Source organism: Corvus cornix, chromosome 6, assembly GCF_000738735.6.
Source record: "Corvus cornix cornix isolate S_Up_H32 chromosome 6, ASM73873v5, whole genome shotgun sequence".
NCBI lineage: Eukaryota > Metazoa > Chordata > Aves > Passeriformes > Corvidae > Corvus > Corvus cornix.
Genome location: NC_046336.1, coordinates 32,154,345 through 32,291,890, shown reverse-complemented (window position 1 = coordinate 32,291,890; position 137,546 = coordinate 32,154,345). Strand labels below are relative to the sequence as shown.

Here is a 137,546-nt window from a genome sequence, read left to right as displayed (position 1 = left end):
TGTGACTTGGAAGTGAATTGAGAAAGTCATAGATCACAAAAGTGGCCTTTGGCTCCCCGATCATTTGTATTATAACATATTTCCAAACTCAGAAACAACAGTCTCAGGTTTCCTTTAAGAAGCAAAAAGGAAGTTCAAAACATCACTAGACAAGCCCTCTTGGTTCTGTGCAATGAAAATAAAACCTGCACACATCACAACCCCCCAGATAAATTAAACAATTAAGTATACACTGAAGCAGGAGGGGGTTCATGTGACAAAGTCTAAAGCAATTAGGGGATGGTAAAACAAGTATTGCAAATAATTGGGTTTGTCTTCAGTTGTTGAGCATGGCATTCAGGAACAATGAACTTGACAGAGTGAAAGCCACTAGAGAAAATGTAACAGTCCATCCAAGGCAAAACAGCTGCAATATTTAAATGTGTGGTATTTTTAAACTGCTCCGTACAAGGATAAGAGCACATGACCAGCTTTGATGCTGTAACCAACACTGGGGTGAATGAGCTTTCCTCCTGCCAGAAAGCTGGAAGGAAATGTCCCTATGGACACCCCAACCCTTGGCAAGCCCTCCTTGCACTGCCAGGCCAGCAGTGAGGCACAGGTGTTATTTTTGGGGGGCCTGGGAGGAGCTGTGCACGGGCTGCCAGGCAGGAGCAACCAGCTCTTCACCTCTGCCTCCCTGAGTCTCGTGCTGCCATAGCATTGAGCCCTGGGTTTTCCCTTCCGCTTTACTGGAAGGGATCAGCTCAGCAGCCAATTAATTACCAGCACCTCACATACTCTGCCAAGCATCCAGCAGGCTGCTTTGAAAGCCAGTGTCCTTTAAGACAAATTACTGGAGGCTGAACGTGGCACCTGATGACTTGCAGCTATTTTGATTGCGCTCTAATCTTATTGGTCATGTTTAACGCTACCCAAGTGTTTCAGCTGACTGAAGTAATTCTGTGAATCAGCTCTCCTGGATGTGGGTAAGATTTTTCCCCCCTTTGCCTATTTCTTCATTAAGCATACACTACATTCCAATTGAACTATACGAGGAGATTTTTTTGTTTAAATCTTATCACATAGTTTTGATGTACATAGCTGATAGATGCTTCCTACTTTTGTAAGAAAAAAATAAAGTTGTAGTTGTGTTTGCTGGGGTGTTTTTTAGGTGTCTGGAAAATGCTTGATCCCCTTTTCTCCCAAATTGCATTTTCCTTTCACAGTTCTCAAAGCAAAGTGAAAGAAAGCAGCATCTCTCTAATAAACAGTAAGTTCCCAGTTCATGACAGCAGCTCTGAGTAACGAAGGAAAGCTCCCATTCCAGGGTAGGAAACCAAGTGCTTGCACAGAAGAAATCACCATTCCTTTGTGCTGAACTTAGTGCAGAAGCTGCTAAGAAAATCTAAAAGCAGCAGATACATCAGTTTGATGAGCAATTCAGTCGAACCCACATTATGCAATTTCACCTTGCCAGGAGGCACGGCGAGCAGGCACTACCATACAGTCAGTCAGGATGCTCTCTCTCATGTTTTGTCCATGAAGAAACCAAGTTAGCTAGGAATGCCTTGAGGGGAGCTCATTCCATGCACAGGAAAGGCCACTCCATGTGCGGACAGAGCAGCGCACACTTAGAAAGTGGTTTTAATGCTCCTGGTGCAGCATTGCAGGAGTATGTTTCGAAAAGATGTTTTGGGCACAAAGACTAACAAGGGGTTCTGGCCTGGGTTTGGCCCATTCTTCTGCAGATGCTCCAGGGGAAGGGTGAGCTACTTTTTAATGAAGTCCCTTTGGAAAGGTTTTAGAACTACTCACCGCGCTGAGCATTTGAGGGCTGAAGACACTACACAGGGCTGTGGGTTTCGAGAATTAAATCCCTCCAAAGACAAGGCAGTATTTCTGTAAGGTGTGTACTAAGCAATTAAGGATCACAAACAGCCATGTCTAGACTCTAGATTGCGGCCGTGACGAGAGCACAGTGGAGGAGGAAGCATATCCAGCAAAGGAGGGGTATTGTCTACTGGTTCACATGGGAACAGACACTCCTGGGGCAGATGGAAATGCTCTGTGCCTCAACTCCCCATACCTGTGCCTCAGTCAGCTGTGTTGGCCTTTATTTCTTTAAACCAGGTACTGTTCTTCAGCATCAGAGGGATGCAAAGAACATAACCCCCACAAAACCAAGAAAACCAGAAAGCAGATAAACACAAGCCCCAAACTCATGGCTTACAATTAAGCCCCATTATTTGGAAGGCCTGGATGATGATTTCTTTCTCAGCCTCTTAGTGATTGCAAGGTTCATCAAGCTGGGGACAAACCCAACTATTCCATCTTTAGTTAACTGCTACTTCCAAAAGCTATGGGCTGCATGAGCAATCCTGCAAAGGACTTCCCACGTCTGCACGTATGTGGGGAAAAGAGGAAATTGCTCCCTGGAGTAACACCACCACAAAACTTGACCTCTAGCTCCTGTGTTGCACAGCAGAGCTATTCTATGCTGCTTTCCAACCCACTGAGGTTTTCCAACACAGGTCCAGCCTGCTGGCATCCCTTGGAACTGTGCATGCAAGTCCACTCACTTTGCTATTCCCTTACACACCAAAAGTGAAACACAAGTGCAATCCATCCAAACTCATCTCTTTTTTTTTCCCCTCCTGTCCCAGATATTCACCACTGCACCTTCTCTCTCTCCAGTGTCAGAAATACAACTGATTTTACATCTCTGCAAAGGAAAGCAATAACTATTCCAGTTTTCTGACTCGGCTTGGACCCTGCACTAGTTAAACATTTTTTCCATTGAGGTGAGAACTGCTGCATCAAGCAAGTATTTTTTATAGTGCATTGGTAGTAAGTCATTATTGCAGCTCATATGCCTATAAAGCAGACCATACACACACACATTTATATGCACACAGAAGCATATCAACAAACTCAGCTTGTAAGGCAATGCAAGGGCATTGGTGTTAGGGGGATGAACCCAATGTCAATGAACTGCCTTTCCTGACCAAAAGGTGAAACGTTTGCTTCATTTCATAAAACACTTCTTGACTCCAGCAAACTGAAATGAGCACAAGTGCAGATTTCTTACATCTACTAAATGTCCAGTGCTAGTAAACAATGTTAAAAGGAATGATGCTGAAGAAAGGGCAAAATACAGAGTGCAAACAGGTTTGAAATTTCAAAAGGGGATAAGTTTGAAGTATTTTCAGTTGTTCAATTCAAATCTATTATCTTCAGAAGAGGCAGTTCAATACCAATTAAAGGATGGCTGCATAACCAGCAACTCAAATAAGCAATAAGGCAGTTACAAAGATTTAAACAAAGAAAGAAAATATAACCTAATTCATTGTACTATATGGAGACAGCTTTCCTAAATCTGCTTTCAGCTCCTCACAGATCATTGAGCTCATTTGTCAAAGTTTAGCTCTAACATACCCACTATGTGGGAAGACTTGCAAAAACAAAGCCAGTCCTTCAGCCCTGCAAAAAGCAGTTAACCTCGGCAGACAGCTGGTTGCTGTGCACTGCTGTGCACTATCCCAAGAGGGCTTGAATGGCAGAGTCCAAACCAGTGTCCTTTAACGACAGTGCACCTTTGCTATGTGAGCAGTAAATCCATAACCAAGAGCCTGTACTTCCAGCGTAGGGAACACAAACTGCCCCTCTTTTTTGGCTTTCCACTAACACCAAGCAAGGTGACACCTCTCAACCCAGGCTAAGAGGCCAGTTTTCGTGAAGGATACACATTTCTCCTTGATCCAGCAATTGATGCTAGCAAAAATCAGTTTGTATCACAAGTCCCAGACTGACAGATGTGCCAGCCTTAATTGCCAAGACTTCAGGTTTGTGCTCCTTTTCCAGCAAGACCCAGTGTAAGAGACTCTCCTCCAAGGCCAGTTAATATTCTCACAACATGGGGCTCTCCCCAGTAAGTCAAGGACCTCCACCCTTTAGCCCAGAAGGGGTGTAAAGCAGGTACTTACTTGACACAATGGGGAGCAGCAGGAGCCAGGTACATCCACAGCATTTGGCTCCTTCCGTGTGGCCATAGCAGGAGCACCATTTGCTATGTCACATGGTCATCACAGGGGACTGTCAACAAGAAAAGAGGCAGGATTGTAGGTTTTCACATCTCCCTCCACAGCCTGGAGATGTCTGTGAAAGCCATACACCCCCACAGACAGGTGCTCTCTTAAAGACCAGTGGCTGGGATACAGCAGACGCACACTCACTGTTAGCATCACCCTAAGGGAGACAAGAAACTGGGGACATTTGGGCTATGGACCACAGAAGAATGGTGGAAATGGAGAACGTGTTGGCTAAGGACTGGGCCTCACATAGCCCCAAGATACAATGGTTCCCTGAGATTCCTGCTGCACACAGAGAAGGAGGACTTAGCAAGCAAATGTGCAATAAAACACCTGAGTTCTGTTAACAGTTTGTTATTCTAATTAAAAGAACCCACAAAGCCTTGAAAAAAACAAAATATTCACATTAAAAATCAGTACAAGAAGACTGTCACAGATGGGCTTGCAGCTAAGAATCATTCAGGAGCAACCACAGACTTTGAGTTGCTTTGTGATAAACTTGTGATACTTTTTTTTTTGTTGTTTTGCTAAGGTCCAAAGCTGTCTCAACAGAGGCTGGAGGCAGATACAAACAGCACCTCTGAGCAAAATTTTGTCTTCTTCAACCTTACAGGCTGCTGTCACAAAACATTTTAGAGTGGAATCAGAAACCCAGTGGAGTCAGTCCCAGCCAGGTCCTTGGGCATCTATGTGGCCTATTTGGGGTTTTCCTCTCTCCCCACACCATTTCTTCCCTCAAGCCACTCTGGCTCTCTCAGGTTTTTTGGGGTGGCAGTGGGACTGAAGGCTCTCTGTGAGGAAAAGTGGGAACTGCCCCAAGCTGGACTCTCCTGCTGCTGGAGTTCCATGGGAAGACTGCAGTGGCACAGGTATCCATACTGGTGGATACTGGTGCACACTAGTAACACTTCTGCAGTGGGAAAGGTGTTGCATTAATTTTGTCTTTGTTTCTTGCCATCCAAATCCATTTTAATTAATATTCCCCAAGTGGAGTCAGTTTTGCCTGTGGTGAAAATTGGTGACCCTTCTCCCACCCTTATATCCAGCCAAGAGATTCTTCCTCCTATTTTGTCCCCCATCTTGCTCAGGAAGAGACCGCAGACAGGCTGGGTGGGTGTCAGGCAGCCAGATCCAGTCAACCTGCCACACCAGGTCAAATACAAATCCAGAAGAGATTCTGAACCCCTATCTTTGTTCTCAGATTTTCAGACACAAAAAGAAAAGTAGAGATGGAATAAACCATTTTCAATAAATAAAACCTCATGTATGTGTCAGAAAGCAAGTTCTTGTTTTAATTGAATAGGTTTCTCCATCCCTCTGACCCATTCCTGGTAGGAAACCTTAGAGTAGGGCTTCACAATATAGCTACAAAGGATGGGTGATAGAGACTTTTTTTTTAGTATCAAAAATTAAGCTTTTCTTGTCATCTCAGTGCTTTAAATGGGAAACCCACCTCTACTGACTTCCTGGTCAACAGCTCTGCCCCCACATTTCAGCTGCCGTCCCAGTACTTGCTACAGCAAGAGATAACCCCATCCTGCTTGTCCTTCCCTTCCTTTCTTGAAGATGATACAATTTTTAGGAAAGCAGAAGTTGCCTCACAGGAGCGCCTGTATCTTAGTCCACTACTACTCATCCCTGCTGGCTCTTTTGACAGCTGCCGAGTTCACCAGTCCCGTCTGGGACCTGACCCAGCATCGCCAGACCCATGGGTGACCCTGTCTTCCAGTAGGATATTTCTACTCTGACATTTGACATCGATACAAACAAATGTTTTAATCACAAGTTTTTTCTATAACCTTGTTTTGGACAGATAACAGCAACAACACCCTGGGGCTATCAGTCAACATTTAGACCCAGAATATACCCTCAGCCGTTTTATCTCCTGCCCTCAGCATCAGATGCTGCAGATTCAGGTTGCCAGCACGAAACTGCCGGGATACAGGTGTGGCACAGGTGAGGAGCTCTCATGCTTTACAGGACCAGCCTGGTCAGCCCCTTCCCTCCCCTCACAGCAGTGTCATTGCACGTGGTTTAACAGATGCTCCCCTGGCTGGTGGGATGAGCACCCTCCTTGCAGAGATTTTTCAGCACCCCAAGGGGACTTTTCCTCACTCTGCAGCACTGCATATTTGGAACAGCAGCATTTGACTTGGGCTCTTAAACTTTGACCAGAGCTGGGACAGTAAATCCAAACGACTTCCAACTGCACAAGAGGAATTTGCTTTAAAAAAAACCCAAATTTTTCACATACCCTTGGCTTTATCTGGAGAGCAGTCTGGACAGTAAGACACAACCACCAGCACAAACAGGATCCCAAATATATTTGAAAAGCAAAAGAGCCTTTCTGCAGTCGAATGATGATGATGCTTCATTTGGATCTGCTTTCCAAACACTTCCACAGCACCCCCTTCCAATCACAACATGCCACTTTGAAATGCCAGTACCACTTAGCTCCTGAGCCTATTAGACCATGAAGCAATAAACCCAGAGAAACAAAAGTAACCCAAATACCTACTTTAGCAGCCAGTTGAGTAGACAGGTGTTATCCCGAGGGTTCCATGGCAAAAGCATCCTCAGAAATGCCATACCTTGACCTTTGCACAATGGATGGCATGAAGCTGGTCTCCAAAAGCCATAGTGTCTTCCCAAAAGGTGCTAATATTAACTATAGCCCTTTGTTTCTTTGCACTCAAGGTTTCTCCCTGTCAGCTTTCTGGCATTTGTCAGCGTGGTGCATGCTTTACTGGGCAGATATTGAGCTGCAAATTCCTTCATACTTCTCTATCCACAGCATTCTGCAGCTAAAGCTCTAGCCGGCCAGCAGATGAAAATGCCACTTACTGCTTATTCCTGCTGCAGTTTGTTGAATTAAAACCTCTTTGTTTGCAAGCTGTAAACAAATTCTTCTTATCTTTCAATAAAAAATGTCAATTATGCTCTCTAACAATGTAACTTCATTGTGATGAAAGAAGGCATTGCTATTGCTCTAATCGTGATAACATATCAGCTGCTTTTAGAGTCAATTCCTTTTTGTGCAAAATTTAATGACCAGGCAATTATTCAAATTTCAGACTAACAGACTGGGCTTTAGACCTACAGCTCTGAAAACCCTTTAGACCTTGCTCTGAAAACACACAGGCTCTAGAGCAGAGTTTCTGAGTTCAGAACAAAAAACACCTTTACAATTCCTTCAGCACAGCCAGACTTGGGCCCACGTTAAACACAGCTACTTCATTGGAGAGCCAGGGAAAGAAAGCCAAATTCTCTGCACGCTATCACAGGCACTTCCCAGGCCCTTGGCTTTCATTTGGCTTCACTGGGAGCTGTGGTTATGTCCAGTTTCCTCGACTCTCTCTGGCTTCAGTGCATTTCCTGCAGAATCGCTGGCCACAGCAGCTGTGCCCTTCAGGCATTTCAACTTTTTTTTTTCCCTCATGCCAGTATTTATCCCATTTGCTTCCAGAATCAGCTGCTGCTCCCAAATCAGCGTCCATAACTTTCCCCTTTGAAGTATTCAGGACGTGCCTGCTGGGAAAGCACCTTCCTTATTTCCCTCCTCAGACCCTCACAGACTTTCCCTCCATGCCCTTCTGCCACCCATTTTCTCCTCCTGCTGAGAGCTCCCCTCTTCGACCAAGTTGTCCATCACTGCTGGCCTGCTCCATTAACCGTTTACATCCCAATCCTAGTCATGCTTTATTTATGCTTTCGTGCAGCCACAGCCAGAGGTGGCTGCTGCCCCAGGATCTCAGCTCACCCCCACAGCTGAGCACTGAAGGGAATGCCTGGGCTAAGCTCAGCCCCACGGGTCTCATCCCCTCCACATCTCCCTGCTCTCCAACTCTTGTGACAACACAGAACAGCTTTTTTTTAGCTCCCAATAGGGGACAAAGCCTGACACGATGAGGACAGTCCTCCACAATGGCCTGGCGGGCAGCAGTCCCAGTCCCACAGCTACACAGATGGCCCAGCATCCCCAGCCAAGCCAGCCCTATAAGAAGGGGGGCTTTCCAGGTGCACAGAAGCCTTTGGCAAGCTGAACATCCAAGCAGCAAATTGAGAACAACAGAAACAGCCCGCGGAAAAGCAATTTGAATCAGTAACACCGGTGGGTCTGAGAACAGAACCCTGTTCTGAAATGCTTGAGGCTGGGAGCTACATCTCACCTCCAAGTCCAAACAAAATGGATGCCAGTAAAGTAACAACCCCACTGCCTCCCCCCCTTCTATCCTGCCCACAAAACAGTAAACACATTAACCGCTTAACTCAGTTAACTCCCTTGAATAGTCCTTGTAATTAACAGCTCTTAACACCTTGCATTGCTGTCATCCCTTTGCTCCACTATTCAGACTTAAACTTGTTCTGATATGCAATAACGAATTTATGGGGAAGCTTTGATTGTCGATGTGCCATACTCTTCACACATCTCTCCCCTCTTCTACAAACAGCCTTTCTCCTTTCCAGCAAAAGAAGAAAATAAAACACAGTGGCAGTGAAACAGACTCAGTCTCCCCTCATCTCTTTCGTTTTGTTTTTTTTTTTTAATATAGCTTTGGTTTGGTTTTTGTCTGGTTTTAACTTAGAATTTTCTAGATAAAAATAAGAATTTGGGTTGTTTTGGGAGGGTTGGGTTGTTTTGAGTTTGGGGTATTTTTTATTAAGCAGTCAGGAAAGATCAAGACTGGAAGGACCTTCTTCCACTCCTCCCAGCAAGCTCCTGCTTGCCAAGATTCCCCCCCAACCTTTGGTTCTTCAACTCCTGCACAGGAAACCTCCCACCTGGAGCCCTTTGTCAACTTTCCTGCAGCCAATTCCTTCTGCCGGGGGAAGGGCGTTCTGGAGGAACCCATGTTTACCAGGTTTCTTACCAAATCTGTTGTTTCTTCACAGAACACAGCTTTTACTGACTCTAGAGGTCTAGAGGCTGTGGGAGGCCCCCGGACACAGAGTGCTGATGAAGTGTAATGGTGAGTAGGAAAGGGGCTGGCATCTGGAGGGTGTTAAAAAAGCACATAACAAGATCAAAATTATTTTGGCATTCCCCTCTCAGACAGACATGACCCATCACATTTATAGCACATTCAGTGTGCACATGCAAGGTGATAGTATCAATGAGAGAAAGGAAAACATTACTTAAAGTTTTGGCGGTTTTATATCTTGCTTTCCTCATTAGCTTTACAGAGTGGATTCAGTGCTGGGACAAAGAAGATATCTACCTTATTCCCCTTCCTCCTCTCACCTCAACAGGCCACCTGTGTACAGGAATAGGTCCCTTATATTATTATTTTATATCTATATATGTATTTATCACTTGACAAGCTACTGACTTGACAAGTCTGAGAAATGCTTTGGATAAGCCCCTGATGACAGTTCAAGGCAGTGGTGGTCCTTTCTAGAGAAACTGTAAGTTTACCTAGAACAGGACAAAATTCAGTCTCCTGCTCTCCCTGCCTCGCTCCCCCTCCATCTAATTCCTATGGTGACCTCAAACCAAAGCCAGCTCATTTCACCAAACACAAAGAAACAAATCAAGAAAGATCGAAGAAACAATACTTTCATTTTGGTATTACCTACATTTTGGCCTCAAACTCCTTTACACTAATCTGCTAATCCTGTATAATATTGACTTCTCAAGAAGGGAGATCCTGCTAATCAGGATTTCTGAAGGATTTCCACATGATCCTATATTTAATTTTGAACGTTGTCAGAGTGACAAAGGGAATATGTCACCACCAAGTTGCTACTGCATTTTCTCTGGGTTACAAGTCAAGGGCCAGCGCTGTCCAAACCTACAGCTACTAAAATGTGTCTCTAGCAGGCAAAACAACATATTTAGGATTATTTTTCCCCCATGGATGAAAGGGTAACTGCAACCATCTACTGGGAATTTCTGAAAGGCACAAACCTTATTTCCTCCACCCAGTAATACTTCTATCACACCTGTGATTTAAAGATCTTTCAACTTTCCAAATCATATGTGTGACCTAGATGTTAAAAAAATGTTCATGTCTTCAAGAAGCATCAAAAAAATTGATAAATTCAAGCCCTAAATGTATTAACTGCAGGGAAAGCAGGCAGAAATGAAGCATCACAAAGCTACCCAAGAAGCAGTAGAAAAGTAAAAGTAGGAAAATAAAAATCTAATATGTGAAACTGGAACAATCCCATTTTATTTTATATTGCCTAACAATGTCATGTGATGAACTGCAGCACATGCTGTGTTACATTTAATAGAAGGCCTCTACTTTTATTGTGATCTAGGGCTTTAAACTGAATCACCAAATATGATGGTAGAGATGGCAGAGAAATGTTTTGCTTCAGCAGTTTAATATCTATACAAGGGAGAATGCAAGTTTGCACCAGTCATTGAGTTTCCACATGTCGACATAATCAGGAACTTGATGCTGCATCATTATCCAGATGGAGAATGTTCTGGTTTAGAGAAAGGCGAAGCATCATGTGGTTATGGGATGCCTGCGAAACCACAAGTGAAGTTTGTATCCCTGGTAAAACCCCAGAGGGGCCAATCCTGCCCTTCTCCAGGGCTGCCCAGCAAACCTCTGCTCACTCCCTTTCAGACAGCAGCCGCCCTCCCAGCGCAGCAGATGTGTATCGGAGCCGTGTGGGAGCTGCCGGGCTCCAGAGCAAGGCAGCTGCCTGCAGGAAAAGCAAGAGCAGTGTGTCCTGAGCCTCAGGGACCTCAGCAAGAGCCACTGAGCACTTTGTGAGCAGTTTCAGGTCCATGTGATCGGATTCCACAACACCCACAGACTCACTAGAAAAAAAAACCTGCACATGCGAAAAAATATTATTGTGTGGGCCTAATCTACTGCAGAAAAGGAATAACTGCAGCTGAGGTGTAAACTGACTTTGTGTGAGTATTTCATTTCCCAAAAAGACTTGAAGGAAAAATCAAAGCAAGATACGATTTCTTTCTAAATGTGAGGAGTTTACCTTTTCTTACTGATTTGCATTCCAATTGTGCAGAACAGGTTTTAGAATAAAAGTACAAAAGGTATTCTGCCCCGTACCCACCTGGCCATCCTGGGGCATCTGCATCACCTCATTCCAGATGTACAGGGACATACTTCATTCACAGGTGCACTTTTGCAGATTAGCAGAATCCATTCCCCCAAAAAGGCCCAAAACCACACAGATAGTACAAGATTTCAGGTGCCAAAGGAAGAAACAGTCCCTGTTTTTGCCTCTGGTCCCTAGAACAGCCTAGGCCCCACATAGCCTCAATACTTGTTTGTTTTTTTCTTCTACACCCAGCCCCTCCAAATTAAACCTGTTCATCACCAACAACAAACTTCCATTCCAGATAACTGCCCTTACTACACAGGAAGCTTTGGTTTCAGCAGCTCTGTGGACTCTGAAATATAAAGAAAAAGTAAAATACTAAGTTTCTTGACAAAAGGAAAAAAATATTAAACGTAATATGACTTCACAACTTGTCTTTTCCCAACTGCTCAGTACAGTGAGCTCAGCACTATGAGGAATTCCTTCAGAAGTGAAAATCATTTGCAAGTATCTTTTACCCATCCAGTAACTCTGACACAGAGCTGTTGACACATTTTGGTTTTTTTAAAAACTACAAAACAGGAAAAGTCTGTAGCTTCCAATCTGGTATTTGTGATTGCTAAATTTAAACCCAGAGGTGGCCTTGTTACTGATTATTACATAAACCCAACTGCTTATTCCCCTGCACCATAGTTACTTTTGACCTAACTAGGCTTAAAGCACATTTCTTGGCCCCACTTTCTGCTGTCAGCCTGCAAGGAAGCAAATACCCACAAAGAGAGGCTTAAAGGAGATACAGGAATACTTGAGAACAGAGAATAGGCAGGATACAGATTTGCTGCTTCTCTGTACCATATTATTGTTTTGGTTTGCTCTGGGTAAATCAGGTGAGGGACATTTGGTCACACAAGGCCATGAGCTCTATCCACAAATGGCCTTCACAATCACTGAAGTGCTGCTGAGTTTAAATTTAGATTTAAAGAAGGCTTTAGGTTTAAAGATTGATGTTTTAAGAAAGCTCCCACTTTCCTGCATGTTCTTCCCACAACGCAGAAGATGCACTAGACAGAGAAGCAAAGGCTCACAGCACCACAGGTTTATTTACAAACAGACTACAAATAGGCAGAGCAGCAGGCAACAGAAAATGAAAACCAAGGATAAGCTCCTTTGCACAAATGGAAAGAATTCTCTCAGGAACAGGCAAGAAGATAACAAAGGGAAAACAAAGAGGAGGCTTTCAGATACTCAGGTGATTTTTTTTTTCTCTCTACACAGCTGTTTTGGTGGCCTCTTTGATACCCTCTATGTAGCCCTGACACAGACATAGCTCAGACTCTGGAGCTCCTTCTACATTCTCTCTTTCCTTCAGTATCAAAGGAATCAGTCACAGTCAGAATTCATCCAGCATTGGTTTAGCTTTATGTGACTCAGATGCACTGACGTATTTTGACACAAACTCATATTTCCTTTACATTCATCTATTAAACATGCCTCCTGTACTCAGGGAAGTATTACATTACACTTGCAACCAGTGCAGCAGCGGGGGGAGCATCATTGACCAAAGTCCATTAATTTATTTCACCTGCAAATTTATTGTAAAACCTGTGAAGCATTGAGAAAAGATATGTCCACTAGAGAAGATGCAACATCAGAATCTCAATATTCCTTGAGCCAGGCCAAGAGAAAACGAAGCTCAGAAATCCTAAGAAACGTGATAAACTCAGTTGTGGTGCGGTAGCTTAATTAGGATGTTGTAAAAAGACACATTTGGGTTGATTTTGTTTGTTTGTTTTGTTTTCACTCTCCCATGTGCATTATAGATGCACTGCAGGAAGTACAGAGCTGAGTAGACTGTGGTTTGCCAAGACATAATGCCAGTGGGGAGCAGAAACACCTAATCCAAGTTACCAAAGGACAAAAATCCACAATCCTGGTTGGTCAAAACCAGCTGCTCTCCAAAAACAGGTACCTGTGTACTGCTGTTTGGCAAAGCTATCTTGAATCACCACTCAGCAAATCCCTACTGCACACGCTTGGCAGTGCTGAAATTACTTGACCGCTCATTTCTACTTCTGTCCAACATTATGCAATCTTTTTGCAACTGCAGTAATGAGGGCAGCTCCCTTCCCACTTCCATCTTCAGAAAGCATGAAAGTCACATCACACTGAGGTGCCAGTTCCTTCACTGTTTCCCGCAAGACCCTAGAAAAACTGAAAGGGAAGGGAGAGAAGAACAGAACATTTTAGCAGCTGCTTTCTGATCTGATATCTTTGTATTCACCTATAAGCAAGGAGCCATAACCTCAGCCAACATCTTCCACAGCATTGCTTTCTTTTGCTTTTCCTCCTAATCATGAAAGATACAAATTTCTGTACACAATCAGACTCTAATTTTTATTTCTCCATTTGAATTTTGTTCAGCATGATGCCACACACTGCCCACATCTTCAGAGATCATGAAGGAGGTTCTCTTAGCCCAGCTCAAAAGCTAATGCATCTATTTGTAGGCCTTGCTCACAAAATATTGACCCAACTCCAAAAACTCAAGACAGCTTTCCATCTGGGAGATTCAGATATTGCAGAAATATGCCAAAACACTGCAAAATAAGCATTAGGTTCATTCAACATTCCACAGAAAACAGCCTCCCAGTGGCAACTGGACTTGCCTTTGCAATTTTTGATCCTTTGGCTAGGCAAGGGAAATGACAAAATGCAGGGAAATGTGTTAGATTCTTACCCCCTCTCAGGATTTTAATTACCTCAGCAGAAAGCTGGTACAGCTTGGTATGTTCTAACAGTGAAAACAAGCAAACAGCAAAGGGAAGTGGTGCCAGGGTACTCACTGTGGATGGAGCTTGTACAGAGTCCCATCTACTCCAACAGTGATTTGCAAGCGCCCCACACCTTGGTTCTCCCTCTTCTTCTCCACAATAGCAGCCAGCCCTGCCCCACAGAGCTGGGCAGCTCTTCTTGACACAACGCCACACACCTCCTTCACAATGATGCTGTCGTCACAGGTGCTGTCCAGGCCGAGCTGCTGCAGGATGCGCCGCACTTGGAGGAGAGCGAGCCGGTCACTGTGCACAGGGAAGCACACAGAGCAGCAAGGCATTAGGGAAAGCTCCAGCAGCTGAGACAGATGTGATTCAAATGAAACAGGACCACTTCAACTCTAACACTCTCCAGCTCTTTTAAGGCAGATTTCTGTCTGAATTCAGATTGAAAACTTGCTCCTGCCATGCCCTTTGCCATGTTAAGCTGTATCTCCAGAAAGCACAAACTGTAGTCATTCATCTAACTCCCAAAGTCATGAGGGAGCAGAGCCAGATCAGCCACCTGACTGTTACTTTAGATCTCAAGGCTGAGACACTTCTTTCAAGGCTTTCCACAGCAGAAAGAGTTTCAAATAACCTGGAGACCATTGCAGTCACGCACAGATTTATAGGTAAGCACATATTCATGTATCACTGACTTCCTACTTTCTTAAATAAGTACTATTCTAAGTCTCACAAGAAACATTTAGCTTGATGGCTAAGGCATCCAAGATAACCCAGTTGTGTGGACAGGAAATAATATTTCATATAATTACAGAATAATTCTGTAACTCCCCCAGTTTCTCATTTTTAACTTTTATTCTGGAGGTGGGGGGGTGCACAAAGAAGAAAACTGTAACTGACTTAATTGACTTCTTGAAGGAAAGGGCTCCACACACTAGCAAAAGACTGTTTTCTAGGTGTCCCAGAAGACTTTAAGGATTTAAACCATGTAAATCTAACAACTTTACCTCTCAATCTGAGACAGGAATTTTGTTTCAAATATGCCTCTTTTCCTGAGTGATTCCGAAATGTGTCCTCTGAACAGCAGCCCTTGTTTGGTTAAGTCAATCAAAATTTGCCTTACTATTTCACCTAGGTACATTCCACTGGTCATTTTTTCATACCTGTTGGGTCAAAAGAGGAATAAAAATGTTCATTTAAAGAGATGGCTCTGTTTAGCTTGAGTGGTATGTACATGCCCTGTGAACTCCAAAAAAGCAGCCCAAGCTTGCAGAGCAATAGTCATTGAACTCCATCTTTCAATCACCAAAAATCTGTTGCAGTGACTTCAAGTGCAAACATTAATTATGATATATTTACCTGTGCCAAATGGTAACAGAAGTAGAAAAAAACTCTTGCAATATTAAGCAGAATATAGTGTTAAAGCCAAAGTCCACACTGAAGTGAAACTCTTCCCTGTCCCCCCATGCATTCACCAGTGAGTCACACCTAACCAATACTGTCTTTACCCAACAAAGAACAGTCACGTTCAGCTTATCCTCTTGCTTGAGTTGTATTCTATCTTTGAAAAATCACCCTAAGAGGAGGAACAAAGCACAGCCTAGACTTTGCAGGGAAATCTTAAAAGCTGCACTGTTTGGTAACTGCTTCAAGATGAAAACAGTGCTGTGGTAACAATGTACATCTTCGTTTTTTCCTTTGGGGGTTTGTTGTTTTTTTGGTATCTAGGTTACTTACCAAACAACAACAAAAAAAAATGCAATATTAAAATTTCCTTCCTGATTATTCATTCATTAAGCACGTTTTAAAAAGCAGCCAGTGTCTCTCAAAGACTGACTTCATCAGGCTCTTGGCATCAGGACCATCACATTTACCTCTGTTTCCCTGGGTTTAGTGAGCCTTCATCTACTTCTTTATCATATTTTGTCCTGATGTTGTCAATACAGCCATTGTCACCAAATGCTCCCCATTCTGTATTAATACACATTTTTCCTTCATTCCCTTCCACTATTTCTATGTTTTTCATGTCCTCCATGTAGCAAACATTGCTGCCTGTTCCTAGAAGGAAAGAAATAACAAGACTTCAGCTGGAAAAGTGAAGCAGCACCAGGAACTCATAGAAGATGACTGCAGTGTTCATCTTAAAGTTCTCTTTGCCATAGCTCAAATTTCAAGGTCACTTCCAACACAGGCCATTCTATGATTCTATGCTTAGATATATTTCTGGATCAAAACTTGGAGGTACCTATTGGGGGAACCATCTAAAAAGCCCAACAAGAATTCATTCAGATTTTTAAAAATATTTGCTTGTTCCATGGTCTGTAACCTGGCCACACAGTAAATATGAATACGCTTTCCGAAACAAGAATTCATGCTCTTATCTGCTTATATCCTTTTACCCTGCATACACTTGCTAGGCACCATCAGAGATACGATCAAAAGTCCAACAGGTCCAGGAACTTACCTGCTACAGATGTTGTTAAGTTTCCTGCTGAATACCACACAAATCTGCCAAGAACCCCAAGCAGCTAGTAACACCATATATCAAACTCAAATAAAAGATGCTGGTTTACAGATTCCAAAGCCCAGCATTACATAGGTGCTTTCTTCTCACAGTGGTCACCTGGCCACCACTGTACCTGCAATAAGGCCAATCTCACAGTTTGGATCCTCATATCCGCAAGTCATCATGGTCCCAACAGTGTCATTCACCACTGCTACAATGTCCAAGTCAAACTCCTAAAACACAAGTCACGATCAGTAGTGGAATGCCAGAGGAAGAGTGAGGGTGCATTAAGTACACCAAAATGAGCAGAAAAAAATAGCTCACATTTCTTCTTTTGATGGCCTCTCTCAGCATATCAACAACATCTTCCCCCTCACAGTCTGTTGCCTTGAATCCTTTTGTCCATCCCACAAGTGTTCCCTGAAACAGAAGAGAAAGAAAGTCATAAGTGAAGAAAAAGAGCAGACTGTACATTGCAAGCATCAGCTTTTTCTTGCCTCCCACCCCAATGTTTTGGGGTTTTTTTTCCAAATAATGTATTTCCCTGGATAGGTTACTGAGAGTGACTAGTGCAGGCTGTGCACATGTATCTTTGTTACCCAGCTGCTGATGGTAGTGACTCCAGGTTTACTCAGCTATTTATCAAGGCACTGCACTCAGTGCCTTCTAAAAATCATTTGGAAAACCTCATCTCATGTCTTGTGCACACAGCCATTGTATTACCTGTGAGGGAAAGACTGCAAAAAATACTTTTGCCATAAATTATTAAACACCCATCAAACATTAATGAACATCTACTGTTAATTTTTCGGTCGTTTACTGAAGGACATTTCACAACTTCAGGCAACACTAATTTGTTTCTTTTCAGACAACAACCTGGCCTGACAGAAGTTGATTTCCAGGTTACCTGAAGTAATTAGCCTTACACTTCCTAAGTGGCTCTGGACTGTGTGTCCAAATAAGAAAAAAAGAAAAAAAAAAAAATAGATGGCAACTGGGAGAAAAAGCTGCTACTGAGAAACACCCTCAAGTTCTAACAATAAAAGACCAAACACACAGAGCAACATATTATGACCCTGACATATGTGTCTCACTCAGTTTGCCTCCAATACTGTGGAATTTGCTTCCTAATCATTTGTCAAGACCTAAATGCTATGCTGTAGGTTGAGAAGGCATATGAATTAATGTCTCCACAAAAGGCTAAGTCCTATTGCTACTCTCTCAGCTGAGCTGAAAACTGAGACAGGGCAGACTAGCTTCCAGGCTTAGAAGCTATTGTAAAACCCACCAGGACATAAAAACATGCAATAAAATAGCAGTCTCTTATTTCCCCAATATCCTACACATTTGACTGGAACTAAGCAGTACAACATCCCCTGCCCCTCTCGGAAATTAATAAAAATAATCTTTTCTTACATAAGATCTGAAAAGATAAAAGATAAGGTATCTGTCAAAAATCCAACTCTTCCAAGCTGGACAAGAAAACCCAGGTCTATCCACTGACACTCAACAAAAATAAGCTAATGTAGTGCGGAAGTTAAAACAGTCAGAGCTGTGCAGCACAGCTTGGAAAACAACCTGGGACTGTAGCTGAGCAAGCAGAAGGAGCCATTTATTATCCCTTGCCACTGAAGAGTTAAGGCAGCCAGTAAGATTCCTGGGTTATTAAAAATATGCAGTTCATTTTGCTGTCATGAGGGCTTAGCTTTATAAAACAAAAGCAAGTCATGTCCACCACTTACCACAGACAAGAAGTGAAAATTCAGATTCCCATAGGCAGATGGATAACATAGGATGATAACTTTCTCGTGAAACACAACTAATTTGCAAAATAAAGTAATAACATTCTCCAAACCAACAAGTCACCCTTGCCCAAAATGATATGATTTACCAAGCAGATGCAGAGCTGCCATTTGACCCATTTTGTGCTGCAGTTCTTACCTTGTCAATGCTGGCTTGCCTGCAGGGGAAAGAGAAGGTGAAGCCCAGAGGAAGCCGAGCACCTTTAATCCCCATATACTCCAGAAAGTCTGCTATGCACTGGACAATATGGTCAAAGAGCTGGAGGGAAAGGAAAAGTATATAAATCTCACAACTAATCCCATACAATGGGCCTTGGCTGGATCGGTTAAACAGTCACTTAAGATTACCTCTTCTCCTGTTCCTTGCATGATCTCCAAAGGAATGGCAAAAATTTTGTTATACATTTGCACTGATCTTCTTCTCCCACTTTTGATTTTGACCAGCAGAACCCTGAAATTTGTGCCACCAAGATCAAGGGCAAGGAACTTTCCTTTCTCTGAAGGAAAAGAAAGGTATTTCATTTTGGTGCTTCTCATAGCACATTTGCCAGTTAGAATGACATACCAATGATAGCACACTGCTCCCTACGGCATTTATCCCATCAAGTCTTTTAGCATGGGGCTGAAGATAACAGATAACATAGCAGGAAGCACCGGTTTGACAACATAAATCCCCCTGGCATTTGCCAGGTTAATTAGCATATTCCCTCTCCCCAGAAAACAGACAAACAGCTTTCCTGAACCACCTTCAAGTGATCAGGAACTAACTTCACCTGTTCCATCTGGTGTCCCACAGACGTACGTCGGCAGCATCTTCACTGTGGCATTGGCTTGTGTCTCTCTCTTCAGCCCGTACTCCAGCTCAGCCCTCATTTTGTCCATAACTTCTCTGAGGATTCCCAGGGGCAGCAGGAAGGGTGCAAGCGTGGCATCAATGCACTGGCGCTGGGCGGCCAGTCTGTGTGCCACCGCTGTGACCATGGCAGCCCCCCTGCCGCTGCCGCTCACCGACAGCAGGAACCGCACGTCACAGGTGGGCACCAGCCTTCTCACCACCTTGTGCAGACGTTTGGCATATCTAGCAGGGACAGAGATTTGCTTTAGGCTCTCACAGGCCTTTTGGGCATGGTTTACTTCATCTCTGCCTGGAATCAGACCTTCAACCAGTTTGGGAGAATAGTTGGAGAAAGTTCCCCGTTTGGGAAAGCACGTGTTCAAAAACAGGGAGGTAGTGGAGGAAGGGAGAAAGAAAGAAAGAAAAGAAAAAATGTGCAGTGAACTGCAAATGTCCTGGAGACCCAGGAGTCACTTGAGAAATCAACTGCATTTCCCCAGACACTGTTATCCCAGGTATCATGTTCTTCCCACCCCACCCCAAATTCTAAAGCTCCTGGGACAGCTTTGCAATAACTAATCCAGTTAGATGTCACCCCAAAGCTGAAGCAAAACTGGCAGTTCTCTGAAAAGCCACACACACATGCAAATGGAGACTCTTGGCAACATCAATATGCAGCCAGCAATTATCAAATCCTCTCTAGTTACTTACTGGGGGTGGGTTTTATAGAGTCCCCCATCAATCCCAACAGTGGTTCGCATCCTCAGCAGCTTTTTATTCTCCCTGAGCCGGGTCAGGATAGCTGCCAAGGCAGCAGCACAGAGGTTGGCTGAGCGGAAGGAAACGATAGTGCAGACATGCTGAACAGCAACACAGTCCTCCTCAGAGGGAAACAGGTTCAGCTCTGTAAGGATCTCTTTTGTGTTGCTCAGACCTTCCTTGTACCTAACCCCAAAACAAAAGAATACATCACCAAATGCAAAGGCAACACATAAATCAATACCTTGGCTTAAAAAGAAATGAGAGGAGACCAGGACACAACCTATCAGGCAGTATCATGATTGGTTCCCATAAACCAGTAATGTCTTTTCCACAGTATTCCCAAAAGTACCCAGGGAGGAGAGTCTGCTTCCTGGGATTCAGCACTTGGTGAGACCAATTGGCTGTTCAAGAAGAGAATGGGATAAAATAGTCCATACAAGCAGAGCACATGAATAGATGTACAGCTTCACTCAATACAACAAAGAAAATAATTCCTGGACTGACAGTGATTCCTCTCAAAACACCAGAATCCAAGTTTTCCATGCAGTCATCCATTAGCTAATCTAGAATCTGTACTACATCTCCACAGCCCCAGTATTCCCACATCAGAGAGGCTGAAAACTGCAGCAATCATCCCACACACAGGTCTCCAGAGAGGTTATTTAAACAACCTGCATCTGTGATGTTTAGCAATATATTTGCTACTGTGGTACTTTGCTAAAACTATCTTACACCAATTCCCACTTACAGAAAGGTCAACTTTTCTCCTAGCCAAAAGCAAAATCAAGCTGTACCCTTCAGGATTGTTCCCAGCACTCACAGATTATACCTACACATTCATTATCAGTGCTGTGCTTGTGACAGACTGACTTTGAGAGTGGCTACTCTCAAACACAGTATTACAGGTTCTTACTTTTCCATTGCAGACACGTGTTTCATTTCAATCTTGCCCTTAGTAAGCAGAGCTGTTGACACTTTCCCATTGAAGAGCAGACCTTCCTTTGTCATTTTTAGGAGAATGAGTCTTACAAGTTCCCCCAAATACAGGCTGCTGATCATCTTCTCAAACCTGGAATGGAGCACAGGAAGGATTACAGGTTGTTCACCTATTTTTAACAACACATGAGCAACTGTAGCAGCAATCCCCTGGCCTGAAGCAGGGAGGTGTGAAAGGTACCCACCCTTCCTAGAAGGGAAAGATCTGGCTAAGACAGAACCAGGATCATGCCATCTCAGGTTCACTTAAGCCAATTCCTGTTTCAAAGGGGCTCTTGGCATACACTGGAAAAGCACTCTGGGAACTCGGACTGCAAGTCAGTCAGGGAATCACTTACAATTGTTTTCCAGGATTGAGAGATCCCAGATCCAGCTCCCGATCAAACTCCGTGCGGAGGTCATCCAAAGCACCATCATCTCCAAAGGCCCCCCACTCTGTGTTAATGCACATCCTCCCTTCATCCCCTTCCACCAGGTCAATGTGCCTCATCTCCTCCATGTAGCATGCGTTGGTGCCAGTCCCTGTGGGTATTGGATAAACTACTGTTTGTTCTAGGTGTGCTCTTTGTTTAACTCCACATGTTTGGGAATAAGTCAGTATATTGACTTTGGAAGAAAATACAAACATATAACCCTGTGGCATAGGATGCTAATATAGGCCACCTGCACCTGTGAAATCATCATTTCACAATGAATGAAAAAACCCTGAAATTATTCTAAGGCTTGTCTTGTTTAAAAATAGTTTTTCCTTTTTCAAATGTACTTCTATGTGCCTAATAAAAGCCACCATGGTGCATGAAATGGACAAACTGTGGAAAGCATAGCTGGTACTAACTACCAGACATGAGGGGAATTCAGCCTTCTCTGGACAGACACAGTAATTTTCTATACGGTCAGCAGAAAAGTTTAGTATGCTGGTCACAACTGAGCCCAGACAAAATGGGGACTGTGGTATTTGATGGCAATGTGATCAGCATAAAAACAGCTGCTTTAGAGAAGGCAGCCAGGCTTGAAAATCCAATCATTGTTTTTTCCATTTTCTTTCTGCTCTTTCCTGTATTGTGAAACTCTCTCCTACTCCAGATTTGTAGTAATTCAACAAATGAGAGGGAAAAAAACCCTTCATGGTGAACAGAAAAAATTACCAATTATGAGCCCAACTTCACAGCGCTGGTCATCATATCCACAAGTCATCATGGTTCCCACGGTGTCATTGACCAGTGCCAAAACATCAACATCTACGTCCTAATAGCATAAAGATGAGTGATTAACAGGGACAAAAGCTTAGAAAGCCTCCTGTGTGATAAAGCACTGGCATGCAGACATACTCCCCAGGTTGCATTTTGAAGGCCTCATTCAGGAAAACTCTTTGACTGAAACACACTACTTCCTTTTACAACACTCTTCCCACAACCCTGTAAAGTTACAAGTATCTCTGAATTCTCAAGTGTTTCACCAGCCTCTTTGCTTGAAGGATTTGTTTTTCCCAAATACCACCTCATTTGCCAGAAAAATGACGTGATATTGGTGTGAATGTTGTGATACTGTGCTTACGGACTGTGTGAAAGGATAACATCCTACCACCTGAGCAGATCCCACCAAATAGGACAGAACATAAATGCAGCTATGGCTGTGCAGCAACACCACACTCAAGCAGAAAGTCCTTCCATCAAGGCTGTGCAGTTTTCCCTTCACATTTCTCAAAGGATTGTTGTAACTCAGATGCCAATGCTAGGAGGAGGCCACACTTCACCCATGAAGCCCCAGATCTTTCGTTACCAATAACTACAAGACTGATGCAGATAAAGAAGTGAACCAAAATCAAGGCTGGATTTTTACCACCTGAGAAAACAGAAGAATTTCCTCTTTACTATGAATTCATCAAGATATGGAAAGATGCCTTGTATTTCTTAGCTGTTGTTACCAATAGCACCAAACATGAAAAGCAAGGCTTTCCAAAATATTAAAACACAGTGTTATTCAAAGGCTATATGCTAGTTCAAGGGCAGATTTAATCATGTCTTACTGCTGACCTTAAAAATTACAATCACTCTGTTCCACAGACTGAAGTGGACAGGCAAACCCTGATAGAGTCAGGTGTGCCAATTTGAGATGACAGTTGCCCCCTACCAAACTTCATCCCACAAGCCAGGCTGTGAAACACAGTATGTGAAACTATTGAGTGTTTCATGTCTCACTCAGTAGGTTCACAAGAGATTCCCTTGGGCTGAGACAGTGGGGCCATACTGGTATGCTGTCACAGCCAGCCTGGGTTACCAGTGTGCAGATGCCCTTGCTGTTACTGGGGAAGCCTGAGTTACAGCTGCGAGAGAGATTCAGATCCACCAGATGTACAGCCATGCTGAACACTTGCTACTGACCATCCCTTAAGGATGTCTGACAGCTCTCAAAAGAACCCACACAAGAAGAGCTGATTTCCCAGGAGGATATTCTGAGGCCACTCAGGTTCAGCTCCTGCAGGTACGAAACTTGCCTTACGCTTCTGGAGGGCCTTGCGCAGAGAGCTGACCACATCTGTGTCCTGAACTCCTCGGACCTTGAAGTGTTTTGTCCACGCAAGAAGAACCCCCTGAAAAGTAACAGTGCAGTGGCCCGAAAGCACACAAACTTTAGCATACAAACCACAAAGCCCGCCAAGACTAAAGTGTGTGGAGAAGTCCACTATGTCTCTCCACTCATTAAAACTGAGCCAAAATCAGTCAGAGCAGAACATCTTACCTTGGGGCACCTGTAAGTACCAACACAACCAAACAGGTACAGTCAAAGACACAATCCTGCAAATGCTTCTCCCTGTGCTTCATTTAAAGCACATGTGGCTTTCCTGATGCTCATCACAATCTAATAGCATTAAGCAAAAAGCATTCGCAGGACTAGGACCCAGAGCACAAACTCTTAGAAATAAGAGAGGCTAGAATGAGAGAACACAAAATAATTGCAACCAGCCCTTTGTTTCCCCAAGAGGTGTCTCAAACAGCTCTGCTACAGGTATTTCCTATTCAGAATCAACTGTAAATAAAAAAAATTGAGAGTGATTAAAAAAGTAAAGACGCTTCAAGACACAAAAGTACGTATCTATTTCTAACAGTGTTAATACCGGGGCACGTGGTTCCTATGGAATTGGGTGCTGATTAAGCAATGTAATAGCTTTAGCTTAAATATCATGGTGCCTTGAGATGAGCAATGAATGGTTAAATGGTAGTCAAGTCTAGTTAGATGCTAATGGTCATCTATGCCTTCTTCAGAGAGCTACGTAAACATGACCCCACATAAAAGCCACAGGGTAACACTCCCATTCAACAGCTTCTCCAGATTCTGCAAGGAGCTCAGCTTGACAAGAGTATTTCTTTATGCATCTTACCTCTTCCAATTTGGTCTGTTTGCATGGAAAAGAAAATGTAAAGCCAAGAGGTAACTTCTTATGCTTCAGGTTTTTGGTTTCCATGAAGTCTAACAGACAGTCAGCAACATAATCAAAGAGCTGCACAAAAGGAGAGGACAGTTGGGCTGTGTCCTGCAGGCAGGTGCTCCAGCACAGCACCACCACAGCAGTGCCCTACCTCGGCTCCGTTCCCCTGTATGACCTCCTTGGGTGTGGGGTAAAACTTGCTCTCCAGCTGGCTGCTCTGCTTCCCATCATCAAACACCTTCACCTGGTGGGCACGAAACTGGGAGCCACCCAGGTCAACAGCAAGGAAGTCACCCTTCTCTGCAACACAAGTGGGCAACCATCACTGGGGATGGCCACGAAGTGTGGCTCAGATGCCATGCTGAAGGCCACAGCCACAGACTCTCCTGCCCCGTCATGGCAGATCCTTATCCTATGGGCCTGGGTGCATCAGAAAGACTGAGAGTTGGAAACCCTAAGCAAGGCTATCAGGTCTCTCCTGTTAGCTTGGTATGTAATAGCTAATTTAATTTTTATTTGGCAGTTTGTCCAACCCTTCTCCTTCCACAGCAGCATATTTTCAAGCTGCAAAAGGATGAGCTTTTCCGCAATAAAGGCCCAAAGCAACTGCAAAGCCAACCAGAGTACACAGGGGCTGCAAAACTGTCACCTGAAATGTGGGAGAATCAGAATGTTACCTGTAGCCAGTAAAGGACGCAGGATTTGCAGGCATATGTTAAGACTCAGCTCTAGTGCAGAAGTCAACTTCCAAGTGGGGCAAAAATAATTTGCTACCTAAAGTCAACCAACACAATCCTTTTCAAATGCCTTTTGGTGTTTCTGTAAAAGTACCATTTTGTTTCACAGGCTTGCTCAAACACATACTTCTCCAGCAGCAGCCTCAGATGGAAGGACAGTTTGGCCTTACTGCTACAATAAAACAACTGTTTATCCCACACACAGGAAAAGGCCCTTCCCAAAAGGAAAACACAATGGTATGTGCCCAGCCTTGCATGATCTTTGTTCCACAGTCCAAACACCTGATTAAATTTTATCAAATCTGGTCCTGAAAGGGAAGGAAGAAGGAAATTCTACCTGTAATATCATGGTCAGCTATTAAAGGTGAGGAGGCAGATTGGGTTACTCAGTAAACTGTGACCTTAGTGAGACCATTAATCCCTAAACAACGAAAACCTGATAATGCTCCATGTGAGACATTTCAGGCAGCAACACTGAGGGCACCAAAAAAATCTTAAAGTTGAATGCTCTTGCAAATGGGGAATAACCATCCAAGTCTGAGCTGTTTAAACCTGCTGGAAGTTTTGTCTAGAAGCAAAAAAACCAACAAGGATTTTTCAAGAGAGCAAAAATAGAAAAATCAATGTGATACTTAGAGTAGGCAGCGTGTCAATAAGATACAGCCCAGCTTGATGCTGCATCATGTCCTTGACACATTGGAATGGCCACGCAGGCCAGGAGAGCACTGTCCAACCTTGGCCTTGAGGAACAGGAACTCTTGCAACAGTGATGACACTACGTGAAATTTTCCAAGTCTGCTGGCCTCAGGGGCCCCCTGCTGTTTCAGGACAGCATCAGAGACATGTGAGACCTCAGGACCAGTGACTGTCACGGAGATTGCAAGGGTTAAGAAAGTACTTCTTTCTCTATGACAAAGGTAGCAGCAAAGGAAGAGTGCCCCCTTCCATCCAGGCAGCTTGTGTATAATTTCTCTCAGACATGCCTCATTTCAAGAGACTTACCTTCAAATACCTTCTTTATGCCATTAAAGCTGTTATTCCTCATTTAACTGCAGGGAAATTACCTTCAGAAGGAATAAAGTCACATGGAAATAAGGTACAAAGCTAACATTACATTTTTCTGCACAGCTAGTTTACACGGAGTCCTGACCTAGGCCACACACAGAATCCTGCAAAAATTTACTTGATTAAACCTGGGAAAAATGTAATTTTCTGTCAGCCTGCACTGCCAGGAGCCAGCTGAGGTGTTACTTTGGATGTGCATACTTCTCCAAACAAGATGGGCTTTTACTTCCTATCTCGCATCACATCCTCCCAGACGACACTACTGCACTTTCTCCCTCTCTGTTCAAGTCTCAGGTGAAGGAGAGCAGACAGTTTCCTGGCAGATCCCACCCAGAAGCAGATCTTCCCAATGCAGAAGGCAAGAAAGGGCAGAAGGGATCGCTTTTTGAGGAATTAGAAAAAGCAGTGCAGAGTTTGGGGATCACAGCTCTGAGGATGCCACGTTGCTGTCACTTGGCAATTTGAGGGGTTTCACTGCAGCATCCTGCCCTCCCTGTAGCTCCAAGAAGGCCAGGCCACACATCCCACAGCCTCAGTACACTGCAGTGCAGGCTCTGAGCTGTAGAGGCTGCCCTTGCCGTGTCCAGCCACAGCTCCAACAGCAAGGCCTGCACTAGGAACAGGTGGGAGAGGCTGTTCCTGAGCACTTACTAGGTCCTTTCCCCAAACAAGCAGCACTAGGTCAAAATCCACCCAGTGCAAGGAAAAAAACTCTCTGCCAGCATTTTCCCAGGCTCAATATACACACCTGCTTTCTCAATGAGATAGGCAGTAACCCAGAGTCACTGGGTGCCCTGTGTCTCTGCTGTGCTATCCTGGAGTATTGGCAGCAACTCATCTTGCTACAGCAGCCGTGCTGTGCTGGAGCAGGGCGACTCACCTGAGCCGTCGGGCAGCGAGCGCACGAACGACGGCAGCATTTTCACTGTTGCCGTGGGGTTCGTGTCTCTGCCCAGGCCCTTCATCATCTCGGCCTGGAATCGAGCCATCACATCCAGCAAGACATCGTCGGAGAGGCGCATGTGGTACAGGTACCTGTCAACCTGCAAAGATGGAAGGTGTTACTCAGAGGCATGCAGGCCCCTTAGTGCTCAGCAGCTACTGATTGTTCATTTCATTTTTGACCTCAGCACCTAAGTTTTCATGACTGCCAGTGCAAGCAAGCTCCAGGTCATCATCAGGACAGTCACTCTTCTAAAAACTTTGTTTTGAAAATGTTTAATGTAGCCCTGGTGAATTACTGCCCAAAAGTTGGCCATCTTTTCTGATGGCTCAGTAACTTGACAATCTACGTAAGCCCATGAGATTGCTTGAGAGCCTGACAAGCTGTTTTCACACCGTCCACTCCTCCTACAGATGTAATGAACTAGAACTACAAAGTATCTCAATCTCATGAGAATTTGACCTCTCTGAGGCAGATCCAGAAAATGCCATCAGTACCCAAGCGTGTCAGCCACAACCTGAAAACATCCATTCAGCTACTGCTTCACTCCATGGACAATTAACTTTGTTGGCATGCCAGGCTAGAACGCAAAGCCTTTTTCTCACTCCAGCTCTGCTCTCCATTCTCTTGTGATTCTAGGATTACATCTAAAACACATTTTTGGGTGCAATCAATACCCTTTGTTAAAGGTCTGTAACTCACGGAATACATCAAAATAGAAGCCAGTCGAATATAAAGGAATTCAAAAGTATCTATGAAGCAGCTCATTTAGATAAACTGGCAGAGAAGCTAATCAGTGTTTTATATACAGCTTCATCAGGGCAAAGTGATAGGTTTTTTCCTTGAGGACCACGCGCTTCTGGACTGACACGTACCTGCAGGGCTATAACTAGGGTGGCCTAGAAACTACATAGCTGGGTACAACAAAGGATTAACACAGGAAAATAAGAATCTGTCCACATCCAGAAGCTTTTCCACTGGGGAGCCAGATTTTGGTGCTGTATGAACATGATACAGGCATAATAATTGTGTGCTCCAAATAGCTGGATGTCCCCTGAAGGGTAATTCGTGTTCACATCCCACTCCCCACCACATGAGACTCTGGGCCAGAGGAGGTGGGCAGGGGAGAGAGGTGAGACAGCTTCCAATGCTTTGCTACTACAGACACGCAGCTCTTGCACCACAGGATATGTTGTTACAGTGCTTTATCTGTTGAGAGCATTTCATCAGTCCAATTTACATAGGGAGGTCTGGAAGGTTGGAAGGACACAAACCAAGTCCCACCAGCACTAAGGCAGGATTTAAAAGGCTGCATTGTCTAAACAGAGGGCAATGCAGGTTGTAGATAAATTGGTCTCTGCCACAGTTTGGACTGGCCACCTATTTCAATGAGGCACAAAGTTAGTTACCTATTTACAGTCCCATTTTAAACTGATGGTCAGCAATGACCCACCTGAAAGAGCCAGGACCCTGAAAGTCACTCCAGCACTTACATAACACACACAGAGGAGCAAGTGTTAAACTAGAAGATACAATTGTCCTAGAGCAGCAGCTGCCTTTGGATACAGCTGTGCCTTGAAAAGGCCATTATTCAGATTTGTCTTCGTAGCCCTCATTTACACAGGTACTTGATTTTCTCCAAGGGTTTTTGAGGCCCCACCACTGCATAGGATCCATCATCTCAGCCCACGCACCCGTGGTGCAGATCTATGCACCAGTACTGCTTTTTTGGAGAAAATACAATGATGGGAGACATACAGCACTCATGCACTCTGACACAGACCCAAATAGCCTTGTGACAGAAAACCCTGTGGGGAAAAAAACCCTCAAGAATAATAAAAATTACTATGACTGTTTGCAGAGAACATGCACTAGCTCCCTGCTGCCCACAGACATTGCATTCCCCACCCTGTTTACCTACAACCACAGGAGCAGACAGTCCTCTCCAAGGAATTAGATACGGCAGAGCCCAGGAAAGCCTGCTGGCTCTCCAGCCTGACTTACCACCAGAGCAAGGCCCTGCTCACATAGCCATTTACTTGTCAACACAGGAATGGCCAGGCTGTGCTAAACCAAACTTGTTGCCTCCCTACCATGGCACCGGAACAGTGCCTTGCCTCATTTATGGAAATAGCACTGTTTTCCTGGCAGCCAGGCTCTTGGTTTTGCCACCACAGAGTAAATAAGCCTGGGGAGGTAGAGGTGGGAAGACATTCCTTCTTTCTAATTAGGGACAAATCAGTTCTGTTCTGTACAGCCTACCCTAGGCTCCTTAAAAGAGAAGTCTGAGAAGCATGTGGTTTCTTGCCTTCAGGAAGGGCTAGTTTGCACCTAGCAGAAAGACTTCGATATTTTTAATGGCTTTGTCAGAATTCCTCTGCCCCCTTGTCTCCATTGTCCTCACTCAACTACAAGCTGGATGTTTCTCTGAAAAGCCCAATACACCCGAGCACTGCTCCACAAGGTCTCTCTCTTTCTTAGTAAAAAGAAAGAAGAAATAGTACTGTCTAGATGTGAGATCAGCTCCTCACACAGGGGAGGGGCATCGAGGCCTTTTTCTGATCACATTAAATCCTAGGGGCAAAAGGGCTATGACTGAGTCAGAGACATCTGATTGTTGAGATACCAGTACCTCTCCTGGAATGCCTCTCTCCAAAATAGAATCAGTGGAAGAAACCCTCCTTGGAACAAGCCACGCCATGTTTTGGGCACAGAAAAGAGAACCCAGAATTGCTTAGTTTGCTGATGAGCTCAGTGATGCAAGTGGATCTATGCACCAGGACCCTGGATCTCCCACCATGCATCCACAGACAGCCCCACCTCCCACTGGTTGGAAAACCAGAGGACAGAGCCTGACAGCAATGGCCACCAGACTGCACTCAATGAAGACATCAGGAATACAGAGGGGCTGCAGGGGACATGCCGACAAACCAGAGGACCTCTGACCCATGAAGCTTACAGGTCTCACATGGTCTTATGACAGACATATGCCCAAAAACCCATTTCAGCATGGCCATGAAAGTAGATTAAGGAGGAGCAACCATTAGGCAGCTCACTCCCAGTACTGATAGCTTCCTATCTGAGCCATCCTGAGCTTTTCCAACTGTAATTAAAGTCACACCTATAAAGATCAGAGTGATTAGCCAGTTTTAGATAACCAGAGAGGAGGCACAGGCACACCAACACCAATTGGAAATCTCTCCCGGATCTCCGCAGACCCAGACCAAACACCACAGAGGTTTCTCCTATCCCTGCTATGTGACTGACTCCTGATTCCTACTCAGATTGAGAAATCCCATCATTCACACTACACTTGCAAAGCGACTCAGCAAGAGTCATCCTTTCTGTCCTCTGGGCTCTACTACACCATGCCAGATAAAGCTCAAGCAGTTTCCCTTAATGAAGAGAATTTGTTCCATTACCGGGAGAGCACTTTTAACAGTGCAGGAAAAACCACAAAACAGACCTGTTTTCATACTCGTCAGGTGGTTTAGGGTTTAAATACCTCTTACCCCATTTGGCTGAATGGTTTTAGTGGATAATGTCATTATATGGTCTGCATTACATACTGCAGACCCCTCCGTATCTGAGTAACACAGTTCTCAAAATAGCAATCAGTCAATGCTACATCTTACCTTTTTTATTTGATCCTCTTTTAGCTTTGTGAAGTGGAAAGCTAGCAAGTGGACAGCAAACATTTTCTTGAAGCAGATGGATGAGTCACTAGTGACAGAGCTGCTGTGAATAACTCCAAAGCGACAGGTCTTTATTCACGGAGCTGGAGCTAGAGAAACTTCAGCAGAGGCATTTTCCCCAGTGTGGAATAGTGGAGTTCCTGGGAAATTGAGTCCAGAAATAAATCCATCCAGTGTGATCGGGTCAGTGATTAAACTTCTGCCTCTTTGTATCACACCCCCCCCCCCCAACCCAAAGTCCCTCCCTCCCCAGCTACACACTTCATTGTGCCAGAGCAGGCACCTGGAGAGCTGCCAAGCTGAAGAGGAGAAAAATCGATTTTGTTACTGCCCCACTTGGGAATTGTTACCACTTCTCAATGCAGTTGCTATGCAGCCTGCCCCGCTTCATTCCGGGGGCTGACAGGCTCCCACAACTGCTGCGTGCAGCAGAGTGCTGCCGGGAATCTGGAAAGTTAGAGGGTTTGAGGAGGTTTCTTCCCTCTGCTCAGTGCTCCCACTTGTGAGACAAGCTCTTCTGCATGAATTAACTTCACTCTAGTTCTGCACATTGCACCCTTATCTGCAGCTTTGTACCAATTAAGCTTCAGCTGTGCAAAAGAGCAAAGAGACACACAGACCCCTGCCCCCAGCTGGAATACCTCTTGTGCAATTCCCAGCAGAGAGGCTTTGGACTGATTCTTCTCCCTTCACCCAAAGTTTCAGACCAGTGAAGATCCTCAGTACTGCAAAACCCAGGGAGAGGACAGATTTACCTGGCAGGCAGCAGTGTGGGTATCAGACTGCCCCACTGGAAGGATGCCTTTAACTGGCAGCACAGAGCACCTACAGCAAGAGCAGCATCCTTACACCATCAGATTTTGACACAGCCTTTAACCATTACTCTCAAATTCATTCTGAATACACAAGTGTTTCCAGGATTTTGTCACTGTATCAAATGATACGGACTATGGAAACATCATCCAGAGAAAACAGTGAAATGCTGACACAAAGGAGAGAAAAAAAATAAAAGGCATTCTCTTGGGGTAATCAGAGGCTCACTCTCAAACTACACCTACACACAGTGTGTTTGCCCCCAGTTACTGTTCACCTGAACTGAGCACAGTTACCGCAGACAATTGTCACCCTAAATTTTGCAGAGCAAGAGAACAATTAAAAATTATTTTGATAGATTGGAAAAATAGCAGGGGGAGAAGAGGAAAGGGGGAGGGGAATGCCAAGTAATGCGAGGAAACACAAAGAACTACTGAGCAGTAGAAAATTGTCTAGAGATCCAGAGAAAGGCAGAGGCAGCCTGTCAGTAGAAAGGATGTCTGGCTACAGTTCATAGCCTAGAGTGCACCCAACAATCTCATGCTATTGTAAAAAGAAAAAAGTACAACTCATCATGGTGGGCTGTATATACAGGAGTATAATCCACAGACACACAAACCAACACTCAATTCCATACTCAGCACCAGTCTCACAAAGAGGACTCTGAGCAGTCCTGTCAGCTATGGCACATCAAGAAGGCATGGATCAGAAGGAGTTTGCTCTGCTGAACATCAGGAGCAGTCCAGGTCACATTTTTTCAGCTTCTGATCACGAGGAAAGATTGAAAGAGCTGAGGGAGGGGAACTCCTTCTGCAAAGACAAATTATACAGAACTCTGCTAGGAAAGGTCTTTTTCTCTCCTCCTGCCCTGCATCAGGGATGAGCTCTGGACACTGGGAGATCCTGCCAGCTCTATTTATTCTTCATTATTCTAGAACAAGAGTAAAGCAGACAGAGTGGCTGAGCACTCCATAAATAGGACTTGTTCTAAAATTAGGCTTATGATCTTCGAGAGAAAGGGAGAAAAGAAAGAAGAAAATAAGCCACACTGCCAGCCACAAAGCACGGTTCACTTCTCCTCTATTCATCTTTTAATAACTGCTGTCTCGTTAAGTCAGACACTGACTCCCAAAGGGACTGTCTCTCTCCTCATTGTTTACCCATGCCATCCGAGTCACAACCCCTCTGGCCAGCAAAATTGAAAACATCACCTTTCAAGCTCCATCCCATTTTGATCCAGAGCTCATTGTGTCTGTAATACAGTAGATTTATTTTTCATTCTCTCCTTTCTTTCTCTGACGGATGCCACTGGAAAAAGGTCTCAAAGATCTAAATGTTCCTAAACTGGCAGCAGGCTCTGTGAAATACCTGACATGTCAGAATCACTGTGTAACTTGTTCACTCATCCCTGGTGCATCCCAGCTTCCGGCAGGCTGTTGTGCAAGAAAAGACAAGACATTATCTCATTTCCACACAGACAACAGTTCAGTGTACCAAGGGCCCAACACCCAGAAGTGTTACAGCCATTTAGTACATATCCTGGCCAGGACAGGGGAACTAATCCACTCCCAAGAGAACAGATCAGCTCCAACTGCATGCAGTTTGGAAGCTTGAGGCGATGTTGGTTTTCCCGATTTTTAGAGCTGCATCCAGTAATAGTTATTCACAAACCTTCCCTCCCCACTTTGCAAGGGCCAACAAAACTTCCAAATTCTAACACTCCTCTCTCTACTTTCTTCTCCTGCAGTTCTGCCTCCAAACCCCATCTTAAGGCACAATGGAGAATCCTGAAGAGTCTGGTGTTCATCTGCCTCCCACAGCCTTGCAGTCAAAGGCCTGCAGAGAAAAGGAGCTCATAGCTACAATGGGGAAGTGCACAAAAATGTCTTGAGTACATCAGCTACACATGCTCTGGTTACCTCCAGAAAGAGGTACCGTATCAATATTTTATTGCAAGATAAAACTCATCTATCTTTGGTGAAGTATCAAAGGCAGTGGCAATACTGGCTGCTGAATTTGGTACCCAGGTTAACAAGGACACAGTGGACAAGGCTACTAGCAAGTCATCAGGCAAAATCCTTCTTCCTTATAGCTTATGATTCCAAGACCAACCCTTAGAACACATTCCCCCCTTCCCTGCAGTAGCACCTGGTTCATTCCCCATTATATTCCCACAAGTTCATCAAAGCTCAGAAGAGAAAGGGATCTCCGTATTCTTCCTGCATATGCCCCTCCTTGAGCAACATCAGGATATAAAGTAAGGCAGAACACCTGAAGGGACTAAATGGAAAAATCAGAAGAGATGGAAACAGCACAGACAGAACACAGCACACTGGGCTTAAAAGACAGAAGGATTTTACCAAGCAGTGCTGTTACAATCAGCATTTTACACTTAAAGGACAGCAAATAAACAATTAATGAAAAACTTCCAAACATCTTTAATTTCAATGCCTGAAATTAATCTGGAAATCTGAACACCTGAAATAGTTTTGCAAATGTGATTCCCAGATCAAGTTGTTGTTGCTCAAAAATAAAGCTTCAGCACAGCCCCACAAGGAAGGCTAAAAGTGGGTAGTTGGGGTAACTCTGCATCACACCAGTCCAGACTGTACCACATGGGACCAATTTGGCAGCCATTCTAATGGGAGTCAATGACAGCCACACCATTAGCTCCAAAGAAAAGAAAACTTTCATAAAGTCAGCCTGGAAACGCCTGAATAAACTTCAGAGCTTCTAAAACAGTTACTATGGAGTCACTATGGAAACAAGCAGAGTTAAGCAAAGCGCTAATCTCAGCAAAATACAAAAAAGAATGCTTATAGTCATTTAGCTTCTTTATTGCAAGGCTTGGTGCTGAAACACAAGGCTGGCTTACACCCTGAAGTCCCAGACACTCTTTCCTTGCTCAAAAATATACTCTAGTACTCAGCTTACTGTACGATAAAAGGATAAATTCAACCTAACAGACTAGAAACAAAGCACAATAGCAGTGTGGGTCTCCTGCAACCCAACCTCACACACACCGGGCAGAGAAAACAGAGTTGTCCATGGTGGACAGCCAAGGTGGTTTCAAGTTGTCCCAGGGGTAAGTGGGACAATACATGTGGTCAAAATGTGCCTGCAGGCTTGAGCAACTTCAACTTCCCTTCCAGTGAGTACCAAGGAACAAGGAGGCAATTGATACCACTCCATCACACAACCCACATCACACAAGCTGTGTGAATAGTAGCAAATGCAACACATTTGTAAGGGTTAATGCAAGCTCACACTGTGCAAGTCGTGCTGCTGTTCAGCAGGACTCTGGGACAGCAAAGCTGAATTACTCATCCACGAAGCAGAAAATCCACAACACTCACATGGCCGGTGCCACACACATAGAGCTGCTTGGTTTTTCTTGGGGGAGGAAAAAAAGATGTAGCTTTGCAGAGGAAGGGCCTAAAACTTTCTCTTCCCACCAGTACTGTACTGAAACCAGCAGGAGATCATGTGGACTAGAAACATTTACGCACTGCTTGCTTTTTAGTAAACAGTGAGGAAAGAGTACATTAACTACCTGAAAACAGCTGTAAAAACATTTTTCAAACTGCTGCAGATTTGTTTCTGAACAGCAGCATAAAGGATTGATACCAGGAGAAAGAAAAGGGGATTCAGAGCAAACTTTCAGCCTGCAGAGAAACACAGTTGATCACTTCAGAAAGTCAGGTATTTGATAGTGAAACTCAACCTGGATTTTAAAGGTTTCCCAGCATTAACACAAGCAGGATCTGTGCTCTTGTACACAGCCAACCCCAGATATATGGTTAGTGTAGCATTATTCTCATCAGGCAGCCCAGCAACAGGTCCCAGTGCTGAAATCCATTTCTGAAAACACACGGCAGTTTCAGCATCTGATTCCTTCTACTCTCCAGTATCCATACTGGGAGCTCAAAAGTACACCTTAAAGCTGCTCACATGAAAACCAAATCACACAGCATCAGTAATTACCACTTAGATTACAGAACTGAAATTTACTCAAAAATTCTTGTAGGCAGAATTCCATCATTCCTGACATATTATCACAAATGCTTTTCACCTCCTTCCACATTTTCACGGGACACAAAGGTTAGAGGCACATGATTCCTATCACCATTCTGAGCCAATTTTGTTCCAAGCTGTTCATTACTTGTTTGTGGTTTGTTAAACTCTGCCCTTTGGGAAGGGGTGGAATGAGTAGCTAATTCATTGCTAGTGAAATATCTGACATTTATTGATGATGAGAGGATATCTTGCAAGAAGACACCACATTCAAATTTTCACATAGCAGTAGATTATACACTTATGCTGAGCACCATGATTGAAAGAGTGTACAGCTGAGCGGTAAAAGCAAACTTGTGGCCTCTGAGCTTTTAAGAGTCCATTTCTCTGAGTGCTTCACATTACTGGTCACAGGAGAAGTAAAATTATCAAGGAGCTGCACCAGTGTAAACATGAAATGCCAAAGAAGTTATTAAAATAGGATTTTATTGTATGAATAAAAACTAAACAGAATTAGGACATGGTTCTATTTTCTCTTTTTCCCTGTTTCCTTTGAACGATGCTGATCATCTCTTTTTGAACCAAAGCCGTATCTACCATTCCTGTGCTGATCCTGCCACTCACTCTCCAGCTGTCTCAGCATTTCCTGTGTCAGAAGTCCCTCCCGCAGCAATCTGTTGGCAAGAGATCCACGTCCATAGCTTTTCAGATCCTCCTGCCTGCTACCAAGCCGAGAGGGTCTCAAGTTCTTTGCTCTTCTCAGTCCTGCAGCCTCCACTGCAATGGACAGTGCCTCTGTGGAGGCTGCACCGTGACGGTCTGAAACTACCCTGGCATCCTTCTTAGTCCTTGAGAGAGGAAAGTCTTCCGACACAACTTCAGCTGTGCCAGGAGCAGCTGCAGACTGGGATGCTCGGATCAGCTTTGTGATGTTGCAGACACCAATCTGTATAATGTCATCTAGTTTTTTCTGAATATCCCTTACAAGGACAGCATCAGGGAACATATCCATGAAGCGGTAACTGAAGAGAGGCAAAAGAACACACAATTAAACCTTCTCACTGGGACAAAAATGGGATACATACTAAGTAAAAAAACCAAAAACGTTTATTACATGTTGCATGGGAAGGTCACTGTATTTTAATTTGCATTTCAGCTGCTCCAATCCAGGATCACCTTATTTCTACCTTTCTCTTTCTGTCAGTCACAAACTGCTCTCTGCAGAACTCACTCCCCTCAACATTGCTACACTTGCATTTGTCAAGATCCTCTAAAGGGCCAAAGGAGCCCATCCTGCACCACATACACACGGGCTTGAAGATACTGTGCTTCTAAGGACTGTAAGTCATAAACAGTAGGAAAACACCAAAAACCAGCTTTCAAGCACAAAGACAATACCTTAACCACAGATAGAGGTCAAAAACATCATGCACAGCTTCAAGGTGTACAAGTTCTTTGATGTTTTTTGGAGCAGCTAAGGGCCACTTGGTGTGCCGGCAGAGCCAGTCAAACGTCAGAGGCTCATTTCTACTGAACTGTCGTGCAAACTGAAAAACAAGCAAATTCAGTCAAGTCTGTCAATTAGCCAGGAAAGAAGAAATCCCCAAAGAGTTAAACTCCCCAGAGTCTGCATACAAAGAATACTCCAGAAAATACCTGCTTTGTTTTACACAACCCAAATGCCACACATTCTTTTACTTAATTACTCAATGCAGGAGTCACCTCTCCTTTCCAGGGCCTCATTAACACAATTTGTCCACGGACCATGCACAGAGTTAAGCAACAAAAGCACAGAGCTATCCAGAAAAGTTAACACTGAAGGCATTTGATTTCATTTAGCAAAGCAGATGGACTTTGTGTCCTTTTTTAATCCTCCTCCTCCTATTTGGTTAATTATCTTGTTTCAGGGTTGCCAGGGTTTAAAATATTAAATGTATTCCCTGGCTTAGGAAACACACTACCCACAACCCAAACAGATTAATCTGCACTAGAAATCCGCCCTTCTGAAACCCAGACACCTCAGCTCCTTAACTAACAGAAAAACAAATCAAATAAGATTTAAATCGAAAATTTTCAAGAGTACTGATGACTTGGAATAACTGCTTCCTAACTGGCTGATACTAAAGTGGGTTTTTTTGGGCAAGGAATGGGACTTAAATTCACACAAGCATTCACAACAGCCTACCTCCCTCTAACACCACACAATGCCCCTCTGCATCTTCACTACTTGGAATCCAAATGCTCAGCATTTTCCTAATGAGGCACTTTTTTCAACTCTTCAATCAATCACTCATTTTTTAAAGATTATTAGCCATTTTTGAAAAGCAGGGTTCTAAGATTTGTGACATGAGGGCACCACATCAGTTTCATTTTTATACTATTTCATTAAAAAAGTTTAATGCAGTCTTTAAAAAGGGAACAATGGCAATACTGTCTAACAAAGTAACAGTCCCAAGTGACATTATTATTAACCCTGAAAAACTGAAACATCAGGTGAATACAAATTCCTCAAAATAATCACTCTGGGGGCACAGCAAAAAACAATTCATCCAGGCCTGAAAAGTAAAGTGACATAATTCTGAGAGCAACTTACAACTCTGTGTTTTCTGAGGTTTAAATTCTATGTAACTGTATTATAGCATCAGCAATCACCCTTAATCCCCACATTCTCTTCTTTTGTTGACAAGCTAACAGCTCGAAGGAGCAGTAACTTGGTTTTTAATAACTGCTTTCCGGAACACTGTACTGCAAAGCTTAGCAGTGCACAAGTGACTAGGGAACACAACTCTCATCTCTCCGAGCAGTTCAGAGCTCACATACAAGGACAAGCAGGAGGATTTCCTGAGGCAAACAGCAGAGGAGCTATCCAAACTTTAATTTACATCATTAGAACCAGTTCTCAGAAGTTAAAAGCTTTGGTCAATAAAAATAGTGAAGAATTCAATTAGGAAAAAAATACATGTCCAGCTATTTTATATATCTTACACTACCTGTGAGCACTTTAAGAATGCTCTCAAATGATCTGATGGCAAAACCCACAACAAATATAGCAACTAGATACAGTCTCAGTGCACCAAGACATGCTTGGTCCAAAATAAACACCATGGCTTTTTGAGGGGAAAAAAAATAGCTGACCTTCAACAAAGTGGTACACACAAAAGGCTCTTTTCTGTTCAAGGGTGCAGTGCAGAAGACATATCGTGATCGCAGATTTAGTGGAATGTGCTGAATCATATCTGCTAGAAATTTAAAGTCGTCAATATTGCAGACAAAGTACATCCCATCGACTTGTGAGAGGCTCACAAAAATATCCTGTGAAAATAAAACCAAATGTAAGAATGTTATTATAGGAGAGGGTTGCTAAACTTTTTATTACCAAACCAAAAAATTATTTAGAGTTTAAAAGGCTAGTTATACTGAAAGAACAGTTAAAAACCATCAAATTTGACCACAGTAATAAAAAAGTGTCCAGGGGAGTTCCCCCTGCTCTTTTAGCAGAATTTGCATTAAATTCTCCAACACAGGATCAGAGGAGAAGACGTAACACTCTACACTTTATTTAAACACTTTCAGTTAGTCTCCTAAATAACAAAGTTCTGGAAGGGTACATTTTAGTTACAAAGAACACCATCACAGGAACCAGTTACCACTATGTTTAGAAATTTCTCCAGTTTTGTCACTTAGCATGACCCAAAAAGCTAACCTTACAGCATAAAATTCAATAATTGAGCTATTTTTAGCTCAATGTCAGGATCAGAGCTATTTTAGGAAGAAAGAAAACGCAAGCTAAATACAGTATTCCAACAGAGGAGTTCAGAGAAAATATGAGACATACTCAAGGTTTGAAGAAACAGAAGATGCAGTGCACCCTGCAGGGGGAATTTTATGGGCCCCCGAAATTATTTCTCTAGTGTACATCTTTGAAGGATTTTTTAAAAACATCTTTAAAGAAATGCTGAGCTATTTAATTCTTAAAAATTAGTATTCAGAAGATCAAAAACAACACAAGGTTTGTATCTTAATATTTCTATGCTAGCCCAGAAACTGCTAATTTTAAAATTTTAATCATGTGCTGTTACCCTACCAGCCTAAGTCTTCCAGGAGATCTCCAGGTACAATCTTTTAGTTCAAGGTTAGAAATATACATTTTGCTAGGTAACAGCACATCAGCAGAGAACAAAAATGCACATTTAAAACGATGAAAGCTGCCAAGAATTTCTCCATGTACTAAAAGCTGTGATACTATTCTTTAAATACAGTATTAGAACCCTTAATTTCTATTTAAAATGTTTAGGTACATCCAAAAGAACTAGTATCTGTCTAAAGAGATCAAACTGATCCCACAAAACCTGTTTTCTGAGAGTTACAAACATACTGTTTTACCACAAAATCCACAGAAGCAGGAAAAAAAAAATATCAGGTCGCTCTCAGATATGTGGAAATCTGGCACGACCAGCCTAGTTTCCCAGGGATTTTCAAATAATTTATCTAAATTTTGATCTCTAATATCTTCAGCCTCAGACCAAAATGTCTACATCTAAAATTCAGAATAGCTGGAATGAAAAAGCTGCTGCAGTCTTAAACAAGTGTAAAAATGACTGACACGTTTCAACAGCTTTCAAGTTTATTGCAACACAGAAAAGTTAAACATTCTAAACCTATCTGCAGTCACTGTGCAGTAGAGAGAAGAATCCAACTGATAAAAAAATACACGCACGGCTGTCTGTCAGGTCTCCCAAGGGCAAGTTTGTACAAAAGCAGCAACTGTTAGTAATGCTCCATTTTTAAAGCAGAAGCTAATATTTTGATCATTCTTACAATTAAGTTGGATAAAGTGGCATCAGGAAGATGATAAGCAAACATTTCTATCTGCTCAGGAGTAGGATGTAGGCCAGCTGCCTAAATGGAAAATAAAGAAAAAAACTTCCATTAATTCTCAATATTGTTTTAAAGTTAATGCACCAGAAACAACATATTGAAAGACAAAATGCAAGAAACCAAAGCACCCTGCAGAGTCCAGTTTATTTAGCACACTTAGCTGAAACTTAAGAACTTTTGTGCTTGAGCTTTTAATTCTTAAAAGAGCAGATTCAATATAAAAGCAACACTGAAGTCTCCAAGTGGGACATACACCCAAAGTCACTCTGGCACAACACGACCCACTTTTATCACTAAATTGGAAACAGACAAAAGGAAAGATAATTTGGGATCAGAATATCATAAGCCAGCCCCAGAGCATGTCTGTACAAACTGGATACTGCAGCTCTCACCTTCACAGGGGGCACAGCCTCACTCAGAATTTCCTTCAGCTGCACGAGGTCATCACGATGCATTGTGGTGACTTCTCCCTGCTTGAAGGAGGAGCCAAAACGCCCAGCCCTGCCTGCAATCTGGAGAGCCTGGGAGGTGGTAATGGAGTCTATTTCCTTCTCTCCCTTCTCGTTGACAGTCGGCTTTACTATGGAGTTAAAAATTATTCTTCTTATACACCTGAAATATTTCAACAAAAACAAAAAGGAATCGTTTTTTTGCAAATTACTTCCAATACAAAGAATTAAAGCTTTTGCTTTTTTATAGGCTTTCTTCTCCTCTATAAATTGGAGTATCATAGATACTGCTTATGGACACAGCATATTCTAAAGGACAGGATAAGGCTGCTGGGTAGATGCAGGAGAATCATCACTCCTGCACACATCAATCATGTCCTATTAGGGTCCCAATCCATTCACCAACACCTGCCTCAGTAGTTTGTAGCAATGTGATTGCATGTCCGTCACCAATGAAATACATCTGAAACTGGGCTGAACTTGCTCTGTATTTCAGAAATACTAGAGAGTGATAACTCTGACAACCTAGCACATTTGACTCCAGTTGATCCAGTAGGCCCTGTCATCCACTGCCAATTATCACATTGAATTAGTCCAAGGGAGTCATTTAGTTCTTGGAATCAGTTTTAAAATTAAAGCTTGGTTCTGCCTAACCAAATTGATCGCTACTTCAAAATTGAAATGTATGTACTGAGTTATCAAGACACAGCAGATATTTATATGAGTTAATCAGACTGGGGAGATAAAAAGCAAGGAAATTAATGTGGCCATCACATCCAAAGGAAAATAAAAGTACCATAACCTGCTGCAAGTACTTACAAATTGAGACCCATTCCAATTGCATCTGTAGCAACTAAAATTTTGCATGGATCATCAGGATCATTGAATTTCTTTGCCTGTTCAAGCTTTGTTCCTAAAACAGAACGACAGAACACTTTGCATAGCAAACTTCATACAAAATAAAGACAACGTGCCACTAAGTCCAATGTCATTATAATAGGCTGAGGAAAAAACCAAATAAATTGGTATTTTATTGGTATTTGGGTGCTGTTGGGGGGAGAGGGCAGGAGGGATTTAAATCATTCCCAGAGCTGTGGATAGATCTCATTTAATTATATCTATCTGAAGATCAAAATTAAGTACATAATAAAGGTCTAATCCCAAGATTAAAACACCAACCAATGAAAGCTGATTACTTTCTCTAGCTATACAGAGAAGCAAAACTAGGAAACTTGCACTGCTTTATTTTAAAATAAAGCAAGCAATACAATGGGTTTTTTCCTAAGAAAAGCAGCAAGAAACAGAACACACTCAACTATAAAAGCAGGAATGCTTTACCTGGTGGCAGACTGCCATATATGACGGCACATTCTAATCCTCTGGCTTCAATCTGTCGGCTGATGGAGTAAATGTCATTCTTACTGAAACAGACAATGCAGTCCCCAGGACGGAGGTTATCCAAGGACTCTAAGGCATAATCCAGCACAGTCAGAGGAGTCAGTCTCTTGTAGTTTCGGACCTAGAATCAAAGTTGTCAAAGATTGTATTTTTCTAAACTCAAATTCCATCATATAGAGAATAACTATCAATACATCCTGTAAAGTCAGCAAACTTGAGAGAACCGTGCCCTCCTGGAAGATCAGAACTGTAAAGAAAGTCCCTAAACAGCTGTAGCAGCTGCAGCATCCCCTGAAGGGAACTCATCAAACCACTTATTTTCTTTCTGTAAAACAGTACCACCATTTGAGAAAGAAAGAACTTTGCAACATCTTTGCTTTACAGAAATTAAGAAACATTGTAACAAGACCTCCTGCAGGATAACTTTGAGCAGTGATACACTCAAAAGACCCTACATTTTTTCCCTGTTTTACAGCAGAACCTGATGCTCTGTTCATAGTTTCCCAGAATTACTTACTTCAACTTCCTCCCCTGTAGTGTACATGAGCTCTGTCACTAAGTCAATAGCAGCAGGTTCTCCACAAACATGGATTTCTTCTGCACAGAGGCCTGAACAAGGTCCAGTGAAATAAAAAGCAAAATGTTACTTGTTTATATACAACAGTAGCTTTAGCTAGCTCTTGAAGTATCCGAAAATTGTATTTTGGTTGCTAAACACAATGAGGACAGTATTTCACCTCCTTCAACGACCCAAACCAGCACCTAAAGCCTCTCCCAGAATACAGTATTTCCTCAGAGCTGCTCTTGTTCTCTTACCAGCAGATGATAATTCATTAGTGTGACAATCAGAGCAGCCAATACCTCATTGCACCCTCTCAGCCAAAACAAGAGGTGCCCTTAGCCACTGAACAAATGGAGCAAAGCTTTGAGTATGTTTCATTTACTACTCATGTTTTACTAACTCCCAAACTATAGCAGAACTGAGGAGTTTTGTTTTCTGCATGAATTTGCCTCTAATTCAGTCAAAACAGAAAAGGGAAAAACAGGAAGTAAAGGAAGTATGACAAATCTGCTGAACTTAGAATCAAAAGCAACGAAAGGAAGGGCGAGGAGGAATCAGATTCCAAACTTCTGTTCCAAATATGAGGAAAAATGCTTCCAAAATTCCTCTTAAAAAATTCTAAAATTACCAAAATAAGCATTCTTCTACGAATGTTAACAGATTCATGCAGCTCTATAAATGAGCCATTTGCAATTAACACTATAAAATATTTTAAATTGCCATTTTTAAGCAGTATCTCTACATAAGGCAGTCTCTTGAAAACTTGTGTTGTTTTCATTGAACAGAAAAGCATACTTCTTGGAAATAGTCAACGTAAAAGGACAGCACAACTTAGTAAAGACTCCGTATCATCCAAGGAAGGAAAAATAAAAGGCGCCTGAATAAAATTTTAAAACCCCATTTGTTAAGTAAAACACAACAGGTAGCCTGTCATGCAGACAAATCCTTTGAGGCAAGTATCTCTCTAACTTGGTGCGAGAAGACATGAAAAAAAAAAAAACCTTTTATTTTGCATCACATATTATAACCACTGATGACTATACTGACTGCTAAGCTTGAATTTCATGTGCCATTAAGCTAATTCATTGCCAACACAAACAAGCTTACCTAGAAGGGCTCTCGTCCAAGCCCAGCCTCTGGCAGGATCTCTGATCATCTGAATTTCATCAATCACAGCAACTTCATCTTAAAACAAAAAAGAAATATATGATGCACCAAGGAAGAGCATCTAGAACAGCAGCACAAGACATGAAGGAACTCACAGGTTTCCTAAAAAAGCTTGCTCAGACAAAGCTAATCCTCTATCACCAAAGAGCTATTCTGAGATGATCCAGGTTTCTTCAACTGCTCTATCATAGTTCAGAAATTGTTCAAGTAAGAGTGAAAAAAAAGACTTTTGACTCCAAGCAATAACACACATAACGATCCCCCAGATGGGACTGAAACAATTATGTGTACTTACAAGGTGTATTAGTGCTGCACATTTCAATGGTACAAGCAACATGAGGAGCCTGTCTGGCATCTTCATTGGCATACACACGCTCTTCTCCTGTCACCAGGTCACATGGCACATTCTAAAGGCATTCAGAAATCTCAGGTTAAGTTTCTTTAATATAAAAGAATCCCATTCCAAAGGGGACAAAATCAGTTCTTACAGTAGTTTCTAGGACAGTATAAGAGAAGCTATTCAGGAAGTAACTACTCAGCCTTGAGAGACTTGTGCCTTGTATTTAAGTCCTATCAGAGTGGAGGTTTAATGAAGAGGTGGTGTCTGTAATTAGATGCCTTCCCCTACTCCTGCAGGAGGTTACATATTCCCCTGAGCAGTTCAAAGCTGTCACCCCTGCCACAAAAGAACTGTTAGAAAAGTACAAGGGGCTCATAAAGCAAGGCCCAGCAGCAAAGGAGCCTTGCAAGCTCCAGCTCCTTTGACAATTGACCTGCTGCCAGCCTCATCTGCTGCCTTATACTCACAGAGCAAGAGCTCATGAGGATCAGCTGTGAGAGACAGCTGAGGCCACCACCCTGCCAGCCCTACACTCCTTGGTGCTGGTGGCTGCTCCATCCAAACTTACAGCCACCTGCAGAGCCCTCATGGAAGCCCTGTTTAAGCCCCAAGGGCCTAAACATGATCCAGGAGACACCAACTGAAAAGTTCTCACACACAGTAAACACGTGGGAGAAAAGTTCAGTAACCACTACCAAGGAACACCACTGCATTGTACCCACTGTCACGATGTGAACACACGTGGTACATCACAGGTATCTCCTAGGCCAAGCCAGTCTTTCTTATGTGTTGCTCAGATAGACTGATAATAGGAGTTACTCATTCTACATCAACAAAAGAGAAATCACAACATCACTACTGTACACACACACAGTATTAAACTGTGCTGTATTAACATATGATATGTGGTTATAATGCTTCAGAACTGGTCTGGTTCCCTGCAGCTGGAAACACACTGGTGAGGAGCCTCCAAAAAATATGCCAGAAGCAATATAAAACACTAATGAAAATTTCCTCTAAGGACCTGATATACAGCACTGTTATTCAACTCAACACATCTCAATCTGCAGAATTTTTCAAGGGTGGTGAAGTGAAATATATTTAAACATTGAAGCAGAAGGCTAAGGGGAATTAAGTAAGGGTAATTTTTTGTGCGTAAGCTATAGTAAAGGTAATAGGCAAAAGAAGTCACGGTCCCTATGCTGAAAACCCTAATAGCAGAACCTACCTAACCCAGGGAACAACAAATTACAGAACAGAGGCAGGTTACAGGGATGATTGCACAGCACATGCTTTGGGGACAGCACTGTTCCACTGGGGGAAACAAAGTTCCATTCTGCTCCTAATGCAGAAATGCATAACTGTTTTCATGTGAGCTGACACCACTGCAAAGCAAAGGCACCTGTTCAAGCACAGGGCTCCAGGGACCACCTGGGGCTTCACAGACACGCATTCATGAGACTGTTCCAGTACTAAGGATGTTGATAAGTAATATGACATACTGACAGCATCATTACTCTTTTGGAAGATCTCATGAGCCAGAAGTTTTAGTGGACCACAGTATATTCCAGATTTGGCTGACAAAAATCTCTGGATAGCATGGTAAGTTTTTCCACTGTTTGTAGGACCAGCATGGAATATTATCTTTCTCTGAATAGCCCTGGCATCTGGATACCTAAAGCAAAGGCAAAAAAAAAAAGCAGATCTGTTGAACATCTATCTGGATACTGATTCAGGAGAAACTAGAAACTGGCTTAAGCATTTATTTATTAATAGATTTTAATGTGTGTTGAAAGCAGAAATACCAAGTTCTTAGAGACAGTATAAAGAGGTTACTATGTCTTACACACTGATCTTCTAAGTCATACAATGCTTTCAAAGATTCCAAGTGGAATTCACACATTGCGTTCAAAATAATTCTCACTACTCGTCCAATTCTCTCTCCTTGAGCTTATCAATATTTCAACATTTTGATGTGCTACTTCCCAAACATATTGTCAGAAAACATCCTCCTGGAAAAGCCACACCAACTCAGTGACTTTCATACTTGATATAATCTTATTTTCTTCTTAATTCACTGTGATGTATCTTGTAAAAAATGTAGGAGTTCCTGACACATATTATTGTAAAAACAGAGAAATGGATCTGCAAATGTAGCATAATTACGCTTGAGTCCACAGTCTATGAAGTTCTATGACACTAAGAAAAGAAAACAATGCAACCACTTCATCACACTGACCAGTTGGGCGGCAGCCTCAAATCGCTGATCTTGCGCAGATCATCCATGCAGTCCAGCATTGGAAAGATCTGCTTTGCATGCCTCAGGAAAAATGGAAACAGATCATCCACGTGACCTAGCAGAACAAATCCTTTTCAGAAAGTTTGTGTGCTTGAGTGTATACTTTCATAATAAACTTTGAAAAAAAATTCTCTACTACTTCCACCCCACACTTGTGTAATCCTTTCAACTTCTGGCTCTCTACAAAGTTCAATAACTTTGAATTATTGAACTCGAAGTTCAGTAAGTTCAATAACTTATCTCAGTGGCAGAAAAGGAAACTAACACAAGTGCATGGACACATTTAGCAGTGGAATACAAACACAATAATATGAAAAAATGCATCTCATTTCAGCATATTCGCTCTGTCAGCCTACTTGCCTAGAGACCCTCTAAGTAAAATGAGAAACTGTGGAAAAGCTGGATGAGAATCAGCTTTTCTGTCCTAAGAAGATTTTAGCCCTTTCTTTCTAAATTCATGTATTGCCTTGAAATAAAGCTTTTAAAGAGCTTTTATGACTAAACAGAGAAAAACAGATTTGCAGATTCTCTAAGATACTGAGACTTAGGAGGCCGATTCCAAATTCTAAGTTTCCAATCCCTAGGAGAGAAAATAAAAATACTAAAATCAACTCAGAAGAGAAATTCAGGTTCATTCTTCTAAATGTTTGCAGAGTAGACATGTGGGCCTTAAAGGTCTCATTTCAGGTCACACTCTGACTGTTCAGCTCTCATAGAATTTCAATGAACTATCTTGATGTAAAAAGCTATTATCAAACATACACACACAAAAAGAAAAAGCAGTAGTTTGGGGCTTGTTGGAGTTTTTTTATTTTGGGGGGAATGTTCTATTTCAGGGGGGAGCTTAAATTGAGAATTATTATTCAATGAATAAAAATTATTGTGGAATTTTTTTTTTAATGTAATATATTTAATTACCATCTTCAGACAAGCAAAACTCATATTAAAAAATTTCAGTATTTCTGAATATGAGTTTTAAGGCATAATGCTCACGTACAACTAAAGGAGTGGAAATAAAATCCTGTGGAACATTTTATGCACATGTAAATAATGAGACAATTTCCTAAGATTGCCAACATCTACACATTTACATTTTAAGACAAAACTAATGGCCACTGTAACCCTTAAATTTCCATCATTAAAACACACACACTATGCAGCTCAAACCCTGGAAGAAAGCTGATTCTGCTGTTCCCAGCTGGCATCGCCTCTCAGTTAAGTGCTGTTAATTAAAACACAGGATGCACTAAGCAGGCAAACACACCTCTGTGAGTGCCACAGGGAAACAGAGCAGTGTCACAAACCTGTCCCTAAAGCCACCTGGCCGGGAGAAAGCTCTCCAAGTGCCCCCTAGTGACTACTGGATTTTTAAGAGAGGAATAAACAGAACAGCACTGTTTTCATTTCAGCCCTGAACAGATGTTGTACAACAACAAGCTGCTTCTTGCTAACACCTCCACATCTTTCATTTCCACTTCAGAAGATTTAAGAACAGAACATTCCCTCCTAGAATGGGCACAAATGTTTCTGATACGGAAGGAGGGATTTTTAATCTTTCTGACAGCATAGTAGGGGGTCCACATGTACGTAGGTAAGTATACAGGGCAAAAACAAATAAAAATGCACATTTTATTTTACAAGCACTCCAGATACTTGCCTGCATCACAGCATATATCATTGAGAATAATATGCAAATCAGCACTCACAGAACTGGATTCCATTATATACTTCCTAAAGCTTATAAATGCTTGGTGAAAGAGGCGAGCTGCAGTAAAGAAAAAAAAAAAAAAAAAAAGGAACAAAATTAATGTGGCCAGGATCAGAAAACTCTACTTGTAAACACTCAATAAAACACTGATGCAGTTCATTAAAAACCTATACCTTAATAAAGGCTATTAGAAGTAAATATAAAGGTTATTTGAACCAAGTAGCAGAGACAACGTAAAAAAAGCAGTGTTGTGATGACAAGATCCCATACAAAAAGATCTAATACCATATCTAAATTAAAACAGATTTCACTCTAAAATAATATATACTTAAAACATTTTCTTACCATCTAGTCCATTTTCTGCTCCTAGTCTTTGAATTTCTTTTCTTTTGTAGAACTTGTTTAAGTTCTTAAGAACTTCACCTGTAGAAAAAGAATAACCTTTTTTTTAGCTTCCTCAAAATTAAATCACATTCTGCTGGCCCAAAGATCCTGGTTACAGTCTCCTTACTCTGGAGAGAGGGCATCTTTCCATGCTGAACAGACTCAAATGAACTCTCCCTACATCAAATACAATCAATGAGTGAGATTTGGACTATTGCAAAGAAGGACAACCTTCAACTGCAGCAGAGTAAGAACTGCCATGGAGAGGTTGCCAACCATCTCCCCCGGTACTTGACAGGAAAGCATAAAGTTTGGAACATGCAGCTAACAAGTCATGGAACAAACTAGTTAATGGTTTGGGGTGGGTTTTTGTTTGCTTTTTATCAGCACCTATCAGGAGGTTTTAATATGAAAAGCAAATCTGCTTGAACTATGTGGTGACAGCTTTTAATAAACATCCTGAGGTATGTTCTTCCATCCATCCTGCTTCCAAGACAGACTCTTTGGAAAGATCAGGTAAACCAGACACAGTATTCCTTCTTTTCTCAGGTTAAATAAAAAGAGGGAAGGAAAAAAACAGAGTTTCTTCATATATATCACAAGTTACTCAGCTTTGTTTGAATCTCTTATAAGCTTATTAATAAATGCTTTCCCTCCCATAAAAGGCAAGTTCAGTGTTGCAACAAAACTGTATTTACTCAAGTACACGCTGATTTTTAGCTCGTTAAATGACGGTGCAAAAAGATGTGTCCCCTTTCCATCTACAGATCAGAAACTCACAAAAAATCTAGCAAATTTCATGAACACCTATTCATGAGCTTACACTATTCTTAAAACTCTATGAAAAGTCTATGAACTCTGCATTGTAAAATGCTAGGAGTGATAAATGTAGCACACCCCTGGTGCCAGCACAAGTCACTGGACACAACACTTTCAAGCTCTGCTCTCTGCAACTAACTCCATAACTGTCTGAGATGACATGGAAACCTCCCCATGAGATCAATCTTAAATTATTGAAAGAGTGCCTCTCTAAAAAGCTATAAGAGACAGTCCACTTGGCACAATGAAAATCACCAGCTGACAAGAATATGCCAAATTTAAATACACATCCCAAGCCCCAGGAACAGCTACAGGAGTCTCTTAATGGATTAACGCACAATCTGAAATGTTCCCAAAGGCAACAAAGCAAGGCCGCCAGCAGGATTACATTTCCTAGGAAGGCATCTACAGCCATCATTAAGGGCCCCGAAATCAAAGACAGACTGGAAAACAGTGCAGTATAAGAAAGCACAGAGCTGAATACTCTTCAGAGCTTCCCCAAGAAGCTCTAGCAATTAACACATCATCAGCACGCAGCTAAATTCACAGCCCATTGGCCTTACTATAAAAGGTTAATGCCAAAACATGTTACTATCCAAGGCAACATGACATTGGGACCATGCAGCCCCACAACCAAGGTCACAATCCTTCCTAAGCATAAACACTTGCCTTAACAGTAAGGTAAATCAAAACAAAATGAAGCTGGCATTGCAGCCCACGTGAGCTTAATCCAACACATACAGGTAGCAATCGGGGTACACACTCAGGAGGACATCTGTGTCCTGTCTCAGTCACCACCTTTTTTACCACTCACTTTCGTTTTGAGATTTCCCTTTGTTTACCATTTCCTCATTCTAGAGATGTGTTTTAGCTCTTACTCCTCAATTACTTTTACTTCTCAGCAGCATTTTTAAGGTTCGCTGTCAAAAGACAGCCCAAATGCAGTGAAGTTCAGGAATTATGCAGTTAGTCTCCAATGTATCAGATTCATTTAGATGTTTCACCCGGTTTGCAGGAAGGCTGTTGAGTTATTTCCCTGTATCTCTGATAACAGTAATCCACTGCAGTCAGGCTGTATGCTATCACTGGGGGCAGCTGAACTGCTTTATTTGAGAATTCCTCCCCAACTATTAAGACTACCATTGTCCAGTCCAAGCAACCTTGGGCATCTAACTGACCCTGCTGAGGCATCTCCTGTTTCTGCTACATGAATTGCTGCCAATACTGGTCCTTCCTGACTTGCACTTCCCACAGGTAAGCACAGCCTCATGGTCTGACAATTGAAGCCACAGAACTGACATTCAATTACAACTGATACAGAACATACATACACCAAAATTTAAAGTATTCATCAGCACTCACAGGGATATACTTCCTATGAAGTCGTGGAAAACAGAGCAGTGAATTCAGTCCAGGTTTCTTATGAAGTTTTTACAAAACTGGCTTTACAAAAGTAAGCTTCTAAAAATACCTTTAGATTTCCTAACAGTGTTTGCCTAGTATGAAAACTATCATCACTCTCACTTGAGCAAGTAACAAGCTAACAAGATGATTCACACTGGAATTACACTCACTAACAAAGTTTCTTTACAAGCTGTAACCGGAAAGCTCATAAATACGCATCTTTCTTTTTTGAATCTAGTTCAGTACTTGGCAGCAGACTCTGAAAAAGCATCTTCGTTTAAAATATAAAAAAAAACAGACGCATAATACTGTGTGTGGTCAGAACCTGAAGAGGGGAAGCAGAGGAAGACTATTTATTTCACTTTTTAAAAATGGCTACATGTTAAGGAAGGTCTTGTCCAGTTTTCTGTAACATTATTTGGTTTCAAAATACCAGTACTTTTAAAATACATTCTTGTTTTTTCAAAATATTGCTGACAGCAACGAAGAGAGCACTAAAGGCCAACAAGCCAGGGGAGCACCACACAGGTCACCTGGCTGCTATTCCTTGCCAGTCTCACATGGAAGAACTTCAGGCTGTTGGAGGTAGTTAATTTTCACCTGTGGGAGCACACCTAATTTTAGCCAATCTGTTCTCTCTCAACAACTTAGCAAAGAGAATCTATATTTATTTTCCTAGAGCATTTTAGCTGTACCTTTGAAGAAATCCAACATAACTGCTCCTCTAAGAAATGAGACAACAGGTAATGTATAAATAAGCCATCATTCATCTTTACTGGCACCTGAGGAATGCACTAGTCATATAAAAGACAAGTCTGACAACACAGATTTTTGCATTACAGCTATTCAAGATTCTTCTCCCTAACTAGGTTTTTTTTAGCTTTCAAGGCCAAATATTCTTTTCTCCACAGTTCTGAACAATTAAGATCATTTTCCCATGCTTCCTATTCTCCAGAGTTAATATAAATAATATGCCATCAAAACACTTAATTAGGAGAAGATATGAAAAATATTTCCATTTGCATGCTTAATGCTTTTGGATCAGCAAACATAGAAAGAATCAAGAACTTCTCTTATTTACCAAATCTTTAAAGACCATGGAGTCACAAGATCACAGAACTATTTGGGTTGGAAGGGACCTTAAAGACCATTTCGCTCCAATCTCCTGCCATGGGCAGGGACACCTTTTCCTGGACCAGGCTGCTCCAAACCCCATCCAACCTGGCCTTGAACACTTCCAGGGGTGGTGCAGCCACAGCTTCTCTGGGCAACCCATGCCATTGCCTCACCACCCTCACAGGGAAGCATTTCTTCCTAATACCCAACCTAAACCTACCCTCTGTCCATCTGAAGCCATTCCCCCTTGTCCTATCACTTTGCCCACTTTTGATCTAGGCACATTCACACACAATCTCTTCTGTCTGTAACACCAATATTCGAGGAAACTATGCCTTTTAAGATCAGATACAGTTAAGGTTCTGGAATGCACAAGATCGCAGTTTGGCTGTGGGACCTGCCTCAACCCAAGCACCTTTACCCTGACCACGCCAAAATAGAGAATGGAGGAACCAGGCCAGCAGAGTGTTTCCTCCACACAGGGCACACCTACTGGCCCATGTCAATCACAGAATATTCTGAGCTGGAAGGCACCCACCCGGATCATCAAAGTCCAACTCCTGGCCCGGCACAGCACAGCCCCACGAGTGCTACGACATGCCAGTGTCATCTCACCCAACAGCCTTTATTCCACTTCACCTTCACGGGCACCAGCAGCTACACCAGTCAGAGAACCTGCAGGGAAGGACTCCCTGCTCTTAAGGGGGGGTGGTCTTTCTGACTCCAGGAAAGGACCCAAGAGCAGCAGGAGCCAGTTCCCTCAGCCCTCAGGAGGGTCACAGAATCAATTAAGTTGGAAAAGACCTCTAAGATCATCGAGTCCAACCTATGACCGAACACCACCTTGTACACCACAGCAGAGCACTGAGTGTTACATGCAGTCTGTCCTTAAAACACCTCAAGAGATGGTAACTCCACCACCTCGCTGGGCAGCCCCTTCCAACGTTTAATCACTCGTCCTGTGAAGAAATTCCTCCCAATGTCCAGCCTTAACCTCCCCTGGCACAGCCTGAGGCCGTTTCCTCTTGTCCCGTTGTTGTTCCTTAGGAGCAGAGCCCGATCCCAATCTGGCTGCAGCCTGTCAGGCAGTTGGAGAGAGCGAGAAGGTGTCCCGTGCGTCCCGTGTGGCCGAGCCCCCCCAGCTGCTCCTCATCAGATTTTTGCTCCAGCTCCTTCCCCAGCTCCATCGCCCTTCTCTGGACTCGCTCGAGCTCCTCAACGTCCTTCCTGAATAGAGCGGCCCAGAGCTGGACACAGCGCTCGAGGCGCGGCCTCAGCAGCCGCCTCCGGTGCTGGCGCGCGAGGCCTCAGGGCCGGTGCCCGAGGACCCCTCCACCCGACCCCTCACGGTCCAGCCCGCACTCACCCTTGTCGAGGGGTCGCGTGAGCTCGGCGCCCACATCTTCTTCGGCCGGGCCGCCGAGGCCGGGCTTCAGCGGCACAGGCACGAAGAGCGAGGTGTCAGGGGCGCGGGAGGCGCCGCCGTCGCCGGAGGAGGTCGATGATGAGGACGATGCTGAGGAGGCGGCGAGGCGCGCGCGGGGAGCGCCGCCGCCATGTCGGAGCGCGAGCCCCGCGCGCGCCGAGAGCCGCCGCAGCAGCGGCCACGCGCAGCGACTCATCCGCGGACAAGGGCGGCGGCGCGCGGCGGACGCGTCATCGTCCCGCGCCCGACCCGCGCACCTGCGCGCGCGCGGCACCGCCCCCGTCACCCCTCCCCCCCCGGGCGCCCTCAGGGACGGCAGCGCCCATGAAAGACAGACAACCCGGGTTTAGTGAGAATACAGCTGGTTTAATAATTCAAATAGCAGCTCAGGATGTTTCCCCCCCGCTCGTTATACATGGTTGCACAATATCAGGCTGGTTAAGTACAATCAAGTTTTTCAAAATCATCGTTCCCAGGTTTACGACATGCAAGTGACCATGAAAATATTTGGCTTTTTTTTTTTTTTAACTTTATTCTTTTAAGTTTCTGAACAGGCACTTACATGAGGGAGTTGGATTTGCTCTCAGCCGAAGACATCCGCATTAGGAGTATCCTAGCATAAAGTACACAGAGTCTTTGCTTTATCAAAGTGCCACAGTAATAAAACAGTTCTTACAGAAATGTAATTTGATTATTTACTTACTCATAAAGTAAGGTTACCAATGACACTTGCACCAGAGTTGAGAAGCCTTGGTTTAAAGGCCAAGTTAACTACAAGTGCAAGTTGCCTTCCTCACAGCAGGCTTCAATTTGTGCCCAAGCGACAGGTCTGATAACAGACTCCATGCTCTGTGGTGAACAGATGAACACTAACTCCTTTAAGCTACTTCTTCAAACACTAAATGCCTATGAGATGATGATAAAGACAAACAGTCTGCTATGCCAGACAAGCTTCTAAGTTTTAAGGCTTGCCTGGCTTCAAATACCTTTGCAGAAGACCACAAAAATCTTGTTTGCCCTCTAACAGGCCCAGAAGGATGTCCTTTGAGGACATTTTACCTCTCCTGTCAGGACAGTTACAGAGACTAACTGTGAAGACAGTGGAATCATGAAGCCAGGAGGAAACACAGTTTTCACGTATTTGCAAAATAATCAATGTTACCAGCATTTACTTCATCAATAAGATAACTACGTTCGAATACTTTACCCACTCACCACCTGAAGGTGGACTCATGACAACATCTCTACAGTCACTAATTACTGGGTAACAAGCTCCCAAAAATTAGAAGCGACTCATGTGAAAGGCTTAGAGAAGTTTGACAGAGAACTGGGGGAGAGAGGGCAAAGATGCTTCCCAATATTCTTTGTTACTGCCAGATGCAAAGCCTCCCAGAACAGCTGGTGAGGTGTCTGAAGGCTCCACAGGTACCAGTCATAGTGCACGTACATGCAGCTTCAGTTAAACCCTGTCTAATGTAGTAATTAGGAGATTTAGGACAGATGCACCATAAACCTTGATTTTTAGTGTGATTTAGTCAATTGTGTCTTAACGCAGTTTCAAAACAAAACAAAGCAAATACGCGACATTGGAAACAAACATGCAATAAACAACATGAGAGAAGGGAAATGCTTTAGTCTACATTGTAGAGGTGAGCAGCAAAAATCAAATATACCAGCCTACCATGCATGGAAATAACTAGATTTAAGCTTTTGCATACTCAAGTGCATGTAACATTATCAAATAAAAGTAAATGTGCAGTATAAAATAGTAGCTTAAGAAAGTTCCAGTGTTTGAGAAAGCACTTTATTTTAAATGTATATACATACTTGAATGTTTAACTGAAGAACGCTTTAGTAGTATGGTAAACGCAGCACTGCAAGATGAAGGAAGACAGTTGTAATGGGAATTCTGGCCTTCTTTTCCCACAGGCTGCTGCCATCTTTAACCTGCTGAAGCATTGCAAAGTTTTTCACCTTAGACCAGTTCACATTTCGGGTTGCTCAGCAGATGCTTGTGACTCTGGAGATTCAAATCGCTGGTGGAAGTTTGTCCGTTGTTTCCTCAGCTTCTCAGGAGCTTTTCTCCATAAAATTATTTCCTGTTTGAGGAAGAAAACACTCTTGAAAACAATATTTACCATTAAGGCAACAGCATCAAGTATCTTAAGTTCCTGATAAACAAAGACTTTTGGGAAAATAAAAAAGATAAACAAACACAAGAGCCCACAAAAAAATGTATCCCCCCTGCCTACCAGTGCAGTTCATATGAAAGTAACAAAGACAGCACCATTAAGTTTACATATTCAGTTACTGCTTGAATACTTGCAATCTTGAGCAGTCACCTCTTCCTCAACTATCCTACCCTCAATTTCAATAGTATTGAAGAGCTCAAGAAATTTTTCTTCCTCCTTTTCTCCAAATCCAAAGCCTACCATAGCCACTGTATGCTCCAGCTACCTCTTGTTTTCCATGTTTAATTATACTGTCTTGTCTACTTTTGTAGTAGGAAGATTCTGATCTAATCCACATGGCTTCTTCCAGTGACCCTTTTGGCTATACCTTTCCTCAGCATCACCTCATCTTTTCTAACATTTTCAGTCAAATGTCTTAGTCTTTATTAAGACTTTGCCGTTTTGAACCCGGGCTAATGCAGGAGGGGAGATTTCTCTGCAGGAGTGTAAGAAAGCAAACAAATGCATCAGTAGCTCATTTTACCCACCCAGTGTTTTGTCTGGGTATTCCCAATGCAAGTTCTATGGTACTGAGCATCCTGTCCTTGTTGGAATAGCATCCAACATCCCCCTTGGCTCCTTTTGTGCAAGCTAACATTATCCACAGACCTGTCAACACACTTGCCAACAGAAATGCTTATGCCACGCTTGAAGCACAGGTGGCTTCTAACTTGCTGAAGGTTCAAAGCAGCACATACAGAAGCCCAGATAATTCTGCAACAGAACTGCTATAGACCATACCTGCTGCTTGAAGTATCGTCTGTCTTCTTCATCCACAAGCACCAGATTTAGGAAGTACCTCACTGAGAATTTTTTGTTTACATCCCTCATTGTCGGAGTTGGGTCGTAGCCTGCTAAGAACAGTCTTATAGGAATTGATTCACCTTAAAAAGAAAAGAAAGCTTAAATTAGTTCCTTAAAACTGGAATAATTAATACAGTTTCAGAAGACATGTAAAATGAAAGCAGTTTCCCAAGCACTCTCTGTGCCTGTTCCTTGGTTAAAAAAAAAAACAAAAACAAACATACATGAGACAAAAAAACATCCACCCAAAAAATCAGAACCATAACACTGAGCACAGAGGCAAGTATGAAATGAACAGTGAGAACCCTTTCTCAGTGCAATCATGGTAGCCAGGAAAGCCAGAAGGATCTGTATTTTTAACTTTCTAGAGCTGGTCTACACCATGGAGTCAGTTTGATGAAAGAATCAGTCATAGAATTTCCAACGGTAAATAAGGGTAAAAGTTACTAGGATCCCAAGTGAAATGCCCTAAGTCCATAAAAATGTCTTCTCTGAATAGAAAATGCACCATCATTTCAGCAACCTAAGGAGAAGTATGGTTTCTCTGGTAAAAAAAAATTGTCTAAGTCATCTCTTCTGCCCCAGATCTTTTAAATAGCATTTTAACACTAAATGCTCACCCTTTAAAACAATCACAGTTATTTACCTTTAACTGGTGCACCATCCATTATTTCGTACTTTGCAATGGTTTCAGTCTCTGTTGTGGTACTAGGTCCTGGTGAAACAAGTTTTCACTGTGAGAACACACGCTTCGGTTTTAAACATTTACAAAGCTTTATCACAACAATTCCCATTCTGCAGCACTTAAATTAACACAGCACTGCATTTTGGCCTTCATCTTGCATGTAAGTCAGACATGGCTAAAGCAAGCAAAACCCTCTCCCAGGCAGGACATCTCTTTCTTACTCTTCCCCCCGCCATGCTGACACTGAAGAGACAGTAGCCAGAGCTTCAAAGGAACCCTGGATATGCAAGCTTTAAATAAGGGACAAGCAAGAGGGTCTGGAATCTTGAAATTGCTCTGTTTGGTGAGCAGTGCTAGCAACTGATACTGCTAGGCCATGCTCAGACTAGAAACCTGAAGGGTTATCAGCCAGCTCAAGAGCCGGCTGATAATAAAGTAGTGAAATAAAGTAGTGCTTTCTGCCCTTACTCTACTAGAAGCTTTCTCATTCTTCATACAAGAAGCTCCAAAGAACCCCAGCCACTGGGGAATGAAGTCAAGAGCCACAGCCTCTTACAGCCTTCCTTGCTCGGGCGTGTACAAGCCTCATCTGCAGTAACAAGCTGTTTCTGCTTTGAAACTGCTGGATATTTCCATCGCATCAATTTTTTTAGGATGACAGAAAATGACACATTTCTAGAGCATTACTGATTCATGCTTATGTTTACCAAGCCTCTTTAACCAGTTAATCCGTGTAGAGGCAAGGGGGTCTTCAGGATGCATTTTACACCTCTTCCCTTGTTCATTACTTATTAAGGTTGATTAAGCTACTGTATATTTATGCCCAAGTTCCATTTACAAGGGTTCACATTTGTGAAGAGTCACAATAGTCACAACGCCAGAACAATTAAACAGACTGACAACGTTGACTACAAAGTACTATTGCCAAGGCAAAAAATGCCAATGGTAGTCAAACACCAGTGAGAAAGAAGCTGGTGGAGCACTAGTTTAGTGAGAGCTGAAACTACTGACTTCACTCTCCAGGTCTGCATAAGGCTCAACTGGCACACAAGTTGCCCTTTCCTTTGGACTTTGTTTCTCTTACCAATTCCAGTAATCTCCTTTTTGATCAGCTGCAACTCCATGTGCTGAATTTTTATTCTCACTAAGAGGAAATAAATTTTTCCAACAATCACATCCTTTAAGTGATACCTTTAAAAGAACAAAATGGGGGGTTTCGTTAAAGAATAAACACAAGTTTTACACCTTCTTGAATACAAGTCACACAAGCAGTTATCTTATCTGCCTGGTAACTACTTAGAGCTTACTTCCCCACTGAACTAAGCACCTCAGCCAGACCGGAGCAACTACAGTATTTCATCATTCCATCAGTACCAGTAAAAGAAGTGCTGTTAGTCATACTGAAAAGGCATAAAAGCAAAAACTAAGCCTTAAATATTTGCTAGTGACCTTCCTGTTAGTACTGAAGACAGAACAGCCAACTATTTCTCGAAAACACCATTGCGTAATTAGTACTTTACATTTTAAGCCCGCAGTTGGTCATAATGTATTACATACCGTACCCTTTTATACCAAGTTATTTACTTGAATGCATTTTGCTCTGACACTTACTTTGACTTATTGTATTCAAACTCTATATGGAGACAGTCTTCAATGCCTACTTCCATTTTGATGGAGTTGTTTACATCTGGGTATGTAGCGAGCTGGTGAACAATCAGATCATATTCTTTCACCAAGTCTGACAGTCGTCTCACGATAGTCACTTTTAGAAAATACCTAGGAAGAAAGACACTGAGTTAGCCAGAATTATTCAAATTTACTAAGAGCCCTTGTGTTCTGAAGTACAGATATTCTTTGAAAGACCAGTATACAATCTCGTAAGACTCAGTAGAAAAGAGTAAGACACCAAAGCACAAGACAAAACACTCACATGTGGGAGTGTTTTCTTCAGTTGTGGATATGTTGGTTTTTTTTAAAGGAGAGACATGGACTGTCTTCACTTCATTGAACCGAAGAATTTTATTTATACAAACAGCATTGAGCGATTCCAAATTAAGTAGAAAAGACGTGTTACAGCCTCAACAACTCCAATCAAGGCACACTAGCTACTGGCTATTACATGTTCTATATAATAACCAAAAGGAGGAAGAGGGGGCAGCATAATTGTTAAATTATGAATTTTCTGCAGGGGAGGAGAGGAAAAATAAAAGATTTAGCAGTTACGAACCTCAGTCTGACGTTGGCACCAATGTAGGATTCATATGGCTTTTCAACCTGCATGAATTCAAAATCATAGTTTCTGCTTTGGGTCAGTTCTCCAGGTAAGGCCAGTTCTTTCACTAAGTTTACAAATTCATGGGTATTACTTTTGTCATTGAAGAGTTCTAAAGTTAGGAAGTTAAAGGAAAACATGTTTCAGTGCTTGTTTTTAGCAAAATTTAACAAAATTGTCTCTAATTTGGCAGGAGCAGGTGGGAGAGTACAACAGAAGCAATTAACTTAAAATACACGTATTTGACCAAATGTTTTACTCAGGCTTTTTAATTACCTTCAGTTCTAGCAGCCTACAGTTAGCATCCCTAAAGAACTAACTGGAATGAAGAGAACACGTTTAAAGCTTCACTAGCAGGGCATTGTTTTTTAATGACAGTTTAGCTAGCTTCAATAAGTACTTCTTGCTTTGCATGCTCGGTAATTAGCATTGCCTGGTTTTGGCTTCCAGCATTTATTGCTGCAGGGACAAAACCTAAGCAATGTCAAGATGGGCTTATTTAGGACAGGCCAGTGATCCTAAATGGTCTCCTGCAAATTAATAATATCTATCAAATAATTTATTATTACTACTAGTCTACAATCAAATGGGTTATTATAACCCTGGTTTAAGTCAGTCATTTGGAAACAAAAGCAGTTTCACAGCAACGGCATCTCCTGTCCCCAGAGAAGCGTCAGTTATTCATGCCTAGATCTGTGTCCTGCAATTCTCACCTAAAATTACCTTAAACATCAAAACCCGAACACTTCAGTATCTAAAAATAAGCTTTGCCACCATTCAAAACTGAACATCGGCGTTGGTAGTTGGTTTTACACAGACTGAAGTTTTTCAGAAAAGAATAAATGAACTAAACACACCAACTTCACAGTTCATCACTGCCAATTTGGTAGAAACTGACACTTAACTAGTAACTCCTATTTTCTGATATGACCACAAATTATCTAAAAATGTACTTAGTTTGCTGTGACTACCATTTATCTAATACATAGTTTATTTACTGCTGCATATCAAATACTTTTTGTGCCAGTCAGTCAAAAAAGCTGTACTCTGAAGAGTTGGTTTAAAATACAGCTTTGATAAGGAGTTAGTCTCCAAATAGTGCAGGGAGATCACACTACTGGAATACTTTCAGCATTTCTACACTAAAACTTGGAAGGATGCAAGAAAATACTGACAAGTACAAAGAGCAGTAGTTTAAACCATTTCTGCATAACTCTGTGGACTTCTAAATGTAGCGTAACAGAAAGTCCCAGAAATGCATGAATTTCAAGAAACACTACATCAAATTAAATTCATCTGAATAATAAAATTTGTAATTCAAGAGTAAATGAAAAACAAACTGTACAGCTATTAGAAGACAACAGACTAAATGAAACTGACATACATGAGCTCTTTTTTTCCCTGTTGCCTATATGCCTCACTCCCACCACAGTGCTGCTTTATTCTGAAAGTTTAATTTTACAGCCTTACTGATCAAAACTTCAAAGCATAAAGCAGCAAGTGCCGGGTCTCAGCCATATCTGCTAGACAACAGTTCAGACACAGACTACTGGAGCCTACTGACTGATCAGAAATAGGGAATTTGTGAAATTCCATATAAAGTCAATTGTATGAGGCTGAAACTTGAGTAATTACTTTCAAGAGGGACAATAATGCAAACAGCTCTCTGAGAAGGAAGGAATTCTAGCATAAGCCTAAGGGCGCAGAGAGATTACCTGGACTGGTAAGAAGTTAGATATAATAAAGATTCCTCATAGTTCAACTCTAAGACGACTAGGGTAGTTATAAGAAATTGACATTTCTAATAGGTTTTATAAAACCAACTGCCATAGAATGTATTTTGCTATAGGCTACCTCTTAATCTCTTTTCTATGCCTCTTCTCTTTCAGAGAAGGTCACAAGTTTATTTTTCCTACATCTCTAATGGTTATTAACCAAACTTTTAGCTAGTCTTAGACTGAATACTCACCAACCTGGTTCTCCCTCACATGTACATATCTTTTTCCGAATGACTTTCTGAATAGCACAAATTAGTACATCACTTGCTTTAAGTAAGGAAGATAAAACTTTCCCCTGGCACTTATCATCTACTGATCAGAACAGGTTGCATTGTTTGAGCTGAACTGCTGACAGTCACAAGTGCCAAGTTCCATAAACCACAAGCACCTAAAAGCCCCTTTATAACTTAAACTCACCAATTTGTCCTACAAATTCAATTCTAATTCCTTGGTGCTCTAGTCTCTTCCCATGCTTAAGGGAGACATTCACCTACCAAGATAAAATAAAAACAAACAAACACAAGTTAAATGTTTTCACCATTTTCATTCTAACACAATCTCAAAAGGAAAACATATTAGTACATGCCTATGAAAACCAACATCTCTTCTCAACAGCCCTACCTGAGCTTGAAGGCAGCCAAATCAAACAGCTGATTATGAAATTAAGCATTTCCAAGGCACCACTAAAACATTCAAGAAAAATCTAATCATCCACAACACTGAATTTTATAACTAAAATTGAAACTTTCAAGTCCCAAAATTAAGTATCCAAGCCAGAGCTCAAGCAGAGCCAGTCGTGATGCTTCAAAGCATCTTCTGACAGTCACATTTGGAAGTTCAAAAATGAACTGCCATGAGATTGATTCCTTTCAAGTCAAGTGAGCTTCAGTCCCTTCCCTAGCAGATAGCTAAATATTGGTATTGGCAAAGTCAATGAAAAATAACAGATAATGAAACCTGCTATGAAGAGTTTCATTTGTGACTCTGATTCTCAAAAACAGACAAGAAAGGATTCCACAAAGTTACTTTGTATTGAAATATGTAAATATTAAGCATATAGAATGTTTGCTCATAAAGCAGTGATGACCAGAGAAATTCTCGTACTTTAAAATCCAGTACACTGTCAATATCCGAGTAGGAAGTAAACCACTCAAACAATCCATCTTTGTGGTGAAAAGAAGGACAGGGTAGAGGGAAGCTGTCCAAAAATTACTGGTCTCCCAGACCTCCTCATGCCACTGCGTTTGTGTTAGCCAGAACTCATGAGGCACCTCTCAGACGTAGCCGATACAAGAGAGCAGTGCTCCAGCCTGTGATCATAAGCTTCTCCCTCAGCTTCCTGAACTTGAGGCCCATCTTGTGGCCCTTCACATCCCTGGAAGGATCCTTCTGGAGAAGCAGGACCTTTGTACAGAAAGGTATCACTAGAGCAGGAAGATGCCCAGTGGAATAGATCAGTCAAGATCAAAGTAGGCATTTAGAAGTCAATCTCATAACTCAAGTCTTTTGATGGAAAAGTGAATCATAATAGAAACATTCAGAGAATGGCTCCAGTAAAACAGAGCGATAGCAAGGAGTTCCTAGGTGCAATACTGAATGTAGAGAAATCCCTCTGGCTATCTGAACTTCACTGTCTTTTTTCCAGTAAGAGAAACTATTGTGGACTCAGCAGTCAGCTGAACTTGGTATGTTGCTTCTCTGATGCAATCCAGAAACCACTTCAGGGCATGGAACGCAAGGCTTATCTTCAGGGTTTGCAAATTTTTGACTGCACCAGCCAAAAACTACTGTTACGTGTGTTGGATTGTGGATTTTGGAGCTCAAAGGGAAGGGGAAGCAGGAGGATGCAGTTCGGAACAGTTTTCTCATCAGAAGTAATGGTAGGATTGCACATCATTGCACAAAAACCTTATTCACAAATATGAGATGACTGGAAATAAATAAACAGCTACTATTCAAAAATGTTGAGTTTTATCAGCTGCCTGAATGACTTAATGGTTAAAAAGACCATACATAGCAAAGCAGTTTTCTCTCTGAATAACAACACAAGCTGAAAATGCAGCTCTTACAATAGTTTGTCATTTACTTACCTATATGCATTTGCATACCAGAATGAGTAATTAATAGCCACTTTTAAATAAAAATTTACCTTTCCTGAAACAGATTCTCCATCGTAGAAGAGAAAATGCTTTTCTACTTTACCATCTTCTGTTTTGATTTCTGCCGGTTTTCGTGTTTCAGCGTCATTAAGTACAACATCAATCTCACAAACAGGAACAAAAAGGTTTCCAAGAAAACTCTGGAATAACAAGAATTGGATAAGTGGACACTCCATTTTAAATGTGGTGTTTACTTGCAGCTGTACACTATATACTGGGGAAAAAAACATTTGTGCTTCCATGAAGTTACAAAGCCATTATGCATGAGAGACCCAAGAAACAGTGATGACAAAGGACAACTGTTCCTCTAGGAAATAACTGAAATCAGATCAGTAACAAGCTCTTACAAAAATATAACACTTATAAAAAGTATACCGTGTAATTACCATTACTACTACAAAAAAAAAAAAACAAAAACAAAAACAAAACAAAACAAAACAAAAAAAAAAAACCCCACAACCCAAAAAAACCCACTAGAGCAAAGTAGAATGGAAAGAAACAACAGGGGATATGCAAAGCCCAAAGCATCCCCCCGGCTGGGCAAGGGGAATAGGGATTTTACTTATTTGCTGCCTCTGCCTCCTCACCACAGTTGTCTTAGCAAACAGCACTAGCAGCTTTGAGAGGCAGCGGTTCTTCACACAGCCCACCTCAGCTGCACAACACTGCCATCAGAGAGAGTGGGTGTTACAAGTTTACCTGTAACACTGCTTTGGGCACAATGTCGGTCCTCACCTTTCCTCAGCATTCTCTGTGCTCGAAATTTTGACTAGCACCAAACACGAGAACCTGAGAGATCATCCTTTGATCTTACACAAACACTTCTTACAAGAAGCTGCAAAACATGTTAGTTGTATGGGAAACTCAACAAGATTAGTACAAAAGCCAACATTTTCCTCCAAAGATTTAGGCACTAATCTGCTTTGATGTACTAAAGCAGATGACACTTCACTAATTCAGTGTGATTTTTGTGGGGTTTTTATGTTCTTCATGAGAACATCTGCTTCAACCAGATGAATTTGATACACATTAAACAGTCTGTCCTGGTTTCAGATGGAGTTAACTTCTTTCAGAAATAATTTCTCCTAGAGTTGATTTCTTCTCAGTAGCTGACACAGTGCTGGTTTTTTGATTCAGTCTGAGAATAACATTGATAACACACTGATGTTTTAGTTGTCGCTATGTTGGGTTCATCCTAAGTCAAGGACTTTCTTGTGCTGCATGCTCTACCAGTGAAGAGGTATACGAAAGAGCTGGGAGCATGGCCTGGACGGGTGACCCAAACCAGCCAAAGGGATATTCCACACCTTAGAATGTGCTGCCCAGTGTATAAACTGGGGGAGTAACCTAGAAGGGGCTGACAGGGTTCTGACATTAGTCAGAAATTGTGCATTACCTGTTTATTTTTCTTTTTATTATTATTGTTATTATTTACCATTATTAATATATTTTACTTTGCTTTCATTATTAAACTGTTATCTCAACCTGCAAGTTTTACTTTTGCTTCTCTTCTCCAGCCCACCAGGGTGGGGAGGTGACTGCACAGCTGTCTGTGGTGGTGCTTTGTTGCCAGCTGGGGTTAAACGACACAATCATTCTCACTTCACCAGTTTAACGTAAAAAAAGGAGTAAGAACACTTTCCAAGACATTCTGAGGACCTGAAGTTTGAAATGCAGCATAAAAAACAAAGAGCCTAGGGGAAGATTTGATCTGAATGCTACTGCTTAGCAGTAGGAACACTGAGTGACTTCGTGCTCACCCCTCCTAGTGAAGAGGGGACATAGACCAGGCTGGAGCTATAGGACAGTGATTCACACACGACTAAACTGACTTTGTATACATTCAGCAATTGGCCCTAGTTCAATCCACAAAGATATATATGACTCTAACTGAAACCCTGTTATATCTACTACACATTCTGAGGGGAAAGCAGCAGCAGATGACCAACAAGGCCATCAAACAAAAGACCAAAATGTCTTCCACATCTCTGCCAAACACAGATTTGTACTGACTGCTGAAAAAATATCGTTTTTTTTAAACAGTGCACACTAGAACCATTACTGATTCTTGGCTTCTGGGGAAGGGCAACAGAAGAAGAAGAAAGTTTCAACAAGAATTTCAAATTGTAGGCTATTTTAAATACAAGATACTTTTGAGCATGGGCACATTTTTTCCCTTGAAACTGTACTTGTTTTCCAGATTAGTCTTATACTCCCCTCTAACTAAACAAGGAAGCACATTACCTTTAGGCAAATTATACCGGATGCTCTCAAAGTACCTTCTGAATTATGAAGCTGACCATTTAAATGGTCAACCAGACCAAACACTGGTAACACATCACTTCTCAGGAGACTGCATATAAATATTTCAACTGCACCCCTTCGAGATTAGCTGTGATGTCCTCCAGAGAGAACGAGAGCATATGAAATAAAGAAGTCAACAGCTGGTATCTCCTCCAGTTGCTATCGAAGATACTACTGCGGGGAAACTATGCAAAACAAGAATTATTTTAAGAAGCTATAACAGAGCTTATTATGTTACAGTTTAAAAGAATGCAGACAGAGAACTGGGGTTTCCAGAAACTGGCCAAATGCCAGGCTACGCTCTTGGTTTTGTGCAAAAGACAAACGTTGGAGATTCTGCTACATCAGGACCCAAATCAACCTGCGTTCAGCCCTGAAGTGTAACAGCTGCACTGAAGGACTTGTGGGACTGCCAGCGGCTGACAGAGGGTGCAGAAAGCCCAGCTTCAGCTTCACACGGAGCCCTGAGCAGCTTCTGCACGCGCAACAGAGAGACACGTGTTACGGACCCCGAACACCCCAGAACCACAAAGCCATCGATCCAGATGACTCTTTACGACACGTATTTTTTTAACCTCTTCATCAGGGCACACCGAGCACTTCGCCGAGCCTGCCAGGCACAAAGCAGCCGCCGTTTCCTGAAGGGTGTGATCCTTAAGGAACACAGCCCACAGCTGCCAGCGCTGCCTCACGGCACTGCCGGAAGATCTACCGATAACCCCAGGTCCGTCCACGAGCTTTCCCCGACGGCAGCTGTGCGGGGCACACGGAACCCGAGTTTCACGACCAAACCCCGCCCTACCGAGGTCATGAGGGCACTTTTAATCCGCAAATAAAATTAATACCCCCCCCAAACCCTTGTTTTTCGAAGGAAGGAGGGGAAGAGGCGGCACCGCCCTGCCCAGGCCGCCGCCTCAGGCGATGGCGGATCGGCGCTGCCCCCTCTCCGCCCCGCACTCGCCATGGTACGCGCCCCTCCTGCACACCCCACATAACCACTTCCCCCCCCCCCCCCCCCCCCCCCGTCGCACTCACCATGGTACGCGCCCCCTCCGCGGCCCGACGCCAGCCCCGCGCGCACCAGCACCAGCCGCCCCCGGCCGCGCGCCCCTGGTCATGTGACCTTACGGGGCCCCAGGCCACGCCCACCCCCGCGCGCGGACCACGCCCCGCTGCACGTGACCGCCCCCTCCAGCCCCGTGCCCACCCCCGGAGGGCGCCGCCTGGCGGCCGGGAGGCGGCAGCGCTTGGGAGGTCTCCTCAGGAAATAACCGCGGTAGTAAACCTTTTCTTTTCGCAGGATTTCGGGCTGGTTTTCGGGATACGCGGTTGGCTGACTGCTGTAAAAGTGCAGGCGGCTCCCAGCGCACGAAGGGTTGGAATTTATCCCCTCAGAGTACTATGACTTCCCCACAGAGCTGGCTGCCCACCCATCACTGTTGTTCCCCCCATTGGGATGGCTGCCGCACATACACACATAAGGCAGTTCAGACTGAACAATAACCTTTTTAGTAAGTGAAAGCAGTAAGGATCTTAAGGCAAAATTTTTATTGATGCTGGTTTAAAACCGCTTCATGGCTGTTGGGTGAGGCTCTGGGGAAGAGGCGAGGGAGCGATGCATGAGGACAACGTCTCCAGCCCTACAGGAGCAAATCCTCCTCCGACAGCTTTTCCTTCAGCTCAGTGCCTCGCAGGCTCTCCAGGAAGACAGGCAGCTTCGCCTCAGAAAAGCTGTCATTGTCACCAAGCCCCGACCCAGAGGCTGGCTCTGCTTCCACCATGGTATTGGACCCAGAGGCGGAATCCTCATCCGAGAGAGGGAATATATCACCCAGCTCCTGGTATCTCTTCATCCTGAAATGCAGAATGGCATTTTTCTCTCTTAGATGAACAGATCTAAGCGTGGGCGAGCCACACTGTGACAGGACCGTCAAGGCAGGAATAATAGACATTCTGGGGTGCTAGCATTAATGACAACCATGTGGCAAATGAACTTACAAGGACGGGTCTGCCATGGGAGGAAGGATCCTGTTGGCTCCACCACTGGGCATGTAAAACCAGGGCCCCTTCTCTTCAATGCAGTTAGCAGACCAGGCGTCAGGCCGGCACCTCACTCTCTTGTACCTTGCCCTCTGCATCGGAGCACCTGATGGAATCAGCCACACATTATCCATGAGGACCAGGACATTACTCACCAGGTCCTATTAACTTTATGAGCACCCAATAAGGCTTAAAGGAGCGGATGGAAGTAATTTGTGCGGCCCTGATTGCTCAACCTCTGGAAAACTAAAGTAACCCTGACAACTTTTTTTAAAATGGCTACTGACATCCTAAGTGACTCCTTTGCCATCAGAGACATCAGACATATCTCCCACACGGCACCAGGAAGTCCATGAAAAATCCCTGGGAATCCCCTTCACACACGGCACCGGGAAGTCCATGGGAAACCACTGCTGTCACAGCACGGCTCATCCCCAGCTCACAGTCTGGCGCAACTGTGGGGGACCTGAGGGTGCCCTGCAGCTCTCCTTGAGAGAAGGTGGAGGTATGTGAAAATAATGTGAAAATCTCTGGGGACAAGGAATCCAGCTGACAGCTGGCTCCTGTGCTCTCCTTCCTCTCTTGGCTCCAGCTCTGCCCCTTCGAGTTCAATGGGATGAGTTTTGATGGGGAGGTGAGAAACTCAGGGTATGCCATGGGAGCAGGTTTGGGGTTTATGTAGGCTCTCAGAGCACTCGCCAGAGGAGAGGCAGTTCAGGTGTCTCCTAGACACAACAAGGTTTTGTAAACCCATGTTTTCAGTTCTGGTGCTCCCCAGGTGCCTGATTGGGGCTGTCACTGAAAATGTGGGTCTTCAAAAAATACCAAAATGACAAAATAAGGATCACATAGTGAAGATAAAAGCAGTGGCATTTCATCCTTCCTCTTGGTCTCATATAATTAATTTGTTCAGAAACCTCCTGGTGCATTCTCAACCTGTTGGCACTTTATCTATTTTTTTTCTCAGTTTCTTGGGAATATCTCTCTGTAATTACACTTCTCTATTGCCCTATATATTTCCATAATGTACTGGATGACTTTCAGGTACCTCCTACACTCTTCTGTAAAAGAAAAAAGATCTCATGGGTGTAATTTCCTGCTGCTTCTACAGTATATTCCTTTATCATACTTATTTTCTTCTCCTCGCCTATTATTAAAAAGGTTTTTAATAATAACAGTCACAACAAAATAAACAGCTGTAGCTGAAAAATTTGCAAATAAGCAACATAGAGCAAGCAGGCCATCGTCCCTCAAAGATCAGCCTCAGAGTGGTAATGCATAACGAGAGCCTTTCACTATCACAGCTTTGGTTTGTGGACAAATTACACTCTACATGCTTGAAGAGGAGTTTTTCTCTCACAAGAAAGAAATCCATGGGGCATGGCATCATGAATCAATATTTCCTTTTCGTTGTTTTAGTGCTGTATGTTGCAATATTTTACCAAATAAACCGTTTAGTTTCCTCATACTTACAGCTAGTTTCCTTTCCTGCTCACCCCAGAAAGCAGACCGTAGGAGTTATGACATGGGAACTGTTACATACTATGTCTGTAACTCCCTAAGTGCGTAACAGCAGTAACCAGACCACTATGAAAGGGACATTTAGAAAAATATATATTGAAATACGTAGACTGAAAACATACACACATACAACAAACTTTTCATTAAGCTTTTTTCAAAAATTGAAATGCTCCAATTGCAAAAAGCACATTTTCTTGCTGTTCCCTCTCCAGAAAAGGAAACTTTAGCAAAACAGACTTTCTGAATAGATCTCATTACCCTCAGAAGAAGGCCAGTTTGTGAAATTCAGAGGCTGCCTACACTGCATAGCTCAGAAAGAGGATTACCGAGAGAACAACAACCCGTTTTACCTTGTGCTGTGTATCCCACAAAGAGGATTAAACAAATAGCCAGGAAAATCCTCCCGTTACATCTGATAAGGAGCTGCATTTTGGCTGGCATCCCTCTGCTCGCAACCAGCCTTCACCACAGCTTCACACTTCAGAAATAAGACGGAGCGAGGAGATCAACTTTTAGAAAAGGTTCCAAAACCTCAAACCCAACCCATAACCTGCGTCACCACTTCCTGACTGACAGGAGTGAGACATGAACAGAAAAGCTCAGCACTGTGGCCTTCCTGCCTTCATCAATCCAAATTGAAAGTTCCTCTGCCTTCATCTCCTGTTTTGCCCGAGGAGAAAAGCAAACCTAGGACCCACCAGCTGGACTGAAGGTGGTGCTGCCAGCAGCTTGTGGTCAAGGCACACATCCCACCCAGCGTCTGCCCAATGCTGAGAGGCCTCCAGAGTGAAAAAGCAGTGCTTCATGTTCCCTAATTTTCGGTCAACTGCATTTGTGCATTGGCACTGGCACTGCCTTTCCCTGCCTCAAGCCCACACCAGTCCGCCAAGATGGTTAGAAGCCAGCTACTCGCAGTAGGTACGTGTTTCACCATCTGGGGAATCATCTTTTTCCACAGAAGTAAATTATCTCTGTAATTTCATGCCAGGCTTGGGGGTTTTTGGGTTTTTTTGAAAGCAGAATCATAGATATTCACAGTAGAAGTGAAAAAAAATGTATTAAGTTAAAGAATATATTCTGGTAGAAACACATCAGCTCCTTTCTGGAAGGGCAAAGTCAATTTGCTTGGCCAGATCATCACTGTGTGGTACAAATGCCCCTTTGGATCACATGTGGCTCCACAAGGAACACATCTGAGAAGCCATGAAAGCTCTTATAGAGACAGATAAATAGAAGCTGCCTTTCAGCTGGCTCGTACCTTTTACTTGCCTTTTGGCTGTGATTAAACTCAGGCTTGAGTTCACTTAAGAATAAATTACAAACAACAAGGTTACCAAAGGAGTGAAGGTTTTTCTCAGTCGTACTGAGAGCTGCTGGATTAACTGGGGCACCGACATGTGGGCCTGACATGCTGCAACACCTTGTCGGTACTGGGGCTGACAGTGCAAGTTGTCTGTGGTAAATCTATTTTTATGTGGTGGAAAGTCCACAGAGGCCCTCAGTGGGGATCTGGGCTGAGCGGTGACTTTCCCCAGGGCACGGTGTTCCACCAAAACCCCATGAAGCAGCAGAAAAGATTCCAGCAGCTCCCTCCCCTCTCCATGCTGGGATTTACCACCAGATTGAGGGATCAAGTTGCATGTTCAGCCTTGATGTGGTTTATTATGAGCCTCTGCACATGGGGTTTTTCTCTGGCACAGGAAAAATAGGAGCAGGTGTGGAAGGACTCGTGCAGTGGTTATTCTTACCACCCTCATTTGTACATTGTATTTTTAGCATCAACTCTTTTTTTCTTTTTGTTTAAGGCAGTGTTCAGCATCAATAGGAAGCTGGGCAAACACGTGAGGGAGATGATCAGCCTCCACTTGCTGAAGGCTGCGGAAACCGTCCCTGCAATAACACCTCTCACTTTCCACTGATCATGGGTACACACTGATCCGTTCCTCACCCCTCCACTGTGCACAAACAATCTCCATGTGAGAAAGCAAAAACTCCACTGGCTAGTTTTGCCCACTAGCCCAGGGCATTTTCCACTATGGCATTGGAAGCCCCGTGAGATGCAGCCAGAGCAATACCCACCAGTGGGCATGGTCATGGGGAACTGGGGATTCTGCAGGAGCTGGGGGAGCTGCTGTGGGTAGGGGAGCTGCAAATTCCCTGTATCTGGAGGGGGATCTCGCAGAGCCAAGTTATCTGTCTTGTACCATCAGCTGATGGGGGAACTTGTAGCACTGGCAGTTTTGCTACACAGTTTTGGTTTTTTTTTTTTGTGTCCACAGCATGCCTCAGGAAATGAGATCACTTTACAATCGGTAGCTGTGGGAAGTCCAAAGCAAATGTTTCACCCCTATCTCACATACATCTGTGTAACAGGGCCCTGAAGCCTGCAGGTAGGGTTAGCCTGTGCCCATCTCCTGCCCTGCTGTGCTCTGCCAGTGCCCACACCCCACTGCACTTTGCAAGTAAAGAGTTTTCCACCTTCCTACAAACATGGAAGTCACTGGAGACCTGGATCTTAAGCAGACTGGGACATGCAGGTCTTAAAAGTAAAGCATGCCCTTTATGGAGTGTCACGGGATGCCCAAGGAACACCATCTGTAAACCACTCAAGACATACAGTGAAAATAATCAGCTCTAATTAAAAAAAAAAATCTCATCTTGGGCTAGAGGCCACAACTGCTGAACGTTAACAAATTTTTTCTTTTTTTAAAGAGCTAACCTATATTGGAACACTAACATGCCGTGGTATGACTATCAGACTTTAAGAAAACAGGATTTTAAGTTAAATATTTTAAATCTGCAGAGGAGAGCACAGTCACCATACCAATGTCAGCTACCTCAAATTTACCTTCCATAAACTGTGAGGAAGATTTGTAGGATAATTTTCTTCCTGTGTATGTAAACTGAAAGATTAAATAGCCCAACATAATAGGCCTACAAAAAGAAGCAAATAAATGAGGAACAGGTATTTGAGAACACAGCTTGCTCCTGGAGCCTTGCTTACAGCTACTGCACTGAAGTGCTGCCATTATTTTCAAATCACATGCAAAGCAGGTTTCTTAATCTGCAAAGCTCTTGCTTTGCATTTTTGTAAGGCATTAATTTGGGGAGAAGGGAACAGGTGGAGGGAGAAAGCTGCCTTGGCACTATGCACCCAGACCCCTGAGCAGATACCCAGGACTTTCCATTATGTGCCTGAACAATCTGGAAGTAGTCTTAAACTACAATAAACACTTCAAAATCTAAAGTGTTTAACTGCTCCTTAGTCTTAACTTTCAGAGCTGTTGTATCTCCCTACTGGCCTCAGGAGTAATGACTAATTTAGTAACATCACTAAATGTGGACCACACTGCAGGAGTGCCTGGCATAAGGACATCCACTCTGCTGATGAGGGCAGAATATCGGGCAAAAGAAAATCCCAGCAGTAACCCACAGGGGCATCACGGGGGTGTTTCAGCCAATTCTTTGGACATCAACCCCTTCTCTGCTCTAGCCCAGGTAAATGCTGATGGTGCAGACTGGTCCAGAGGAGTGGTCTGGCATAGCAGTGCCAGGCCAATCTCTCTGTTGCTTTTCCTCAGCAGGCAGCACAGGTTTACTTTGCAGTCTGTGTTCCTGACAAGCAGCCAGATGGACAGATGGACTCCCATGGGTGCAGGGGCACCCACAGTCCTGGTGCTTGTCAGCAAGGCTCACAGGCAAGGCACTATCTGTCCAGGCAGGGTCCTGATAAAGAGTTTTCTCATTGACAACTGCTCAGAAATCAGATAAACGTTAACTGCTGTGGGGTCACTCTGCTCTCAGGGTCAAGTTTTCCCCTGCCCGAGCTGATGGGAGCTCAACTCTGGCTTCCATGGTGTACTAGTTTGAAAACAAACCAGTGGGAGGCACCAAGTCAGAATAACAATTTAATGGAAATTAAAGAAAACACTGGTTCAAACTGACAGAGTCAAGGTACAACCTGACACCCTGTTAGGCAGGGTGGTGGTAGCAGTCTGATAGAATGGTGGCTGCAGTCCTCTGAAGCAGTGATCCTGTAGTAAAAGAGTCTGCTCTTCCTCAGAAAGTCCAATGGTGGCTGTGTAGCTCCTGTCCTCTGGAAATCCAGTGGGAAGGGTTTTCTCTGGTGGTCAGAGTCCCAGATTATATCCACGATGGGATGCTTGGTTCCTCCCTCTGGGTGGAGCATCTCACAATGGGGTAACGAGTCATGAGGCAAAGTGTTGATTAGGCTCATTAACAGAAGATAGTCCAGAGGGAGTTATCTCTGAGTCATGTGGCAGGACAGTGATGGGCCATTAACAGAGAGATAGTCTGGGGGGAGGAGGCAAGGAAACACTGCCCCACCTGGTTTCAACAGCTCCTGAGGATGGTAATAGAATATACTGCAACCCAGGACACATGGGAATCCAGGCCGACCCCTGCACACCTCAAACACTCATCCCCATGGAGCAGCAAATCCAGCAGACAGCTGGAGCAGCTGGGGATCCTGAAGCACTGGGCCCTGCCTGTGATTCTCAGCTCTTTATTTACTTTGCTGAGAAAGTAGGAATACATATTTTGTACACCGGGGAGCAGCCGGTACAGAAAAGGCTACATCTATTACAAGCAGAGCTGGAAACAAGAGTGAAGAGAGAATGATGGCAACAGAAAAAAAAATAGAGGACAGACAGAGCACAGGGGAGAGTGTCTGAATGGCAGCTGGGTTCAACACAAGGAGCATTTGTTTTGCCCATCTTGCCTTTTGGGAAGGCAGAACAGTTTTCTTCCCTGACACTCACTGCTGAATTGGGATGAGATTCATGAGACCTGGACATCCAATGGGTCCTGAGCACACTGGTGCATCTCAGGGGGTACTCATGAGCTGCACTCTTAAATGCCCAAAATCACCCTGATGCCCTCAGAAGTGAACTCCCCTCCAGGCAGGCATTCCAGCTAAATTTAAGGATGCCTTTTGCCAACAGTTCCTGTTCAACCAACCAACCAACCAACCAGTCAACCAACCTTTGGTGACTGAAAGCAAAAACCTCTCCTGCTTCAAAATAGCAAAGAGCTGGCAAGCCAGAGAGAGAGGTTTGGGTCCAGATGGGGGGATTTCTAAATCCAGCCCTGAGTAAAGAGTAATTCTTAACCTGGGTCACATCTGAGCTCAGCATTTGACCCGTGTTCACCCCTGCACCCAGAGCATCATGGCCCAGGCAGCCCATGGCATCCCTCGGCATCCCTCGGCCTCTTGTGCCACCACCTCTCTCCTCTGAGGGCAGCATCAGGGCCTGGTCCATGCAGATAAGATTCAGATCTTGTAAGAAAGCACTGACATTTATCATGTAGAAATCAGACACTTGTTACCATATAGATCTCACAGAAGAGCAACTCCTTCTTTCTTCCCATGGTGAAGGTCAACAAGTGCAGGGGGAAATCGTTGCTGCAAAGCCACAGCTGCATCAAGATCAAGCACAGCTGCTGGCAGACAGGAAGCTGCCAACGACCTTTCCCCATCAGCAATCTCCCCTCTCTCCCAGAAACGTTAACCAAGCAACAGGCCTATCCTTCAGGTGGAAAAAGCAATTTCCTTGCTGCTGGGAGTGCTGATGCTTTCTGCTTGTACCTGCTGAAGCACAGTGCAGCAGGAGGTTTTGGCTGGCAAATTCAGGACAACAGTTTAAAAGCAACAACTTGTTAAGACATGACACAGCAGCCAAGCTCTGGTTACTGATTAGGGAGGCAATTTCAGCAGCTGACTGTCCTTTAAAACTCCATCCCAGAGCAGTACCAGCCCCGCAATGCAAGCAGGACCTGCACGGTGGAGCAAGGGGTCATGCAGCACTTATTGGGAAAATGCCCCTAAGCCCATAAGGAATTAACAAGGGAGAGAAGGATGGTGGGGCAAAGATGTTTTCAAAGCAAAGCCTGGTGCCCTGTTCCTCCACTGCTTCTTGGGGAATGTGTTTTCACTGCAAACCAGTTGGCATTGCTGCATATGTTACTGGTTCAAGCTCAACTACCCAGGAATTAGACACAGCTAGTTTTCCATCAGATGGTTTCTCCAGCACAGGACAACCTCACATGAGTGAGCTACTCAGATCTTTTAGATGCTTTTTGTCAGCCTTGGGCTCTTGCCCATAGATCCACCCCAAGCAGCTCACCTTCCCTCCATTGCCTGCACGAATGCAAACTTATTTCTGTGTACAAGCACCATTGGTGACACAGACAAACTTCACACCATGTGTGGGGAGAAAGGACATCAGTAAATTTGGGAAGATGAAGAGAAACAGTAAGCAGGGATGCTCCTGCAGAGGTGTCCCCATGAACCAGGCCTGCTTCTCTCATCCTGTGTGTAAAGTGGAGCAGAGCTGGTGTTCAGGCCCCAGTTAAACAGCCTGGAGTTGTAATTTTGTGATCTTCACCAAGCTGTTGGGGAAAGAGGTGAATTTATGTTTACATTAAAAGAGAACAGGGTGGGGGGTTTTTTTGTTTCCTATCAAGCAAAGGAGCTGGGCATTTCTTAGCTAGCTTTAAGCACATTTGATTTAGTAGAAGCATCCTTTTGTTTGAAATGTGACAGAAGAGAAAAACGAGGAAAAGTATGAAAATCAGATCTGCCACAGGAGCCTCTCCCAAGCAGGACCGGCAGTTCCCAGGCCTCCAAGCCCTTCTGAAGGATCTGCTCTGTGCTCTCTGGCTGGGTGCTGCTGCAGCATGAAGCAACAGGCTCCAAACTGCTGTCCCCCAGGCTCAGAAACTGTAGTGCTGACAAAGCTGCTCTGCCCCCTTTCAAGACGAGCACATCCCTTTTGAAAACATAATTTGTATTAACTAGGAGAAAAGATTTTTTGTCTTTTCTTACTTCAAGGACTCGGGTCAGTCAGCAGGGTAAGCCAAAGCCTGGGGCAAGATTCACCTCATCCAACATTTCCGCAAAGAGGGCAGCAGAGAGGCCAGGGAGGTGAGAGTCACAAGACCCTTGCACTTGCAGTACCTTGTGCCTTTGCAGTGAGAAGCAAAATACGTCTTTCCATGAACCCTATGTAACATGGCAGCTCATCACCATAAGAGAACATTAAGGCAAAGCACATGGAGACATTAAAAAGTATTTGACACCTATTCGCCAGAAGTTCCAGATGTGGACAGGCAAGATGGATAGCAGTATCTGACACTTATCAGGTGTCATGCACAGGCCATTGGCAAATATTTGAATTCAAAATAAACTTTGCTAGCAGGGGATTATGTTGTTCTTTATGGCTGTTCTTTATGGTCCCCTCCTTGTCTGCCGACCACCTGCTGGCAATCAGATGCAGTATCACCATTTCTGTCTCCTTGTCTGCACTAGAAATCACTTCTAGGGCATCACTGTTATTTAAAAGGTCCTGGCATTCTGGTGGAAGGAGGCTCTGGGCCCACCTGACTGCATTCTCTCATGGGCTGTGAAAACTTCTCTGGTGTTAGCTGAACCCACTGCCTATCCAGAGATGGCCTCCAGGAAACCAACAGGAACGTCACAGCCAACACTCAGAGTGGTTTGAGACCCTGCCTGGGAATTTCTTGCTCTTGCTCCACTCCAAGACACTTAAGTATGCAGAAAATCATCTTGTTCATTCCTTTTTTTTGTTTACCCCATGCATTTCACCCACGGATCTCAGGGTAACTCTCTGATACAAGCACTTTGTACTCCTCTTACAGTATTCAGTGACTAACACCAGCTCACTCATCACATGCCTATTCCAGTCTTTCACTGATCACTCATCCAATTCCTCTTTGTTTCTGCAGAAAATTGCATTAAAAAGCTCACACAAAGAAATCCTTGCATCTTGGTCCAATGCCAACTAGTAAGTCTCTTTCACAGCAATGAGCATGTAAAAAGATTTTGCTGTATTTTGTGCACACCCGATGCCAAAAATTCAAGCACTAGATATTTAAAACATTGCTATAAACACCCAAATTATTAAAACCTTTGGTGTTAAAGGCACCACATTATCCTTCACCTCTCCCTAGACAAGTAGTCAGTATCACAGACATTTTCTGTTCTGAATGGAAGCAACACATTTTCCAAAGGTACTGTGTTTAGTATCCCAACAGTCTGCCTGGCTCTTCAGCTGTAAAGACACAGCAAATGATGGTTTTGGAAAAAAGGCAGCCAGGCAAATAGTTCTCATTGGGAAATGGCTGTTTTTACGCCTACCCATGACAAGGAAGAGCTAGAAACCACCAAACTGCAAAAGCATTAGGAGGCACTTTGGACAGAGTTCCTGAGAAGTACGTAAAAGCACTTTTCAAACCAAAAATTAATCATTCGTAGCAAGCTCTAAAATAGCCATAGATGTTGCAAAACATCTATGAAAAGAGGAAAGAAAGTTGACAAATGCTTCTCACCACAACTTTATGCGCTTAGCTTTAACGTAACAATCTTTAGTTCTGTAATTTCAAGACTACAGAAGGGTCTGCCTCGTGAGCTGCCAGACCAGCTATGTCCTCCTTCGCAGGACTACATCTGGGCATCTTATAACAAAAAGTTCCACAGAAAACATCTAGGTAACACCAACTATCTCAGTCTTTTAATAGAAACACACAAGTAAAGGTCATCTTTGCTCTCTCAGTGCTGAGTAAAAAGAGAACACCAAGCAAAAGTGAGATAGGTGAAACCACATTAACAAGATCAGTTGTGTTTCTCATTGTCTGGTGTCAAGGCTAATCAGGCTCCCACAGTAATTCTGGACGTGGAAGCGCAGCAGTAATCGCACCCAGTGCAAGCACTGCACCATTACACTGACATGTCTCCATGTGCACACAGAGAAGGAAACCATCCACACCGAGCCTGTGCCAGGGCAGGACCAAAACACCCCACCTAGGAGCTTTCAGGAGCACAAATGAAGAGAACCAGCCCAGGGAGCTTTTGCCACACAGAGGCAGCAACCAGCACTAGCATCTCCCCTTGCAACACAGGGGACCTGCTTTCCTGCTGCAAAGGGGAAGTGAGGGCTCACTTCTGCCCACTGCCCCTGGTGCTTCAGCTGTCTTAAGAGCAACAGAGGACACAGCAGTCACCTCCCGCCATGCTTCTCCAGTCCAGGCGCCTCGAGAAAAAAAAAAGAGCCTGCTCTGACAACCTTGTAGGGAGGCAGAACAAGGCACTGGTTTCTTTCTTTCACAAAATACTGAAGCACAGCACAACCATCCCCATCACTCCATTTTAGAACACCTACCATATCTCTAGCCAGCATGAGAATTAAGAGCACTTCAATTAAACCAAAACTGGTTTTAGTCAAACCAAACCACTTCTCATGAGTGCTGCACGCTATTTGAAGAAGTACTCTGAGGTTATAGCTCTGAGGTCAGATGCCACACTTGAAAGGAATTCTGCACAAACATGGACTTCTCGTAAATCTTGCTGCTTTATGCTGGCTAAGGAGAAAGAACTAGTAGAACATCAAAAATGAGGTTTCAGTTGTAAGACTTTTTTGCTGTACAGAAAGGAATAGAAATGCAGGTTAAACAGAGTTCACAGGAACCTAATCTTCAATTAATCTTTGAAATAAATGCCTGACCTCACACATACTTTACAGTTAAAACTCAACATTCCTGAAGGGAGCTTTGCTGCCTAATCCAACAAGCTCCCCGCCTACTTTTTTTTTTTAACTAAATACACAATCTTACATAAGTTCATTCTCTCAAATCATTGAACAAACAGGAATTATTCAAAGGGTTTGCTTAAAAAGACATGCCTTAAAAGAAACACAGCACAGTGCATTGTGCTGAGCATCTGGCACAACGTAATCTCCACTAGTAAAATATGATTAGCTGGCAGGAGCCTTGGACATTTACTCTAGGAGATGAACTGGCATAATTGGTTTCTGTAAGTCCATATACATTTATATGAAATGTATTTTAAGAAAAGCTGGAAAGCTGAAGTGTTCTGGGTATCTTCAGAAAAGAGAGCTCTCCAAACCACAGTGCCAATCACACTGATTGTGCTGAAAAAGCTCTGATCCCTCTTATATCAGGCCTTCTTAACTATGGACCTACTCTTACCTGTCTGCTGAGCTCTCACTGTGGTTCCAGTGGATTCAGGGTGTCTGTCTGCACACCTCATGATGGTTAAATTGGTTAAAAGGGATACATCTAATTATTAAAAGGGATACACCTGATAGTTAAAAGGCATACGTGACCCTGAACTTCATTCAGTTTTGCAGTTACCTGCAGGTAACTTTTCATTCTTACTTCAGACCAGTATTTGAAGGGGAAAAAAAAGATGATTTTTTTATGCTAGGATAGCCCACAAACTATCTGCCTCCAAATTACAAGAAAACTAAGTTTGATGAGGCAGGCAATCCACGGTCTACAAAATTTGATCAAAGGCAAAAGTATGGAAGGAAAAAAACCCCAAAGAACTACCCAAAACATGTATTGCCACCTTCCACTTGAATGTGAAACTGAAAGTTAGTAGAAAATTCTAACTTTTGAGTTTGTGGCAAAAGTGCACACTAGCTTTAACTGAAATCAGACAAAAATAATGTGCAATACAGCCTGCTGAGAAATGTTTCAGTAAGAAACTAGGGCTGTCCTACCTTCAGGCCACAGGAAAATCTGAATTAAAGATCTGACTGCAGAAATGAAACTCCTAGAGGCTGACTAGACAATTATTTAGTAAAACAGAAAGAACACAGGCACGTGCACTCACTCTCTCTCTGTTCCTACAGGCACACAAGTAGCTGGCCTAGTTTTGAGTTTTGCTGCCGCTCATTTCCAGCACCCATTTGTTGGCCTATTTGTTTGTGGTTAGCAGTCTAGCTTGCAGAATTCTCTGCAGAAGAGATTTTTGCTACACATTTCAGATGTACATGCTTTCTTGCTTTGCACATGCTTTCCCCTCACACCCTTTAAGCAAATGTAATGTTTCTCCCCCTCCATTTTCCAGAAGAATCCAGTTGTTTTGACTGTTCCCTTTCAATGCCCTCTAGTGTTGTAAACATCCTCCCACCCTATCACCATGTCAGTGATAAGACTGCTGGTGCACTACTGCAAAAAGTCACATTGTCCCTTCACTTGCCCCATGTCCCCTGGCATCTCTGGCCATCATCTCTTACTATAAAGTTGGACAATGTGCTCTGCCTTTATTTCATCTAAAACCACTTCAGACAGGTCCCAATTACAGCTCCTGCTAAAACAGCACCTGGGCTCCCTGAGCAACACAAAGTAAGAAGCCATCCATGGCATCCCAGGGCTTTAAGCTGTATTAGGCAAATGTTTGGAGGACTAGAGCATGGGACCTGTAACCTGTGAATTCTCTATCACGTATTAAGAGCAGGGTATCTCCTCCCACCACAAAGAAGGTTTGCTGTTTTCTTGCTCTGGCTACTGGCACTACAATTGCTCATGTGTTTTTACTGAAGACACTCATATGGAAACACTTTCTCAACTCTCTACTTTGGCCTAAGTTGAAATATACATTGTATCTTAGTTCACAGGACACAGAATTCCAAGGACTCTGAAGAAACATTTAGCCAAGCTAGTCAATTTATTGAGTCTCTATCAAGTAGGTTTTGATTAACAAGGGAAAAGAACAACAAGCAACTTACAAAATAAATACTAAAAACAAATTGCCTTCACATTCATAAAGTTTTCTGGGGACAAACATTAGAAGAGAGAAAATGTATTCTAGTTGGAAGAATGTGCCTCAGGTTTATTAGAAAAAAAGTTCTTAGAGAAGAAGATTCTCTTAAAAGAAACTATTTTCATACAGCACTACACTTAAAAACTGAATCATACGCCAAAAAAAGCTGTGAGGGAGAAAAGGTTTATATTTACATATAGGACACACAGTACAAAGCATTAGCTGGACTTATACTTTACATTTAGAGTTTATACCATTAGCGTGGGTGAGCTATGGACCAGGAGAGCTCTGAGTTTTTCACAAGGTTACACTAGTGCAGGCTCTAGGTGGATGTCCCTGCAGACACCTTAGTTCTATCAATCAGTACAGAAGCTGTGCAACAGCACTGGCTCGGACAGGTAACTGTTCTGATAGTGCCCATTTGCCTCCAAGGCAAGTATTTATACAAATGAAGACAGCTTTGCTCTTAGCCTCTCCATGCTTGCTGGAAGAAGATTCACCATCTCCTTACTGAGTTCTAGTTCAGTTTCAATGGCAGGGACAGCATCTGGATACTTCTCACAATAGTCTACCAGAAATGTGTAATATTCCAATGATGTCTGCATATTTTCCAGTTGCTTTTTGCTATCTGAAGTAATAAGCTTACCATATAGTCGTGCAATATGAAATTTAGCCACCATTGCAGGGCGAAGAACATCTTCCTCGAGCTTTTCAGGGAACACCTTATCAGGGTTCCTCAAAGAATCCAAAAAGAGTTCATAATATTTGATTGCGAACTGAGCCAGAGAATTAATTTTTTTAACTGTGTGGGAGTCTAATTTCTCTAACCTGTTACCAATAGCTACCTTTAAATCCATCATCTCATAATAGGTGTCAGCTAGTTCACACTGAAGCTGCCTACAAATCAACAGGTAGTACTGGGGGTTCAGGTCTGCATAGATTGGCTCCAGCATGTCTATTCTACGCTTGTGCATTTTGCAGCGCCTCTCATAGTCTTCTTCAAAGAAAGCAAGTACCTTAAACAAAGCACTGTGATCCTGAACAATTTCAATATGGTCAGTAACATAACCATCAACCTGAAAGAACTCTTTTGCTTCCTGAACATAGTTCTGGCCAACCAGGAAGATTTCTCTGGCTTCTTGAAAATCTAAAGGATATACACTGCTTACTTTCTCCTCCATGGCTAAGACAGAGTCACATATATCACTTGTCCCAAAAAGAACAGCTTTTTTCCTGCCCTTCTCTTTTTCATCCTCTTCTTTTTTCCTTTGGGCTTTAAGTTCCAATTGCCTGTCTGGATCCAGCTCTCCTATGTTATCCTGAAATGAGAAAGCATGCTAATTAAAAACAGATCTGGCTTATAAAGAGATACTTACACTGAATCATTTTGAGTCACCTTTGAAATATGAACTAGTGAGCAACAAGACAAAAGAGAAATAATTGATATATTAGGCCTTATATTAACAAAAGAATAATGGAAATTACAGTGTCAATTCTGACAAGACAAAATTAAGGTGGTTCAGTCTCCCTACCCTATGTGACAAAACAGCCAAAGGAATAAACGTTAAGCCCAAAGCCTCTGCTCCACAAAGCGTTTCAGCAAATGCTGTTTTAAACATCTGTAGGAAAACTTAAATGAATTCAATGAGCTGAATCAAATCTGAATTAATCAAATGCTTGAATGAATGAGAACATCAGCACGCAAAACTGTTGCATATTAAGACAGTGTTCTTACTAGCAGTTAAATAAGAAGGTATCTGTCAAATCAAGCTGCAAGAAAATGCAGCAGAGAGGAGAAAAATTTGTGAGGTTGCTGTAAAAGCAATGCACTGATCACTCTACAGAGCTGATCTCCTATCTGTGCTTACTCTTAAGTGCTGCATTTAAGTCAAAGCATACCATGAAATACTTGCTACACTGCAAGTATTTGTTGTTTTGTTCACTGGGCAATTGCTTACTTCTTGTTACCCACTGCAAATTGATTCCTCTTGCAAACATCAAAGCAGACTTAGTTTGCTGTTAGACAATGACAGCTACAGAACCGATTTTCTGTTACCTCAAGCAATTTTCGAGCGCTTTGCAGAAGATTCAGGCAATACTTTATCCAACACCTTGCAATTTCAGCTTTCCTCTCTGGAAGGTCCTGTTGGTCTGGCTCTGTTTCATCTACTGAATGGACATAAACACATAAAAACTTTAAGAGAAGTCCAGCAAGACCCTCAAATGTTACATGCAAAGAATATCATACTTGTATTTAATTTTTCCTCATGGTTAGACAGAAACATGTTCTCCATGTTAGTTTATGTAATAGTTCTGTAAACTGTCATTTCTGGTAGAAACCCGTATAGACTAACGTGGATTTATCATCTATGAATTCTGAAAATAAATAGATCATAATGTATCTTTTAAAAGACCTTTCATCTTCAAGGTGTTTTACTGGAAAAGGTTTCCGGGTCTCTTTGTAGTAAGAGAAAGAAATCAGGATAATTCATTTTCTGAGATTCAGCTGCCTGCCCGTAATTGTTTCTGAAGATAAGGGCATTGGTATTGCAAATGGCCCCAGGCTTGCTACCAAAAAAGGGAACAAAATAGGGGAAACTGCCTTTAGTTAAGCTACCTGGTACAAACATAAGATTTATTAGCTCTACAACTTCTGTGTTTTTCTCCCCAAAGTCTCTCCACTATCATAAATAGCAGCACTGCTGATGTCTCAAGATAACATTTTCATAAACCAAACACATTTCAGTGAAAACTCACTTCCCAGCCTCTATGCAGAACACAGTGAGTTAGCTGAACAATGAGAGGACATTCCTACAGGACGGCAGCACTCCTGTTCGTGAAATAAAAAGCCAACTTCAGACTCAGACTCTGACAGTTTCTTCTACTGGTAGTCACACTGGACTGCCAAGTTGTTCCTTTGCATCAATGCCCAAACAACAAGGAGGGCAGCTACAACTCCAAAACCAGCCATTGATGAGGCTGCAGCATCCAGCAACAAAAGATAATACAAGTACCTTCTGGATCTGGGGTTTTAAAAGCTGCAATTTTGCTCCCTCTTTTAAAGCTATTCCCAGGAAGCATCTGGTTTGGTTCCTGAATCACTGCCCTCTGATCACTGAGGCAAACAGCATTTTTAGCACATGTAAAAAGCCAAATGGATGAACAGAGACATTGCCACTGTTGAAGTGGATATTGTTTTAAATTTCCCTTTTACTCTGGTATGCTTTCTGAAACACCAGCAACAAGCACTTGAGTTTTTCTCACAGGGTCTACCCGTAGCCAATCTTGAGCTGTAGTAGCAGTCACTTTTCAGAAACCTTTCACTTTATTGAAAAATATTCTAGAAAATTAACACTGGGTAAGTTTTGTACATTTATTAATGTTTAAACTTCAGTTTTAAACATTAACACATAATGATGCTTAATTCACAAAAATTTTATTCAAAACTTTTTTATAAACTTACCATCTTCAGCAGATGGCACCTGTCCAGCTTGGCTAAAGATAACACTGGCTGCTGCTAGGCAGTGTCGAGCCTCCATAAAGCATTCCTAAGAGAAACAGGAACAGAGCAGCATTTAGCACTGGTGTGGGCAGCCCAAGCACTGCTCTCACTTGGCCAAACCCTTCACCTCAGAGAGTGAACATGCATGACCACAAGGGAAATGACAAAACTGAGAGACTCTGGAGCATATTCCCTGGGCACTGGAAGAAAATATACAATTTTTCCACACCTATTACTGAATACAGTATTTTCTAACCAATTGTTTTTTCTGTACCACAGCCACAACACTAAGCCTTGACTTTAATATTAACTATGCACACTGAACATTCTGAATGTTCTGCTCTCTGCTACTCTAGCTGCCTTGAGGTGAAGGAAGTGATGCCTTGTGGCAAACACTATCACAGGGTGTTAGTGGGAACGAGCCGGACATACAAGTCAACATTGTGAGTCAGATCTAGATTCCTTTACCCATATTTGGCAGTGCACTGTTAAATAATTAGTGCTACCAATGCATCAAAAAGATAGGGAAATTAGGAGTTACTACTGAAATTAGCATTAACTGGCTTAGGTAGGGCAGGAATCTTTTTAAACATCAGAAAAAATAATCTAAATAGCCTGGAATATAGAAATTCCTAAATAAAGCTGAAGCACGTCCTAACAGTAGATTGTTTAGAGTCAACACACAGCAAACAGCTACCAACTCACATATCCAATTTAATGTTCATGTAGGTTCAAACAACTCTTGAGCATATGCTAAGGTACAAAGGACAATAATTTAGAGAAAACAGTAAGCCATACCTTGCTCTCAGATGCTTTTTGTTTTCAAACTTTATTGTAAGAGAACAATATAAGAAAGAATTTTAAATTAAATTATTATAATGTTAAAGTTTACTTATGAACATGACATCACATTATTGCTAATATTTCATTAGCTATAGAGCTTTTCTCTTGTTTACACCCCTGTTCATCTTCCCCACTGCCATCGCAACACCACAGGAAAGCCACCATGTCCTCTTCAGAAAAAACTGACAGATGTTTCATGTCAGAAGACAACTTGTGGTTTTACAGGTGCCCATTTTAAATTCAGCTTGGAGCCCTGTCTCAAAGACAACTGTTTTAGTTGACAGTAACATTAATGGTATCACTACAGCAGAAAAACATTGGGTATATTACCTTGGAGAGATAGTACTGTGACAAAGTGGCAGCATTGCGTGCCCATTCTACTGGGTAGTAGCCACAGTACTCAAGCTGTCGTTTCAGAGTAGTATGGCAATACTGAGCAGCCTTCTCAATCATGTCCAGGTGCTGGTAGACTTGTGCCAGGTAATACAGAGTATGAGTGTAGGCTTTTTCAAATCTGGAAAAAAACCCAACAGTCTCTTAAGATTTTTTTCTTTTTTTCCTCCCTAAATACACCCTCATAATTTGGGAAAAAAAAAAGTAATAATAATTTAACTATGCTGCTTAGCACCCACCTTTTGGATCTTTCTTGGTCTGTGAGTTTTTCTTCTTCTGCCATGAAATGTTCACTGGGATCCAGGGGAGGATTTCCATCCTGCCAGGGTACATGATACATTCAGGGAAGTACATTTCTTACTCTGTGGCACAGTGCTCCCTCTTCTGGCTGCACATCATTTACCATTTGCCAACCCCAAATTTAACAAAGCTCTGCGTAACCCATCCCAGTGACACATCTCCAGAGTAATTCCACAACATTCAGGAGATTTAGAGAATGAAAGTCACAATTCCACAAGGAATGACAAGGTTCACAGCTTGCAGGAGACTTCTGCTTATGCACTTTAAAGCAATGCATGCTGCCTGCACCAGAGATACTCAGCCTGGATTCTATAGGACTCTACTGGGCACCTTTATTTTGTACAATAACATACTGGGTTTTGAGGCATCAATTTAATACCAAGCACGCCTTCAAGTGTGAAATATTCGTTTGCCCAGCTGCACCGATCAGTAGCAAGAAAACATCCTGCAGGAAGTACTGCAGAGAACATGAAGTGCAGAGTGCTCAGCAGACCTGCTGTGAAGACTAACTGCTGTGAAGGGACTCCCAAGTATCTGCGAGCTGGCGAGATCTTTTACTCAGACAGACAAATGAGACAACATGCAATGTCTTTGGAGGATGAAGCTGCTAAATCTTCCTATCAGGCATAGCCTACATGCAAGTTATTAAATGTGGTAGCTCACATCATTAGAAGCACTTTTTTGTTCTTTAAACCATGAGTTCTGTCAGAATCCTTACATGGACAACTATACACCTTTTGGCATTGCTGTATCCAAGTCTGCCTTAAGACAACTGTCAATAACGTTATCAGACAGCTCACAAGCAACCCCAACAGATGAACATCGCTCATGACAGAGCTTTATTATGTGCTTATCCCATTTCCTTTGCAATTGTGAATAACTTCAGATGTCAATTCTAAAACACTTCATATGAAACCATCTTTTTAAGATAACTTTTCTCCCACTACACAGTGCATCATGGAGGGTGTCCAATGTGTCTGCCAGCAACAAAGCCCAGGTTAGTAGGCAGCTTGTCTAGCCCTTTCCTAACCCCATTTATTTCTTAGCCCAAGAGAAGGTAAGGCAACAAATAAAAATCAGTTTCAATAAATACTTTTCATAAGTTAATACAGACTTAGGCAGGAACAGGAACAAGGGCAGAGAATACACTCACTTTACAGGGAAGAAAACACACTATGTTTGTACTGCTTCTCATTAAAAATCCCTGAATGGACTTGTTTACTTGCTTTTAATAGAAGCGTTTTACTCATCTTAAAAAATGAACAAATGTACCTGAAACAGATAGTGACAAATAAATTAAAGCGTGTTTAACCTACCAAAGGCATGTAGATTTTTGTACATGATCTTTTAATCTGTACGGTTTTGTTTACACCTCATTCATTTTTAGACGTGAATTTATAACCCTTCCTCTTGTTTTATTTAGATATAAACCTTCTAACAAGATTTAGAGCATATTCTGGCAAGACTAGAGCTATTCCTGCAAAGAAAGCAACTGAAATGACATAGTACGCAAAACTCTCGCCTCCTTCCTGTATCTACAGATCTCTCTCTGATATCAATCCTTATGTCTTTACTTATCCTCAGAAAGAGCTCTCCAACTCTCCTTTCTAAGCAGACTTCATTAGCCCAAGCTCCTTGCGTTGGTTTTGGCTTTAGGCGAGGGAAACCACCCTATCCAATTTGTAAGTTAATTAGACCCAGTCAGTAAACAACTAAATCCACCTGCTCAGCAAAATGTCTCCATCATCAGCAGTTTACCAAAGACTCCCTAATAAGAAGGCTTCCTGATACCCTAAAAATGGGGAATTTTAAGAAAAGCATATTCACATATTTATAATTTCTGAAAGACAAATGCTGTATAAATCTGTAGTTTCTTCTAAAAAAAAGACTTAAAGCATTGTTATGTTTGACTGCATAATGCCTTGAACTGTAAGTGGCAAATATTGTTAGGGGAAAAGGTGTGGTAAGCAATCTCACATGGGCTCATCACGTATGTATAACCCCAGTCAGGCAGCAAAGCCCCAGAAGAAATATTCAGTAACCACTACTAATAAAAATTAACAGCTTCAGAAAAGTCTACAGTGAAAATGTGAAGTACTTGGCAGCACTTTAATCCACTATACCATAGTACCAGTTTAATTTCATAATCACTGGAGCAAGTGCCAGAAGCTTTTGGAAGTCATGTGATAGGTGGGGCTGGGTATAAATATCAAAGTTGAACATCAGGAATTAGAGAGAGAATCTGTAGAGAGGTGTAGTATCTCTAGTTAGTCCAACTGATCCAGAGAGCAGGAAATAAGCTGACAAGCTCTTCAGCACAAGTGGGGCTTTCTTCTGGATCCATTACCTCTTCTATCACTGTAGGCCAGCATGGCTGCAAGGGTGGAACGACGGCAGTAACCAACCAATAAATACTTGCCCATTCTAAAAATCTCTGCAAGAATAATTGGTACTCTAAACCAATTTCATGTAAAACCTGAACCGAACCTGTAATTTCATGAAACTAAGGTCTGTCCAACCTATTCAGCTGTCCTGAGACACAGCTACTGCTTCTTGAAGACCACAAATGTTTTTAGCTCACTCCAGAACAGTCCCTGAGGCAAGTCAGTGTAGAAATAGCTTTGCAAAGAGCTTAAAAATAGCACAAGGGAGTCTTTGTAGGATACACAGCAGAATCCACAGCTCAAACGGTTGTTTAATATGCATGAGAGGGTTAGCTGTCTGTGAGACTGTCCTCTTGGATGTGGAACTAAACTACTTGCCCCTGCAAAACACTGCACAGTCAGAGAAAACCAAACAAATATTAGTTTTGTTTCCTTTTCCTACTGCAAGCAAAGGACATTTTTACTGCATTTCCAAGATAAGATTTAATAACTGTCATCATTAAAACCCAAATTCTACCTGGCATCAACTCTGGATTATTAAAGAGCTTTCAAAAGGGACCATTATTTTTGAGCAAAATCATTTTCTATTTTGAAATTCTCAAGTAATACTCTAGTTTGCCTTGTCCTATACTGCAGTGCAACTCGTATCACTTGCCAAAAGTATCACAGCAGCCAGTATAAAGCACAGAAGCTCAAATTCCATTGCATGTTTATTTCAAAGATTACTTAACCTGCAAGTGGCATGTGAAAGTAAAACCTGCCATGATATTAACACAGTACCTCTTTCATGTATTGATTATACAAGGCTTCTGCAGATTCCAAGTAAGTTTGTGCAGTTTCAATTTCATCCCTTTGAGACCACAGGATACCCAGATTGTTCTAAAGGTAAAAGGTAAAAAAATAGTCATGTTCCATTCACATCACACATTTTTTTCCAAACAATTGATCAGTCTTCATTCATATATATATATATATATGTGTGTGTCTTCTAATACAAAGTATTTCAAAAACCAGAAATTGTGCCCACAAAGTTCATTGTGGGTTGCTCAAAAGGAGGGGGTTCTCACACAGCAAATTTCACATTAAAAATTCACCTCACAGTCTAACTTTCTCTGTTTACTCTGCTAGATAAGGACCGGTGTGCTGAAATAATGAGCTTTTTCCACAGAGTATGTTCTGCATCCAATTCATGCAGCTTTTACATCACATACAAATATCATAAAAAGAGACAAGAAATCAGAAATTTGTTAACATGACTCCACAGAAAAAATTAACAGGAAAAAAATATGCTAGGAATGAATGCTTGCATATTTTCAGCAATGGAAAGAGATGAAAAGCACCTCTGAGATGCAAAAGTTATAGATTATTGCCTTCAAATTTAAGTTAAAGCAATGTACATAGTAACTCACTGCATCTGCGAACCCAACTCTTACAAAAATGACACTAATTTTATTAATAAGATGAAGGTGTTAATAATAATCTATGTCTGATGTGCTAATTTAAATCCTAGGCAGTGCTGTTACAAAATTCAAGAGGGCTAAAAAAAATCCCCCAAAACCTTCAAAATAATTAGAATGTGTAGCTGTATGCCAGCCCTGAGTCCCTTTCAATTCCATTCTACTGTTTTTCTAAGAAAGCACATCACATGTTGTTTATGAACTGAAACACTTTGCCCAAGGCCAAGCAGTGGAACAGACCAGATTCCATCAGACAGACTGGGATACACAATCTTATGCAAAAGCTCAGAAATCAGAAGTGGGGCTAAAGAAAGAGGCCCAGCAGGAAAAAGGAATGCCTCTTCCTTCAAAATAGCAGTTAGTGCCATGGCAACACACCCCAGGCATCCCAGAAGGTGGAGAAGTATGGCCACTGATGATAATCATTGCTTTAAAATCAGGAATTGTTTAAATTAAGTACTGAAGCCTGTTACAGCCCTTGGGACCGGGAGCTGAGGGCTCGTTTCCCAGCACTGTGCACACCTTAGGACAGTGCCAGGCAACAGCAGGCCCATCAGTGTTGGGCCACAGCACTTCATATGCATAACAAACTTTATCCTGCTGCTTCCTGAAGGCCCTGAAACAGTGAAGTCCATGCAAACTTTGGTCTAATAGAGAGAAGAGCTGCTTTGCAGTACACCAATTCAGAAGTGCAGTGCAATCTCTGGTGCTGAGCCACAAGAGCCACATCTCCCCAGGAACATGTGGAAAGATGTTATCTTATTTCGGCTGGAGCAGCCTCCTTTTCTTACAAAGGGTAACAGATTTGTAGCAGTGTACCCATACCCTCACACTGAAGGACAAGGAGCAGATGTAACCTCACTGTTCCAGACAACTCAGCTAATTTAACCAGTGCAAGACAAGTCATCCTTTCACTTGCACCTTTCCACACCAGCCCACAATTCCTTGACAGTTTGATGAGGAAGCACTATGGAACCTTTTCTAATTAGAGCAACCATTTTTGACAGAGACATCTAAATAACTGCTCAATTTCATTTACAGTCTAGCGTCAGATACCTAAGATACCTAACTATACACCAGCTACCATGACAGAGTGATCAAGTAAAGGCCCTTGTGTGAACCTTCGTGTGGCAAAAACTAATACTGATAACAGTATTCTATTCTTCTGAATAAAGAGAAAATAGTATTACTTCAAGCACCAACAAAACTGTATTTACCCATCTGGGACAAAATATAATAGTTTAAAATATAACAGACAATGCTGAAAAGCAAACGAATTATCATTTCAGGATAACACATCAATAAAAGCACCTCCCAACTTCACTTTAACAACCACTGAGTTAAGGAATCACAAATAAATTCTGGATGTAGTGAGGTCTTTTACTAATTTATTCTTTCACGGTTCTTACAAGTTCTGTCTCAGTGTGTCCAGAAGAGCACGCTGTTCCATCAACACCCAGTTTCAATTAGGAGAACACATTTTAGATGCTCTGCACGCCCAGAGGCATCAGCAAGAGGCTTAAAACAGAAGAACACCCCTCCAACAGCCACCACCTGTGAATGATTCCTTCCAACAAGAACTGAACGCCAGGGCTGCTGTGTTGATTATGGTTAAACGAGCAGCACCTGTCAGGACACGGGATTGCCCTGGATCTCTTCGCAGCCCACTGCAGAGACCACCCGGCACAGCCCGCAGACACAAGGCCCTGCTCCGCCTGAGCCTCCCGCTCCACGGACACCCCTTGCGGCCTCCCCTGCCCACCTGGGCCTGTATGTAGAGGGACACGCAGTCCGGGGAGAGGCGGTGCGGCTCCAGGAGCTGCGTACAGCGCTGCAGGTGCTCCTCGCCGGCCGACAGCTCCTCGGTGTCGGTGTGGTTGACGCCCAGCTCGTACTCCAGCACGGCCCGCCGCACGGCCAGCACCGCCTCGCCGCCCTCCTCGGCGGCGCTCAGCAGCTGCTTCACCTCCTGCAGCAGCGCCCGGGCGCTGTACTTGGAGCGGTACGGCTCCGTCTCGGGGTCCTTGAGGGACTCCACGGCTGAGAGCGTGCGGGCGGCGCGGAACTTCCCGCACACCGCGGGCCACCCTCCGCCCGCCGCCGCCGCCATCTTCCCGCGCGCCCGCCCCGCCCCGCGCCGCGCCGCCTGACGCGCCCGCGCCCGGCCCCGCCCCGCCCCCGCCCCGCCGCCATGGCCGCGCCCCCTCAGGCGGTACCCTGAGGGAGCCGGCAAACGGGAGCGCCCCAAAGGACACCATAGCGCTGGCACCCGCGGGCAGCGTTCGAGGAAGGGTGCTGAGGACTTAATGTCCAGTTTTTCTGTAAAAAATTTATTTTAGAACCCGATTTTTTAACGCTGCTGAAGAGGCGAGGCATGGTTACTGTCCGTGTTTGGATGAATTTTGTTCCCTCACAGTGCTGAGTTTCCAGCACACTCACAGGGTCACAGATGCCCTAACAGGCAGCAGCTACTTTGCTGAGCAGAAAGAAAAATCTCCCAAAACACCTGGTCATTTCAGCAAACATGATTTTTAGCCATCCTCCAAGACAGGTTGGTTTATCAAGGAATAAAGACAAAGAGGAGTATCTAACAGGCTTTTACTGTCTGATAAAATTCAGCTCAGTCCCGTATCTGTAGCAGAGGTTAATTGAGTGTCCTGTTAAAGTCCCCGATTTCCACTCTTGAACCAGCTTTTTCTCTTGAAGTCTCCTTGCCTGCTGTTTCCGAACTTGGAGAACCCTCGTCCCGCCTCCTGGGGATATTCTTCCAGCTCAGGCAACTCACTTGCCACCGACAACTGCCAGCGCCGTGTGTCCTTCCACTGCTCCTGAAACAACACCAATGTAACCAGACTTTATGTCCCTGCAGGGGTGTCCAAGGTAGCATCAGAAGCAACACTGAATGCGAAGGCATTTCCAGACAAATCCCACCCCTGCCAAAATAGGCCATTAGATCCCCCCATGGGAAACACAGTCCTGTGACAAAGGATAAACAATCACAAGGGACAAAGGGAACGAAGTTGACAGAAAACTGGTGAACTCTCAAATACACTGGAGAGGCCAAAACAGACTAGCCAAAGACCACAGAATTTTCGTTAATGAAATGGGGTAATATGGGAACAGAAATGAGAAGAGACATGGCAGGGTATTTTCTAATGACTCTCCTGTGTTCCTTCTAGTCACTCTGCTGCCAACACAACATCCTTATTAAAACCACAAACCTTAACCTCCAAAACCACCCTATACTCAATCCTTTATGGCAGCTGCCAATTTTCAAATCACCAGGTTTTAAAGCCAGCTCTGGCTACACAAACATACCTGTATGTTACTCAGTTCATCAACAGGGATATCAAAGCACACACCCTACCAAACAAAACAAAAGAGGCACAAATTTACAACGAAAGAATAAAGGCCTCGACAACCAATCCCACTACATATGTATTTCTGATGCTTTTTTTTTTAGGAGGCAATTCCTGCATTATCATTTAGGAGTAATGTCTCTAATAATTCTCAAAGTTTTAAAGCACTCAAGTAACATCAATGTTTTTTTTTTTCATTAGCGTATACATGAACAGCACACTCGTGATAGGTTACCATTTCCTGAGAAAAGAGATTGAGTAGGGATAGTGCGGTACCAACATTTTGTACCAATACTTCAGAACTCCAGCCTCAATCACTGCACAAACTGGTTATATGTGAACACACGCAAAGCCCCAAATCCCTTCATTCCCAAGGCTGGCCATCTTACCATCTTCCCCTTGAGGAAACGCATTGCAGACACCTTGTTGTCGACTTCCTCCCCAAGCTGTTCCTTCAGCCCCCGCCAGGCATAGCCCATGGTATGCATCTCTATCGAACACTTCAACACCATGGTCACAAAACCCTGCAGGAAACAGAGAAAAATGTATAACAAGGCTAAACTTGGTCAAACCTACTGCTAGAAAAGATAAAAAAACCCCCAAACTGATACAAGAACCACAGTCCAATCACACAGTATGTCCAAAATTGTGTTACCACACAATGAGCTGGGCCACGTTCTCCCTAAATCCATCAGAAAAAGGAAGTGCTGTACTTTTCTTCAGTTAGGATCTCTCTGAGATCAGGTAATCCCATGCTGTACTTGCAATATGACAGAAACGTAAAAGATTTCTGATAAGGGGGAAACTACAATAGCATGAATCAATCTATTTGCTTGTAAAATGTCACTAAACTCTCTTAGAGCATCAAAGTCTTCTGTTACTTCAGTCTTTGGAGAAATTCTTTTAACTCTCATCACAAGAAAATTTACTGATTTCAAGTGTCACCCAGGAAGAGCTGATTTCAGCTAAGGAACAAGCAACACAGCAGGAGCCTGGGGGTAACAGCTATTCAGAAACCCAGCTGAAAAAGGCTGGGAAGGAGATCCCACATGTGGCCTGGACACAAGCAATTCATGCATCCATCCTTGTTATCACAGGTGCATCATTACTTACAGCTGTTGAGTTGAGCAGGGAGCGCTGCTGGATGTGAGCTGCCCCAGAAATGTGCGCCAGGGCTGCAGCCAGGGCAGCCACCGCCCCCTTTTCATCTATCAGCTCTTCAGCTGATTTTCTGAAGTAGTCTACCGCAGAGGGAGGAACAGCCTCCAGCAACCTACACAGTTACAACACAGGTTTAAACAGGTAAGAAAAGGCCACTGTGAAGCGCAGCCATGTTTAAGACATAGCCCAAATTGGTTATTCCTGAAAAAGGCAGGGGGAAAAAAAAGAGATAGGAAACTAAGAACAGCTACTTCTGTAATGCTATTTCTGGTACAACAGCTCCCCCCATCATTTTTTAGTATACAGTGAACCCAAAACCATGCCCATCATCTGTTTTACACCAGTCAAATCCTTGCTAATTATAATAATCTGCTTCAAGGCAATTTCCGCCACTGGGGAAGCAAATGTAAACAGAGCTGCATGGAATAAAAGCCATAACCCTTGGAAATAATACAAAGAAACACAAGCCAGGGCTAAAACACCCTCACTACTGCAGAGTAACTCCTCATTATACCAAGTATTGCTTTTTGCACACTGCTTCCACCATGTCATCTGAACAGACAAAATCAGTTTCCCCTCACAACAGTAATTCCCTCATCTGTCACTGATTTCTGATTTTATAAACAAAGGGTAATTTTTGCAAAAGATTAGAGAACATTATATTCTTTGAAAAGGTCTATGTTCAGCCCACAGAGATTTACTGATACCACCTTATGTTGTCCATACAGAAAGCAGTGACTTATACCATATAGGCAAAGCCATGCTCACATACAGATGTGATCCCTTAAAGCTTTGCATTAAGCTCTAAGCATCTAGAACAACATCATCTCTAAACCTTTTTTAAGAACAGGCAAATAGGCAAATAAACTTACTTTTTGGCATCACTACTTGAAGCTTTAATTACATCTGTAGCAGAAGGAACGCCTACACGCTTAAAGGTAATACCCTGAAATCAAGAAAACACATTAAAGGTATTTTTGGCACTATACAATTCAATGGTACCTACATCACATTACTGAGACCTCTACTTACTGTTTACAAGACCAACATACTCTTTACTAAGTTATTTCTAAAGCTAAAATAAAGCCTTTAAGTTCCCAGCTTTGTTAATTTGGACCTACTTTACTCCAATGTACATGCAGACTGTGATGCAAGGCATGGTCTGCCTCATGCATTCCTGTCCCAGCCTGCCTGCTGACATCCACAGAGGACTGCCAGCACTGGGAAAACCAAGGCAATACAAGAACAAGCCAATACAAAAGCATCTACAAACACCAAATATCAGCACTTCAGGCCTACTAGTCTATGGGACAGGAGAGTCCCATTCTGGACTTACAAACAGCCCATGATTACAAAGTCTAAGAGTAGCAGGGTGCTTTTAGAGCTGAATAATTTCCTTAAGCAGAGACCTGAGGTACAACTCACCGCTTTGTGCTCGACTTGTTTCAGAAGATCTTCTTCTCTTCTCTGAAACAAACAAATGCAGATACCAGTTCGGCCAGCTCGGCCCGTGCGTCCAGAACGGTGGATGTAGGAATCAACATCCTTCACAAATTGAGATCAACATGAGAAAACCTTATGTTATTTAAACTGTTGACATTTCAGATTAAACACAAGCTAAATTCAAATTTAGCAGCCTAAGGAGTGATACATTATGTGTTTATACCCAAACTTATAACTACACATAAACCACTTAGGTTTGCCTGTGCTCCCCCACCCAAAAGTATGCTACTCAGCTTTAACAAACACTGCTGACAGGCATTTTAATTTTTTTATATAAAAAGCTCCACTAGAGTGGAGCGATGAAAAAGGCAGCAAAAATATTTTAGAGTTTTTATGAAACTCAGCAACATTCAGAAGGAATTCAGAAAAGATGCACAATATCAAAACCTAGGAGTTTCCAGAGTAAACAAAACCCAAGACTTTAATCAAAGCTCAAACTGTAAAACTTTCAACCACAAAATTTTAGATCTGGCATTTAAAAAAAATTCACCTAATTTGTGAATTGGAACAGAACATACTTCTGATGAAAGAGAAATAACCCACCACTCTGGCACCAAAAAAAAAAAAGGTAAATAGAATTTTAGTTTCCCCTAATGACTTACTTTTGGTGGTGAGCACTGTATAACAAGGTCAACCTCGGGAATATCCAAACCACGGGCAGCTACATTTGTTGCAATCAGAACCTCAAACACACCATTTCTGAAGCCTTTTAATGTAATTTCCCTCTGTTTCTGTGGAATGTCACCATGCAAGGACTGGGCATCCTGTCAGTGCAACAAACCATCAACACGACAGTTAATGGGAGTCTAGGCTGCAGCATCTAAAGATATTTACCTGCAAACCTCAAAATACTGTTCAGAGCAACAGAAAATAATTACATAGCTGATACCAAAGGAATATAAAGCATCCTGCTTTGTTTGATCCTTTTCTGGGATTTACTGTGAAAGCAGCATGGCCAACTGGCAGAAATTGCTGCAAGTTTTTTATGTGGATGGTATATGAGATTTCTCTAACACTAGGCAAACCATGTATTCCCACCACTGCTCTTTGCCCATAAATCAGCACTTAGTATCAAACAGGATTTTCTCAAAAAAATATGCAGCACTTTTCCTCACACTCAGAAAAAGGGCAGTAATTCAAGCAAGCACAGAAGACCTGCTCAATAGATCACCTGAGTTCCAAACAGTCTTGGCAAACCTTCCAAGGGCAACAAGACATTTCATTCTACCATATTTGGATTTTCCTGAATGACTGTTCAAAGATCAAATGCCATTAAGAGATGGGAATCCAAAAAGCATATTAATGTAAGATGGGATGTAAGTCCACTACACTAGCTCCTGTTTGTTACAGTTATTACTATCTCCTGGTTATTCAGCATAAGCTGTGTATTTCCTATTGATCTGGGTCCTGCACAGTTTTAAAGCCAAAGGAATAAATTCATAATCTCAGTCAAGAGGATATTTTAACTTCAAATTTCCATTTTTTGAAACAGCTTTCACAAGTCTTAAAACCACCTAGAGAAACAATTTTCTTCAGACAGTTGCAATCTCCTATTTATTTCAGGGCATTCAACCCCCGACTATCAGAACCGCTGCTCTGTGCTCAGCCCCCAGTACCTGTTTGAGTGAAGCATTCATTGCCAACTCATTTGCTTCCCTTTTGGTCTCACAAAAGACAATGGTTCGCCCACGGCTGCCACTGTAGACCTGAATGATGTCCCCAAGAACTCCTGCTCTCTGAGATGAGCGACACTGTATAGCCAAGTGCTGTTTGGGAAAGAAACAAGAAACCTGTGTTAAACCTAAGCCACGCACAGGATAAAATGAACAAAAAAGACATTTTAATTTCTTTTAAGCTTGCAAACAAAATCTGTGTTGTCAACCATGTGAAAAGTCATTCCATACCCCCATTTGTAAAGTTAATGCACAACCCATTTTATCAAGGCCACTTGCTTTCAGGACCTGCACTGCTCTGCAGCAGAATCACTCACTTCCACAGTTGTGGCTGTCCTTTGAGTCTTCCTTCCAATCAGGTCGATCTGTTCGTACTCATCTCTCATGTATTTTTTTGCTACATCATAAACCCATCGTGGACAAGTTGCAGAAAACAGCAGTGTCTGCGGGTTGTTCTCGGAGCCTGGAAGGAAGGACCATCGACTTCAGACATCACAACAAACCATGACACTTGAGAACTGATAAAAAAGCAAGAGTTGCTCTCAAATTGACAAGTCTCTACATGCACTAAGTCACTACAAGATGTGAAGAAAACTGCCAGCAATCAGCTTTTTGTGGCTTTTAGAGCCAAAGTGGTAAACATTGTTTTTCATAATTGTTGAGATTTCTATTTCCAGTAATTCAAGCCTTTTCAAAACTTCTGGCATTAGTGAAATGTGGCAAGGAGTTTCACACATTAATATTACCTCCTTCTGCTCTGTACCTGGTACCTGACAGCTCTGCTGAACACCCACTACATCAGAAAAGAGCAAATATTCCCTAGCTGTCAGCTTTGTGTGACGACAAGTGTACAGACAGATCATAACCCTAAACCCTTCACTCAAGTCACGTCTCAGGATGAGGAACACTAGGGCTTAAGCAGTTGGGTTCGCTGCTTTTTTCCCTAGCTTTTTTTTTACTCCAGTCCATCCAGAGATGCCACTCCAGCCCTTCAGCCATCTGTCACCTCTCTTCGAACTTTTTCCAATTCTACCTTGCCCTTTTCTAGCATCACACAAAGAATTTAAGTTAGGGGTGCACCAGAAGTTTTTAAAGTAGTATAACTGTGTTTTCTGCATTGTCCCCTGTTCGTGTCCTGATGTCTGAGTTCACCTTTCTTATAGGATGATCCCAAGATTTCTTCCACTTGTTCTGCAAAGCCCATGTCTAACATGTGATCCACTTCATCCAAAACAACATGCTTCACACTGGAAAGTTCCAGCTTGCTATTCTGAATGTGGTCTTTGATCCGTCCAGGAGTTCCCACTAGAACATCGATGCCACTTTTAAGGAGATCAACTGGAAGACAGAGAAACAAGGACAGTGTCAGACTGCTAAGAGACAACATGATAAAAAGTTAGCAGCACACAGCAACACCTCTCATTTTAGAAGCAAAAAGCTGCTGCCCTTTAACCTCAGAATAAAGCACTACATCCAAAGGTAACAGCTACCTGCAGTCCTAGCTGCTCTGTCAGGAGTTCCAGTCAAACCTCATGCAAAGTTACAGGGAAATACACCAATTTCCAAGCAACAATCAGCTGACATTAGAAACCTTCAGAGCACTATGGCTTGGTCCTGAGCTCCACTCAGGACCCAGACAAAGACCTGGATATCTTCTACAAGATCACTCTCTGTGTCCAGTTCCATCAATTCAATCCCAGAGTGATCAGTGACCCTAACCCTAAATTTCCATTACTACATGGAAACACTTTCATTTTCCAGCTAAACTCTTTGTCACAGCTACCTCTGGAGACACACAGAGCCACAGGCACATACATAGTTCTCGTCTTTCTGTGGACTGTCACCTAGTCCCAGTCTATGTCCACACAAAAACACAATAAAGAACAAACTAAAAGGACTAGACATGTCACAGATCTACTACCATTCTTTTCCATAAAGATTTATTGGAACTAAAATAATTCAACCCAGGCCGTGTGCTTCCTTTGAAAGCCAGGTCATTTGAGTTCCTGACTGAACTCGAGGTCTGAGGGGGCAAAAAGCCCATTTTTACTTATGGAATGCATTTGGGAAAAGTCAGCTCCAATCCATTAGTAATTCCTTAGCAGTTACTTACGCTGTTCTTTATATGGAGCTCCTCCATAAAAACAAGCAATTGACAGTTTCCTTGTGAGATTCTTGAAGTCTTTGGCTACCTGAGTGGCCAGTTCCCTGGTTGGAACAAGAACCAGCACCTGGAGAGACAGATAAACAGGCAAAAATGTAGCTGTGCTTGGGAGAAGGTGTAGGAGATAAGAGTTTACTACCCATCAAACACCTTGCACTCCCATCTTTATTCTACATTTGTTGTAGAGCCCACAGCTTCCCACCATCCCAGCAATATTAATATTAAAGCCAGGTAAAAGACACTTCAGTAACATTACCAAGGGCAAGGAAGGTGCAGCTCAGCATTAAAGGGTAGGAACAGTCACTAAATCCGGTGTAGTAAGATTTTAAAAGATAGATAGCATGATGCACTCTAGCCATACATCCTTCCTTTTCTCCACCAACCTGCCTTCCTCCAATATCTACCCTTCCCACCAACATTTTATTTAAGAGTGAACCAATAAAACAAAGAGCTGAATTCATCTCTTAAAGCTCTCAGACAATAGGATTTTAAAATTTACATTGTTTATTTAAATTTAATTTAAATTAAATTTAAATTTAAAATTTACATTGTTAATAAAACAGAAGGATAAAGCAGGCAACAAATCTGCAGACTATATATAGTTCTGCAGTCTAACGATAAATATATACACTCCAATGTATAGGAATAGGTATCTGATCACTGGCATCTGGTTACCAATTCCATCTCTAGTAAACACCACTTGCATCTCTTGAGTGTCCAGACATGAAGGAAACAAAACAAAACAAAAAAAACACCAACAAAATCGTTCACTTATCGCCATGGAATTTATAGTGAAAAACAACCTCAGCAAACGCCAAGTCCAGGTGACTCAAACATCACTTAAGAAGAGGCAGGGGACTGAGCCCCAAAGCTGCACACTAAGTGCCCGACGACAGCAGCCTGGAAGTTCCCTAGACACTGCTGCAGTGCCCTGACTGTTCTCCCAAACACAGTCACAAGGGACCTCAAACACCAAATTTGTCATTGCTGTGATGCTGCAAAACTCTGTTACACTCTATCCCCTGATCTGAGCAAAGCACTCAGTATTACAAAAAACAGTATAGGACAAAGAAGTCCCAAACAAAAAACCTGAAAGCAACAGTAAAATCACTTTCAAAACCTGCCATGCTCTAAGGTTTTGGTGTAAACCCTTAAGTGCAAGTTACTTTTGGTGCACGGCCTCTTCTCCCATCCTGCGAGACACTCTGAAGTTTTTCAATCAGTGGAAGAGCAAAAGAAAGGGTTTTCCCAGTTCCTGTTCGAGCTTGAGCAATTACATCTTTGCCGTCATATATGGGTTGGAAAGTCTTCACTTGCACAGGGAACAGGTATTTTACACCTCGAGCTGTAAGATAATTGAAAGACATTTCACTAAAAGGTGAACTAACAATTAGAAGCCCTCATACATAAATAGCCCAAATACGTAGGGCACACCACCTCAAATCCTGTACACAGAAATTGCAGCTTAGAAGAAAACCATATATCTTTACGTTTTATTCATACTCTAGATCAAAAGATATTCCACCCCCACGGTGAGAGTTGAGTATCCATGATGAAATACAGTCTTCTTTGTGACGGATAGTTTAAGAGAACAGGAGAAGGAGGAAGAACCCCAGCATGTTTTTTCTGATACAGTTCAAGATTTTGTGGTAGCTTGGTTTTGAAGGTGAGAAGATGATGGTGTTTGTTTCAAAACATTCTAAAACATCAAAGAGATTTTGCACAGTAGAAGTGAAACAACCCATCCAACAGAAACTTCAGAGCTAGGACAACATAAAGCAACAAGGAGAATTTTTTCCAAGGAACAAGACTTGCACATCTTCCCAACACAGAGGACAAGAATCCTACAGCAATTACTTCCTCAACAAAACTTATCAAAAAGACATGAAAATGCCCAAAACTATGAGAACAACCCTAGACAATCTGTTCACACAAGGCAAATAGTCTTCATATACAAAACTCCATTAAGGTTGTCTAAGAAGCAACATTGTAGACAGCAGACATAGGAACAGAAATAAAGATATAGAGAATGATGCTGACGAGGACTGTGTCTCTAGAATGTGTATCTAGGAATAACCACTCCATGGAAGAATAATTTCATCTTAAGGCACCTGAAATTGAACAAACCAGAACACTTTTTTCTACTAACAGCAGATTCTCTAAATCCACAACGACTGCTCATATCATTCTTAGCATACAATAAATGTAACACAGTTTAGGACTATTTAACTTTGGCTTATGCAGGTAACAGAGTGCAATTCTGAACAAACATTTACAGAAATGTCTTTTATCACACAAACTAACCTGTGAGAAGGTTGATAGTGTTTTGTGAGAGCAGAAAATTAGAGAAGGCGCCTTCTTTTGCTTCTTCTGTCAACTCCTAACAGGATATAAAAAAGAAAAAAGACTTACTAGTCCTGCAAGATGAGCATGAAACATACTCTACACAGGCACCCAAGAAAACCTGTGCATTTGCTGTACTACCACAGTTTAACCAGATACTTCCTTTCTGCTCAAAGGAAAAAGAAAACCCTTTGGATACAGGCATGCTTGGCAAATCAGGAAACGGAAACTATTTGTTAAAAATTTTAACTAGAGTCCACTGAAACCATGAGAAAACCCTTTTTCACAACAAAACATACTTACAATTCACTCACTGTGTGAAGCATGAATTTCCCTCTAGAAGACACCTATGTAGTACACCATGCAAAGAGCTTTGAACTTTACACGTGAGTTAATACTTAAAACACAAAATTTAGATTTTACTTCAAAGATCCAAGAGGTTGCATCATTACACCCTACATACAAAAAACACTCTCTTGACACACGTTCCCACCCTAGACACAAAACTACTCACAGGAGGCCCTACACAGGGCCCCGTTGGACATTTGTGCGAGAAGCGGGAGAACTCCAGAAGTGGGAATTAATGAGAACAACTGTGGCTTTCTATTACAGAACACTTTACCAATACTTCTTCAAAGGTCCTGCCATCAGAGAGAGTACCATCACAGCACAAAGTTAAGTCATGTTTCTGGAATGGTGGCTGCCTATGCAGCAGGGAAAAACCTTTGTGCTATGGGACACAAACAACCTGTGACACGAAGACGAGTAGCACGTGGAAACTGCTCCCCTAACCAGCCGCCATCCCGACAGGACACGCTGCTCCGAACGGTCGGCATTTAGCGGGAGGGGGAAAGCACGTGGAGAGCAGCTCCCACGGAGAGCAGCTCCCACGCGTTGGTGCACGTGGTGCCGAGCCTCACTCACTGCCCGCAGCCCGGGCGGGAACAGCAGGACGCCGGGCAGGATGAGAGGCGGGATGCCCGGGCACTCCCGATGCCCAGGAGCAAGTGCCGCACATCCAAGGCGGACAGCGGCAAAATGTGCCTACGACAGATGCCTCGTGCTCCCACTGTCTCGCAGCTCAAGTCTCCACACAGCGCGCACTACGTGTTATTAAACCCACTGATTACCAGCAGAACGTTAATTAATCAAGACATGGGCTGTGCTGGCAGAGCACCCCTACCTCGGCGCCGCTGTCCTGCTCTCCGGCAGCTGGGGATGTCACGCTGTCGCTCACAACGGAGGAAGATTCCACCGCGTGCTGGGACGCGTCGCTCTTTCCTACCAAACCGTTGCTCTTCTCCTTGATCTTTTTCGTCTTCTTGGGCACGGGGGGCTCGAAATCGCCGTCCCCCAACCCGCTCTCCTCGGGCTGCGCCTGCTCGGCCTCGGCCTTACCGCGCCGCTTCGCTTTCACCTGCCGCTTCACCTTCTTCTCCGGCGTCTCCTCCTGCTGCGGGAAAGCCGCCGTCACACCGAAGAAGCCCCTTCTTCCCCCCTGCCCGCCCCCAGTCGACTTTAAGCCCCCCAAGCCCGTACAAAATGGCCGCACCCGCGGCCGCACGTGGCGCGCCCACCTTGGCCTTTCTGCGGCGTCCGCGGCGCACCGACTCTGCGGCGGCCGGCGCCTGGGGCTCGGCGGGGCTGTGCTCGGGCTCGGCGGCGGGCATGGCTGCCGGATGCTCCCCGGGAAGGTACGCGGCCGCGGCGCTGCTGCCAGTGTCGGGGCCGGTCTCGGCGCGGCGGCCCCAGGACGCGCGCCCCGCCCCGGCGCGCAGGAAGTGAGGCGGGAGGGCCGGTCCGCAGGGCAGCGCTGCCGACAGCAGCACCGACGGGCCCGCCCCGGCGCCGCACAGCCAGCCCAGCCGCCGCCCGCCGCCGCTCGCGGGGGCCAGCGCCGCCCGCACCGCAGGGAGCCCCAGCCGCGCTGCCCGGCCCCACACGGTCCCCATGCAGCCGCTGCGCCCTCGGCCCGCCCCTTCCGCCGCAACGCCCCGCCGGCCCTTTCCGCCAGCTCCTCCGCCACCGTGAGCTCCCTCACGGCCCTCGCCTCGTGGTCCGCTTAGCAGACCTCCTTTCGCGGACTTCCCCTCATGGGGCTCCCCTTGTTGCCCACAAATCCGGGCTTGTTCCGCGGTGTGCAACAAGCCAACATTCGAGAGACCTTATTGATTTCAGAGCTGCACAAGCTCGGGTGTTCGGTGGCACAAGTATAGCACCACTATCGGGCTTATTCAAACACAGAAATCCCGAGTTAGAAAGGGCCCAGCACTCTACAGGGATTGGTTAGTATTTTCCACACAAATTCGGTAATCCCAGCTAACTTCTCCACATGCTCAGGAAAAGGGTATTGACCCCCTTAGGTAGGCGTCTTTCTGACCTGTAGCCGTGATTTTTAGTTACAATACTAAAACATAATTCACCCATAGGATACATGGTCCATGAGCATTTTGCCAACACAGCAATGTATACATACACATACATCAACATACTGATTTACTTCATCCTTAAAGCTTCTTAGTTCCAGGACGTCCTTGATTAAGGGCTGCTGTTATCTGTTGCATTGATTAGGCTTGAAAATATACAAAGATGTTACAGTGAAGAACATCCTTACCTATAATAATCTTGCCATATTCCACCTTTTGCAACACCCTAATGGGGTTATGAATCTCCTTCACAGTTGTCCCTCATCAGGGTTCCTCTTCAGGAGCTTCCCCTCAAGCTTTGGAAACTGTCTTTCCTACGCCTGTTGTATAAGGAGTCACAATTTGGGACAGAAACTAAAAACCAGTAAGTTTTAGGGAAAGAAGAGTTTAATTCCAATTCCACAAAATAAAAAAACCAATAGGATTTATTTTTCCTTCACTGGCTCCTGCTGCCACGCTCCCCAATCCAGCACCTTCCAACATCGCCACCAAAATACTGCTTCAAATATGTGACAACAAAATATGAAGTTGTAAAATAATATTTAATTTTATCAGAAAATGTACAGGTTTGAGCAGCAATTCAGATCTCTATATATTATACAGTGAACCAGGCTACACTTGAACGCAACAGACATATTATGGAAAGATTCAAAGAGCAATATGAGAAACAAAATAAACAATTCATTTTTCCCTGTGGATTTTTTGGGGTTTTTCTTCCTTTGCACTTTTTTTTAAAATGAACAGAACCTTGTTTATGAGCAAAGTAGTACTGACCAAAAAAAATACCTTAATGAAGTATTTTCCCCAATGGTACAAACACACAGAAACAGCCTAGTGTAATGTGATATAAAACACTTCAGTCCCATTTTTTTCTCACTTCTGGATTGTTGAAGTTAATGTTCAAACGCTCTGCTGAAGCTTCGTTTCTGGCCCCTGCTCCTGAATCTGTTTCTACCAGAGCCACCACGCCGACCATTCCTGGAGCTTGAGAAGCTTCGGCCATTTCCTCCACCACCTCCGCCTCCTCCTCGTATGGATTCTACCAACTCTGGTAATTCAGTTGCCACACACAAACGCCAGTGTTTTGAATCTTCCCATCTTGCCTACCAGAATGAAGTCAGACATAGCAAGTTAAATTCTAGGAATACAAATATAGGGTATGTAATAATTATTAAATTTGCCCAACTGAAAGGTAAAATCGTGAGCTGATATATGGGATTCAAGCTTCTAACTGGAGGGATCAATAATTTTGGCATAGTAATACTAATGCTACCAAGCAAAAGCCTGAATTCACTTTTCTGTGGAGAGAATTCTGGGTGAAAACAGAATAGAGAAAAGAGGAATAAAGCTTGCTGCCTACAAAGATGAATCCAGCACCACTTTTCTCAGTGCAAAAGTTTCAAGTTATAGACTTTTGGTCACAGGGGAATGGCTTAGAAAAGAAACACTGTGCTTATTCTGCTCTTCACTTCCTTCCAAGCCATCCCTTTTGCCACTAGGAAAGGCAGGATAAAGGCTACATCATCTTTTCAGTCTAACCCAGTCCGGCCAGTTTCATCTCCAGTATGCTGTACCCAGTATTTGCAATGAACATACCTCTATTTCTTTTTGGTCTGCCGCAGGAACATCAAAGCACACACCCTGAAAAGAAAGAATAATTTTAATGCATACAAGTCAAGCGTTTTAAATGATTGCAACTAAAAACAACAGAGCCCACAAATCTACACCTGACAGACAAGTACTATCAGGACTGACTGTCCTAAAAAATGCTTTTCTGTTTTGACATTAAGGCACAATTAACATGCTTCCTACCTTTTACCTGTTCTGCTATCCCCATAGCCATGCATTATCCTACCTCCTGAGCATGTCAGCAGAGCCCTAAGCACTAAAATAACAGATTGAGGCCCATCATCAACAGTGCCTGGAATAGAGAAAAAGACCAAATAGCCCCCCTGACAATTGCTAAGAAAAGGCTGCAATCAGAAGAGCCCAGTAGCAAAGACACAAAACAAAAACTTACCATTTTTCCCTTGAGGAAACACATTCTGTTCACCTTCCGATCAACATCATCACCCAAAACTTCTCGCAGTCTTCGCCAGGCATAGCTCATATTGTTTATTTCTTCAGAGCAGCGTAGTATCATTGTAACAAATCCCTAAAAAGAAATGGGGCACGTTCCACTCAGTCAGAGGAATAAGCTTCAGCACATATATTGGACAGGAGAAACCTGCCAATTTACAGTTTATTAACTAAATCTTTGAGTCGGTACTGTTACAGGGCATCGAGTATCTTTACAGCCACTCTATTGTTGCTTTTAACAAAATCAGTACTTCCTAGTGGCTTAAGTGTAGTTCTCAAACAAAATGGAGACAAATAATTCTCTGTTTAGACAACACAGAGGTGTGGCTCTTTTTCCAGTTTCAAGACAAGCATTAAGCCATACACCCTTCCTTACCACATCTGAGTTCAGCAGCGAGCGCTGTTCGATGGAAGTAGCACCCGAAATATGGGCCAGAGCTGCAGCCAGAGCATTAACTGGTCCCTTTTCTTTTATTAGCAACTGAGCAGATTCTCTGAAATACTCAATAGCAGTCTGAGGAACAGAATCCAGGCACCTAAGCAATTAAAGCAAAAAAATTTAACAATTTATACACCAGTATTTACTAGGCTCTGGAATAGGAAAAAACCACAGTAATCCAAGATTTCAACAGTGTTCAGAAAGTTCAAAGAGACAGCAAAGAATAATTCAAACAGTCCTTCTGAATGAGGAAGGGAAGAAGATACAGCAGGGCTTGAGTCCCCGAACACACCTCATGGCATCTTTGCTGGAAGCCTTTATTATGTCTGTTGCAGTAGGAACACCAACACGCTTGAATGTAATGCCCTGAAATTTAAAAGGCAAAAGACAAATAAAAATTGCAGACCATAAATAATTCAGTTCTAAAGAGGCAGTATTGAATTCCAACAGAACAAGCATTAAAGTCTGTAATTTTTCTTCTTATTTTCACCTTTTAATTTCCAATTATTTCTAGAGAAAATTGCAAGGTTAACCTTACAGGAAAATGGGTAACACTTAAAAGGCTCTTATGTACCAGATCAGTTTAAATGGTTCAGTGACCTTAAACTGAAAACAGAAACCATTCTGGCAGATTCCTGGGGAAAACAGAGTCCTACAAATTCTAAATTACTACTTTTAGTCTGATAGATTTGAATCTAAGTACAAATTACAGAGTCTCAGTCTAAATGTAACTGTTTCATGTGCCAGGAATAAACCATCTCATCCCAATCACATACTTAATTGTCAAGGAAACTACCATATGGAACACTGCACAAAGTGCAAAAATGCAAGTAACAGTTCTCAGTAAAGCTGCACATATGCACATCACTGGTCAGATGATAACCAGGGTGAACACTACACTGAAATACTGCGAGTTTTTTTTCTCATTTCCACAAGGACAACCTTACTGGCATTTGCTGAAGAGGTGTGGGCATGAGAATCTTCAGTGCTCTCGCTGCTCCACAGTAACCGACAGTAACCAACCACCCTCCTCAAGACACCCGAACCTCCTCTAGGTGCTTTATAAACAACATTCTGTACTTGAACAAATTAGAGTCTTGCAATTAGAAGAAAACAGTACTTTACCGCTTTTTGTTCCACGTGTCTTAACTGATATTCTTCCTTTCGCTGATAAAAACAGATACAGATCCCAGTCCGCCCAGCTCGACCTGTGCGTCCAGAACGATGAATATAAGACTCCACATCCTTCAGAAAAAGAGAGCCTTATGAGTTACCTAATTCATTGTAATTTGATCAATTCATTGCATCCACGTAACTTGTAGAAGCCATTACCGTTAAGCCTGAACAGTGCACAGTAACTCCATAAGAGAGTTAAATTAGAAAACATTATTTCACTAATATCAAGCAAATATGCTTTTCCATAATCCTCTAAAAATCATGGTTTGAAAGCCAGAGCCATAAGCATAGATCAACTTTATGCATCACCACACATTTGGAGTGCGTATTTCTCTACAACAGTCCCACTCACCCTCCTGCACATCCACTTGAGTGTGGTTACTGTGGTATTAATAGCGTATTCACTGAAACATTACATTGTTTCTTTTAAACGCTCTTAATTTCAGCCACTGTTCTCACTGTTCTGGTCCATAGCTCACATTCACCCCCACTTAAGAGAACTATTCTTCTCACTGCTTCCAGTCTTGCACACACCTAGCCTCAAAGGGAGAGGCTTGGAACAGCCTCTTAAGAAGACATTTTAAGGAAATCATCTTTAAACATACTAGGGGCTGACACACTTTCAAAAAATCCCCTAAGAAATTACTTCTACATATCTGGACGTTCCTCCCCCTTAAACACAATGCTGATGAACTCTCTGTGGTCAATATCATCACCTGATAGCGTACACTACTTGAAAACAAGACTACAGATTATTACAAGACATCCAACATAACAGTCTCCTACCTTTGGTGGTGAGCTTTGTACAACCAGGTCAACTTCTGGGATATCTAAACCACGGGCAGCCACATTGGTTGCAACCAGAACTTTAAATGAACCATTTCTAAAACCCTTCAGTGTGATCTCTCTTTGCTTCTGAGGAATGTCACCATGCAACGACTGGCAATCCTGAAAAACAGTATTATTTTAGAACTGTACCAAAATCCCATACAGTGCTCCATTTTATGGTCAGCTTTGGGTATAACATCTTGGTATTTGATAGGTACCGTATGGCAAGATACAGAAGATGAACTGAATTACTCAAATTTATATTTTAAGTGTCTTACAATATGTACTCAGTAATTCTTATTAATATACCTAAAAGGCCTTTAACAGTAGTAGGAAAACAGAACTGCAATGTGTGTCTTAGCTCTACATCTAATTACTGTGACATATGAAAACTTTGCCCTAATTTGCCATCCACACCATCTATGGCTGTTTCAAAATAGAAATCTACAACTTTTGTTTCATGTGCATGAGAGAGAGTAAAATCCTATCTGACCACACACAAAAGCCTGCCGTATGCGTTTTGAAACTCTCCTTAAAACTTACACATCATAGGTCTGGTATCAACATAGGGTTGATACATCTCTGACAGGTTTTGTTACTTAATACACATGATAAAATACCTGTTTGATTGAAGCATTCAGAGCCAGCTCATTTGCCTCCTTTTTGGTCTCGCAGAAGACAATGGTCCTCCCGTGGCTGCCACTGTAGACCTGAATGACATCTCCAATAACTGCAGCTCTCTGAGACCAGTGACACTCTATTGCCAAATGCTGCAGAAAAGAATTCCAGTGATTAGCTTGTGTAAAGTTAAGATTCTTTTAAAATACTTTTGGAACTGTTAAATACAGAAATAGTAAAGACAGCTCCCTGATGGGGAAAATGTGCTAACTCACGATCCTGGAACATAAAAAATCCATAAAGCTCTTATGCTCACCACAATTAGTCTTATGTTCAGCAAAATAATTACAGTAAGAGAAAATCAGGTGTCTAGCATACATGTATTATATTCCTTGCTATGGTATTTACTGCACAGCAAGCGAAGGCCTACTGAGGTGAGATACTACAGGAAGTTTGAAAAAAAGTATCTTGTATACAGAATAGCAGAAGTTGACTGTGATGTCCATGACGATTTAAAAGCAGCAGGCTGATGTTCATGTGTGCCTTTTGCTTCCAACTTGGATAAATTTAGATACTACTTTTCTCTGAAAACCCACAAAATGGACAAGAAAAGCCTCTCTCTACCTGTGATGTGAGAAGAGAGATCCTAAACCCAGAAACAGCTTCACTAGCTGTAATGTGCCTTATGCTTAGAAAAAAATTCTCAAAACAACTTCCAACATCACTGTGGTAATGCACCTTAGGAAGAGATGAGCTCTCATAGCATAAAAGAAAAGGGAAAAAGCCTGAAAACATTTCGCATGAGATTACTCACTTCTACTGTTGTAGCAGCCTTCTGAGTTCTTTTCCCAATAAGGTCAATCTGTTCATATCTGGACTTCATGTATTTCTTAGCCACATCATACACCCAGTGTGGGCAAGTTGCAGAAAACAACAGTGTCTGGGGATTGTCTTCAGAATCTTAAAAAAAACCAGAACAATGCTTCACAAACTTCATACATTTCACCTAACAGATGTACACAAGTTCATTACATGGGTGATTAAAAATGAGGTTAAATATCAGTACATAACATAAAGAAGGCAATTGAGGTTTTTAAATTTATGCATTACTGACACCTGGAGTAAAAAATGTTCTAGAAAGTCTAAATAATTTCAAGATTATGAAAAAATTACTAAGGCCAAAAAATCCAATCTGTTTTCAAGCACTGATAGAAGTAAAAAGCTAATTCGTTTTAATTTGAAGAAGCCCAAGCACAACTTGAAGATAGGTGTCAAAGACAGTTATTTACAGACCCCTAGGTACTGAATTTCCAGTTTGCAAAGGTTCTGTGAATGAGTCTCAAGATCACAATATAGAATATTCAGTCATTTCTAAACAAAGTCCCTTTATACCTGAATTTTAGCTAACTAAATTATCACTAATATTTCCTACTATTTGTTTAAATATTGGGATTACCCTTCTTGTATGCAACTCGTAAAATGTCTTCCACTTGCTCAGCAAATCCCATGTCCAGCATCTGGTCAACTTCATCAAGTACAACATGTTTCACCTTGGTAAGGTCCAGCTTGCCATTCTGGAGGTGGTCTTTGATTCGACCAGGTGTCCCAACCAAAATGTCAATGCCACTTCTCATGAGATCAGCTGGTGAACAGGGAAGAGTAGAGTTAGCAGTGACTAGGGAGCAATAACACATGGTAGTAATGAAACAGCTTCTTAAACCATTCATAAGTACACTCCTTACAAAAGTGAGAACAAATGATGAACAGGAAGAAAAAATCTGGAACAAAAAAAGTAAGGTAGAATATCTACCTCTCTTCATGAAGAAAAAAAAAAATGTACTTCCCTTCCCTGTCCCCATGATTTAAAGTAGCAAGGGTAAGCTTCTTTTAATATTCTTTAGAAATAGTTAGCTCTTCCCAAATTATCTACTTTAACTGGAAATTTTTTAAAATTTACCTATTTAACTATTCAAATTGCAGAAATCAACTCCTTCCTGAGGTTCTGCAGTGGAAAAACAATCATCCCTAATGCCTCAAGATGTATCATAATGAAAGAGCTCATTCTCATTCCTTGTTTACAACTACCCAGACAGTAAATTACGCTGTCACAACAATTTCTTCTCCACTTTACAGATCCTCTATGTACCCCTTATCACATGAAAAAACACATACCCACCCACAGCTTTAAGATTAAACTTTTTTAAAGAAAATGGGTTTACAAAAACCTAAACCCAAATACAGGTGATACACACAGTATACTCTGTTTCACTTTAATTTAAGGTACATGAACAGATAAGCAACACCAGGAATACAACTGACAGCCACAGCCATTTATCTCCGTAAGAAGATACATTTTGAGCTGCTGAATTTCCCATGAATAGTATCCAGCCCTTGAGCTGTAAGTGTGTGTTTGGAAAGACCCAACTGCATTTCTTAAATATGGGAGTCAATCAATATTTCAATTATTAGTCCAAAGAGTCACCTACTTTGTCCATTATAGGGAGTTCCTCCATAAAAACAAGCTACTGTCAGCTTCCTTGTGATGTCCTTGAAATCTTTCGCAACCTGATTTGCCAGCTCTCTTGTTGGACAAAGAACTAGAACCTGCATAGAAAAGACAAAACAGGTATCTTCTCAGTATGGCTTCTGAGAAGCCACTAAACTTCTGATAATTAATTTATATCTGACCCTTTGTAAAATTAAAAAAAACACAGCTGTTTTAAATAATTATCTAAGCAAAGGCTGGAGAAACACACTGCTTAAGTCTCTTGTAACATCATTAAACTCCTTCAGCATATACTCACTTAGGACAGGCTAACTTCTTTTTAAACAGGATAGGAGATACTTAAATTTTATTCAATTTTAGCTCCTGAACAGATCAGCTACAAGTTTTCTTCTGCATGTGCATATGCTGTTTGAATGAATACAAGACTGAAGGATGTGGGTAACAAAAGGTTTTTGCACCTGCTCAGTAATGCTTCACAGTCCTATGAGAAGGTGTAAGGAAGAGCTATCAGCTGTCTCTCGGCTTCCCTGTGGCTCAGGGAAACATATGTTCAGTCTGCAGTGCTGCTGTGCTAATCTATATCCCTGCAGAGGCAACCAAGGAACCATCCTCTCTTCCAACACACAGCTTCCCTGCAGGCAGGTTAACCAATTCCATTTAAAATGTGATTGAAGCACTGCTCTCCAACCTGGCATCAGTCGCTTCACAAAAGGAACCTTAAAATCCTTATCCTCTTATCCTATTTACCTCTTTCAACATTAAAACCCATTACCAAAAAGCAAACAGTAGTGTATTATGGTAGAGTGAGGCCTGGAATCTTTTATAAGGCTTACAACTCCCTTGAAGAAAGCTTTTCCTTCTCCAAAAGACTGTACCAAATCTAGAGACAGCGTTCTCAGTCAGCCAAGCAATGTGATGGGCAGATGCATATAAAACTGCTAGTACTAGTTTTGGAATGCACTTCAGGTAATCTATGAGATGGCTGGCAAGATTAAACAAACTGACAAAAATTATTAATGAGGACATGCTGAGCTTTGGCCTATCTAGTTTTTTTGGAGGAATCGTAAAGAATTCAGTGAAAAACCACACATGGTATTCCTTAGCAGAATGAACACAGCTTATAATGAATCTGCATTCTCTGGAGCAGAAGCTTCAACATTTGGTGGTGCTCCTAGTGAAAACTAAGTCTATTTTTAAAACCTCCCACTGTTTACATGTTTTAGAAAGAAACATGTTTAAGTAGACAGCTTTTATCAAGCTGTCAAGTTACAATTAGTAACTCATCTGTTAGCAATTTGGAGGAAAAACAAGCATCCAGTAGCCACTGGCCCTGAACAGGGAACGTGACTGAGCAAAATTAAATAGGAACACATTGAACACCTGTAGTTTTGGTGTCCCTGTGGCAGAAAAAGGAACTGACAAGTGCATAGATCTGTTGTGCTCTTCACTCTTCATCAGAGGCTGGGAGGCAGCACAGGACGCAGGCAAAGCCCAGCAAACACAGCTTTCAAATCACCTTTAATGTGGGTCAGCTTACCCCTGCACAGACCTGAAGAATTTTTCTAGCAGCTGAAAACCCTGAATCATTTAGATGTAAGACAAAGCAAAATCACCATTTTAGCCAGGCACAGTTACCTTTGGTGGACGGCCTCTTCTTCTTTCCTGTGACTCTCCCTGAAGCTTTTCAATTAAGGGAATAGCAAAAGAGAATGTTTTCCCTGTTCCAGTTCGTGCTTGAGCAATGACATCTTTGCCAGAATACACTGGGTTGAAGGTCTTCACTTGCACGGGGAACAGGTATGTCACTCCTCGAGCTGTGACAATTTCAAGAGATTTCCTTAATATGATCATTTTACAAGTGTTCTTTCATACTCTTCAGTGGAAATTATTCCAAGAATTTCCATCAACTCTAAAGTAAGACTGCATCATCACCTCCACTGATTTATTTGATCAGATGAGTCATCTGCAAAGAGTGCCCCAGGACTATCCATTTTATTCTCTCACTTCACACCCCCAGAGACAGTGCTAGCTAGGACAGAGAAAGTTAATAGCCTTTATGGAAGACTTTCAGTACTGTGCCAACATATCTCAAAATCCCTTCTACTCTTCTTTTTATTCATACTAAATCATGTGCAAACTAACATCACAGATACTAAATATAACTGGTTTTCCTTTATTCACACCAAAAAACCCTTTAATTGAAAAATTCTCACACATCTTTTTTTTTCCCCCTTGGCTTGTGTCATTTAGAATTTTACTGCAAAGGCTAAACTGGACAACACTGCAAACAGGAAAGTCTGCGCTCAAAGGTGTATTTAGAGCAGGCAATCAATGTCTTCTGCACAGCATCCGTGCTTGTACACGCACAAGCAGAGCACATCTCGAAAGCTTATTGATCGAGGGTGTTGAACATAAAAACATGACAGAGATCACTGACATTCTACAACACCACCTTGCCAAGAAACTTACCTTGAAGAAGCTGGATAGTTTCTTTGGAAATAGAAAAATTGGAGAAAGCACCCTCTTTCTGTTCTCCAGTCAACTCCTGTTAGGTAAACAATAACTCAGATAAGATTCCATGTGAATATCACATGACTGTCAGTAAATTCGAAGTAATTTAAGTAAATTCAGCATAGCCACTGGTGTCATACTCTTCAGTGACAGTGTCACAGCTGCAGTTAAAGAGCCTTCTTTGTTTTACCATCATATTTGAAACTTGGACAAAGTTAGCAGAAGTCATCTGTAGGTTAAGAGTGTTTCGTATCTAACAGCATAGTAAATCCAAAACACTCAAACCAAACCTGAAAACTCTTCATTAGAATAGTAGAATATCATGAGTTGGAAGGGATCCACAAGGATCACCAAATCCAACTCCTGCCTCTGAACAGGACAACCCCAAAAATCACATACACCTCATGATGCTGAATCATATTAAAGCTCCATCTCAGTGCAACTTGTCTGTCCAGCAACAGCTACCACAGCACCAGACTGCTGAAGCAAGGAAACCATGATGCACTGATCCAGCACTTCAGGACTTTCATAATTCAAAATTCTTCCAAATTCTTGGCAGACTGAATAATTCAAGAACTTTAAATCTTGAAAATTTACAGCACTTTCGACTGATAAGGAAGGGGGGAAAGGGACTACAACCCATTCTAAATTTGGCCTTGTTACAATGCAGGAGTTAAAAATTATAACACACCACTATAACTAAAACCAGTCCTTAGCTTTACCTGATCCTGCTCGCTCTCACTTTCGCTCTCACTTGACGTTTCACTAGAACTACTCTGTCGGCTTCTGCGGGAGGATTTGCTGCTAAAGGAAGACAATCTCGATTTCTCCAGGCTTTCCTCTTTCGTATGACCGTTCTGTTTACTGACACTCTTTGATTTCTTGGGTTTCGGTGTGTAACGCTCCTCATCCGATTCCTCGCTTTCATCTGTCTGAGTCCTTCCCCTCTGAAACTTGTCCCGGTGTTTAGATTTCTTCTCCTTTTTTTCCTTCTGGCAAGGCACAGAGCAAATGAAAATACACGCTCGTGGATCCAAGCGACACGGAACAGAGAAGAGGGTGCAGAACAGTTAAAGCTTGAAGTGCACGTTCTAGTTACTGACGGGGGCGGTGGCTGGCACAAGGCAACAGATCCCTGCCGGCCGCCACCGCTCAGGAGACACGTTACCGACCACGAGACAACCGGGCCTTCGTTTTCGGGGCTCTCCCCCGCTCCGGGTGCCGGGGAAAGCGCCTTCCGAGCTCCCGGCGGGCTCCGGCAAGCCCAGCACGTCTGGTGGGGCCGCCCCGACACGCGGCGAGGCCGCGGCCCGGCTCGCCCGCGCACGTGGCCGCCCGGTCCGGGCCACCCCGCGGCCACGCCGCGCACACCTCGCCCGGCCCGCGCCACTGGCGGTGCGGGGTGGCCGCGATCCGAGGCCAGACCCGCCGGGCACCAGCCCCAGCGTGCGGGCGCGGCCAGGCCGTACCCGGAGCCCTTCCCTGGTACCTTGTGCCGCCGGCGGCCGCTCTCCGGGACCGCCTCGGTGTCCATCGAGCAGTCGGAGCCCGACTCGGCCCCGCTGCTGGTGCTGCACCGGGTGGCCTCGGGCATCTCCGCTCGCCGCCGCCGCTCCGCCACGCCGCGCTCCGCAGCAGCCGCGCGCCCGCCTCGCGTCACGCTCCGAGCGGCCGAGGCGCCCGGCAGCCAATGGACGGCGGATCCGGCAGTGCGGAGGCGGGGCCGCGCCATCCAACAGCCAATCGCCTGCGGCCGTCGGCGCGGAACCACAACTCCCGGCGTGCCCTAGGGGACAACGAGAGGACTGCAAGCCCCGGCGCGCCCCGCGCGCGTTGCGCGCTGTGAGGGGGTGGCCGCCATGACGGGTCCGCCATGAGGGCTCTGCCCACGGCTGTTGCCAGGGCGCCTTTCCCCAGAACAAATCTCCAGTAGTTTTACAAGCTGATGACTTAGCCTCTATAACTACGGCAGAGAAGCGTTCAGTTGTGAAAAGTCTAAAGTAGGAAAGGGCAGTGTGACCAAATAACTACGATTTAAAAACCTCAAGCCTGTGGTGATTTGCAGCATGAGCCCAGCACAATCTGCTTGTAGCTACAGAGATAAATCAGGATAAAGAAGTCAAAATTAGTTTTAGGAAGTAAAATCTATGAAGCGATCCTGACAGCTGCCAGGATGTCGATTCCTTGTGGAATGGGAAGGTCAGGCTACAAGCAGGGCCTCTCTTAAAGCAGTGCCACTGGCCTTACCTGTTGTCTCCTGCTACCAGCACCTTTTCATTTGCAAAGACTAAACCGTGCTTGTCAGATACAAACACACCAAGTAGGCTGAGGATAGCTGAGAGTGCTGCAGGACAGAGTCAGAGAACCTTGGTATTAAAGGAATTTTTGTAGTGACCAGGTGCATGTCTAGTTCATTTGCTTTGTTTTCCTGCAGGGAAGGTGAAGCATGCTCTAATTTCTGTGTCACAAGTAGGAAATGCTCTCCAGAATTACAGTGTTAAACAGCCCTGGCCTACTGCAGTTCCTATTAGAGCAGCACAAGCCCTTTCCAGGTCAATGGTGTGGGTCTGAATGAAGAACGCCAGTTCTCATTTTTATTATCACAGAGACACACAAAAAATAATTAAAGATGAGGGCAAACAAAATACACATGACCTCTCCAAACACCATTGTCAAAAGTTTTAACTAACAGCTTTGATTTAGAGACAGCCTCACTGATGTGACTGGCTGCATTGACAGTATGGGTACCTTGTTACAAGGGGAAAGTTTACAAAGCTCATTAAAAAAAAAAATCAAATATTCATGACCAGAGTTAGATGAAGTAAGGAATTTTGTTGCAATTGTCCTTTCACTTGCCCTCCTCTTTGCATTGATATTTATACTTTTAGAATTTGGCAGGAAGCTTCATCTTCTTTTCAGTCCACCTAAAATAATAGAATTATTAGAAGTCAGACTTCACATTCCAAAACCAAACTGAGTTGGCTTAGCTTTTAGTGCCAGAGATGGCATCAGTACAAACAGTAAAAATGATCCTCTGAAATACATTTTGCTAAAGATTTCAAGTGTGCTTGGAAGAGTGCACAGCCAAGAGCTGCTTAAGGAAAAGATTAACAATTAGCAGAATTTCCTTAGAAACTGTAGTTTGTGGTTTGTTCCTTCATATACCAGCTTCTCAAGGTGACAGTACAAAACTAATGAGAACTCCAATGGTTTAATTAGTTAAATACTACTCATTTAAGATACTAAGAGAATGTGTCGCTGTTAAAAAAAAAAAAAAAAAAAGGATGTGATTTTTAACATAGGTTCTTGCCAATTTGGTTAAGTTTTGGAGGTCTCCATGTACACCTGTGTAAAAGATTGTTTCATGCCAATTTGTTGTCCATTAAGGGATTTTCAGGTGTAATTACAGGCAAAATATACACTATGAAAGCTCAGGTGATGTACACATTCTCCTGTCTATTGTGGGCAAGTCAGATGGTATTTTCTACTTTAAATTTTTGTTGGATCTCTATTCTTTATGTACAACTGGAGAAACTATGACAGTATCTAGTGTCATATGGTGAGATCTATGTGAGCTGAACCTGCCTGCTAACAGGAGCTTGTCAAACACTGTGTTTAACACCGAGTTTATCAAACACCATGTTTCTTAACGTTTCTGCGCTTGGCCATCTCTACCTGCAGGACAGATCTCATACTGTTGTCTTGCCTCATGGCAACAAATGCAAAAGACAAACAGCAGCATTTGTATAACTGATGTGAGAAAATGTTCATGTAAAAAGACTTAGCAGAACTATACAGTTTGAGTATTTGTGGATCAATAACACTGAAGTTTTAAAAAATAATAAGAATTTTGTTGTTGAGGAGGGAGTTTATGATTTACTGCATCATTTCTGCCTAAATCTGATGGTCAATTTGAAGATAAAACATCTTACTTAGTTTCATGTGTTTTCGTACCTTGGGGAGTCAATTCCACTGTCTCCTGTAATGCTGTGGTTTTCTGTCCCTTCTGAGTGTTTCTGTTCTGGGATCACAGGACATGTATTCTTAAAAAACAGATATTTTTTTCCTAAAGGGTTTCTCACTTCTTTGATCTGCAAGCCCAAGGCACAGAGTGCTTCTCCTTCTCCTACCTCATGCGTGAAGTTCTGCGAAGTGTCAGCATCAGAGTCAGCCTCGTCAGCGTGGCAGCAATCTGCCACAGCTGAGCCATTCCCACATTCAGTAAGGCCAGTTCCTTCATCCTTTCTGTGACCTTTCAGAAGAACCTGACTGCACAACCAGCTTTCTTCTGTGGAGTCTGGTTTTGGATGCTCTTTTGAGCTGTCTGTTGATTCTGCAAAGCTAGCACGTCCCTTATATCCGTGCTCTCCAGAGTTGCATTCATTTACAGTTGTGTTGTGCTGGGCAGCACAAGTACTGACCTTACAGGCTTTTAAGGACACAGCTGCCCCCGGCTTTTGCACAGCTGTACTCCAGTCTCTTGTGTCTGAAAAGGCATGGCCAGGAGGCAGGTGACATGATGCATGGCCTTCAGAATTCTCATCCAGATGTGACAAGTTACAGGTGTCACCATCACGTCCCTTTTGGTACAGAAGATGGAAGTTATCAGTAAATCCTTCACTTTCCAGCTCCATTGATCCAGGATGGCTGGCACAGTCATAGTTAAATATAAGTTCACTCTTTTTATCAGTCTTTGGTCTGCATTTCACACCATTTTTTTGGGCCAGATTAACACTGGCTGTGTAATTTGAAAGATGGACATTTTGAAATTCATTGGCTGTTCCATCTAACAACTCACATACAGTGTCAGCTTTGCGTCTGCAGTGCTCATCTTTCAGATAGAATGGAAATTCTGCATTTTCTTTGCACACACCACTATCTTCAATGTAGGAGCAAGGAGACTTTTTTTTTACTGTTCTTTTATAGACATTTTCTTCAGAAATATTACTCTCTAGAAAGTATTTACTTTTATTATCTATTTGCAGATTACTGCCTTGTAGATGACTACCATTTTCACTTAAATTGTCTTTCTTTAGTTGAAGGCGAGACCTATTAGCATGGAGTCGGTTGTTTTGCTTAGCTTTGTCAGCCTCAGTTTCTGCAGCCAGCTGTTCAGTTTCACAGCCGAAGGGTCTTGAGGAGGCCAAGGACTGTGGCCTTTGGAAAGCCCTTCCTTGCTTTTGAGTCCGGCACTTCAGCTGACTGTTAAAAACACCTTGGTACCCTCTTGAATGAAAGGTGTGAGGTCTCCATGGCAGACCCTGAAAAGGATTCTTAATCTGCTTCTTATATATCACATGGGATTCCACTGCTACATCAGGTGGCTCTTGGTTTTTGATGGGCAGTGAAATGTTCTCTTCCAGTTTCACACTTTGAGATGTTGGCTTCTGTATGTGAGATTTCCCGCTGCTCCTGCTAATCTGCTTTTCTTTCTTTGATTTGGTTTTCCTGGTGTGTTTTGCTATTTTACTTGGTGCCTTTTGAATACAATCCTTTGAAAGATGATGGTTTTGCCTGACTATTGACACTTCAGCTGAGGTACCACTACTGATGTATTTTTTCTCTTTACTGATATATTTTTTCTGCTCCTCAAACTTCTGCATTAATATTGTGTGTTTAATCAAATTATCAACTGTAAGAGTAGGGTTAATATGCTTGATGATTTCATGTTCAATATCACGTGGAATATTGTCTAAGTCATCTTCATCCCTGACTGGCCACTCCTGGGGAGGAAACTGGGCTGAAAAAGTGGAGTACTCCTTCTTGTGTTTTTCTTTTTTAGAACCACTTCTCCAGAAAATACCAATGCCAAACCTTTTGCTTTTCAGTTTTGCTTTCACAGATGCCAGAGATTTGATGGTGTCCCAGGAACGGTTCTCAGCAGGTGCAGAGATCCCTTGAGTTTGAATTGAAGGCTTCAATTCACTGCAGCCTCTCTTTCCCTCTCCATTAGATTCATGGCTCATTACCTGTTGATGTCTTTGTTCACAGAGCATATTTTGGTCAGGGAAACAATGGCAGGATCTGTAATGAGTTACTGTAGGAATGTTTTCTTTCACTAGGTCTGCACAGGGCTTAATGTTTACCAGGTAAGTGATGGAAGGCGATGAACAGCAACAACTGTCCTCCAACAGGACCCTTCTGTTGTCTTCTGTGGCCTCATTTGTGATAAAGTATGTGTTGGGAGTCACAATGAAATATCCTTCTCCTGTATGATAGATTTTTCTTTCCTTAATTAGAGTGCCAAGGATATTATATAATAAATTGTGGGAGGGCACTGCAATGCCTACAACAAAGAGACAAGATATTTCAAACCAGAAATAAGTTTTCAAATAAAATGGGTGCTGGCCAAAAAATCTCTCTCATACAACAGTCCTGAAATCAACCAAGCATAAAATATCCAAAGCATTTAGGTAAAGGCCAGCTGTGTCTCTGGTTTTCACTGCAGCACCACTGTGAGGGAGCAAGGATGTTGTCTTTGTCCCTGTCAGGATATGCTATTCATGAGAGAGACCTTCTGTCAGGTACAAACTAAACAATGTCTTGTTCAAAGCATTTCCCTCCTGGCATGTTATTTAACAGTGACTTTCATCACTCTCTCTGAAGTTTCTGGTGTAGTTTGGTCAGATGTCAATTTATTATTTCACTGAGACTGGTCTCAGCTACTGGTTTTCCATCAGGTGTCACAGTCTCAGAGTCTTTAGTCTAGTCACAGCTGATCTCCTGTCCACAAAATTAAAAACTTCCAGCAGGGTGAAAACACAGCAAGAAATACCTCCAAGACCCTACAAACTTTGAGAGTGCTACTTCTGGCTGACCTACAAATTCTACCTTGTGGTTATCTCAGTGCACTTAGTGACTACAACACGTTCCTGGCACGGTCCTGTGCCAGTTTGTGGGGTTGCATTAATATTTTTCCCACTGCTTAAAATGCCTACCATGTCAGCCTATATCGTTCACAGAGCTGTCAGGTTAAGAGGACTCAAAAGAAGCAGCTCAGTATCAAAAAAGCAGCCTACTGAGAGGGCCATGATGAGACTGTACAAAGTCTCAAACACATTAACACTTTGATGTTGCAGATCTAAGGGAAAGGGGATATTTTTCAGATTTACAGAAAACATTTAAGGGAAGTATCTGCCACCCTATCAAAATCTCAGTATCAATATTCTGAGTTGGAAGGGACCACAAGGATCATCAAGTCCAGCTTGAATGGCTCATACTGGAATCAAACGCACCACCTTGGCATTATTAGCACCGTGCTCCAACCAACTGAGCTAGAAGTGATGAACTTAGTGTAAGTAATTTGCTTTCAGGAAGGAAATGGCTAGGCTATGACCAACAAACCTGAATTTGAGGCTGGTTATATTTTTTGATAGCAAACACCAGATGTAGACTCCTACCCAGTCCCTTTGTAGTCAAAGTCAGCTGTGTTCCTGTTTCTTACATGAGGACTTAGAATCTCTGTGATCTAACAGTCTATTTTATGCAGTTCCGTATCTGGCACATAAGTACCACTTCTGTGTTTTCCCACTCTCTGGAAAGGGCATACTCTCCACATGCCACTGCACTCAGTTCCCTCTTATTCTCAAAGATTTATTACAATCTGTGAAAAGGATTACATCCAAGTCAATGTAGTGACACTCACAGATTGATGAGAAGTATGCGCATTCATGTATTCTATCAGGTGCCTGTTAACTTACCCTCCTTCACTTTGCCAGCTTTGGTTGTAAACATTCAGTGATCCCTTGTCCTCTATCAAAAACTCAAGCTTGATGATACAGCCACTTTTTAAAGGAGGGAGAAACAAACACGTTACCTGGATAATTTTTCACTAACTGCTCCATTAAAGTTTCCTGTGTGACCATCACATGATCTGCATTCATGTCTGATATGGTCCAACATATTCCTTCTGCCAAAGGAACAGACCCTGACTGCAGGAGAGGATTCATGAGAGCAGGGGTCACATCACCTAAAAGAAAAGAAAATTATCTGAATGGAATAGTGTTTCATTTCTTCTGTTAGCTGTGAAAGATTTCCACTGAAAATTTCCCTTATCCTCAACTAATTTTCATTGGCAAATTACTTGGAAATATTTCTGAGAGGAGGAAAGTGGTGCTAACACTTGTCAAGAGCCTTTGTAATGAAGGAAACAGAAGGTTGCCTTAAGCATGTTAGTTTGTTTGGTATAAAATTCCAGCCAAATTCATAATTTAGATTAATAAACAGGGAGCAGAGAGAGAGAGAATTATTTCTAATGACTGCTGATTTTTTAGAGGACTGCTTACATGTTAAACCATGCAGAACCTGTATTTCTCCAAGTAGCTAATGGGAAAAGGTCAACTTCCAACAATCTAAGTACAAAATGTTTTCACCAAGTCAGAACACAAGGAAAAAAAAAGACATGTAATAGACTTTGTCCCTTGTCTAGCACATAAAATTGAATAGAAATGGTAAAATGCCACTTTTAGACTGGGCTCTAGACCTAGAGATTATTTAGTATACTGGGTAGAGACCAAAAACGTTTATTACAGCTGCATGCATTTTTCAGGCTACCTCACTACCTGTCCTGGTAGGAGACAAAAACATTGTCCCTGTTCTGCATGACAAAAGCAGAAGTTTGGAGGGGCCAAGAGTGTGGCCCAGCTTCCCCAGTGACTGCAACCCCAGCCCAGAGGGCTGAAAAGGGTCTTAGTCCTTCACCTTAATTCCCCCATCCTTAAAACACAGATAAAATCTGTCCTCTCCCCTTCCCAAGATGGCAAAGCCAGTAAGGACAAGCCCAGCAAGTACTTCTGACACAATACCTGTGCATCATGTAGCTGAAATAAGTATTTTCCATGAAGTTGTTGATAACAAGGCATGAAGCAGGGACTCACCTGAGGTCTGTGCACGCAGTGAGACAATGACCGCATACACCTTCTCAGACAAACAAAAAACCAAAAAGCCTCACCTTTCTTCTTTTTTTTTAGTTAGACTAATGGTCTGTTCCCTCGACCAGGTGATGTTCTGTGCTCCCCTGTTCCGTGCTGCACAGAAAGCCCCTGGCTGTGCCCAGCTGCCAGAGCAGGCAGAAGGCAGCAGGGACTTCTGGTTCCCTCACAAGGCATGACCCAGTGTTAAATGCTAACAGGAATTTTCCCGCAAGTAAAAAGTGACATTTTATATTAAGCGATGTTCACGTTTAACTAAACCGCAGTTGTCTATTGGATGACACTGTAACCCAATATTTATCCTCTAGGCAGAAAACTACAACACAAACACTTCTCTGAGTAAATGAAATACACAACATTGCTTTGAAGAGCTTAAGTTGCTCCTGACCTTTGTTTTACAACTGCTGCTATATTCAACAAAAAGAACTCTGAAAAGAAAATCCTGGCATACAGTTTCCTCAGTGGTGTTGCTAGGAAACTCCTTGCAGGTGCAGAAACCATTGCAAGCTTTCTTTTTCTATGGGAAAGGCCATCAGCATTCAGTAATAACTCTTGTGAATGGCTTGCTGGCTGAAGTGTCTGCTGTGGGCACACCGTGCTGCTGCCAATTTCGCCATTTGTTCCTGCAGAGCACCAGACTGCTAAGGAGTAAAATACCAAGTGTCATTAAAATGTATTAATTATCTTTACAGTTTTTATCTTGTTGCTGTTGTCTGTATCTGTCCTGCAGCCTCAAATCCAGTGTCTCCATTCAGGGAAGGCTGTTTCAGAATAATATTTAAAACAAAGCATTAAGCATAAGCCAGCTTGATACTGAAGGAATTTTAACAAATCTAAAATCATGTTTGAACACAAGTCTGAAGTGATTGTTGCAGAGTCAATAGTGCACACTTGCTAACAACATAAATATTAGATATCATTCTCGCCTGACTTTGAAATAAAATCCAAAATTGTGAAAGCAAGAGTTAGATCATTGGCAACATTGATAAGCAATGTGGGTAAAGCCCCAGGCAGTACCCTACAAGCGTCTATCTAGTTTTTATTAAAAACTTTGTAGATTCACTTTCCATAGCTAAATAACTGTTGTTGCACTTCAAATATTCTCCCAAGTTTGTTGTAAATACATAAAAGCTGCATCCCTTAGATTTGCACATGGAGAAGACTTAACAATTTGTGCAAGCTGTGTTTCATAGGCCTAATGTAAAATCACCAGAGCACCATGCTCATTAAAGCTCCTCAGCGTTTGTCCTTTCACAGCTCAAAAACCCTGCAGAATCCCCTGCCCACTTCCCCACTCTATGTAGATCTGATGACAATCACCTTCCTTTCTTCATAGTCTTAGGAAGGCCTTGCTTACACCTTTGCGCAGGGAACCTGTCAGCAGTCAAGGAACTCAGCTTCTCCCTTGATGGTTTAAACACAGCCCCATTCCCTTCCACCCTCTGCAGGTTTTGCAGAACTACGTTAACCAAAGCCAATCTCGGCAGCTGGCCAGGGCTCAGGTATTCTTATCCTTCAGTTTGCTTTACAGGTCTGTTCAAACTCTGCTCATTACCTGGACACCTAAAACCCAAGAATACCCTTTTTGTAGCACTTACCGATCGCAATGTGGGAAGTCATCTGTAATATGAGCATTGGATAACAAAACTCAAGACACAGAAAAGCCTCTGGGTATTCTTGACTAGCACAAAGTGGTTTTGTTCCATCTCTGTAATGTCAGCATTATCATTTTTCACTGAGTTTTTTAACAATTGCAGAGTTTTTGCATCTTCAGGCTCTTCAGAAAAATTACATACAAGACAAGTTTTATCTGGGTGAAACCCAGGTGAATTCTGGGGGAGTGAACAGAGAGGCATTTACTACAACAGCACTCAATTTACTTCTTAAAAGTTCAGGTAAACTGTTTACAGAACAATAAAGGGCTAGGAGTAAATCCATTCCAGAAAAAAACCCCGAAACACCTGTTGATACAGAGAAGACACAGCATGTGGAAATAGAAGATTAATGTTTCTGTTTTGTAGTTGGGAGGATGTGTCATGGAATGGATTATACAAAAGATGCCACGGATCCTGTGTGCCTCTGCATGAGAGCCTTGGCATACTTGATGTAATTCACTTTTTGCAGAATTGTACCAGGAAGATCATAAGCAAGAGTAGTACTGCTACCAACTGCAAGGCTTCTGCTTTTCTATAGACTAGAGTGTATCGTGGTCACATTTTATAGCAAAAATCACATTTTATAGTTAAAGAATTTTAAGGAATAAAATGCTAATAAGAACATCATAGAAAGTTGGGAACTCTAGCAAACTCCTTTTTGAACATTAATGCTTTTACAAGATGTGTTCTTATTAAAGAATAAAAATTCTGTGTAAATTATAAAGGCAGTTAAGATAAACATTTTCAATTTTAAGTATATAACAGAGAAACTATTTTGGCTTGAGTACTCTGTACTAGATCCTGTTTTCAGAAACATCCTTTTAGTGAAGCAAAGAGTAAATAGTTCAATTAAATGAAACTGTCAAGTCTTGTAATGTGTTTAATCTGTTACTGAAACAAACAACAGCTCTCAGGAGCAGCTAACAATATCTGTTGTTTGATTATTTTGTGCAACTCTCAGAGAAACGATTAAATGTCAGTTTAAGGTCACCAATGCTTCTTCAGCTGACATCAAAGAAGCTACAAACACATGAAAATGTCAGGTTTCTGTACCTACTGATTCCTGCCTGGACAGACGCTCCCAAATCAGGACATTTAGGCAAAGAGTGCCCTCCATTTGGTCGGAATTTCTGGTTTTTACAGTTCTCAACTTTCTATGATTAACTTATCCTTATCCTTACTAAGTTCTTATTAACATTTTATTCTTTAAAACGTTCGAAGGATGATGCCATGCAACTTGATAAGAAATAACCCAAACAAAAACTAACCACTTTTTCTGCCTTCCCAACAATACGCAAAAGCCTATTCCCAAATGCAAGCATTATGAACTTTTGGAAATATGACTTCTAAGTGCTTTCTGAGGTTTCTAGCCAAGAGCCATCATCAAATCCTTACTCTAATCATAGTCCTAATGGCAACCCACAGTCATAATTTCTTTCAACAGCTATTAAAAAGCCCCACAGGCAGCTATGTTTTTGTGAAAACAAAGCAAGATTCAGGAAGAATAGGAAAAACTCTCTCCTGCAACCTCTGCCCAAGTCCCCAGATAGGAACAAGTCACACAGCAGACACCAATACATTCAGTGTGGTACCATTTTCCTTAAACTGAGTGCAGTGGGTAAGTTTTTGCCATTGAAATGTGTATGTCTGCCCTTCAGAGATGAAGCCCTTCAGCTCTTAGCAGGGCCACTGACATGTCCACTTGGATGCTCCAAGAGCATCTCAGGAGCAGGTTTCAAGCTCCAGAGGTACTGCCTGAACACATGGGCAAGAATGCAGCTTCAAATCCACTGTTCAAGAGAACACAGCCCAAGGTGTCCAGAGATCTTTGTTTCACCCACAGCTGGCAGAACAGCCAACAAGCAAAACTATATAAGCACATCTACCTTTGGGGCATTAACTGCATAACTGACAGAAAAATTCTGCTATGAGCAACACCACTGCAGATAATTATTTTTCATATAATGTAGCATGCTGATAGGTTTTAAGCCAATTCACGTATGCATTGAACACACAGAGCACAGCTGAGAGCAAGGAAGGTCATCTTTAACCACTTCAGCATTCAGTGTCAGGCTTGGTCGTAAAAGACAGGGTGATTCAAAATGTTCATTGCAAGGAGATAAAAAAATAACACAAAATTAAACGGTCCCAAGCAAGTTGCAAAACAAGCACCATGGAGCCAAACAACCAAGCAGGAATAAACAAGCCACTGGCAATGTCTCTGATTAACTGTCCTGAGGTGCTGCCAGCCACTGCTACAGGAATTTGACACAAGCACAGCTTTTCCACTTGGCCTCATCCAAAAAATTCCCTTCGCAACCCTGGCATTTCTCCACTAAAACGGCTCTGCCTTTTCCTTGCTTCCAGCTTGTGCCCTCTCTTCTGCAGTAAATCTCAGACATTCAAATAGCTCTTTAATGTCCAAACCTTTGTTTTAAGCAGCAAGCAGTACTGGGGGTTGGCTAAGTACTTACCTATACAGTGAAAGGTTGACTATAAAAGCATCAGGATGAAGTTGTGCATTCCTGTGCCTGTACAGCTAAAGCTCAGCTCCAACTGCTGCAATATTCCTGCTGCCTCCTTTGCCTGGAAGTGCACTGTCACATAAAAGGCAGCCACAAAAAGTTTATGATATAGAGCTTGGAAGTAAGATATACCTGTGGTCACATTCCCCCTCCCCTTTGCACATTCCCCAGCTTCAGCTCACATACACCCCAGCCCAGGGAAGTCACGTACTAGGCCTTCAGAGGAGCAGCACACACAGAGCTGTTCCAAAGAGAACACAGCTCCCTGCAGAGGTTTTCCAGCAAATCGTGGATCAGAGGGACAGAGCTCATGACAGCTCACTCCCAGGCAATGCCTGCCTGTGTCCCACCCTACGCAGAAGAAGCTGTCAGAGAGCTTGTGCAGTTGTAGCTTCCCTTGGACCCAGGCCTCTGGCTGGGACAGGAGCCACCATCACACAATGCAGTGGAACCAAGCAGGCCTCAGATCTTGTTTTAGGACAACTCCCACTGCAGGGAGGTTTTTCATTCATCTGAGAACAAAACTTTAACGGTATGGGGTCAACTTCACACCTGCCTGGGAAGCCTGGGATGCTGTGGATGTGCACAGCCACTTTTCCTTCCACTCTCCCTAGCTGGATATCCAACTTTAAAGATATCCCGTTGCTAGAAAATAAGTTTCTGCACCCTTTCATTAGGAATTTATGGTCCACAGGGAAAAACAAAACAAACCAAAACAGTTTAGAAAAGAAAAGCAGCATCTTTACCACCACAAGAGGTCTCAGAGGAGTTGTTTGAACACTGCCGATTAAACAGCACTAATTTGAATTCGAGGACTCTGGTCTGCAGTTCACAAACCTGTCTCCATGGCTTTAGTGCTATAAAACACCCTTTTCATGTTTCAGTTCATCCAAATTTCAGCCAAAAGGATGTCACAGAAGACAATAACCGAGCAACTCCACTGTATAACAGAAGACTCAGTAAATGTCTTTTCAAAAGCCAGTTTAACAGAACCCTTACGGTGAAGATACTGGGTTGTTGAATCCCACAGACCAAAGTGAAGGCTCCAAAGGAAATTACAGAGATGTGTGCGCGCCTGCGGGGTGTTGAAAATGTAGAACAATTTCAGGGGGGAAAGTAAATTATGCAGTCTGTGAAGCACCTAAGAGATGGAGGCAAATTCAGCAGAGAGACACCAAGATGGGCAGGCCTGGAACACCTGCCCTGGGAACCACAGCTGAGGGAATGGCTCTTACAGAACCTGGAGAAGAAATAGCTTTGGGGGGACCTGACAGCAGTCCCTTGAGAAGATAGGGCCAGGCTCTGCACAGGAGTGTGTGGTGAGACAATGAAACACAACAGGCGCCTGCTGGTACAGAATAGGTTCTGATTTGCTGTAATGAAAACCTTTTCACCTTTAAGGACAGCACAGCTGTGGAACAGTATGCCCAGAGAGCTTGTGCGGTCTCCAGCCCTGGGCAGTTCCCAAGCTGTAACTGAATAAAGCCCCGAGCAGCCTGGTCTGAGCCCACAGCTGACCCTGCTTTGAGCAGGCAGTAGGATAGGAATGAAAAAGCACAGCAGTCATCTGGTTTAGCTGGAGCCAGTACCTGTACCTCCCACCTCGACCACCCTGCTTTCTGTAACCCAATGCAAGGGCACTTTTGACTTCCATGAGCTGTGAAGTTTTCTGGGGTTACACCAAGTTAAAGAAACAAAGTTATACTTTCCTCACACTGTTAATGAGGTAATGCCAAACAGCATCCATATGAGAAAACAACTGGTTTTCTCTTCAACTCTCAAATAAATGGTTCCTGTAATCATAACTTTTGTTGCATAACTGAACTCCAGATGTATGGGCTCATTATTAGGGCTGGTGCTCTCCGCAGCAATGGAGTGGGCATGTCCTAAAGCAAGATGGCAGTATAGAAAAAGCTAAAACTAGCCTTGAAATGAAGTTACTGATTCTGAAACCATATCAAAGACCACAGCAGAAGCACTAGTAACTGATGAAATTTATTTCATTAGCTATATGATATTAACACAAACTATTGTCATTTCTGACGGAGACAGAAAAAATTAGGCCTGTTCAAATGACCCTCATCCTAAAAGAGCTTTAAGGCAGTTAAGACCTGCTTTTCAGAATTCAAGGTGCAAGAATTCAAAAGACATGGGATATAGCACAGCTCAGCCTATTTTCTTGAATTTTTTCTCACCCAAAAGGCAGAAGCAAGAGCTTTTGCTGCTGAAAGTCTTTAGCACCGAGAAATACACAATACATACTAAGGACTTTCCAAGTAATCTGGTTAGAGATTTTTTTTTTTTTTTTTTTTTTTACATCAGAGTAAATTAAGTTGAATGGAGCTTATTATAAAAAAAATATACACTTCTGTTCAGTGATACTTGCTAAACAGTATGATTAGAGACTACTTGCTGAGGTAGTGTGGAAAAAATTGCATGCACAAATGCTTTTACAGGTAATTCAGTCTGAGCAGATCTGGTAAATGCATCAGGATTCTGAAGAACATCACAGGCCCTTGTCCCTTGCTGTTGTGAGGTCAGTCAGTAGTTTGAATATAGCATTTAGGGTTAGTACAATACATATTCTACTGAGAAAGGACTTTCATAATACAGGATTAACACCTTAGTAAGAATTTTATATGGAAATGCATTAAATGTGCAGGGGTATTATCTAAAGTCAGTGGTAAGGACTAAATGCCAGCTAAAATTAGGTACAAAACAGCGTGAAATAATGTAAGTTTTACACAATCAGTACACAGAATTAGATCAGTAAGCAAATAATAGCAAGGTAGATTAAAAAGCTCCTTCAAAGAGCACAAATGTTTTCTTCCCTTTTTCCTCCTTAAAATACATCAGCAGAGTCACCACTGGAACAACTGTGATAACTGGTAAAACCCAATTACAACAGAATATGCAAGTTAGTAAGTTCTGAATCAAGTATCTTACTGAAAATAACTTTAAAAGTAATGTTTGACAATAAAACAGTTAACAACTCAAACTGTTCTTCATGTTTGGTAGCCTATACACAGCAGTGCAAAATAAAGCACCGGTTTAGGCCATCCACTCTTTTCAGGCCTGATAAAAATAAAAACGCACAGAATTTTAAATAATCCTAAACAGTTCAATGCAAAGCATGACCACATGCTGTGAGTTACATTTCACAGAAGCCAGCACCATTGAAGTACAACATTATTCTGCTTTGACTTGCAAACCTACATCCTTGTTTGTGGGGCAGGATGAAAGACACTGGAAGAAAGGGACTCCAAAACAAAGGAATCCCATGAGGCACATCCTCAGCCTCTTGCTGAGCTGCCATCGTTAAGGTGGTGTGTTCCTGTGTGTAACTACAGTGCCTGACAAACAATAGCCACTCCAGAGTCATGACCTTTTGTAGGCCAAACAGAAATCAGCTACTCACAAGGCCATAATTTCATCTGTAGCTTCACTAGACATGAGGCAGAACCATGCTGACACTGCCATTCATTGCTGTGAACAAATTTAAATTACTCAAATGAAAACAAGTCTGTCCTAAAAGCTTGCCAGGTAGCTTTGGGACAGGCATTTGTCTCGCATTTTAAGCAACGTTGAGAATTGCTAATAAGTAGGAAATGCTCAAATACCCAGCTGTGGATGGACCCCAGGTGTACCAGTGCCACAGGTGGCACTGCAAATTTGTTCCTGAAAGCTGGTACAAACACGCAGAGAAGCTGAGCATGTGAGGACCTCCACAGCCAGGCAGCCAGTGCCTGCTGAGCTCACTAAATAACTTAGACCTGGGAGTCATCACCCAGGAACAAATATAGTTCCCCAAAGCTGTGCCTGCTCTTTGAAAGGTTATTACAGCCCACAGGTACAACAGAAGTTTTGCTCCTTACTCCTTAAGCTGTTGCTGAACATTTGCAGGAGATTCAATTCCATCCCTTTCCTATCACGGGCATTCTGTTTGAATATCAAATCGGCTTCAGGGATTATCTGCCCATTTTTTAGCTGCTTCTCTTCTCCTTATGTTCTGCGGGAGACTCACACAAGGAAGAGTGAGGAGCTAGACCTATCAGATTACTCTACAAATGTACAAACAAGAGCACAAAACAATTCCTTGTCTGATCACATTCAATACGTCCAGCAAAAACATACAACTTGACACTTCAAGTGTCAAGTGAGGAAAGTGTACTGTCCTTTCAATGTCACTCTTCAATAGGATATTTCCCAAGAGATATAAATTTCCAGCCTGCAGCAGAGCCCTCGTTGGAAAAGGTGACCAGCATCTGACCTGCCCACAGAAAAGTCACAGTCTGCATGCCCATCCCAGCTTCAGCCTAATTGGAAAGGACAGGGCTTTCTTAGCTTTCCTTGGGAATAATTTGTAGCCCTGCAACAGAGATGCTGAACCGACAGCAAATTCAGCTTCTAAAGGCTAAGCAAAAATGTTTCAATTTGATATTTTCTTTTCTACTCGATAGGAATCACAAAGAGGGAGTCAGGCCGTTCAGGCACATGGGAAATGCTGCTGTCACGAGAGAAGGCAGGCTGGGATGACAGAAAAGAGCTGGTGACGACCAGGGACATCAAGCAAGCAGCTACTGAGATGCATTTTCCCGGACTGTCACCCCAGTTTCTCTCTGCAAGGGCTCTGGAGGTCAGTGCGCTCAAATCGAGTATTTGTATCTAATCTCAGCTGGGAGTCCCCTACTCCCCCTCCCAGCACCGGCCCTGCATGCATCCCCCCAGGCTGTACGGGAAAGGTGGGAGGGAGCGCCCCTCGTTTGGTGAGCAACTGACCGAACAGCTCAGCTAAGCACAGGAGATGGTCCACAGAGAGATGTGGGCATTTCAACAGAGTTTGCTCAGTTACCAGATCAAATGTTTTTTAAAGTAGCCCCTGCTTCACCCTCTGAGGGAAATTTTAAAATCATTGCTGTGATTTTCACCTTTTCTTCCCCTCCACCTCCCAAGGAGAATATAACAGCTCCTGCCCAGTCCTGGGTGTACCATGCACCCCATGAGATCCCCATCCGAAGGGACGAGAGAGACATTCTGGATTTTACCTGGGAATAAATACAGCAGGGCAGTTTGTGTTATTTATAAGCTTTTAGGACTGAATTTTCCCTTTATTTGACTAAACTTCCGGTGACCAGTATCAGTCAAGGTGTAGTCTGTTCTGTGAAGTCAGGATGTCCAGCGCCCCAGTGTGTTTCTCTAGAACAAATCTCATTTGAACTGCTGGGATAAAGAGCAACAACGAGTTTTGGGACCACGGTGTCCTCTGATGAGAAACAGTAGCCAGGAAGGCTCCTTGAGATAATCAGTGAGGAGGAATTCTGAGTGCCGAGGGCTTTAAACCCAGCAAGCAACAGGGTCTGGATAATTCTTCACTGAAATGTTACTTGGCAAAATTAACGCTGCAGTGCTGCGTGCCCGTTGCTTCTCACCTATTGCCCAACAAACAAGTGGTTGTGGATTTAAAAGAAAAAAACTTCAAAAGCATTGGCTCATTATTCCCATAACTCTGAAAACTCATTCCCAACACTTTTCATGTACCACAGCCAAGGATAAAGATACTGGCAGCCAAGTGATTCCCATCACTGACACCTAGTACACCCACACATTTGTGAAATTTCACCAGACGCTGCTGGAATTTACAAATACTGCTACTGCTACGTGTACAGGAAATGTTTCTTAAGAACCACATTGCTTGGTTCCCAACATCCCAGCCTTTAGTCAGGAAGCATGAAAAACCAAGTGGCTTGAATTTCTCATTACTGCAAACAGTTACATGAGAGCAGGTAAATTAAAAATGCAGTCAAATCTCTATGTAAAATCCAGGCAGCAAATGTGATACCAGTACCTTAAATTTTAAATATTGTCAATTGTTTTTAAAAAACCAAGACACAAGAAAACATTGTCCTTTGCATTTTAGTTGTCTAACTTGCTACTTGCTTTTCTAGAGCAAAATATATATAAGAAATGGGAGAAAAGTAATTCAGAGCAGAAAATGGCCATTATGATAATTTTTGGAAGAGAAGATATAGAATATATAATTTTTAATCAGAAAATTACCTAAATAAAGACATTCAAATAGAAAGTTTTTTCAGTTAAGCTTCCAGAAATTGAAGTAAAATCATGAAAATATCACTTCAACATTAATTGTCTGAAAAAATGAAATTCACAAAGACAAATGAGAGTACTCTAACTTGTTAGAAACCCCTTTTGCTGTTACTGCAGCAAGAGGCAGGACATTAGGGGAAATAATCTAATTAATTTACTGGAGTAACTTACATTTGTATTCAACCAGCCATGCTATGTATCAGAAGAGAAGTTACTAGGAAGCAAGGAGGTAAAAAACAATGGAGTCAGGTTCTCTAAATCATCCCCAGGAGACCAGCAATAGCATATTATTTTTTATCAGTGATAGAAAACTCAACTATAGTTAGAGAGCACCATTCCCAATGTACCTATAGATGTTACTGCTTTTTAGGTAGAGACCAATAAACCACTCTTCTTCCTTATAACACCTCTCCTGGATTGAGTTAAGAGGTCAGCAGGTTAATTTGTGATTAGGGAAGAGGAACTCCAGCTGGAGTTACCAGATGTTACCAGTTCAGTAAAGTTATCAGAGTGCCCAAGAAATGACTAGATCAAGAGATCAATTTTCTAGTTAGAAACTGGGGCTGCAACAGGGAATGGCTATTCTATACAAATTACTGGGAAAGAAGGGTAAATACCAGAAATAAGAAAAAAAGAATTATGTTATTTAAGCTAAGACAGTGTTAAAAAAATAATAAAGAGGTTGAGCTGGCCAAGGATAACACAGGCTAGACATCAGAAATTTTCCTGTTAAAAATTTTGAAATATATCATTAAGAATTCCTTAGGTCTTCCAAAAGTTAGCAATTTCTTTTGCTTCGAGAAAAAGTGCAGTTTTGAATTCTTTCTTGAAGAATTGCTAGTTAACTTCAACAAAAAGCTTTTGTGATCTAATTATATCCAGTCCTGCTTGAAATGAGGTAAAATGCACTTCTAACTTAAGGTATAATTCATCCCTAGACAGAGAGGATTGCAGAACTACAGTCAGGGATAAGTAAAAATAAACCTCTTAAATAACGACAGCTGTGAAAATCCCTACCAACCTTTGGAAATCCAAGTGAAAAGAGATTTGTTTGCACCTCACCAAGTACCTAGCAGTTACTACAGGGCTGAACAGCCGAATGTCTCCGCTGCAGCATCTTCTAGTCTTTGTTAGCAGCGTTCCTGGTTTGATTGTTAATGCTTCCTGTCCTTTTAGTCTTGGGAAAGTTAAAGCACAAAGCGGTTCACATCAAAACGTTAAAGCTGATATCTGAGCTGCCACAAAGCAAGGACAGCACTGCTCAGGTATCACATACCTGCATTAGGCTCGATAATTAGAACTTGGTACTCCTATAGTCACCTTCCACAGAGAGCAATCCTCATTAACCATGCCCAAACCACACAGAAAGTTGCAAGAACTACAGAGGTCCTGTGGTATTGTCTCCTTCTGCTAAAGGTCGGTAACACAAGAGCAGCCTTCAGGACAAACTGACACAAACCCCAGGGACCAAGAGTAAAAGAGACTCCAGGATTAATGACCCCAGCATATCGAAATCTGCCCCCACTCCAGCAACTGCAAACAGCAAAGGGATTTACTGACCAAAACCAATGCCCCGAGTGAAAACTGAAGGGCTGTGAGGCAGCAGTCAGTACCAGGAGCAGAAATTTAATCTGACCCACCATTATGATGCTGGTGGGTGTATTCTGCAATCACATTTCAGAGGACTTTTCGTGGCAAACATGCATTAAGAACACTCGATAATCCCCAGCTGTACTTTCTGTGTGGACTAAAGCCTTCATTGCAGCCTGGCTCGATAGACTGCAGAGATCACTAGAACAGTCAATTGCATATGTACTAATTGCAGGTAGCAAATGAAAATGATGGATAAATATTCACCAGTATGATGTAGTTAAAATTAATGTGAATAATTAGATATTTAGGGTAGCAACTTGAATGTATCTGAGCCCGATTTCTACTTAGATCTTTCATGTCCACTTTTATAAATTTTTAGAAAAGGTTTAAAAGATCACTTTGTAGAGCTAGCTGCTTGCGTGCCCTTTTTTTTTTTTTTTTTTTGGTGAACATTTCCAGAGAGACTAAGACTAAAAGCAGCTGCTGACTTTAGACGATCACATCCGCATTAGGTAGCACAGTGCCTTCCCCGGCGGGCAGCCGTCACCCACCCACGGTGCTTTGTGCCCTCCACCTTTACCTTCTCCAGCAGCAGGACGTTCTGTAGCGCTTTCTCAGAGGAATCTTTGTGCTTACTCAATCCATAACATCCAGCCCCAGCGTTTTTTCCAATGCATGATCCTTTTCTTCAAATGTCCATGAAGAATGAAACTAATTTAGCCTTCCACTGGTTGTGAATGCACCTTTCAGTTCATTTCACTGTCAGGCTCCAGACACATTATATCCACTTCTTCCAGGAAACATTACCTGCAACAAAACACCGGAACCAACCGGCACACCTGCTTCCTACCACATTTTCCTAAATACCGAGTGCCCAGTCTACCCTGCAGTGGACTCACCAGGTCACCACAGGCTTGGCTGCAAACCAGGCTATCAGCGAACCCGGTTTGCCTCAGTGTCCGACTGATGGGGAGGCTGTGCCTTTGGAGAAAGCTGTGCTGGTGGTGCTCTGCTTGCTCGCCACTTTTCCGCCAGCCTGGCAGTAGGATTTTTGCCTGCCAGGATTTACATGGCCCGTCACAAAATGCCACAGGCAGGACTTAATCTGCCCTGAGAAAGTGGTTTGGTACTTCCAGCTGATGAAGACTCTGATGGCAGCTCAGGCTACTCTGCTTGACTCAGCCGGCAGCTCTGCAAGAGAGAGGATCTCACCATCGGGATCACTCAGGCAGGCAGCAACACAAGTAGGAAAGAGTCAAGACGAAAGCAAATTCCTTCAGTGGCACCGGAGGGCCCCAGCACTGGCTCTGGGCCTCTGCCACTGTGGTCAAGTCTTGCTCCAGCTCTCCCCTCCTGTCCCGTAGCTCGTAGCTCCAGGGCGGGGCACTCTCCTTCCCGAAAATCCCACTCTGGGCTTGAGGAACCTGCCTCTACTTTGCACTAAGATTTCACAGAGACAAAAGATTCCCTCCCTCCCCCTTTCCCCCCAGGATCAGGGCTCTTGCCCTGTCTCAGGTTACACTTCCACGAAGCGAGGGCTGGCAGAGCAGGCAAAGGAAGCACCAGTGCAGACGCACAGACCGCGCTCTAGCCATGCCCTGCGCGCTGGTTACAGGCACTTGCACAGGTCGCTCCTGTTCTGCAGAGCTCTGGAACTCTGCCTCCTCTCATTCACTGTGCAAAATCCTTGACACACACGGTAAGGGCACAGCTTGCTTTAGAACCCGGTGCTCACAGAGGGATCTGGTGTCCAATTCGGTGTGCTATTTAGGTAATTTTTGTAGGTTCTTAAATTGCGTGTTGCATTAGAATAATCATTTTTTAACTGTCTTCACTGAAAATAAGACCTGAAGTGGATTAATTTTCCTTTTAAGCATGAAGTAGGTAACAAAATTAATTCACTGCTCGGAACATCATTTGTACAGCCATCTCTTATCAATCCTACCTATTCTGAGCCACTGCTACCCAAAAGCCACACTAAACAAATTCTGCTTTTGTCCATGGACCACCAATATTGTACATTATATGATCCCCACAAGTCCCCTTTTGTGCTGTCCATCACTACATGCCCAAATCACAAGACTGAAAATGCCGACTGCTCATTCCTTACAAGCATATTACTGGATCCTATGGATGGTCTGAGAATTTATACATGTGCTTCCACCCATACATGTCCCATACTAATGGTCATCTTTTTTCTCTCTCCTCGTTATAATGAAAACATCATCCCTCCCCTCAAATAAAAAAATAGAA

At 42.7% G+C, this 137,546-nt stretch overlaps 8 protein-coding genes across 14 annotated transcripts; all 8 read right to left on the bottom strand.

The window, feature by feature from the left end:
- Window positions 1–12,177: 12,177 nt before the first annotated feature.
- LOC104690146 (hexokinase HKDC1) lies at window positions 12,178–31,027 on the bottom strand. 3 transcript variants are annotated; one of them, XM_010400716.4, is made up of 19 exons: window positions 30,925–31,027; window positions 30,582–30,781; window positions 26,884–27,046; window positions 24,353–24,501; window positions 24,154–24,273; window positions 23,269–23,364; window positions 21,920–22,019; window positions 21,113–21,296; window positions 20,692–20,847; window positions 19,728–19,961; window positions 18,955–19,259; window positions 18,530–18,678; window positions 18,321–18,440; window positions 16,704–16,799; window positions 16,513–16,612; window positions 15,748–15,931; window positions 14,881–15,036; window positions 13,940–14,173; window positions 12,178–13,307 (listed from the first exon to the last, which is right to left on the bottom strand). In XM_010400716.4, the coding sequence occupies exons 2-19, from the start codon at window positions 30,642–30,644 to the stop codon at window positions 13,163–13,165; spliced, it is 2,754 nt and encodes a 917-aa protein (XP_010399018.2). In that variant the 5' UTR covers window positions 30,645–30,781; window positions 30,925–31,027; the 3' UTR covers window positions 12,178–13,162. The 3 variants fall into 3 exon arrangements, with proteins under 3 accessions (XP_010399018.2, XP_010399016.2, XP_019142152.2); XM_010400714.3 differs by lacking the exon at window positions 30,925–31,027 and having other exon boundaries at window positions 30,582–30,838; XM_019286607.2 differs by lacking the exons at window positions 23,269–23,364; window positions 30,925–31,027 and having other exon boundaries at window positions 30,582–30,838.
- A 3,248-nt stretch (window positions 31,028–34,275) lies between these two features.
- On the bottom strand, window positions 34,276–53,629 carry SUPV3L1 (Suv3 like RNA helicase). 3 transcript variants are annotated; one of them, XM_039553848.1, is made up of 15 exons: window positions 53,359–53,629; window positions 48,615–48,692; window positions 48,219–48,326; window positions 46,502–46,616; window positions 45,769–45,937; window positions 44,218–44,329; window positions 43,863–43,940; window positions 42,711–42,802; window positions 42,134–42,314; window positions 41,615–41,708; window positions 40,739–40,958; window positions 40,287–40,367; window positions 38,604–38,780; window positions 36,867–37,015; window positions 34,276–36,490 (listed from the first exon to the last, which is right to left on the bottom strand). In XM_039553848.1, the coding sequence occupies exons 1-15, from the start codon at window positions 53,612–53,614 to the stop codon at window positions 35,995–35,997; spliced, it is 2,406 nt and encodes an 801-aa protein (XP_039409782.1). In that variant the 5' UTR covers window positions 53,615–53,629; the 3' UTR covers window positions 34,276–35,994. The 3 variants fall into 3 exon arrangements, with proteins under 3 accessions (XP_039409782.1, XP_010399019.1, XP_010399020.1); XM_010400717.4 differs by lacking the exons at window positions 46,502–46,616; window positions 48,219–48,326; window positions 48,615–48,692; window positions 53,359–53,629 and having other exon boundaries at window positions 45,765–45,886; XM_010400718.4 differs by lacking the exons at window positions 46,502–46,616; window positions 48,219–48,326; window positions 48,615–48,692; window positions 53,359–53,629 and having other exon boundaries at window positions 45,780–45,886.
- Window positions 53,630–53,763: 134 nt separating this feature from the next.
- Window positions 53,764–66,785, bottom strand: VPS26A (VPS26, retromer complex component A). Its single transcript, XM_039554103.1, has 9 exons — window positions 66,687–66,785; window positions 63,338–63,487; window positions 61,606–61,678; window positions 59,366–59,522; window positions 58,750–58,914; window positions 58,223–58,329; window positions 57,100–57,168; window positions 56,391–56,533; window positions 53,764–55,517 (listed from the first exon to the last, which is right to left on the bottom strand). Exons 1-9 carry the CDS (start codon window positions 66,687–66,689, stop codon window positions 55,404–55,406), a joined length of 981 nt encoding a protein of 326 aa, XP_039410037.1. The 5' UTR covers window positions 66,690–66,785; the 3' UTR covers window positions 53,764–55,403.
- Window positions 66,786–67,180: 395 nt separating this feature from the next.
- On the bottom strand, window positions 67,181–69,718 carry SRGN (serglycin). Its single transcript, XM_010400721.3, has 3 exons — window positions 69,563–69,718; window positions 67,650–67,797; window positions 67,181–67,505 (listed from the first exon to the last, which is right to left on the bottom strand). The coding sequence occupies exons 1-3, from the start codon at window positions 69,651–69,653 to the stop codon at window positions 67,292–67,294; spliced, it is 453 nt and encodes a 150-aa protein (XP_010399023.1). The 5' UTR covers window positions 69,654–69,718; the 3' UTR covers window positions 67,181–67,291.
- A 10,981-nt stretch (window positions 69,719–80,699) lies between these two features.
- Window positions 80,700–91,838, bottom strand: KIFBP (kinesin family binding protein). Its single transcript, XM_039553843.1, has 7 exons — window positions 91,462–91,838; window positions 89,023–89,121; window positions 85,798–85,877; window positions 85,496–85,679; window positions 84,284–84,368; window positions 82,877–82,989; window positions 80,700–82,139 (listed from the first exon to the last, which is right to left on the bottom strand). The coding sequence occupies exons 1-7, from the start codon at window positions 91,807–91,809 to the stop codon at window positions 81,261–81,263; spliced, it is 1,788 nt and encodes a 595-aa protein (XP_039409777.1). The 5' UTR covers window positions 91,810–91,838; the 3' UTR covers window positions 80,700–81,260.
- A 371-nt stretch (window positions 91,839–92,209) lies between these two features.
- On the bottom strand, window positions 92,210–104,811 carry LOC104690230 (nucleolar RNA helicase 2-like). The gene is made up of 16 exons (XM_039554484.1): window positions 104,802–104,811; window positions 103,480–104,066; window positions 103,086–103,355; window positions 101,864–101,939; window positions 100,726–100,904; window positions 99,509–99,626; window positions 98,548–98,733; window positions 97,713–97,858; window positions 97,339–97,488; window positions 96,325–96,486; window positions 95,645–95,764; window positions 95,092–95,165; window positions 94,172–94,331; window positions 93,448–93,582; window positions 93,018–93,062; window positions 92,210–92,527 (listed from the first exon to the last, which is right to left on the bottom strand). Exons 1-16 carry the CDS (start codon window positions 104,809–104,811, stop codon window positions 92,360–92,362), a joined length of 2,586 nt encoding a protein of 861 aa, XP_039410418.1. The 3' UTR covers window positions 92,210–92,359.
- A 40-nt stretch (window positions 104,812–104,851) lies between these two features.
- LOC104690231 (nucleolar RNA helicase 2-like) lies at window positions 104,852–116,127 on the bottom strand. Its single transcript, XM_039554260.1, has 15 exons — window positions 115,975–116,127; window positions 115,208–115,477; window positions 114,444–114,519; window positions 113,610–113,788; window positions 111,955–112,072; window positions 110,925–111,110; window positions 110,283–110,428; window positions 109,471–109,620; window positions 108,809–108,970; window positions 107,972–108,091; window positions 107,139–107,212; window positions 106,784–106,943; window positions 106,349–106,483; window positions 105,925–105,969; window positions 104,852–105,431 (listed from the first exon to the last, which is right to left on the bottom strand). Exons 1-15 carry the CDS (start codon window positions 116,077–116,079, stop codon window positions 105,222–105,224), a joined length of 2,136 nt encoding a protein of 711 aa, XP_039410194.1. The 5' UTR covers window positions 116,080–116,127; the 3' UTR covers window positions 104,852–105,221.
- A 357-nt stretch (window positions 116,128–116,484) lies between these two features.
- Window positions 116,485–136,715, bottom strand: STOX1 (storkhead box 1). Of its 3 annotated transcripts, none has more exons than XM_010400723.4 (4): window positions 135,874–136,715; window positions 122,302–122,454; window positions 118,440–120,771; window positions 116,485–117,409 (listed from the first exon to the last, which is right to left on the bottom strand). In XM_010400723.4, the coding sequence occupies exons 2-4, from the start codon at window positions 122,432–122,434 to the stop codon at window positions 117,370–117,372; spliced, it is 2,505 nt and encodes an 834-aa protein (XP_010399025.3). In that variant the 5' UTR covers window positions 122,435–122,454; window positions 135,874–136,715; the 3' UTR covers window positions 116,485–117,369. The 3 variants fall into 3 exon arrangements, with proteins under 3 accessions (XP_010399025.3, XP_010399027.3, XP_039410433.1); XM_010400725.4 differs by lacking the exon at window positions 135,874–136,715 and adding an exon at window positions 123,436–124,271; XM_039554499.1 differs by lacking the exon at window positions 135,874–136,715 and adding an exon at window positions 123,436–124,271 and having other exon boundaries at window positions 118,616–120,771.
- Window positions 136,716–137,546: the final 831 nt, after the last annotated feature.

Bases quoted from the DNA above. Each gene is read 5' to 3' on its own strand.
- LOC104690146 (XM_010400716.4), bottom strand. From the start codon at position 30,644: ATGTTTGCTGTCCACTTGCTAGCTTTCCACTTCACAAAGCTAAAAGAG. The intron at 27,047-30,581 runs GTAAGATGTAGC...CCATCTTTGCAG, and splicing joins AAGAGGATCAAATAAAAAAG to GTTGACAGGTACCTGTACCA. The intron at 19,260-19,727 runs GTAAGTAACTAG...TGTCCCTGCTAG, and splicing joins CTCTATAAAACCCACCCCCA to ATATGCCAAACGTCTGCACA.
- SUPV3L1 (XM_039553848.1), bottom strand. From the start codon at position 53,614: ATGAGTCGCTGCGCGTGGCCGCTGCTGCGGCGGCTCTCGGCGCGCGCG. The intron at 48,693-53,358 runs GTGAGTGCGGGC...CTTTTTCTACAG, and splicing joins CACGCGACCCCTCGACAAGG to GTGAAGTTCTTAAGAACTTA. The intron at 42,803-43,862 runs GTAAGCTTGTTT...GACCTTGTTCAG, and splicing joins TTGGACGAGAGCCCTTCTAG to GCCTCTGTGCAGAAGAAATC.
- VPS26A (XM_039554103.1), bottom strand. The intron at 59,523-61,605 runs GTGAGTTTAAGT...TCCTAACTTTAG, and splicing joins TGAATTTGTAGGACAAATTG to AACTCTTCAATGACAAAAGT. The intron at 58,330-58,749 runs GTAAGTGTCAGA...GTTCTTTTAAAG, and splicing joins TTTGAATACAATAAGTCAAA to GTATCACTTAAAGGATGTGA.
- SRGN (XM_010400721.3), bottom strand. From the start codon at position 69,653: ATGCCAGCCAAAATGCAGCTCCTTATCAGATGTAACGGGAGGATTTTC. The intron at 67,798-69,562 runs GTAAAACGGGTT...TGATTCCATCAG, and splicing joins TGTGGGATACACAGCACAAG to GTGCTCCGATGCAGAGGGCA. The intron at 67,506-67,649 runs GTAAGTTCATTT...TCTGCATTTCAG, and splicing joins CCCATGGCAGACCCGTCCTT to GATGAAGAGATACCAGGAGC.
- KIFBP (XM_039553843.1), bottom strand. From the start codon at position 91,809: ATGGCGGCGGCGGCGGGCGGAGGGTGGCCCGCGGTGTGCGGGAAGTTC. The intron at 85,680-85,797 runs GTGGGTGCTAAG...GTTTTTTTCCAG, and splicing joins GACCAAGAAAGATCCAAAAG to ATTTGAAAAAGCCTACACTC. The intron at 82,140-82,876 runs GTAACAGAAAAT...TTCTCATTTCAG, and splicing joins GCGCTCGAAAATTGCTTGAG to GATAACATAGGAGAGCTGGA.
- LOC104690230 (XM_039554484.1), bottom strand. The intron at 94,332-95,091 runs GTAAGTTTATTT...GTAACTGTGTAG, and splicing joins TCAAGTAGTGATGCCAAAAA to GTTGCTGGAGGCTGTTCCTC. The intron at 93,063-93,447 runs GTAAGATGGCCA...TTTGTTTGGTAG, and splicing joins GTTTCCTCAAGGGGAAGATG to GGTGTGTGCTTTGATATCCC.
- LOC104690231 (XM_039554260.1), bottom strand. From the start codon at position 116,079: ATGCCCGAGGCCACCCGGTGCAGCACCAGCAGCGGGGCCGAGTCGGGC. The intron at 111,111-111,954 runs GTAGGTGACTCT...CCTGTTCACCAG, and splicing joins AACTCCCTATAATGGACAAA to CTGATCTCATGAGAAGTGGC. The intron at 106,484-106,783 runs GTAAGGAAGGGT...ATTTCTTTTTAG, and splicing joins CGCTGCTGAACTCAGATGTG to GGATTTGTTACAATGATACT.
- STOX1 (XM_010400723.4), bottom strand. From the start codon at position 122,434: ATGAATCCTCTCCTGCAGTCAGGGTCTGTTCCTTTGGCAGAAGGAATA. The intron at 120,772-122,301 runs GTAACGTGTTTG...TCTTTGTTGTAG, and splicing joins GTTAGTGAAAAATTATCCAG to GCATTGCAGTGCCCTCCCAC. The intron at 117,410-118,439 runs GTACGAAAACAC...CTATTATTTTAG, and splicing joins AGTGGAATTGACTCCCCAAG to GTGGACTGAAAAGAAGATGA.